Source organism: Toxotes jaculatrix, chromosome 14 (genome assembly GCF_017976425.1).
Source record: "Toxotes jaculatrix isolate fToxJac2 chromosome 14, fToxJac2.pri, whole genome shotgun sequence".
Lineage (NCBI taxonomy): Eukaryota > Metazoa > Chordata > Actinopteri > Toxotidae > Toxotes > Toxotes jaculatrix.
This window is the reverse complement of record NC_054407.1, coordinates 10,976,220-11,077,184: the sequence shown is the minus strand read 5'-3', so window position 1 is coordinate 11,077,184 and position 100,965 is coordinate 10,976,220. Positions and strand designations below refer to the sequence as shown.

General features: G+C 38.6%; 3 protein-coding genes across 6 annotated transcripts; 2 read left to right on the top strand and 1 right to left on the bottom strand.

Annotated features, from left to right (window-relative positions):
* The first annotated feature begins 19,163 nt into the window (after nt 1-19,163).
* On the top strand, nt 19,164-23,369 carry LOC121193621 (phospholipid hydroperoxide glutathione peroxidase-like). Its single transcript, XM_041056018.1, has 7 exons — nt 19,164-19,268; nt 20,157-20,251; nt 20,486-20,630; nt 21,009-21,160; nt 22,245-22,269; nt 22,402-22,461; nt 22,854-23,369. The coding sequence occupies exons 1-7, from the start codon at nt 19,203-19,205 to the stop codon at nt 22,884-22,886; spliced, it is 576 nt and encodes a 191-aa protein (XP_040911952.1). The 5' UTR covers nt 19,164-19,202; the 3' UTR covers nt 22,887-23,369.
* A 1,381-nt stretch (nt 23,370-24,750) lies between these two features.
* LOC121193084 (phosphatidylinositol 4-phosphate 5-kinase type-1 gamma-like) lies at nt 24,751-37,414 on the top strand. The gene is made up of 18 exons (XM_041055209.1): nt 24,751-24,844; nt 27,999-28,027; nt 28,173-28,262; nt 28,345-28,475; nt 28,589-28,706; nt 30,251-30,403; nt 30,964-31,263; nt 31,544-31,752; nt 31,836-31,919; nt 32,590-32,638; nt 32,837-32,921; nt 33,068-33,241; nt 34,150-34,306; nt 34,481-34,549; nt 34,644-35,184; nt 35,903-35,977; nt 37,091-37,174; nt 37,285-37,414. Exons 1-18 carry the CDS (start codon nt 24,751-24,753, stop codon nt 37,288-37,290), a joined length of 2,448 nt encoding a protein of 815 aa, XP_040911143.1. The 3' UTR covers nt 37,291-37,414.
* A 9,042-nt stretch (nt 37,415-46,456) lies between these two features.
* On the bottom strand, nt 46,457-69,743 carry LOC121192869 (ephrin type-A receptor 4-A-like). Of its 4 annotated transcripts, none has more exons than XM_041054812.1 (20): nt 69,587-69,680; nt 68,794-68,861; nt 66,061-66,258; nt 65,643-65,753; nt 64,956-65,310; nt 56,804-56,959; nt 55,929-56,058; nt 55,516-55,724; nt 53,936-54,060; nt 53,627-53,786; nt 53,412-53,523; nt 52,541-52,599; nt 52,205-52,318; nt 51,914-52,099; nt 51,770-51,831; nt 51,414-51,623; nt 51,073-51,249; nt 48,906-49,093; nt 48,495-48,680; nt 46,457-46,960 (listed from the first exon to the last, which is right to left on the bottom strand). In XM_041054812.1, the coding sequence occupies exons 1-20, from the start codon at nt 69,678-69,680 to the stop codon at nt 46,843-46,845; spliced, it is 3,018 nt and encodes a 1,005-aa protein (XP_040910746.1). In that variant the 3' UTR covers nt 46,457-46,842. The 4 variants fall into 4 exon arrangements, with proteins under 4 accessions (XP_040910746.1, XP_040910747.1, XP_040910748.1 ...); XM_041054813.1 differs by having other exon boundaries at nt 51,073-51,246; XM_041054814.1 differs by having other exon boundaries at nt 51,073-51,246; nt 55,516-55,716; nt 55,918-56,058; nt 69,587-69,648.
* Nucleotides 69,744-100,965: the final 31,222 nt, after the last annotated feature.

The window sequence follows — 100,965 nt, the reverse complement described above, 5'->3', positions numbered from 1 at the left end:
TAAACTTATGAAACTGTGCAAGAATTGTTTCACCATGTCCTAATGTTGTTCACTTATGTCTAGCTTTTTTATACTCATGCCCTGCAGCTTGTATGAACTGATGTTTGACCTATAACAGCTGTTGGCGGGCTGCCCAGCTCTGCCTCAGATGGCAGCAGTTCCTTAAATTGCAACAAGTGAACTGTGGTAAACAGGCAAACAAATTATTAATTACATTTTTTAAAAATTAATATTATCGAGCCTGTTGTACAGTTGTTAGGATGACATGCGTGTGTCATGCAGCAGTTTGAAATGTCATCTTGTGACCTTATTATCCCCATCATTTTAATTAAAGCTGCATTTGTGAGTCCGTGCAAGTGGGCATTTGTGTGTGTGTGTGTGTGTGTGTGTGTGTGTACATTTTAGCAGTGGTCCTGGCTCACATGATGCATTTTACGTAAATGTTCTCAATGTATCATTAATAAGTGAGGAGTTGTTCTGTACAGTTCATGTGAGGTAGTTACACCTACTGTATTCTTTCATACACATACACTTTCACAGTACAGACAGAGCCGCAACTAATTATGGAATCTATCCCCTGCTCCTTCACACATACACACACTGCACTGATTGTACTGATGTCTTTTACAGTAGAAACTCTTTGATTTGAGTTTTAATTGGTTATATGTGAGGTGTTTAATTAGCAGCTTTGAACTGGATGTTTCAGGTGGAAACCTGTGGTGAAGTCTGTGTTTTGTCATACACTAATTAAAAGTCTCTTCCTCAGAAGACATGACCGAGGGCAGACAACCCACTGCTACCACTAACAGCGAGTTCGCATGCAGCATCCCTTCAATTATCCCAGGCAGTTGTTTGCCCTCGTGATCCAGACGGTGCAGTGCAGTACGGCATGTCAGTTTGGTCAAAACACTTTTTACACTTTTTATAAACCTCAGTCAGTGATGATGGGGTCTTAAAAAACATGTTAGTGCAGGTCACTCAAAGTAATATTTAGTAAGAAATGTAGATAGACCTTTTACACTCAGGTGTCCCCAGTGTAATAATAGATAAATGACGTGTCAAACTGGCATGTCACCAAACTTGTAATTTGTTTAACAAAATGCCATGTTTTAGAATAGTGTCAGGAAGGTGATCTGACATAACATTGTCATTCAATGTGACAAAGACTAAACAATGGCTGTTACGTAGCATTCTCTAATACACAGTGGATGTCTCAATATGTTTTTTAGGTTTCTGTTTTTAAAAACGTTATTTGCATCTTGAGCTATGTTTTCTTTCTGATGTGACTGTATTTTGGGAGGTGGGTTTATGGGAGGTGGGGGTGTCTAGGCTATTTTCTATATTGATTGTATGTTTCTTTAACTTTGTAAACACCAGGGACAACAGTGAGAATAAGTTTTGGACTTTATAGTTCTGTTCTTGATCAAATCTGAAGTGCTGTATTTTATTTTATTTTTTTAAATGTTGTAATGTTGTCAGCAAGACATTATTTGTACTGTGTGAACAGACGTGTATTTGACTTTGACTGGTAAATTAAATAGTCCGATGAAATGAGATGTGATATTCTGTGGATACCAGTTTGTGCTTAAAGGCACACAAACAGCTTTGCCTTAACTCAGAATGCACCAGTATTGCAAAGTAAAAACCAACCAACCAACCAATAAATGAACCATCTACTTTTCTCTATAACTGATGACCTGTTGATTTGTGTGTTACGTCCCACTCCCATATCCAGTTTCAACAGGGAATACATCCAATTAAAGGAGCAAAATGCTGTTTCATGGGAACTTTAATTGTGGCACCAGTCTGACGTCAGATCACTGGAGGCTATTTCAAAGCAATGTCCCAGAACAAGGAACAAGTCCTTGGCCTCATTTAAGTACAGTTAAAAGAAAGAGATGTTAAGGTTTTGAATTAACTTGATTAGAAGAGAAAAGCATGCTCAAATCCTCAGACTGGTTTAACTTGTGTACCATCATCTCTTATAAATTCAGTTCTCAGCATTTATATATCTACGCATTAAATTAGTGTCATTAAGAGCAGTAAACAAAATATCTGACATAGTATAAATAAACTCTTTTCAGTCTTCACAAATATCAGTAGCATCTTTCTGTAATCCCAATCTCATCCTTCTCTCTGAATAGAGGTTTCATGTTGCAGCCAAAGGTTGTGAACTCTACACAGCAATCTTTCCTACAGTTAGACAGTGCCCTCTGTTGGAACAAGAATGAAACTACTGTTTTGATAACTGACCACCAGTTGACGATGAACCGGCCTCTTCCATACAGTTTGGTTTTGTTTCACATACGTCAAAGTAACTGGAAAAAGCCATTGAAACTAAAGCACAATTATAGTTTCTTGACTTCTGCATTTTAGTACTTACATACCAATTCTGTTCCATTCTTAGACTGAGTGGAGGCCAAAAATCATCCCTGATTGGCTTATATAAATAAAATATCCTCATTTTTGTATATGTTTACCTGCTGAGTAAGTCCATAGATATCCAGTGGCCCACTGTATCTTGACTTTCTACGTGTGAGATAAGACATTTTATTTCAAGGTGTTTATGTGTAATGTGTGTAAAATGAACCGAAAATCTCACTAACTCTCCTGTTATGTTCATTATTTTGCACAGCACTCCCTTTCCACTACACTTATTACCACTTCTATCTCAAGTGTGTATGGCTCCATGTCTATATCTGCAGCCTTTTAACTTGCATATTACAGTAATATTGCACATACTGTACATATTGTCTCTGTAAGTATAATGTACTTTCTTTTTCTCTTTTCTTTCACTGCTACTCTGGGTATTCTTTGTTCTATTTTATTGTTTAATTCTTGTCTAATTTGAAACATTTGACCAGTTTCTACATTTTCTGTGTGTGGAAGACACTCAAAGGAATTATATAATCCTGTGTTGAATAATAACAATAAAGCTGAGCCTTAAACCTGACCCATCAAGGTGAACTTTGTCATTGCAGCAACAAAAGTTCAAATATACTGTATACTGCTACTGCATATTCTACACTTTTAATACTCAGTTCCTAGTGAACAGAGAGAATAAACACATTCAGTAAAGTGTTACGTCCCTCCCTCCCTGCCCTCCTTTCTGGAATGTACAGTAAGAGTTGTTGGCCCTAAAGTGTTCTAAGCCCGTCCTACTAACAGCATCCAGTTTTTTTTTGTTTTTTGTTTTTTTACATCTTTTGCTGCCTCCAGCACACTTCCACACATTTCACTCATTATCCTGTGTAAATAGTTGCGTTTATTTATTTAGAAAAGAAACGTGTATTGCCACTTTTAGCTCGTGTTTGACAGTAGTGAGCGAAGATAATCTTTTTAAATTAAAACTCAAATCAGTTATCTCATCAGATATACAGAGCAGGCAGGTGTACATCATTAGCCATTTGCTAAATATGAATGTGTATACACCTGCTCTCTGTCGCTGTCCAGTGTTTCCACGGTAGCGGACGCTTTCCCATTGCAGAAACATGTTTAGACAAGAAGTCAAATGTCATATTCCCCCAGGGATCTTACCACATGGTTCCTCCCCAGTGAGTGAGTTAGCACAAGCCTCACCCCACTGGGCTGCTATAAAAAGGAAGAAAGTCTGTTATGTTACAGTCATTGCCCTTGTGTTTACAGTGTATTCTTCTCGTGCATGTTGGTAGCTACTTTACTTTTTTGATACTAGTTAAGTGTTTCAGACTTTTGGTACTGGCTGTTAGCTGTCTAGTCCAGCTCTTAGTTTTGAAGGATTTTCAACTATGGGGATAATTGTTTCAGAAAATCTTGAGCTCAAGCTGATCAGACAAAGATTTTTTTGTGTTTTTGATCCCAAAGTAGGAGAACTTTGACCTTGCCTAAGATATGCAATTTATCTTCTTTTCATTACATACAGTGCATATTTTGCTACATGTTATTAGTGGTGTGGTGTGTAGCACCGCACACTATTGTTATTCTCGTTTTTCTTACACCTAGAGTTTCGGTTCGTAACTCGTCCCACACTGTTGAGCGCACACCAACAAATTATACATCAAAACGTGCAGCTCGATCGTACCAATTTATTTTGTTATATTTTTTATAGTGTTGACATTATTTTGTTATATTGTTGTATTTATATGTTATTGTTTCTGAATAACAATAAATTTCGACTTAAAAAGTATTTTTATTTGCCTAAAATCTAAAATCAGTGTTTTATTATGATCAGAATCATGATCAACTAACTGAAAATTGAAAAATCACAAACTCATTCAATGATCATGAAAATGCAAATTTTCAATTTTCAAAGTTTGCATATTGCATTCACTTCATAAATAATGACATGTTGTTCCGCCCTACACAAAAGTAGATAAGCTGTTTTTCTGAGTAAGAAAGGATTGATATTGGTATCGGTAGCAATACTAACCCTGTATTTACTTGGTATGGGATCATACCAAATTTTGCAGTATCGCACATTCCTATTGGTTTCTATGTTTTGTTTCGTAATACATGACCTGTGATATTATGGTCTGGTCCAATTATCACTGGCCAATCATTAGCCAATCAGAGATGACGACCCACCTGGTTGTTAGAGGGGTGGGACTTAAAAGGGGCAGATGAAGGCCGCGAGGACGCTAGAAACGGGAGAACGTGGAGACGCTGGTTGTTAGCTCATTCAAATCTGTGAAATACTGTCGTTCATCAGGTGAAGACCCGGGACTTTGAGTCAGTGTGTAACCTGATAAAACCGGATGCTGAGCCGTGTGCTGGAGCCGGGTTCAGCTCGTAGTAAAGCTAAACCACGGTACCACTGTGACCACCAGACAGTGCACCCAGTCAGCCATTACCGCGCCAGTTTGGAGGAGAGGAGAGCGCGTGTGCGCGGAACACAGACTTCCACCGAGTTTCTGAGTGAGTATGGAGACAGTGTGAGCGCACTGAGGGAAACAGACCGGGTGTATCAAACAAGGTATATCAGCCTGTGAATCTCTTTGCTTCAGAAGCTGCAACGGAGGCGCCAGGGGCCTTTCCACTGCGTGAGCCACAGACGCCATTTTCTGCTCACGCCCGCGCACACGCTCGGGCACGCGGCACCTCAGTGCGCGTGTCTCCATCTCACCGCCCGCCTTGGACAGACGCCTCGGAAACGGCTTTCTGGACTTTCTACGGAAAGTGAGTACAAAAAAACATTTCAATCCACTTTTTCAGAGGAGCCCCAATGAGCCGCCAATGATATGGTTCCGAAAACAGTCACAGTTTACGGCGCTATGTTGCGCTGGTACCACCTGGGGTTATGTTTTAAGGTGGAGCTCACTTGGTTCTGTAATGAATATTTCTTACGTCTTGGTGGTTTGACATTTAAATTATGGACCGTGATGTGGTTCATGTGGTAAATATAAAGGCTAAATATGACACGCGGGACAGCGCAGCCGCACAGAGATAATTAGGCCTCAGCGGCCTCATCAGTTCACGTTAGTAAACCCTCCGTTCACCTCCCACGTGTTCAGGTTATCAGGGGTATGTGGAGACAGGCCTGTAAGTCCTCAGACTTTTTACCCACATAAACACTTATTACTTAGAGTCAGAACTGCAGGTCAGTGCGTGCGGACTGTGGCTGTTGGAGCGCACTGAGCTCTAATTGAAGCTGGGATGGTAAAATACCGTCATCAGTTTGATCAGTGTTGATTTTCCGTTTTACTCATTGAGCAGAATTTAATCAATAAGCAGTATTTAAAGATTGTGAAACGCTGCTAAGTGAAGATAACACGCTGCCGATCTCTAAACCACCTGCAGTCAGTCTGAAAATCTTCATCTTTCAGCTTCACCACAGTCATCCTCACTCACACATCACAGTCTCCAATATGATCAATAACTATGACAGGAATGTTCCATAAGCTCGATCACAGCAGGAGAAATTATTATTCCCTGATCAGTGTGAGGTGTGTGTATAAAGCTTTACACAGATGGATATATATTCAGTGAATTGATGTCCACAGAGTGTGAGTGTTGGACAGGATCAGTCCACTCTGTGTCTTCACAGGTGAACTGGCTCTGACCTGTAGACTTAGACTGAGCTGATTCTTCTTCTTCTTTCAGGTCCACAAATAGATCAGCATGAGAATAAATCAACTAATTGTAAGTGAAGTTTTTATTCTGCTGCTGGGGTGTGTATGTGTGTGTGTCTCTTGCACACACACACATACACATGCACACACACACACACACACACACACACACACGTAGCCACTGTGCCAATCTGTCTCACCCTCTTTTTCTTTCTGTCTCACGCACTGCTACCATACCATAATTATTTGTCCGCCCGACCGTTTGCCTGTCTGTCACTCCTTTGCACACACTCTTGCACTCTAACCCTAACCCTAACCCTAACCCTCTCTCAGCATTGTAGCGTCGATTTTGACCACGTTGGATGAAGAGGCTATACGAGGTATCAGTTTCATTTCTTTGATGCTGGGATGTCTGGCCGCCGTGCCATAACTTTTCCTCCTACAGAATTTGTTCCTGTCCATCCAATATGGCTGCCATTGGTTGTCCTTCTCTCAATCGGTCTGTTGGTCGGGCGGTTGTTTGATTGTATGATTTTATGATTGTTTGATTATTGTTTGCTCGTCGATTTTGACCACGTGGGATGAAGAGGCTATACGAGGTTTGCGACTTTAATTTCTTTGATGCTGGGATGTCTGGCCGCCGTGCCATAACTTTTCCTCCTAGAGAATTTGTTCCTGTCCATCCTTCCAACCTGGCTGCTGTCCGTCCGTCCGTCCAGTCTTCAAGAGGTATTTGTTATGTAGTGTTTCCTTGGCCACCGTGCCATCACCTTACCTTGTCTTGGCTGCTGTGCCTGTCTCTGTCCTTCTCTCTCTCTCTCTCTCTCACACATACACACAGACTCACACTCACACCTCTGTCTCTCTCCCTCCCTCTAATCAGCCTGCTAGGGGTTGATCTGGGGGCCCAGCATTGGGGCTTTTTAGGACCTGTCTCTCTCTGTCTAATATGGTCGATTTTGGCCTCCCCCCCATTAGCTTTATTGGCAGATCAGATCAACCTAAACACCAAATTTCCAAAGCAGACAGATGATTGGCAGAATATGCAGTGATATATATCAGCAGTTATGTTACATGACAAAATGGTCACAAGTGTGGAAGGACAAATAACACAGACAGCTGTTTAAAAAGAAAAACAATCAGGCATTTTGATAAGTCAGACCCTCATCTCAACTTTCACTTTGGATAGTGAAGGCATTATGCTTCAGTTTGTCCTCACAACTGAAGTAAGACAAGAATGTGTGTGTCATAGGTCTACTGTATATAGAAGTGATTATTGTTGAGGTAAAAGGTAGAGGTAGAGCAAGGAGGCATCTATAGCAGCCATGTTGGTGTACTGGCCGTCTCTTAGGCTCTGACGGTGTTTCCTCTAAGTATGCTGTATTTTAGTTAAATCAGAATCTGTTAAGCAATTCGTAATTTTTATTTATTTATTTATTTAACCCCCCCGTCTCTGCATGTGCTTCCCTGTAAATTCTTTTAATCTGTTGATCAACCTTGCTATTTTCTGGTGATAACTTCTCTAAGATCATCATAACTGATTAGGACTAAGACTTTGATAATGACTTGCCTGTGCTTTGACTGGTCTAAATGGAATTATTGATAGAACATTGCTATTCTGATTTGGTTGTAAATGTTTCTGATTTTGGCTTTCTCAAGCAGTTATTCAGCCCATGGATGATGATGATTTTCTGAATTCATTTAAAATCTGTATTGGCATCTGAGAAACATTTGTGATCACATTTTTTGATATTGAGTAAAATCATTGTTAGGTCACTAAGGTTTCCATCGTTAAATGGTGACGGTACACAGGCAGGTCTGGTGTTGATCGATTGGGGATCCTCCAAAGTAAGACTTTTTTTTTTTTTTTTTTTTTAAATACTATTCAGCCTGTGTTCTGAACTGCTGTCCATCATCACCGCCTGAATTTTGTTAGAAACTTTATTGAGAGTGAGGGTGAGTTGACTTTGAGGTCAAACACTGGCTCGTCTCGCTCTGCCAAGTTTCGTTCCAAGGGGAGACTGGAGTAGGACCTTTAGTTTTTTTTGGCGTCGGCACAAAGGGAGGCCTCCCGACAGGGGAATTTCCCAACCCCTGTAAAGCTCTATGCACGGTAAATCGCGGACAAGATTCACTGCAATATCTAGTGATGTGGGGTTATTTGGGTCAGGTTTAAGTGTAGGTGGGTTTGTACCCTTTTTTTTTTTTTCTTTTTTTATTGCGTGGTGGACAGGGTATGGGAAGGAAGCCTGGCAGAGAGACGACTCAGATGACTGTAAAGATGCACCCAGTTTGGGTATATTTGCTTCATTTTCCATCTAGTGATGATGATGATGAACGGAGTGACCACTGTGAAAACCTAATAGAAGTCTACCAGATTGAACAATGACAATTTTTTTCCCCTCCTACTGAGCTACGGGCTATGGACATACTTGAAATGAGACATTGTCATGGGCTGAATTGAAGAGAAAGTCTAAGGGATAACAGGCTTTGTCTTGAAGTAGAAATGCTAATCTTTATAAAACAAATCTTAACAGAATAACAGCCATTTCAGAAGGAAAACCTGAAAAGATGTTTACAGATGATAGAGAAACCATGTCAAAACCACTAGAGGGGAAGACACATTTACGGCCTCATTCCAGTGCTTGAAGAAACAGAGGGGGCAAGACATGTTGAAGATTGGACAGACCATAAGATCTGCTTAAACGATTGTGTAGCTGCTGTAGTTCAATTATGAGTGAACTGAGGCTTTATTCTGTGGCTGAACCTCCAGTGATGGTGTTACTCTCTTTATCCCTGCTGTTTACATTTACATGGTCTGTTGCACACATTTCTCCCAAATTGTCAGTTTTCTGTCGTTTAGCAGCTTTTCATATACTTGTCATTTTATTTATTTTATTTTAACTTTACATATTTATTTTTTTGTTGTTTCTTTGTATGTTTTGTTTTCAGTTATCCTTTTTAATTTTTTTGTCATTGTGAATTTATTTAACTTTTTGCAGTTTGTAATGCTTGATCATTCGTTTTGTCTTTTTTTTAATTTCTTTACATTTGAACTTTTCTGTCTCTGAGCCTAAGGCATGGAGCTGTCAACCTGTTGATGTTAATTTGCAAAAGGTGTAAAGTGAAGCAGGAGACAATAGCATCTACTCAGACTGTCTCCATGTACGTCAGGACATTGGACTTTGTAATTACTGCTGAGCCTCTGTGGAAGGGTTTGCAAAGATCACAAAACCACAGCAGAACATGCTGAACTGGAATGGGATGAAGTTTCGACTGACTGATGGATAGATGAGTTCGGAGACCCCCAGCAGATTTTCCACGCTGCAGGGATGGATGCACTGGACTGTTCCACCACAGTCTCTGAAAGCGGCGGACACCAGAATCAGGAGAAGAGAGAGAGTGGCAACCAAAGGTAAGATCTGAGGTCTTGTTGAAGGTTTGCTTTAGTCTGTTTGCTTTTTACTGATGGCTAATGATTTTTTTCTTTCTCCCTGTTTGAGTCATATGTCCAACCTTAAGGAAGGCTGGAAGGGGAATGTTGTGGCCTGACCTGATCCACCAAGCCCTGGACACCGCCTAGATCTCCAGATTTCACCTCTGAAGGACCATGGCAGAACATGCTGAGGAGGAGTTCCACAGGCAATACAATTGAGCTAATGGACTGATAGATGAGTTCGGAGACTCCCAGCAGACTTTCCACCCTGCAGGAATGGATGCACTGGATTGTTCCACCACAGTCTGTGAAAGTATGTGAAAGCAGCAGACACCAGAGTCAGGAGAAATCAGTCAGAGGAAATGAGAGAGCGGCAACCAAAGGTAAGATCTGAGGTCATGCTTAACATTTAGTTTAGTCTGTTCACATTTTACTTATTACTGATGATTGTTTTTTTTCTCTGTTTGACTCATATGTCCAACCTTAACGAAGGCTGGAAGGGGAATGTTGTGGCCTGACCTGATCCACCAAGCCCTGGACACCGCATAGATCTCCAGACTTCACCTCTGAAAGACCACGGCAGAACATGCTGAGGAGGAGTTCCACAGGCAATACAATTGAGTTAATGGACTGATAGATGAGTTTGGAGACTTCCAGCAGACTTTCCACCCTGCAGGAATGGATGCACTGGATTGTTCCACCACAGTCTGTGAAAGCAGCAGACACCAGAGTCAGGAGAAGTCAGTCAGAGGAAATGAGAGAGTGGCAACCAAAGGTAAGATCTGAGGTCATGCTTAACATTTGGTTTAGTCTGTTCGCATTTTACTTATTACTGATGATTGTTTTTTTTCTCTGTTTGACTCACATGTCCAACCTTAACGAAGGCTGGAAGGGGAATGTTGTGGCCTGACCTGATCCACCAAGCCCTGGACACCGCCTAGATCTCCAGACTTCACCTCTGAAGGACCATGGCAGAACATGCTGAGGAGGAGTTCCACAGGCAATACAATTGAGTTAATAGACTGATAGATGAGTTTGGAGACTCCCAGCAGACTTTCCACCCTGCAGGAAAAAGGAAAGCAGCAGACACCAGAGTCAGGAGAAATCAGTCAGAGGAAATTAGAGAGTGGCAACCAAAGGTAAGATCTGAGGTCATGCTTAACATTTGGTTTAGTCTGTTCACATTTTACTTATTACTGATGATTGTTTTTTTTCTCTGTTTGACTCATATGTCCAACCTTAACGAAGGCTGGAAGGGGAATGTTGTGGCCTGATCTGATCCACCAAACCCTGGACACCGCCTAGATCTCCAGACTTCACCTCTGAAGGACTGTTTCAGCCCACATCGCACAAGTCTGCAAGCTGCTCTTCAAACTATAGGACATGACTAGGAAGTGAGTCTGCTGCATCCAGGAGGTGGATGGACTGATGTTCTGCATAGTGAAGCTTAAGTGCTGATTAAGCACAGACTGTGACCATTTATTATATCTGTTGTTGGAACTGAAGTTTTACCAGCTCTTGTGATGCCTCAAGAAGACACGGTCTCAGGAAAGTGCAAACGAAACACAGCTGGATCTGTGATGTTAGCTATATTCAGTCCATGGATTATGTTTTCCGAATGCATTTAAAATCTGTATTGGCATCTGAGATACATTTGTGATCACATTTTTTGATATTGAGTAAAATTATTGTTAGGTTAGTAAGTTTTCCATCATTAAATGATGGAGATACACGTGCAGGTCTGATATAGATTGATTGCTCAGCCTGTGTCCTGAGCATAGTTGCATTGCTGTCCATCATCACCACCCAAATTTTGGTAGAAGCTTTATTGTACAGGGATTATGAGTTGGACTTTGAGGTCAAACACTGGCTCGTCTCGCTCTGCCAAGTTTTGTTCCAAGGGGACTGGAGTAGGACCTTTCTGGGTTGAAGTTGGTATGGTGAGGAAAAGTTTTGCGATTCTTACATTTTTTGGCGTCGGCACATAGGGAGGCCTCCCGGCAGGGGAATTTTTCCCGCCCCTGTAAATCGCTACATACGGTCAATCGCGGACAAGATTCACTGCAGAATCAAGCGACGTGGGGTTATTTGGGTCAGGTTTAAGTTTAGGTGGGTTCGTACCTTTTTTTTCTTTTTTTTTATTGCATCGTGGACAGGGTAAGGGAAGGAAGCGTGGCAGAGAGACGACTCGGAAAGCTCAGATAACTGTAAAGATGCACCCAGTGCATCATTTGCTTCATTTTTCATCTAGTGGTGATGATGAACGCAGTGACCACTGTGAAAACCTAATCAATATCTCAAGTTCACCAGGTTGGACAATGATGATTAAGTTGCTCCTACTGAGCTACGTGCTATTGACATACTTGAAATGAGACATTGTCATGGGCTGAATTGAAGAGAAAGTCTTAAGGATAACAGGCTTTGTCTTGAAGTAGAAATGCTAATCTTTATAAACAAATGTGAACAGAGTGACAGCCATTTCAGAAGGCAAATCTGAAAAGATGTTTACAGATGGTAAATAAACCTTTCACTATGTTTTAAAAACATGCCAAAGACACTAGAGGGGAAGACACAGTTAAGGCCTAGTTCCAGTTCTTGAAGGGAAATTCTGCTTAAATGATTCTGTAGCTGCTGTAGTTTGATTATGAGTGAACTGAGGCTTTGATCTGTGGCTGAACTTCTAGTGATAATGTTACTCTCTTTATCCATGCTATTTACTTTTACATTGTTGCACACATTGCTCCCTTATTGTCAGTTCTCTGTCCTTTAGCACCTTTTTTATAAACTTGTCATGTTATTTTAGTTTAACTTTACAAATTTATGTGTATGTTTTTTTTTTATTCTTTTGTGTTCATAGTTATCCTTTTTCTTAAATTTTTGTTATTGTGAATTTATTTAAAGTTGTCACTTGGATGAAGAAAACCTTGTACTCTGTAGTGCCTGATCATGTGTGTGTTTTGTTTTTTTTTAAATTTTGTAATGCTGTACATTTGGACTTTTCTGTCTCTGAGCCCAAGACATGGAGCTGTCAACCTGTTGCTATGATTGGTCTGCAAAAGGTGTAAAGTGCAGTGGAAGACAATGTGTCTTCTCAGACTGTCTCCATGTGCGTCAGGACATTGGCCTTGCGAATTACTGCTGCGCCTCTGTGGAAGGGTTTCCAAAGATCACAAAACCATGGCAGAACATGCTGAGGAGGTGTTCCACAGGCAGTACAGAACTGGAATGTGATAAAGTTTTGAGTTAATGGACTGATAGATGAGTTCGGAGACTCCCAGCAGACTTTCCATCCTGCAGGAATGGATGCACTGGATTGTTCCACCACAGTCTGTGAAAGTATGTGAAAGCAGCAGACACCAGAGTCAGGAGAAATCAGTCAGAGGAAATGAGAGAGCTGCAACCAAAGGTAAGATCTGAGGTCATGCTTAACATTTGGTTTAGTCTGTTCGCATTTTACTTATTACTGATGATTGTTTTTTTTTCTCTGACTCATATGTCCAACTTTAACAAAGACTGGAAGGGGAATGTTGTGGCCTAACCTGATCCACCAAGCCCTGGACACCGCCTAGATCTCCAGACTTCACCTCTGAAGGACTGTTTCAGCCCACATCGCACAAGTTTGCAAGCTGCTCTTCAAACTACAGGACATGACTAGGAAGAGAGTCTGCTGCATCCAGGAGGTGGATGGACTGATGTTCTGCATAATGAAGTTTAAGTGCTGATTAAGCACAGACTGTGACCATTTATTATATCTTTTGTTGGAACTGAAGTTTTACCAGATCTTGTGATGCCTCAAGAAGACACGGTCTCAGGAAAGTGCAAACGAAACACAGCTGGATCTGTGATGTTAGCTATATTCAGTCCATGGATGATGTTTTCTGAATGCATTTAAAATCTGTATTGGCATCTGAGATACATTTGTAATCACATTTTTTGATATTGAGTAAAATCATTGTTAGGTCAGTAAGCTTTCCATCATTAAATGATGGAGATCGATTGGTCAGCCTGTGTCCTGAGCATAGTTGCATTGCTGTCCATCATCACCACCCAAATTTTGGTAGAAGCTTTATCGTACAGGGATTATGAGTTGGACTTTAAGGTCAAACACTGGCTCGTCTCGCTCTGCCAAGTTTCGTTCCAAGGGGACTGGAGTAGGACCTTTCTGGGTTGAAGTTGGTATGGTGAGGAAAAGTTTTGCGATTCTTACATTTTTTGGCGTCGGCACATAGGGAGGCCTCCCGGCAGGGGAATTTTTCCCGCCCCTGTAAATCGCTACATACGGTCAATCGCGGACAAGATTCACTGCAGAATCAAGCGACGTGGGGTTATTTGGGTCAGGTTTAAGTGTAGGTGGGTTCGTACCTTTTTTTTTCTTTTTTTTTTTTATTGCATCGTGGACAGGGTAAGGGAAGGAAGCGTGGCAGAGAGACGACTCGGATAGCTCAGATGACTTAAAGATGCACCCAGTGCATCATTTGCTTCATTTTCCATCTAGTGGTGATGATGAACGCAGTGACCACTGTGAAAACCTAATCAATATCTCAAGTTCACCAGGTTGAACAATGATGATTAAGTTGCTCCTACTGAGCTACGTGCTATTGACATACTTGAAATGAGACATTGTCATGGGCTGAATTGAAGAGAAAGTCTTAAGGATAACAGGCTTTGTCTTGAAGTAGAACTGCTAATCTTTATAAACAAATGTGAACAGAGTGCCAGCCATTTCAGAAGGCAAATCTGAAAAGATGTTTACAGATGGTAGATAAACCTTTCACTATGTTTTAAAAACATGCCAAAGACACTAGAGGGGAAGACACAGTTAAGGCCTAGTTCCGGTTCTTGAAGGGAACAGAGTGAGAAAGATGTCGAAGTTTGGACAGACCATAAATTCTGCTTAAATGATTCTGTAGCTGCTGTAGTTTGATTATGAGTGAACTGAGGCTTTAATCTGTGGCTGAACTTCTAGTGATAATGTTACTCTCTTTATCCATGCTATTTACTTTTACATTGTTGCACACATTGCTCTCTTACTGTCAGTTCTCTGTCCTTTAGCACCTTTTTTATAAACTTGTCATGTTATTTTAGTTTAACTTTACATATTTATGTGTATGGTTTTTTTTATTCTTTTGTTTTCATAGTTATCCTTTTTCTTAAATTTTTGTTATTGTGAATTTATTTAATGTTGTCACTTGGATGAAGAAAACCTTGTACTCTGTAGTGCTTGATCATTTGTGTGTTTTGTTTTTTTTTTTTTAATTTTGTAATGCTGTACATTTGGACTTTTCTGTCTCTGAGCCCAAGACATGGAGCTGTCAACCTGTTGCTATGATTGGTCTGCAAAAGGTGTAAAGTGCAGTGGAAGACAATGTGTCTTCTCAGACTGTCTCCATGTGTGTCAGGACATTGGCCTTGCGAATTACTGCTGCGCCTCTGTGGAAGGGTTTCCAAAGATCACAAACCCATGGCAGAACATGCTGAGGAGGAGTTCCACAGGCAATACAGAACTGGAATGTGATAAAGTTTTGAGTTAATGGACTGATAGATGAGTTCAGAGACTCCCAGCAGACTTTCCATCCTGCAGGAATGGATGCACTGGATTGTTCCACCACAGGCTGTGAAAGTATGTGAAAGCAGCAGACACCAGAGTCAGGGGAAATCAGTCAGAGGAAGTGAGAGAGCGGCAACCAAAGGTAAGATCTGAGGTCATGCTTAACATTTGGTTTAGTCTGTTCGCATTTTACTTATTACTAATGATTGTTTTTTTTTTCTCTGTTTGACTCATATGTCCAACTTTAACGAAGGCTGGAAGGGGAATGTTGTGGCCTAACCTGATCCACCAAGCCCTGGACACCGCCTAGATCTCCAGACCTCACCTCTGAAGGACTGTTTCAGCCCACATCGCACAGGTCTGCAAGCTGCTCTTCAAACTACAGGACATGACCAGGAAGTGAGTCTGCTGCATCCAGGAGGTGGATGGACTGATGTTCTGCGTAGTGGAGCTTAAGTGCTGATTAAGCACAGACTATGACCATTTATTATCTTTGTTGTTGGAACTGAAGTTTTACCAGCTCTTGTGATGCCTCAAGAGGACACAGTCTCAGGAAAGTGCAAACAAAACACAGCTGGATCTGTGATGTTGGCTTTCTCAAGCAGTTATTCAGTCCATGGATGATGTTTTCTGAATGCATTTAAAATCTGTATTGGCATCTGAGATACATTTGTGATCACGTTTTTTTTTGATATAGAGTAAAATCATTGTTAGGTCAGTAAGTTGGTAAGTTTTCCATTATTAAATGGTTGAGGTACATGGGCAGGTCTGGTGTAGATCAATTGGGGATCCTCCAAAGTAAGAGTTGTTTTTTTAATAGTATTCAGCCTGTGTCCTGAACATAGTTTCTTTGCTGTCCATCATCACCACCCAAATTTTGATAGAAGCTTTATTGTACAGGGAGGGTGAGTTGGACTTTGAGGTCAAACACTGGCTCGTCTCGCTCTGCCAAGTTTCGTTCCAAGGGGAGACTGGAGTAGGACCTTTCTGGGTTGAAGTAGGCATGGTGCGGAAAAGTTTTGCGATTCTTAAATTTTCTGGCGTCAGCACATAGGGAGGCCTCCCAGCAGGGGAATTTTTCTCGCCCCTGTAAATCGCTATATACGGTCAATCGCGGACTAGATTCACTGCAGAATCAAGCGACGTGGGGTTATTTGGGTCAGGTTTAAGTGTAGGCGGGTTCGTCCCTTTTTTTTTTTTTATTGCGTGGTGGACAGGGTAAGAGAAGGAAGCCTGGCAGAGAGACGACTCAGATAGCTCAGATGACTGTAAAGATGCACCCCGTTTGGGTATATTTGCTTCATTTTCCATCTAGTGGTGATGATGAACGCAGTGACCACTGTGAAAACCTCATAGATGTGTCAAGTTTACCAGGTTGAATGATAATGATTAAGTTGCTCCTACTGAGTTAAGTGCTATTGACAAACTTGAAGTTGAACACCTGAATCCAAACCCTGTAGAAACTGTCTGAACACGTGCTGGTATCTGTGTTTTTTAAAAGAAATGGTATCAAAATTAAATATAAGAAAAAAAAATTCAGGTTGAAGTCAAAGGATTTCTTTGTCCCTTTTCGCGTATGTTTTTCATTTAATTTTGTCACTTGGAGGAAGAAAATCTTGTACTTTATTGTTTAATACTTTGTATTATCTTTTATTTAGTTCTCACACTTTGGCAGTAATTTGGTGTCATTAACAGGATTCAATTAGCCAGAACTTCTCCTATTTTTATTTTAGTTTGTTCGTTTTTTTAAATGTAATTCTAAATTTGAAGATTATGGTGATCTTGTAACATTAAAATAAGACACTGAGCATTTTATTTGAAAGTTAGCACCAGGCATCTTTTGTTCGGAGTTCAAAATGTTTTTGTTACATACAACATAAAATTTTGTTCTCTGTAACAGTTCATTGATTTCATTAATGCAACACACTATAGTTTTTTTTTACATAGCATACAGGTAAAAAACTATACATGCAGTGTTATCCTCATTTTAGATGTTAAAAGAGTTTTGTGGCTCCAGGTGTTTTCTCTTCCTGTGGGAGACGGTCCAAATGGCTCTTTGAGTATTTAAGGTTGCCGACCCCTGATTTAGACTGTTGCTGACCCTGTCTTAAAGCTGTATTTTTACCTAGTGGGTGTTTTTATGAATGAATTTCAAATCTGTATTGGCATCTGTATTATGTGTATGTTTAACAGAAGAAACCATAGCAAATTATTGTTTTAACTTTAGGTTCTTATGGGGTATTCTGCTGTTTCCAAGGTTACAATTCTCAGTTTGTACTGTGAGGTCGGTATTAGCAGTTATTGTGCTCTCTCCTGATTGTTAGCTGATGCTCTGTGTCTTTTCCAGTCTCTGGTCAGTCTGTGTTGAACTGTGATAAGTATGTTCATGATATAACTGAATGTGATGTCATTAGAGACCCAAAGTAATTTGTTCATATTTTATTTAATTTTATTTAAATGACACACACACACACATTACTATTGACATTCTTCCATCCTTTATCCTCCCTAACTCCTCTTAAGATCTCCTACTCATTTTTATCTCTTTTCCTCCCTTTCCTAACCCCTCTGTGCCCATCTATCCATCCTTTCTGTATCCTTCTGCCCTCCCTTCCTTCTTTCCTTCCTACAGTGATTTTCCATACTAGCCCATTTTTATCATTCCTCTCCCCTCTGTGAATCGGACCCTTTTCTACCTGTCCTATGTCCCCGCTCTTCTTCTCCCACCCTCTCTTTTATCATTCTTTCATTTACAAAGGTCATGAATATATTTTGGGTTCTGCTTTACAGTAACAGTACAGACAATGAATGGGACAGCACAGCACACCGCACCACTCTTGCGATATCTCAATGATGTGTTTAGTATGAAGAATATTTTTACAAAGATTTTTTAAACCTAGAAGTAAAATTAAAATGTGGAAAATTAAAAGGAAAATGGTGAATAAAATATACTAGTCAGAATAATGCAGCTATTCAGAAATATTAAAACAAAATATTAAAATGAAAAGAAATATTAAAGCGAAAGAAAAGAAAATGGAAAACAAGACTGAATATTGAATTGACATTGATACTGTGAAATGCCTTCAAAAAGTGGGAAGTAAAATTTCCACTTTGTCTAAACTGAAAATAGTAAAGTATAAAGTACCACTCCATTCAAAAATGTGTTTGGCTCAGGCCCTGGCTTTGACCTTTACTGAAGAGAATCGTGTATATGCAGAGTTTGACATTAGGTGGCTGTTTTTACATTTATCTTCTGAAGGAGGAATATTTCTCTGTGCTCACCTGAAATTTGAGTTCAAGATAAGCAATTTTTGTGATGTTGCTAGTTTGGAAGCCAATCATGTACAATTTTAAACAAGCTTGATGTGGAAACTTGAAACCATCAGTGCACACACACCAAGATGGACTTTTCAGTTAAAGGAAACATATTGTGTCTATTAGTTAAACTTTTTAAATTTTGGAATTTTTAGGGAACCAATTTAATTTTAAAGATTCTTAAAAGAAAGAAGAAAGATAAGCAATTTAACTTTTTTGGAGGAAAAACCATAGATCAGACACACACACACACAATCAATATCTTTGTAATAAGACTGTAGGAAATGTCAATTTGAAAACAATTTGACAGTGTGACGGGTCAATCAAAGTGACAAACCTAGAAAGAATCATCACCTGCTTCTGTAGCTCCCCCTGGCTTTACAGAGCGTTATAGCTGTTATATGTTTAGCTGCTGGCTCATAACTTTACTGTTTTGGATCACTCTCACTGCTTTCACTTTCAGCCGCAGGAGGCAATGAAAAAAGTTCTCAAACCCCACTGTATACTACTTGCTCTGCACCAAATTGCAGACAGACAGTTAACTGGTGAACATAGTGGAGAATTTAGCTGCTAAAGAAACATAAAATTTCCCTCTGGTAGAGACCAAAAAGAGAGATAAAATAGAGTGAACACTGAAAAACAGGTGGAAATAACCACAACTCAAATGAATGATAATGCTGTTGGATGGGTAAATAAACAACTGTTTACTTACTTTGTTGTTTCTCTGTTTCGGGCCCCCAGGTGCCAAAAAATCAGTTATTTCAAGTTTAAATTTAAGCGTCCCAAAGGAAAGGTCTACCTTCCCTCAGTGGGCGGTGCTACAGGTCATGTGACAGCTGGCGCTATCGTGGCCGCCATGCGGCTCTTGAGACAGACAGTGCTCTTAGGACTGGTGGGGAGCAGAGGAGTACTGAGAGGCATGGTAAGTAGGAAGTAGGACACCACAATTTACGTGTTCCTGCTTGTGTTTGCTGTGGTCCAAACATTAACGTACCTGCTGCTGCCTGCATGCTGAATGACATGTAACGCCAGGGCACATTAAGGACGTCTATTTTTGAAATGCGGTGTAACCGACAAATGGGTCCGATGCTGATGCGGCAACTAACGTTAGCTTCTTTTAAAAGCCCAAGATATATTATCAGCATTTGGCCGTCAGTTAGAGGTCCGTGGACGGAGGTACATCAACGGTTTACCCCTCCAGCTAGACTCCTCTGCCTAGTCTCACAAATTAAACTGAAATCTGAATTTTATATTGTGATAGCGTGACTGGTGTGATTAGCTTGTGCTGTGACGCTAACGTTGACATAAGGGTTGAAATGCCGTTAAAGTTACTGTTAATCCGATATGTGATGTAACTTAACGTCAGACCGGGAGGAGAGCCATTGTTTGTGCAATCCCTTTATTTCCTCTTTTCTTTCTGAATGCGGTAAATATGGCGGTTGACCCGTGATTTAATGTCAACGTCGTTACATCTGTCAGATTTTTGTTTATAATCCGCTGTTCCTTAAAGCTTTTGTGAGACAGGCATGGTGCATGCAGGCCACTTTACTGGGTTTTCCAGCCTAAACTCAAGTGTAAAGTCGAGGATAGAGACATGAATTATCAAACAAATGGGTCAAAGTGCACGGCGTCTTAAGAAAGGTGGTTGACTTCCTGGAAGATTCTTGCCTTGTATCTTATTCATCTTTCATATTTCTGAGGGTGGAGCTGACGTTTGCCCTTTGGTTTGCTTTCATGACAAACCTCTTCAGCAGTCTTACTTAATCACAAACACACCTATTTACATTTTTTATTCTTCATCTTTATTCAGTGTGCTCAGGTGGGAGATTGGCAGACTGCCAAGTCCATCTACGAATTTTCTGCCAAGGATATTGATGGCAATGAGGTGTCCCTTGATAAATACAGGTAATAAAGTAACATATGTATATATAACATAATATCAACATAGAGCAGATGAATGCTCTAACATAGATGAAAGAGTTAATGATTTGTATTGAGTTGAATATTTCATGGAATTGTCATAAATAGACATAGCAAATTTGACAGCAGTAGTTTGTAGAGTTGTTTTCTCAGTTTAAACTCTTGCTTGTTCTGTTTTTTGTTTGTTTGTTTTTTTTGTTTGTTTTTTTCCACTGCCAGAGGGTATGTGTGCATCATTGTAAACGTAGCCTCTAAATGAGGAAAGACCAGAGTAAACTACACTCAGCTAGCGGGAATGCACGCCTCCTATGCTGAGAAAGGTTTACGCATCCTGGGCTTCCCATGCAACCAGTTTGGAGGACAGGTAACAAGCATCACTTGATGACACACAGCTTTTGTTTATTTTATTGTCTTTATTGTGTGCTGTATCACTAGACTGTTGCTTCAGTGCTGTTAATACAACACATGACCCATGAGCTGTTAAATTACTGGCTGTTCATTTAAAACCTTTCCTCCGTCTCACTGTTGTTATTTTTGAATAAAGTTATTTGGCAGGATGGAAGTCATTTAAATGATTATTCATCTTTGCACCATTCAGTTCAAAGAAGCATGTAAGCTGAATTCTTTTGGAAACATTTCCTAGATAGTTGTATTCATACTATTCAAAACTTTATTAGCTCAGTTGCGAAACTTAAATTGGTAATTTTCTTAATTGGATTTTTTTATTGCGTGTGCCATCCAGGAACCAGGGACTGAGGCAGAGATTAAAGAATTTGCTAAAGGTTACAACGCTGAGTTTGACCTCTTCAGTAAGATTGAGGTGAATGGAGACAACGCTCACCCTCTGTGGAAGTGGATGAAGGCCCAGCCCAAAGGCAAGGGAACCCTGGGAAAGTGAGTTATTTTCCTGATTTTCTGTTTATTTAAGAAAAAGTTTGATGATATTGTGTACACAAAATGAGTAACAGTCCAGACATTGTCCATAGTTCCCTTTTTTTCACACATGCAGTACACAACCAGAGGAGTGAGATGCTTTTCAGACCTACTGGAAAGACATTTGATTTAAGTTTAGGTCATCAACACATCCACTCATTTGCTATGTGAATGTGTTTGGACAATGACGGGCTATTAATACAGTGGCTCAGTTGGGCATTACACAGACTTTGTACTAGGGAGCTGGTAGGGTAAAGTCCCTTTAGTGTGTGGTTCAACTGATTTGGACATTTGTGTTCACACATACAGCTCCTCCGGGAAATGTTGGAAAGACATGCAGTGCATGTGTGAAAGCAACTTTAGGTGACACGCTTCCTCAGCGCAACTTGTGTGAGGTTTTGAAATGTGTGGACTTAACATTTAGATTCATCCATGTCATCCTGCAAAAAAAGCAATATAGCTAAAGGGGAAAAATTGCAGCCTTGCTCTACTTCATAGGCTTTGTTTTTCACAGCATTGACCATGATGCCACGATCATTTCATAACAAGAGCCAACAGTGAGCTTGTGCTGAAAAGGGCATTCAAGTAATTTCATTTTTTTTTACATGCTACTGTATGGATAACCTCTGCACTTTATGCTGCAAAGTACCCTTAATAGCCTTCATGCCAATAATGACATCTTGATATAGTCAGAATATCAAACAGTCCACGTAGGCTTGAAAGGTGATCTTTCTTAGGCAGGGAGGGAAACTTAACACACACATTTTGAGACTGGAGTAGTGCTTTTAGCCATACTTTGGTGAAAATGAGTTTTCTATACTGAGCAAATAAACGGATGGCGAAAGGGTAAATTGCTCCCTAGGAGTGGGCCGAGAAGTTATTCTATGAATGATTGAACCATTTTTTCTAATACAAAGAGTTCATTATTTTAATCCCTTGCAACCAACTTGAATCTGTGCTCCATGATGGATAACACAGCAGTGTTGGTGTTAATGGCTGCAGGCTGTGTTGTAATAACTTTAAATTTCTCTCCCCCTCTCCACAGTAACATCAAATGGAACTTCACAAAGGTACTTTGCTAATGTAGTTGGCATTTTCCCTTTTAAAGAAGCATCCTCGGCAAAATTTTGCTTAATTTTCTTGCCACAGTAGTATGAAAATCCATATTAGAGCTAATATTTTGATGTCTCATTCCTCAACAGTTTCTTATAAACAGAGAAGGACAAGTGGTGAAGCGATACGGCCCGACGGATGACCCCAGCGTAAGTGGCACTCACTGTGGTTTTAGTAGTATTTCTGTGCATTCTGTGAAATGTGACACTTTCATATAATGTTGGTGCATATAATACCTTCCTGCCATTTTGATTCAGTTTGTTACCACAGCTTTGTTAATGTCAACCTGTGGGAGTTTGTTCAGGCAATTTGCTGCATTAGATTTGTCATAGTTTGTGTATATGTAGCTAAAGGCAAATGTAGGAAAAGGAAGATTAGAAGGATAGATCAGCTGATAATTAATAATCCTTCAATTAAATATATATCCAGATTGTACTCAGCTTTATAATGAACAATTCACTCTGCCCATGGTGCTAGAGTGGCGCTATTCACTATTCATCATCTCTGTAGTAGTAAAATTTGTACCTGTTTTCCTTTGCAGGTGGTGGAGAAGGACCTGCCCACGTACCTCTAATACAACTGTCTTCTATGTGTTAGTTTGACTACTGACTTCTCCCATGGACTTCAAGGTATTTGTGTGTGTGTGTGTCTCTGGACCAGTGACGGCCTGTCTGTAAACCCAACACTGGGGAAGGCAGGCCTGATGATCCCCAGCGTGCAATTAACTTCCAGAGCCCACCCACACCAAACCCTTTAAGACCATATGAGATGGAATTCATTAGTTATCCAAAGTAGAGATACATCACATCGTACTGCATCCTCAGCTCAGCCATTCCTTTTTTCTAATTCAAATACTGTCTAGTCCTCTATGAATCTTAAGTGACAGGTTTGTGCATGTGTCAATGTCAGTTTTATGTAAGAACATAGGATGCCATCAATTTCACAGATTTCTGTAATGCTACTGAATATTGTTTGCACTTAACTAACTGAGGGCCCATTATTGTACCATGATTTATCATGTGTTGAAACTGGGAAATAAATGCTGAGTGACTGGTTACTATAGGGATTTGCTATTTGAATATTATAGTATATTGTTCATTGTAATATCCTGTTTGTTTAGATATTTTATAACTAATAGAAGATTTTGCATTGCACAGTTTGAACCACACCAAGATAAGTTTTAAGTTAGTATTGTTTTATAGTAGTTTCTTTCCTTAGCAATGAGTAATATAAGGTTTTATTGTGTTAATGTGGTAAATTTCAATATTACCCCAATTACCAGTAATCCTGCTTTACTCCATTTTTAATTTGACTTGTAGAATTATCCAAAAGCATAATTTAATCAATGTTTTTAATAATGTATTTACAGTATGTCCTAAAGCTTTATTTTATGGGTCTGTAATATCACAGCAATTACTCTGGACATTTCCTGGAAAGAATTATGTAGTAATTTTAGGGAAAATACAAATTTCCTCTAAAGAACTGCTACCTTTAAACCCAAGTAAATATGAATAAATTGTTAATCTATAATTGGAACTTTATTCTCTAAATAAGCTTGCCTTCAGACAAACTTATTTTTGACAATGAATTTGATGTTTTTACACAAGCAAATGAACAGGTTTCAGTTCATCAAAAGTACCATTTCAACAGAAAAATACTATAAGAGTAAAAATAAATGCCCCACCTTTGTGAAGATTATATGGTAGAAATTAAAATATATTCAGAGGAAGGCTATTAATAATACATTTACCGTACCTAAAAAAAAAAAAACATGATATATTTCTCCCCCTGCCAATGGTAATATGCCAGGGTGTTGGCTACGTTTTACTTACTACTTTCACTTTCTCCTCCTGCTGCACTGTGGGAGCCATTTCCCCCAGGGAAAGAAAAAAATGGATGAAAAATGATGTAAATTTGACTGAAGTCATGATTTTCATTTTCATCAAATATAAGTTTTCACTTTTTTTGTTTTTAGGAGAGGTTTTTTTTTTTTTTTTTTTTAAATAATGTTGTGTTTCGCACTAAACTGGTGATAATCTTGTTGAATATAAAGTTAGAATGTACAAAACATAGGTTCTCCCATCTTATTCGACCTACAGTGTACGCGGACGCTCTAACGGTTGAACGGTTACTTGCGAGCTGAACGGGATGATGCTGTACTGTAGCGGCACGCGCATCAGCCGTTGCGTGAGACTGATGACGCACAGCAGCGGCGGCGGCGATGATCGGCACCGCTGGCTCTGAGCGTGTCGCCGCGTTTGGAAATACACAGCGACCAAAACACTATCGTGGAGTTATGTAGTCTTTAACCGCGGCAATACAAATCGAATGAGGCGAAATGACAGGATTTCTAGGTTGCTCGGAAACGCATACCGCCGCATCGGGCTCTTTTTGAGGAAGGACACGGCTGCGCGTCGTCGTCAGGCAGCGTCCCGGAGATGGACGGGTGGACTGCGGAAACCCAGGATGACGGGACTACGAGCGAGGCAGCGGCCGCCGGCCTCTGTATACAGCTTGACCTGGGGGACAACGGTTCGTATGTCTTTCAGTTAGGCTTATATAGCGACAAATTGTCAAAGAGCTCCATCGTTTTGGTGGGCTTATTCAAACTCAGCTGCCTGGGACAGCTGGTGCACTGGAGATAGGAATTTGGACCTAAGTGGACAGCATCCTACCATGTAGTCATATGTGAATGCAGCCAGGCACGTTGACTTAAAATACTATGCTATAGGAAAAAAAAGATATTTAGCCACTAGGGTAGTAAGAGGAGCCCAAGCTGTGAGAAATGAATAATGAATTGCTTGGTTAGATAACAGTGTCAAGATCCAAGTCACTGCTGTTCAGTTTTAAATGGCCCATTGTGTCAGTGGCTCACTGCAGGCTTGCACAAACACAAGGTGAGCAATGAGATGTACACACACAGTCCCCAAAGACCTGATAAATACAAGCTGCTGTGATATTGAATGCTACATTTGACCTGAATGAGCTGTTTGCATGTAGGTAATACACACGAACACTCACATGTAGTTATTTGTATGTAGAGCTTTGTATGACACCTACACACGACGGGCTGTTCAGCATCCACTACAGTAAACACATGCTGTGGTCTCTCAGGTGTCATTTTGTTCCTCTCCTCAACCTCTGTCTGTCTTCATAATTCTTACCATCTCTCTCTTCCTCTTCCCAGCTAAATCTGAAGAGTGCCTTACATAATCCGATATGGAATTATAACATAAACCACACACTAATCCCTTGTGGGTATCAATTCCAAGCATCTCTGTGGATGTCGTGGCTGTAAATATGGCAGGATATGCATGACAGATTTATGATATCTATGTGCAAATATTATGTGCAGAGAGAAATAAAGCAGATGTAGCCTTCATCAGTTGAGCAGGTCCAACAAGTTGTCTTTGCATAAGCATGCTCATGTATGCACATTAACATTGGATGTTTGTGTACAGATGACTACTATTAAGTCTACCAGATTAAATTTATGTGCAGAGAGCCTCAGGGCATCAAAACCTACTCCTGTGTTTAGTGTCACATTAATGTCAGAGCAGCAGGACGCCATTTTCTCAGCTGGTAAGGGAGAGATCTAATCCTCTTTGCTATGACACACAGGCCTTAAGGCATACTTCCCTTATCACTGACACAAAATATTTCATTACAAGCGTGTCGTTTCTAAGTTACTTTCCAGTAAATTTACTACATTTCTTTGTGTGTTTTAACTCTGACACATTCAAAACATGTAGTCTTACAGGTTGTGTTCCTCACATAATAATCAGAAATGTTACAGTGAGTTTGTCCTGTTTGTTGCAGGCACATTATTCTGGCATGACCCTAATCCCACAGAGACTCTTTGTGTGTGCGCCTGCCCCAGGATGCTCCTTCTCATTGTTCCTCCTTACAGGCTTTGATGCGACAATAATCTGGTTGCAGGTGTGGGCAGCCGTGTGTGTCCTGTCACTGCACGAAAGGGTATTAAAGGGACAAAGAAATTGCTAAATGAGGGTCCACTAATTTTTGTTTGTGCAGCTGAATGCTGAATTTTGTTACCACGATTTTGGCACAGTTTTCTAAGCTTGTTTCATGCACCAAAAATATTTTCCCTTTCACCTCTTTATCTCTGTTTTTTTTTTTTTTTTTTTTTGATGGATTGCCATGAACTGTTTTATGTACATTCATACCTTTCATCTAGCACCACCATCAGGTCAACATCTGAATTTGTCTGGTGCTTCGTTTTATGCCCAGATATTGCCAAAACTAATGGTATTCCCATCAGCCTCAGATGTGCTTTATGTTTGTGCTAATTAGCATTCGAACCATCAGCATGTTAACCTTGTCACTGTGGGCATATTAGCCTTAGCATTTGACTCAAAGCATTGCTGTGCCCAAGTACAACCTCACTGAGACAGGAGCATGGCTGTAATTGCCCTGTACAACAGATAAAGACAGGAGATAAAGTAGAGGTACACATGTACCATGTTGTCCATATTGACTTAGTGTTGTCAGGATTTAAAATTGTATGATTCTTGCATTTTGTTTGCATCTACTGGTGCACCAATAAGAAGTCATTATTATATGTAAAATATTAGATTATATATGGACTATTTTTTTTGTCATGCAACATACGGTACAGCGTGTGCTGTGTGCTTTAACATGGCTTAAAGATTCATTATCCCTGCTCTGCCAGCAGCACTTCACTTAATCTTCACCCTCACATGATCTGAAATGCAGCATCCTGATGTAAACAAGTAGTTTGAAGCACTGTGAACTGTTTCTTTTCCCATTCAATTCCTTCCTTCCTGCTCACTCATCCTCTTCAATACATATACAGACACAGTCCAGTTGCGTCCTTCATCTTGGTAGGAAAGATTCTTCTTAATCCTTGTGTGTGATTGGTCCGTGATGTGATCTGGAGACCTCAGCCAATGACAGCACTCAGATTAGGGAGGAAGTCAATCCAATAGAGTTTTTTGCCTTCTCTGTACAAATCTCACTGATCCAGGAATAGAAAAAAAAACGGACTGCACACTGCATTGGTCTGACTGCTGAATGTCAGATTTTGGTTTAGCCAGGATTTTGTCTGCACGTCTTTTTTCATTCTGGATTATCAAACACTTTGTAACCTGTAGGCACTGAACTCTTCTGCTGGTGAGTTAACCACCGATTTGTTTGGAACAAGGTTGATGAAGTTGAATTTGTGTCAAAGTTGTGGAATTAGCTTTTAGTTGCATCTCATAAATGTATTGTTCACGCTCCCTTTAAAATAAACAATAAAATTAGAAGGCACAAAGGGATGTGGACCTGAATGTTGGTTAAAAAAAAAAAAAAAGGTCACCACAAGGTCCTTAAGTAGTTATTCTGGAACTTTCAATATGGTCTTGCTCAGCAGATTAAGTTTTTCCGAATTATATATGTTCAAATTTCCACTTTTCTGCATAATTTAACATATTTAGGTGGACATATAATCTGTAGATCAGAAATTGTACCTGAATGTTTGAACATTTCTTTATAAAATCAATTTATCTACAGCTCCTATGTTGAGTCTAATACCAAAGTTGGCATTTCCTGGTGAATCTAACGATTCGTGATTATTGCTAAATCACACTGCTAAATCATACCATTGTGGACAATTCTCAACTTATTTGTCCTGCACTCTCTCTCTGTCTGTTTCTGTCCACAGATTCAGCCAAGAAGGCTCAGATAACAGAGGTGAGAGGCTGATTCACACTGTACACCCATCTGTCTCACTGTCTCTGTCACTAACCTCCGTTTGGATTATATATACAATATTTGCAGTACCTATATCACGTTTACATGTGCACTTTCCTTCTTCACGTTTCTTTCCTTGTGACAGATGCCGTCCCCATTCGGAACAGGCCCAGCGCATGAGAAAAAGATTGGCCACAGGAGGGTGGATGCCTCTGGAGAGACAACATACAAGAAGGTAGGCTCGGTGTCACGATTTCTTCAACTACTTTCCTCCCACACTTTACTCTGTTGTTCTTTTCACGGCTCTCCACCTCCAGACCACCTCCTCTGCCTTGAAAGGGGCAATCCAGCTGGGTATTGGATATACTGTTGGCAACCTCAGCTCCAAGCCCGAGAGAGATGTGCTGATGCAGGACTTCTATGTGGTCGAAAGCATCTTCTTCCCCAGGTGTGTTTGTATGAGTGTGTTTTGTATTTGTGTGCATAAGAGTGTAGGATGTATCTTATATAATAATTCATCTTCTTCTACTTTCCCTAATGGCTCTGGCTTGCTCCACACAGTGAAGGCAGCAACCTCACACCAGCCCACCACTTCCCAGACTTCAGGTTTAAAACCTATGCTCCCGTGGCCTTCCGCTACTTCCGAGAGCTGTTTGGGATCCGACCGGATGACTACCTGGTGGGATATTTATTTTCTCTGAGGACTCATGATGCATTGAGAGTATCTGATTGCCTTACAATGCGCTGTGCAAGTGAAGTGTTTGCTGTTACATACAGCATCAGCAATAATGCATATGCACACCATCCATAATTATTTGCTTCAGAAAACCTAATTGTTAACTAACAACAAGCACCCTTGTTCTTTTGTCGCACAGCTGACCAACAGAGAGAAAGAGAAAGAAAGAACAAAACATATGTAAATGGTATTACATTATTGATGTATAATGGATTGAAAAACATTATTTAATCATTACTCATTAATCATTAATCATAATTAATCATTACTCATTTACATTGCCTAAATTGGTAATTTGTGAAATCAGAAGTCTGAGAAATCTGTTTTGTTGCTCTTGCTTGTTACATTTCATTTGATAGCGGAGTAATAGATCACACTGTGTGATACAAGCTAACATAAACTAAACATAGACTGATGTGAGGATCCCTCTGACAGTATTTGACTGATGATCAGTGGAGTTACCAAAGAAAACATGCTCCCTGTCACATCAGACTCCTGTTGATGTGAGGATAATCATTAAATCACACCCACACACATAAAAAGAAAACTGTGCACACACAAACACAAAAAAAGACTTGCACATGGCTTCACATATTTTTTTCATGTCACGGTGCATACACACACCCACCACCCCGCCTCTCACACGCACACACATGCAGTGACATACAGTGAACCTAGCTGCATGTTTAAGCTCACTTTCTGCATGTGCCAGAGGGAGATTAGTAGACTAAAGCTGTCTTTTTTAAACTCCAAGTAATGGCAGCAGACGGTCACAGAGTAGTTTGTATTTGTGTCTGCATGTGTTTGTGTTGGCGGTCGAGAGCTGGAATACCAAGTATAATTCAATTGTGTCGACTAAGCCACAGAAAACTGAATTACTTGGTTAGGCAAGTTAACAAAAAGCAATAGGCACTTTCTTTTATTTTTAATCTTAAGTTAAAATCTTAATGGCTGTAAGGTATTCACTGTGCAGTTTAATATTGTTCACTAGAGTTAAACATAATTCCTGATAGTCCATACCCTCTTCAGCACCAACACATTACCACATTACCACAATGAATTTAGGAGCTTCACTGGGCTAACTAATACTGCGTTAGGACATAAACGTCATACTGTAATGCAGTTTATACTCCTAATAGTTTAGATGTGTAATTCTTCCCACCTACACCCAGAACGCCTTTTTGTACTCAGCAGTGTGTACGCCCTTGCACTTTTAAAACAAAGTTCCCTCTTTGCTGCTGATGAGCAATGCCATGTGAGTGGGTAGATATGTTAGTCTTTTGTTTGGCTATTTGAAAGCTCTTTTGGATTCAACATTAACAGTGCAGCATAGCAGCTCCCATGAGCTGTTAAACCTAAGATGAAATTCCAAAGTTGGGTTTGAAGCAGTCTCTTCAAAGATTTCATGTCAATCTGTTTGATTTAAGGGAAGACAACAATTTAATCATTACTCTATGTTTGTTCTTCTGTGTTGCTGCTCTGTCTAGTATTCCCTGTGTAATGAGCCACTGATCGAGTTGACAAATCCAGGAGCTAGTGGCTCCATATTCTACGTAACCCGTGATGATGAGTTTATCATCAAAACTGTCCAGCACAAGGAGGCTGAGTTCCTACAGAAACTGCTTCCTGGATATTATATGGTAAGTGAAACAGAGCTTCTCACTCATTAAGATCATTTCACTAGCATACAGCAGTCCTTTTCCATTTTTATCTACAGCAAATGTCCACTGAATTACCATTTGGCACTTGGGAGGAATTGGGAAATTAAAACCCTTGCCGTAGGTTTTGTAATAGTATGTCTATTAAGAGATTTGGGTGTGTAGGGGGTAGGGTGTTTGTGTACATGAGTACATGCTTAAGAGCAATGCAGCAGCTGAAACCTGTATTCATCTTTATCCTCTTTATCCTACCCCTTGGTGTTGGCCCAAGTCAGCAGTGACGCCAGCAAGTGGCTTTGTAGTAGATAATAGGAGAAAGGTTGTACCGGACCAAGACCTGGGCTAAGTACTCCTTAACAGGTTAAGCATGCGCACAGCAGAGACACACAGGTATGGGCGGAGGCCTGTGGATGGGTCACGCTGTGTGGCAGGTGCACAGTACTGGGGCCAAACCACATAGACTGCATGTCTTATTACCGAATAACATGTCCTTATTTCTCCATGTCTCTTTTCCTATGTCTTCCGCACCAAACCCCATCCAGAACTTGAACCAGAACCCTCGGACATTGCTGCCAAAGTTTTTTGGCCTCTACTGCGTCCAGTGTGGGGGAAAGAACATCAGAGTTGTTGTGATGAACAATATTTTACCACGCTCTGTTCGCATGCACCTCAAGTTTGACCTAAAGGGCTCCACATACAAGAGGCGAGCTTCCAAGAAGGAAAGAGAGAAGTCCAAACCCACTTTTAAAGACCTGGACTTTCTGAGTGATGTTCCCGAAGGCCTCACTCTGGACCAAGACACATACAATGCTCTGGTTAAAACGCTGCAAAGAGACTGTCTGGTGAGAGAGAGAAGATGGAGGAGTTGGATGAACAGTGTGAATTTTATTTTAACAGAGCAGCAACTATTTAACTATCTTCATCCACTATTAGATGAATTATAGAGCAATTAATAGTTAGAATAAAAGAATAGATTATGTGGCTTATGTTTTTTTAATGTACATGTTAATTTTCACCGTGCCCCTGGCTGCAAAATTCAATCTAGACATAAAAAATGTTGTAATTTTCTTGGAAGGTTGGGAAATGTTTTGAAATATCGTACCCCTGTGTGTTTCACTTTAGGTTCTGGAGAGTTTCAAGATTATGGACTACAGTTTGCTGCTTGGGGTCCACAACAAGACCCAAGCAGAGAAAGAGAATCAATCCCAGGGCTCACCTGCAGGCGGTGGGGATGAAAAGAGGCCTGCAGCCCAGAGAGCCTTGTATTCCACGGCAATGGAGTCTATACAGGGAGGCTCCACATGCAGGGATACGCTGGACCATGATGACACGTAAGTCACCATTTCACAACATTTGTCCTTATCATCACATTAAATAGTTGAAGTGATAGTAATGTTCTCCTCTCTGTCTGTAGTATGGGTGGTATTCCAGCTGTTGGTGGTAAAGGAGAGCGCCTCCTGCTGTTCATTGGGATAATTGATATTCTGCAGTCCTACAGGTAGGCAACAAAAAATTCAGAGGTTAAAGATGCTTTACAGTTGTATTATGTAATATCAGTAAAGGAATAGATAAAGTTGAAAAATATTGCCGTTTTCCACAGTCATATGTTCTCTACACTCTTCCAACACTTTATATTCTTAAGTAAACTTTAAGGAAAATTTAAGGCCTGGGTAATGACACAAATTGCGACATCCTCTGTGTGAGAAATGTGGTTTTAATTTAAAAAGACACAAGTGCCTGAGAGACTGCCAGTTCTCTGACCAAGGAGTATGAAAACATGAGTATTATAATTAATCTATTAGTGATATATAACCTGTTGTCTTCTCAGTCTGAGGAACTCTGTAAGGTTGCACTGATTTCAGTCTTTTATTGGACACCTCAGGACACATTAAATGACAAATTGATGTGTGTCTGCAAGGAATATTAAAAGATGAAGAGAGCTCATGGAGAAAAAGTAATCCCAGTCATTCTGTCTTTAAATAAATACAAATGGAGGAGAAACAGAACAGTGGACTCTTAAGTGTGGACATACAGAAGAGTGAAGGGCATAAAACAGTCCCACATCAACATTTCAAGTGGCACTGTAGCCTGTGATTCAGCTCTGAGTTGCCCAGTAACCACAGTAAGTCACTGAATGAGCTAAATAATTTAATTGTCTTGTCTGACAGACTGATTAAGAAACTGGAGCACTCTTGGAAGTCCCTTATCCATGACGGGGTGAGTAGCTTTCACACAACTGTTGTCTGTATCCAAGCAAATATATCCCATATCAAATTTTATTTTCTGCCTTATTTTCTCACTCTGTCTGTGTTTTATATAATGGGTAAAGCATTGTGATTTCCATTGTCAATGAGAAGTGCAACATTATTAAAATTGCCTTGACTTTTTTCCATTGCTGCCCCTGTCCCCCCGCAGGACACGGTGTCAGTTCACAGACCTGGTTTCTATGCTGAGAGGTTCTACAAATTCTGTAGCACCATTGTCTTCAAGAAGAGCTGCTGTGAGTCATATGCTTTACTCCTCTACTTTGCTATGTGTGATGATAGCAGTGCCAAAAATTTATTATTTTGTTTCCTCCATATTAATTATTGGGAGATTTTAGTTTCTGGAATGAGAATACAAGTATAATGTCCCCTGCTTTCACAGCATTGCGATCCTCTCCATCTAAGAGGGGCCGAGGGGCTCTCTCCATGTCCAAGTCCAGTGCCGGGACCAGTTCAGCTGGGCAGCGTCCCTCAGTGAGTGACGAAAGGCAGGAAAACTTGGACAATTTGGAAAACCTACGAGGTGCTCGCAGTTTCCCCATGCTGGAGGACAATGGTAGGACTTCTTGTAAACTATGTTTACAGTGATATAAAGCCATGGCATGGAATGAGGTGATATAAGCAGAGACCTGTTCCCCACAATGTTCAGGTTGTCATTTTTCATTCCAAGAGAAAGCGGGATGCTTGATTTCAAACAACAACTGAACTCATTAGTCTGGGGTTGTTTGGACACAGATGTTCTCACCTTCATCAATGTTTATCAATCCTAGCTATCCTCATCCAAGGTAGAGAGGAAATGCCCAAGTAACATGCAAATACTGCTTGAATAAAATAGTACAAAATAGAGTGAACAGGTCCCTTGTTACCTTATGTCTTTCTGAATTTGGAACACTGTTAGCTTCAATTGTCTGCAGCTGAGCATACCATTTTCTCTTTAGATGAAATGAAGCAAACCTTTATTGATCCCTGTGGAGAAATAAAAGTGCAGCAGCAGAATAACAGCAATAGCAGCAGAAGTAAAACTTTAACAAAATGAGACTATCTAAGCACAGAAAAACACTTTGGAAAACCATAATGCAAGATGTAAACAGCAACGCTACAGTAAATAGAGAGAGAAGCAGGTATCATCCTTACTTTGGTACGTTGAATAAAAAGGAATACAATTAAGTTCACATATGCAAGGCGCTGTCAATCATTTACATGAAGAGAAACAAATTGTACAAAAAACAAAAAGCAAAAGTAAAGATCACATATACAGCTTTAGTGTTATACAAGTAGATTGGCAGTATGAGTGAGTGGTTCGTGCACTCTGATACAAACATAACTCCTTCCTTCCTTAGACGTTTAATTTTAGGATGCAGGTTTTTGTGAATGCAGTTAAGTTCTCTTCAATATTTTCTTTCCTGTATATTTTGGTGTCATTTGCACGTGGCTCAGGATGTCTTACTTCATTATGCCACTCAGGCAGAGAACCACCCTGCACTCCTCCTTCATTTGAAGATGCCACCACAGCATCTATTGCTACCACGCTTTCCTCTAACAACTCTTTACCCACCACCCCCTTCGATACACCAGAGCACCCACGCTACAGGAGACAAATGCATTCACCAAGTGTAGTCAGGTGAGAATACATGTATGGAACATGCTATGTAATATCTGATAAGTGCAATGACATTATTCTATCAAGAAAAAGCACTGTAAAGCAGGTTATGATTTCACTCATCAGTCTCTGTTTACAACTTCTTATATGTGCTCTGTGTTTTTCCACACCCTGTGTTTTCTCTTGTACTTTCAGGTCACAAAAAGAGATAGTTGAAGTCCATGGGGAAAAGCAGGACACCATAACAGTGGAGGTGGAGCTCAGGTGAACACATATACAGGATGAAAATATCAGGATAATGTCCGTAGCTGCTGGGGTAACAGGATTTTAACAATGTTCTTTGTCTTGCTTCATACAGTAAAATCCCAAAGAGCACGGAGCTCACACAGATGACAGAAATGACCTCTCCCAGCCATCTGTCACCTGATCATCAGCCCCGTGTCTTTGCTTCATCCACACCTCCGTCTCTCAGTCCATCTTCAGCATATACCTCCTCTACCCTTCCTCTTTCCTTTGTTTCTTCCTCCTCCGCTGCTCAGTCAGCTGGCCAGCCATCCTCCACACTTTCTTCTTCCATCCGTCCATCCACCAAACCACTCACCTCTCCCACAGCTGCTCAGTCATCCACCCTTTCTTCTCCAGTCTCTCATTCAGCTGCACAATCCAGATGTCCCACCTCAGCAAATGCTTCCACTCTCCCTCCTGCCTCAGCATTTACTCCCATCTGCCCCGCGTCTCCTCGCTCCTCCACTCAGAGCTCTTCTCACCATCTCCCCTCAACGCCTCCCTCCTCTGTCCCTCCGAGCCCCCAGGTGCCGCGTACGTCGTGCAACCAGCTGTCTGTGTCCAGCAGTCACAACTCATTGGATGGGGAGGTGCCGGTGTCTGACATCTACTTTGTAAGTTCTGGTGCTTTTGTTTTTCTGCTGAGGATGTTCAAAGTGAGATTATGAACCGTTTTCAAAGAGGTGAAACAAACTAACGTGTGCTGAAAGGTGAATTGCCATTAGCTTCCCAAACAGATGTAAAATTACATATATAATAAGATAACTGGATGAATCCACTCCCAGAGAGTAAAGATGTTTTCCTCTGTCTTCCTCTGTTTTTCTTTGATCTACTGGGTCTCTTGCAGTGGCCCAGTCAGGACAGCGTGGTAGAGTTATGATGGTGAGGGGGGAGGGCGGGTGGGTGTGTGTGTGTGTGCGTGCGGTATGCACGTACTATGGGCTTGCTCTCGCTGTCTAAAATGCTTTTCTTCCAGAAGCACGGTGCTGCCACAAGTCATAGTTCACGCTTTTGAATGTACCAGCAAAACACCGGGGTTGTCTTTCCTGCACTGCATGATGTATTTATATCTGTCAATCTGCATTCATGCGCCTGTCAATGTTATGGACAGTTCTCCATAATTCTGTCTTTTGTGTGACTTTTTGCATATGGATCTACATCATTTCATTCATACTCCATTTTCACTGTCTTTTCTTGCTGCTTCACATCATCCCTTTCATTTCTCCTTTGTTGTACAATGATTAATTCAATTCCTTTTGTTTTCCTGTCAACACATTATATGCATCTGTGTGTTCATCTGTGTGTGTGTGTGTGTGTGTGTCCATCCATCAGTATGCAGATGGCAGATATTGGGTGTACTCTCCAGTTCTTGGCCGCCGTAAGCTAAACTCTAGCTCAAGTTACAATGTAAGTCACCACCAAGGTAGTTAGAGTCATTTGTAATGCTAGGAGATGTTCTCACATACAGTGGCATTGCTGGTAATTGTTCCACTGGGACTGTCACAAGCACAGCTGCTTATGGATCTTCAAAAGTATTTAAAAATAAAGCTACAGTACATTTCACATGACCTATTTAAAGTCTGCAAAAAAGTACTGCATGTAAAAACTGGAGCTTCTGAAGGGCCGTTTTGTGCATTTAAAGGTAGCATGCACCTGTAAGTAACACATTTCCGGTAAACAGTAAAATTAAATGTTTGAGGATCTTGGACCTGCAGTTAGTCTGTTGCTGTATTGGTTCTACTTTTAGTGATCCCTCAGTCTTCTGCCCTCTACCACCCAGGTCGCACAGAGAAGCTGACAAGCACATTTCAAAACATATTTAAAGTATTTTTTTGTAACAACATTTTTTATCATCAAAAACTGAGCTAATCTGCTTCATCAGATATGTGTGGCTATAGTTTGGCTACAGTGGCTACAGTTTGATTAGATGTGCTTGACATTGCTGGCAACCAACCCCACGGTTGCCTTCAGATTTAGATTCAAAGGTTGCTGAACTCTAATTGATTCACAGGCACATTACATCACCTATGTCCAACTGAGTTTAATCCACTTTAAACAGATGAGAAAAAGCAGAACAAAAATACAGATACAGAAATCTCTAATGTGAAATAACCAAAACTGTTCTGACTTTCTGAGAAAATTGTGTGTTCACTGAGGATCTGTCCGAGTAACAACCTGATAATGAAAATATGATTTGGGGGTCAAAAATTACACCCGTTTTAGCCAGAATATCATGTCATGCCTTCTAACTGATACTGGTTAGACACCTAGACACATCTTTGCATACAAGAAGAACAGAAATAAGCCATCACATATTGATCATGTGCAGTTGAAACATTGATTCTGGGTCCTCTGGAGCCCCCAACATTTAAAATTCTGTACAGTTAAGCTTTAAATGACTCAGTGTGTGGGGAATGTCTTTATGTATGCATGTATATATAAAGACTCAATTGTCATTCCTCTCCTCTCATCTTCTTTCCTCTGCTGCTGCCCTCTGCTGGTTGCATTCAACAACAGCAGACTCAGGATGACCGGGGCTGGGTGTACTCTCCTCTGCACTACGGCTCAGAGTCCAGAAGGGGCTCGGATGGGGAGAGTGAGACAGTAAGCATGAAGTTCATGCATAATTTAAAGTTAATGCACACTACAGAGATGATGTGATATATTTGTTTGCTTTGCTCTGATTATCATCTCTCATTTTAATCCTCTGTCAGCAGTAACGGGTGGAGCTGGAGGCCGTCTCCATACACAGAAGCTGCAAGGTTTTAATAAAAAAGCCACCAGGACACTTTGAACATTTAATGCTGGTTACTCAAGCTGCATGTGGAATCTTGCTTTGCCAACTGTGACAGACTAAAGGAATGAATTTAGAAGCATTGAGGTATACAAGAATGCAAACACACACACGCACACACGTTCAAACAAATGCGTAGAGAAACAATGGTCAAAATTTTATGCAAAAAAAAAAAATCTTAAATCATCAATTCACGGACAATCTGACTGACATCAAGTGGAGAAATAAACTGTGAATGATTCTGGTGGCTCTTAAGTCAGGTATTCTTGCAGTCCTTCTGCCTGCTGTGGAGGTTTTTAGTGTTCATGAGTCACGCTGCACTGTGCCAGTTCTGGCTATGCAATATGGACATACAGTACATGATATCAATTCCTCTTTTTGACTGAGTTTGAGTATTTTCATGCATTTATTTTTCACTAGGGGCATGTCAAAGCTGTATATAATTTTATTTTTAGCACTTTATCAATGTACATGTGGCGGAGGTCTTTTGAAATCGTATATGTTTTGTTATTTTGTCATCAGTTATTGTGTGAAAAGACACTCAAACACAGGTAAAGTTTTGTGTGCTGTGTATGCACAGCGTCCTGTTTTTCCAGTGGTGTTTGGTGGTCCACCCAAGAAACTTTGATCTGACAATGAATGGTTATGTTCAAAATGCCTTATTGACAAACTCATTTTCATATCTGTTTTTGATATTTCAGTCACATGTCCTCAGTTGAAAAAAACAAAAAAACAAAACAAAAACGTAAAAATGTAAACAGAGTATTTTATTGTGCGTAAATACCAAATCTTTGAAGCAGAGTTCAAACAACATAGCAGCCATGCATTTACAACTTTTCGGGATTATAACCGAGATATCAAGAGAGAGCAAAGGAAAAAAAAATCTAATTATCTTTTGTAAATTATAGATAAACTGTGTGTGCTTAAGCACATGCATGTATGTCTGTATGTGCCCTTATGTCTGTGTGTGTGCATGTGTTTGCATGCATATGATGTGTGATTGGGAGACGTGTAAGTGTAAGATTTTTCTGTCCTGCCTATTTGTCAAACTGTCAAAACACGTAACTTCCATTTGTTGTTATAAGCCATGAAACTCTGAACCAGCTATGAGCATGTTGGCTGTGAGAAATATGAAATATGAAGACCCCAGTCTTTAATAACGCTGGATTTATCTTAAAACACCAAACATTTCTATACAGTTTAGTGAGAAAAGACAATATTTTCCTTCTTCCATACATGGCAATACTTGCTGAAACAAGATTGACCATATTTAAACTTCCTGTCTGTGTCAGTGAGCACTGCTGTAACTTCTTATTGTATCATTTGAGTCTGCTGAAGTTAACCTGCCTGTTTGTAGGCAACAGTGTTTGTAGCTAATCACTGTGTAAAAGAAAATAAAGATTATATTGTGTAAAAAATAAAAAAGATTGGACGGTTTTCCTGTAATGATCAGATTTTAGTTGTGACGTGTAGTGTCATTTGCATAATTAACCCACTAGATGGCACCACGATGTCTTGGAAAATACAGTTCTCAGTCCAGCCTCATCTCGAGTAGAATCCCATACAGGATTTGCTTTGCTTGAAAATTCAAAACTCTAAGTTGCACTGTAAATTTTAATTGTGCAAAGACATATGCCAGTGTATGAGCTGCCTATAGGCTATAATTTCTTTTATTGTGTTCTTGATGGATCATAAAAGAGAGGCTCATATTTAAAGCCTCATACATCATCCCTCCACATCACACTGACATTTTAACACACACAAACATAATGATATGAAATCTCGATTGCTTTACTGGGGCCAGCTTTTTCTTTTTTTTCTTTTGTCTGCAGAGGCTTTGCTGCTATAAATAAACTGAAATAAAACAGATAGGAATCAATATGGCTTCAACCAAAACAGCCCAATGGGAGCTGTTATCCTGACTCTCTCTATATATGTATACACACACTCTCACATACAGAAAAGGGAAAACAGATATGTGTACAATTAAATACAATCAAGGGGAAGTAGAGGAAATATGGGCTGTGGACAAATATCCACCCAAGAAGATATTACGGCACATGCGGGTGCACTTGCATTGCCATGTGACTGTGTGTGCTTTATATCTAAGCCAGAGTTGTGAATGCCACTCAGGGTGACAAGTCAGCCATGTCAGGCCATGATGGAATGGGTGATGGACAAGGATCTGTGGCCACCTGCCCAATTGTCCAGAAATGAAATTGCCCCTCTCCTTGTTTTTCTCCTGTCTTTTTGTCCTCCCGTTTCTGAACACGCACACAGATGTATGCACACGATCCTTTTTCTCCTTCTCCTGCCTCCTAAAATCTTTCTCCTTCATTTTCAGCCAGTGGTGCAACTGATGTTTGAACATTTTTTTAGCCAGTTTTTAAACCAAAAACAAGTACTATCCACTTATTTTAGCAATGTTCACTTAAGGCTGCTCTGGTTGTCCTCCACGGTGCAAACTCATGCATGTCAGATGGATTGGACACTATAATGGATATGAATGTCTTTCTCTGCCTGTTTTTGGCCCCCCTGCTTTCTGCCAAGTGCAGGTTGGGATAGGCATCAGACACCTGTGACTGTGAATAGGAACAATATCACCATGATTATCATAAAACACACACACACACACACACACACACATACAAAAAGCTCAATAGAAATGAAGGGACCAGTAAATACAAGTGACCATAAAGACAGTTTTAAAGTTCTCATTTGAAAAAGGTTTCATGAATTTAAAGAAAAATTATGAAGCGTCTGTACCTGGGGCGAAATGGGCCGTCACAAAGCTGTGCTTTCATCTGCAGGGAACATAAACAAATGCCTTTGTTCTTTCAAAGGAGAGAGGGGCGAAAGCCACAACAAACAGGGCGAGTGTGCAGTGTGTTTGTGCATTTGTTTGTGTGTGTGTGCGCGTGCATATGTGTGCACGTGAAAAGAAGAGAGACGGAAGAGGAGTGAGAGAGAGAGAGAGAGAGAGAGAGGGAGAAAGCAGAGAGAGATCAAAGCAGGGGGTATGTTTTTGAATCTCTGTGTGGGAGGTGAAGCCTCACTTACCCAGAATGCCTTGCCTCACTCCTTACAGCCCACTCAGGTTTTTAGGAGCATCACTTGTCTTTGCAGCGAGCCTATTATGATACTACCTCTTCATCAGTCATCAGTCATCTGCAGCTATTCTTGAGAATCTTGAAACGTTGACTTGGTGTGAACTAGAAGTCAATCTCTGATCTGTCATACACAACCTGCACCTCCCACACACAGTTCAACATGTGCATTTCAACAATCCTGGCACTGCAGTGTACAGAGCCTGCAAAATATCAACAGAGTCTTGGTTGCATCTCACTGTAGGAGACTACTGCTACGTTGGATCAGAGCCCATTCCCCCTTCTCCCGATCTCGTGAAGGGATCGAAGTGTCTCTTTTTAACTCGGCATGAGAAGCTGCAAACAGATGTCTGTCTGTCCACACACAGGGAATGTCGTGCCCTCTCACACACAGATGAAAAGCTGTGAAAGTCTTTGTGTTGCGTTGTCAGTGTCTTAAGGCAGTGTTTATCTTTGGCAGGCTGAAGAAAACAAAGCCATCGATTTCTAATCCTAATCCCCTTCTACTGCTTCTCTCCTATTGATCATCTATCCATCCTTAATGAGATGGAGGGATAGAGGAATGGAGGGCTGATGAAGGACAAAACTTTCCCTTTTGCCTCTACCCATCTCTCCTTTCAATCTGCCTCTCTTGCTTGTGGGGCTTTTGCTAGCTTGACATTCTGGTGGAATGGAAAATAAATGCATCTCGGTGCTTTTGTGGAGATCTATCAAACCTGGAGGCTCGCAGAGATGCAGAGGTTCGCCTAAATATTGAAATTGGATGACATGGATGAATGCGCTGAACACACAGAAGCACATGCATGCATATGCAGTGAGAGTGGACTGAGTTTCACTCCAAACACCAGAAATGGTATTTCTCTCTGTGTGGTATTGTGTCTCTGAGTTGGCGATGTACTCTGATAATGACCCATTTCCTGACTCTGCTTATACAGAATCAGAGAATCGTTCCCCTCATCCACTGGATCTTAAAACAAATATTAATGAAGCTGTGGAGCAGATGATTCCCTCGTGCTGGTACTTTCACATTACGTTTGCGTCTGCCTTTCCCGGTCTGTGTCTCTGTTTAATTCTTTGGAGTTGGTCTGATCATTAAGTCATTCACTAAGTCAGTTTTAGTTATCGTCATCACCACTAACTAACTATCTTTATTATCTATTGGTGATTGTCACTGGCTTAATGTCTATATCTTGAGTCTAGGGTACAGTAAAAAGAGAGTTCTCTTTTTTTATCAAATGGGAGAAAAGTATGTTTTTTGTGAAAATGCAGACATTGTGAAATACAGAAAAAGATACTTGTAAAAGATGTATTCAAACCATTCATCAATATTTAAAGCTGCGCTAATCAATGTTTTATATATAGTGCAGGTAAAATGACTACTTATGATATGAATGGTGTGTCCTGTAGTGACAAAGCCACAGATAATTACCATTCAACACTGCAGTTACCCTCAGCTCTTCAAGGCATGCTGGCATCTTCAACCTCATTGTTTACAACTCCCAGCTTTTCGTTTTTGGTTTGTGACTAGCTAGTGTGGAGCATTTTGGAGCTAAAAGTGCTAGATATCCTTGAGGAGTTGGTGGAGACAAAACCAAAGCTAAATGATGAGTGAATATTGAACTCACATAAGTCAGATGGACAAAACATGACTACAAATCCATGCTAATGCTGTATAGACAGCTGTCTGCTAACATGTTCACTGTATAAGTAATTTATGTCTCTTCATTCCTGCAGAGCACCGTCGTTTTGCCATCACCATGGTGAATATGTTTTTTTTTTCCCCGCCTGATACCATGGCATTTAACAAAAAGTAACATTTTCAGCAATTAATTAGCAGTTTGGGATTCAATGTCTTGATCAAGGACATCTTGACAGCACACACTTTCTGGCACAGAGATCTGAGTCTCTGAAGACCAATACAGTAGACCAAATTTAACATCTTTACTTAAATCTGACAGGTAGAATCTCTGTAGAGGGAAAGTATCTAATTTACATCCTCACATTTTTATATTTCCTTATAATTCTTGTTTACATGTCAAGGCCAGTTTCTTATTCTAATCTCTCTGTGTGTGTGTGTGTGTGTGTGTGTGTGTGTGTGTGTGTGTGTGTGTGTGTGTGTGTGTGTGTGTGTGTGTGTGTGTCTGATTTGTGTCACTTATGAGAAAAATCTGTAGCAAGATATCAATTTCAGATTTTGGTTATGACATGATATATAAAATAACAGATTCCCCCACATATAAACTGAAATTGAACGAAAGCGAGTCATAAATGCTCGACCCAGTGTATAACCACAGCGTGATTTGAGAGGCAAGAGAAAAAAATGAGTGGAAAATATCAACTGACCATGACCTTTGTAAATAATACTTTTCTATGGACCTACTCCAGCCTAAATCTGGACAGACACAATGTCAAACATTGAACTAGATTGTGAGAAGCAGAGAAAGGCTTTTGAACACCTGCTGTTGATGTTGAAGATCTTGAGATGGTATTCGTGTTGTTTGTGCATAGACTTGTAGCATTAATGTTAATCACAGTGGTATTCCCTTGGGGATCACGGGTAAACAATCAATCTGATGTGGGAGGTCCATGGGCCACACCCACCCACATTCCTTTAGAGTCACCTCAGAGAGCAATCCACGGAAATCCTGGACTTAACTTGAGGTGCCATCACACACAAACGACAAAGCAGAAGAGAAACAAGAGGATGGTCAAATTGAAGCAGTGAAACCCAGAAAAAAACATCCAGTGACATGAAACCAAGTCTTGTCTTACCAAGACATTGCTGTGCGTGCAGAACTTTGGAGAAAATCACATGGTTTTGAATATATAACGCATGTCACTGCAAAAATGGTACCCTGGGGATATTTTTCCCTAAGTGTGCGATAATGGCTGCAGCAGAAGTCATTAATAGCAGGCTAATGTGTGTCAGATGCTACCTGTCCAGCAGCAGCAGCAGCAGCAGCAGCAGGGGCGAGAGAGCCAGGACACGAGTGACTGGCCAGCATAATGAGAGGGACATGGCCTGCCAACTTGGGCAGCTGCTTCTCTAGTGGGACTGAGTGGTGTGTGTGTGTGTGTGTGTGTGTGTGTGTGTGTGTGTGTGTGTGTGTGTGTGTGTGTGTGTGTGTGTGTGTGTGTGTGTGTGTGTGTGCGTGTGCGTGTGTGCACGGATTTGTCTCTTCTCATTTTCCTGTGCTCTCTCTGCTTCTTTCCCCTATGTATTTCTCATCAGCAACATCTAGAAATACAGCAACATTCAGACACACACACACATATACAGCCTCACACACACACACACACACGTGCACACATACAAGACGAGCTCATCAGGGTTACCGTGGGAATGCCTGTGGCATTATGTCAGTCACTGAGGTGATGCCTTTAATCCTGAAACAAATCTAGACTTTGTGTTGTGCGTCTTCGGCTGTGTATGTGTGAGCGAGCGTGCCCGTGTATAAAGCCCAATCTCACACCCATTAGATTACAGCTGGCCGCGCAGCAAAGACACCCCACTGCCACTCCCACATGGAAGAGCGGGCAGGATTAGCCAGCTCTATACCCGCCCTTATCTGGGAACAAAAACCCACAATCGCCTCCCACTGAGACACAGAGACAGAAAGATTCAATTTGATTTGCCCTCCTCAATATAACAAGAGTGTCCTTTAGGGTTAAAATTACTACTGCTCAGTCTACCATCAGTCAATGTGGATTCAGCCCTAAACTGTGTCCTTTTTATCCCTACGATCGATCCCTTTTGTCACAATTTGGAACACCTACAGGCCTCACTCTGTGGCAGTGAGTGCAAATGGACGAGCTTTTCTATTTGTGACATGAAGTCGAGGTTTATATCACAAATCTCTGTAAAAACGAGCCGCTGTCTGCTGGCAGAGTTGTAAAAGGGAGGGCATCAGAGAGAGCACTTTGAGATTAAACAATCAGCCATTTATTAACGTCTGGCGTGGCATATCTTCGGTAAACACTACAGGGTGTCTATTTGTGTCAGTTTGCCTTTATGTGGATTATTTCAAGAATCTGTTTGACGCCATAGGCAGTGGTGAATTGAGTTAAATGCTAATGTCGTCATGCTAACCGTCACAGTGACAATACGAACAGGTTCAATGGGTGCCGTTTAATATTCACCATCCTAGTTTTTATGCTGACATTTGCAAATTAGCACTACAAAGTATAGCTGAGCCTGAAGGGAACATCTGTAGTTTTTCAGGCCATAAACCACAACATTGGACATTTTCAGTTTTTGACCAAATTGCTTGGCATCCCATGCAGTAGTTGTCAAGACATTACGCTAAGACACAGACAATGTTGACCTCATGGTGGCTCTAGATGCAAAGTCAGAGGATCACCAAGGCCAGCAGGAGTGCTCCCCTGAGGATCAATGTCAATTCATCCAATAGCTGTTCAGATATTTCAGTGGACCGCAGTGGTGGACTGATCAACTGTGTTATCCATAGTGCTGTGCTGCTTGTGGAGCTAAAAACCACACAGCTAAGTCTGAAACAGTCAATATTTAGTTTATCAGCTCTTTGCACGGTTATTTTCTACAGCAACAGATCCTATCAGTCACCAAGTAGAATTCAGTGTGTGATGCATCATCACAAACGGCTACCTACTAAATGTGGTGTCAGTGTCTCATTATTTGACAGAAGCTGCCTGTTTCATTGCCCTGGGCCAAACCGTCTCTTTCCCTCTGCCTCTCTTCCTCTTTCTGTCTCTTACTCAGAGGCATCTGCCTCATTAACCACCATCAGCATTTTGTTTGCTGTGTGTGATTTGGATGTATTGGGAGTGAGGCAGGGGGTGGTATGTGAGTGTGTGTGTATGTGTGTGTGTGCGCGCGCTGTGCATTCACTTGTGTGTGTGCAGGCAACTCTCATTAGGCTGGAAAAACATTGACATTTTTGCCAGAATCCAGATCCTATCTTCTCTTCCTTTATGTATCAAAGGCTTCCTCCAATCAACTCCCTGGTGTGTTTGAATGTGTGTGTGTGTGTGCCTAAATATATATAAATATATCTGTGGTAGTGTAGTGGGAGACAGATGTTTGCTGATTCGACAGGTTTGCGCTGCAAACTCAGCCCAATTTAGCCGAGAGAAAACATGATGCCACACAGACGTTCACGGTGACAGCCAAATCTTAATTTTCTCTCTTTTTAATTCATACTCTCTTTCACCCTTCCATTTTCTCTCCTGCTCTTCCTTCTCTCTGTGTGAGTCCTTTCTTTCACATACACACACACACACAAACCCAACACCGTGTGTGATTACACCAGCAGCATTTCAGCTGGGTGTTCTTCTGGAGTTGTTTTCCTTGTTACAGGCACCTCTGACTAAGTCTCAACTTTCACAGAGGACACTTTCTTCTGCCAAACTCAGAAAAGATAAACAAAAAGCGCTTCAGGCTCCACTTGATACTCTGTCTAATTACAATATAGTGTCCATTAAATACATTACAACGTAAATGTTCTGTTCAAACAAGATTAAACCCAACATAAATACATGGGTTTTGGCATTTATTGCAATGTAATATGGCAATTATTACAAATCTCCTCAGTGTTTCTATTTTACAATGTACAAACTAGAAAAAAAATACCATAAATAAACAAAATGCTTAATGTAGCTAATTCTTAGCATCAAACGAGACATAAACACAGACACAGATGGACAACATACTAATCTCAATGTCTAATTCAACAGAAATAACTCATACAAGTAAAAAAAAAAATGAATAAAAAACACAAGCAAATCACATAGTTTGTTAGTATGATCTTCCAGTACGAAACTAGTAAGAGCTTGTAATTGTACATTCTGTCCGGCTCCTCCCACTCTCTCAGGTAACTTTGCATATTCAGAATATTCAAAGATAGTTGATGCCTTGACAAGGGAGTTTCCATGTTGTGTAGAATCACGCTACATAAACACACACGCACACACGCACACACAGACATACGAGCAAACACGAAACACATTTTATTCAAGTCAAGCCCAAAGCAGCGAAAGAAAAAAAGTGGGAAGCCATTCTGCTTATGCACAGCCTTAAATGTCAGCCTTCACAAAACAGATAATAAAATAATGAAAAACAGTTGGATAAGAGGATGAGGCTTCAGTCTAAGCTCTCAGTAGCTTCATGCTATCTGTGGCCACGTCCAGATCCAGTTTTTTTTGTTTGTTTTTTACAGAAAACTCCTCAAGATGGAAGTTGACAAAAGTGCTGCTTTCTCCATTTCTTGTCTTCTCACTTCGTATTTTCACTTTAACCCACTCCTTGTATTTCCACTTGTGAAAAGTCCCTCTAAAGTGCATGAATGAGGTAAATGAAATTCTTCTCAAAACAGGTTTTGTATCCGTTCTGCGGTTCAGACTGGAACCATTGTGTGTTGCATGTGCTGCATTTGCGACAACATTTCTTGCTGCACACTAGCAATTAGTATGTCCTGGTGTGACGCTGTGATTATTCCAAGTCTGTCCATCTCCCTGTGGGTGCAGAGACAAAGAGATATGTTCAGACACACCGAGCTACAACAAGCAGTGTTTACAGGATCAGGCAGGGTGGCATTTTTCTTTTTATCATCACCAACAAAACCAAATATTACATTCAAAAACCAATAAATAAAAACCAATATTACATTAATTTAGCAGACACTTATGTCCAAAGCAAGTTAAATGTTTTCCCATACAAACATACATCAGGAGCTTTCTGGGGCTCCATTTCTCTGCTCAGTGACACATCTGAACCATTGTTTAACCACCGACCTGATCATTAATCGCCCACCCTCTCTACCAATTAAGCTATAACCATAATACCAAGTTGCCCGTGTAGCCACAGACTGATATAGTTTATGCTTTTGTTTATTTAAACACATCAAAGAGTATGGCAACAAAGGAAAGCAACATTAACAAGAAACCACATCCCTGAGCATTCTCAGTAACACAAAAATGGAGTTGCAAAGTTGTTTCATATGAAGCTTTAAGGCCTGTATCCACTGCAATAAAAGAAATACCAGTGCATGAGTGACATGCACTGGTATGGTTCTTTTTTGTGTTTTAATTGTTTTTGAATCACAGTGGAGTTGTATGACATATGACAAAGCTACATCAGATAATAACAGCGAACTGGATGATTCACTGTTGGTTTTGGTCTCTACAGCAGGACTGTTGATTAAAAGAAAAGATTTAACAAGATCAGAACTATCCTTCAAATGTAAAAATATCTAAAACCTAATTTGACAAATTCGAGAGCTCTTATAGATTATACAGTGTAATTGCTGTAACATCTAGGAGTCTGTACACTTGCTGGGTCATTGAACAGTGGTTGTCTCCCTCCTCTGATGTTGGAAATTTAACTTTTAACTTTCTGAAGTTGACAATCCGACATGCATGCCCACTTACACAGCCACTGGCCAGGTGCGACGAAACATGGCCAGAATTTCTGAAGAAGTTCTCTTCGATCTCTTGTTTTAGTTTTAGTTACTTCTGTCACTGTTTGTGTGAGCAACTGAGAGCAATACAATGAATTTCTTTCAATCTGAATTTGTCCAAAATTGTGTGCCATTTTATTCCCATTTGTAACATTTTTCGCATTTCATCCATCTCTGTGACTGAAGACTTATCACTTTGCCTTCATGCATGATCATTCAGAACAGTTATAAACACTTTAAACAACACTTACAAGCTACAAACCAATGAATTTTAAGACTGCTGAAGCCTTTAGAGTGAAAACACAATATATCTCTTACCCTTTTACTCACAAGCTTATGTATTAGTGTAATGCTACAAAATGCAGGCAGTGTTGATGTCATTATGAGAACAAAATAAGTACGATTTCTTCCTTTCTGTGTCAGATTTCCATGATCACGATGGGAAATTCTATTGCCAATTTTGAGCATGATTGTTGCATAGATGTGAGGTTGTGTTTTTATTCTGCTGGTGGTTTTGCACTAAGAAACATGATGAGTAAACACCAAAATGACTCGCTCTTAAAACCATTTTCAAGTGAGGATACACTTACTGGTGTGTGAGAGCCAGTAGGCTGTCGAGGGTGGTGTATCCTGCTGCTGCCAGAGTGTCTCTGTACCTCTCCAACCCGATGGACTGCAGCCACTCACACACCGACCACTCGGGTACACACACCTCCGGTACGACTGACACACACACCTCTGAACCCACACATGGCTCCAGCATGGTGGGTGTGGGTCTGTAAACACAGAGAAGGAGAGAAAGCAGCTTGGTGGGGGCCGTGTTCATTAACACAAGTGTGAAATCATAACTGTGCGAGTGCTGGGTTTGTTAACATACCAATGGGTTTGAAAACATGTGGGTGTGGGTGTGAGGACAGAGTGTGGCTATATGTGGATATGCATTTATTTGTCCCTGTATATATATTTCTATTTATGTCCGTGCTTACGTGTACAGTACGTACCTATCCCCTCCTGTCCGGCGCAGAGTCCCAGGGTTACGGATGAGTTTATCCAGCATGTTGAGTATCTGGCTGAAGGTGGGTCTCTCCGCTCGCTCCCTCTCCCAACAATCCAACATGAGCTGATGCAACACTACAGGACAGTCCATAGGAGCAGGCAGACGGTAGCCCTCCTCTATAGCTTTGATCACCTTTAGGATGGATAGAGGTGGAGGTTTTACATTTTTATCAGGGTGCAGTTCTATGGAGCTGTACTCCACCCTGCTGACCACCCTGGTTGGTGCTTTGAGCTAAATTCTAATGTCAGCATGCTAACAAGCTGATGTTTAGCTGGTATAATGTTTACCATGCTCACTGTCTTAGTTTAGTGTGTTGGCAGTAAACTGAACTCTGCAATGCTCACAGACAACATTTGTTCTTGTCTGGCTGACACGGCAGTTTTTCCCAGTTCCATACGACCTGCTAACAGTGCACACTACATACTTATTGTCACAGTATATTGTTTTCTTCAGTTAGTATATGAATAAATCAATGTACTTTATGGTTTTGTACAAGAAATGATGAAAAGAATCTGCCAAAGGACGTCAATCAAACCGCCACTTTAAAGCACAAGAGCCAATTATGCAAAAAGAAAGCAAAACCTTTTCCGGAAGATTTATTACTTTCTTGTTGTTTTCCAAGATCTTTCCAAGGCTGTCTCACCACCATCAGCAATTTATTTTAATTTTTTGCAGCTGTGAGCAGCTCCTCTATTTCCTGTGTGCACTGCATTGTGGGCCCCCAGTATACTGTACATCCATGTAACACTCAGAAATAAATATTTGGTAAACTTATCTAATATGAAAATACTACATACTAAAAACTTGCCTTAATGTGGAGTTGGATCACACCTGAGGAGTTACATGTAAAAGTGAGGATTTAAAGATGCATGATTTGTAGTTAGTCCTGAGATAAAAGAGGAAGAGCAGCAACAAATTTGCTCAGCAGAAAAGTTTTCTTAGACTAGACAAGTGTGGCAGATGAAATCAATCATGTTTGAAAATTTCCATATGCCAGACTGGCTCTTTGACCCACTCAGACTTAACAAGCTTTGATAGCGATGTGACAGCAAATTCGCTCTGAAACAGGAATTTTGTCTCAGATCTCAGAGGCTCTTCAGAACTAAACCCCTAAATTTATAAAGTGTGCATGTTTTTGGCTGAAGGATAACACTAAGCAGCAATTTCCTGTCATTTTTTAAAATTGAGTCTAAATATTTATCTTCACTAAAATGTCCCGTGACTGGCTTACTGCCCTGTCAGTGGGCAAAAATTTAAAGGCAGAGATTTATGATTTTTTAAACGATGCAGAGGTCAGAGACACTGGGTCAGAATGCAGTACATCACACAGAGGACAGTTCATTTTTCTCCAGACGTCCGCTCTCAAAATATCCTGAAGATGTGCTGCCTGTTTCATTTATTCTTCTGTTTAAATGGGGTTCATTTTAAGTCCAATTTGTGGACTGTGCAGAAGTAAAAGTTTAATTCGACTTCTCTAGAAAGTCAGAGCACACAAATTATGTTTAAGAAAAATTAATTGACGTTAATGTTGCTGGTTGTCAGTGTGTCCAGAGACTGTGTTATTAATCGCTGTTTAGACAGGGAACTTGACAGGAAACTTGCCTGATTTTAATATTTTTTTACCATCTTCCCTTTCAGTTCTGATTACATTTTAATCATCAACTTCACGGCTAATTTTTTATGGACATATCTCCACAACAGAGCGAATGGGGGCGACCACATGAGTAATCATACAGACAGCTTTTTAAGAAAATCCCTACTTAAGACATTTTGTATAAACCACATATCTGGAAATAAAAATGAAGGTGAAAGTTATTACTCAAAGTGTAAACATTCATTAGATCTTAAACAGCTACTTCCTATTTCAACTTTGACCTGCCGCACTTAAAGTATCATACTTATGTGAACACAAGTTTTATGAAGCAATGGACCATTTTGGGTGAAGTCACTTCGGGTTTTCATTACAAAATTATAAATAATGGAGGTGATCCAGTAGTTTGATTTGCCATTACCTTTAAATGCACACATAATTTCAGCAGTTAACTCACTATTTTGATTGTTATGGACAAATTGTAATTATAAAAATGATTTTAATTATGAAAATTACTCACATCCTGGTTGTTCATGTCCCAGTAGGGTCTCTCTCCGTATGAGACAACCTCCCACATGACGATACCGTAACTCCACACATCGCTTGCTGTGGTGAACTTCCTGTAGGCTATGGCCTCTGGGGCCGTCCATCGGATGGGGATCTTCCCTCCAGGGGAGAGATAAGTCCCAGTGGCCTCCTACAACAGCAGCAAAAGCCATAAATAAATAATGGAATTTGTTGATTCCAGCATTTAACAAAAAAATGGGTGAGCTAAAGAGTTTTATCACAAAAACAGCAGATTATATGTATATGTTCACACTCAGTTAATGTGTATATATTAATTCTGTGTGCACATGTTACCCTTGTAGTGTAGGCAGCCTCCGGGTCGTCCTCCAGAACCCGACTCAGGCCAAAGTCGGACACCTTACACACCAGGTTGCTGTTGACCAGGATGTTCCGAGCTGCCAGGTCTCTGTGAACGTAGCTCATGTCTGACAAGTACTTCATACCTGAGGCGATGCCACGCAGCATGCCGACCAGCTGGATCACTGTGAACTGGCCATCGTGTTTCTGAAATGTTTAAATTACAGAGACAGAGGGGTAAATTAACATGGACACTAACACCTGTCTGTGCAGTCACGAGTGAGTGCATTTTATCTGGGATGTTTGTGCATTTTCAGCTTACAGAAAAAGACAGCATAATAAATTGCACATACGCGAAGAAAAGCATCCAGGGATCCATTTTCCATGTATTCTGTGATGATCATGAGTGGTTTGCCTGAACAGATGAAGAGTTAGAAATATTAGACTGAATTACAACCTGCACATCAACTTAGAATCCCAAAACTCCTACTACTCACATCTTGTGACGACACCCTCCAGCCTGATGATGTTCGGATGGTCAAACTGTCCCATGATGGAGGCCTCAGACAGGAAGTCCCTCCTCTGTTTGTCAGAGTATCCTGCCTTAAGACTCTTGATGGCCACGTAGATCTCCCTCTTTCCCTGCACACGCAGCCGACCACTGCACACCTCCCCGAACTCTCCTACACACATAGAGCAAACAGCAAAGTCAGCGGCAAGTAAGCGTGTGTGTGGGTTTGTGTGTGTGTGTGTTTATGTGTGTGTGCAAGCACTAATGCCAGGCTTACCCATGCCAATAACCCTCTCAATGTGAATACTGCTAACATCAATCTCCTTGGCAAACTCGTGGATGGCCTGATCGGGGTCTTCGTAGGTGAACGGGTCCACATAGATTTTAACCCCTGATATGGAAGAGAGGTGGGAGAAGAGAGGAAGCGAGGGAGGAGAAGGAGGGATGCAGAGGAGGGTGAGAAATATGAGTTGTATAACTGCTGCATATGTTATGTAAATGTCTTTGGCAGTATGTGTATAACGTGTGCAGGTGGATCAGAGAGAAGAAGGAGAAAAAGAGCGTCCATCTGTCTCACTGTCCTTTTTACAGTGTATAATTGTGTGCAGTCTACCTGGATTAAGATGTTTCTCCTCCTCTGAGTCCTGCTTTGTTTTACTGTACTTGCTCCTCCTGATGAGACATAAGAAATAATGGACGTTCAATACACAGACGTAGAAGACAGGCGTGTGTCAGACTGGTCCTGTAGCTGTTTCTTTTCTCTTCTCACATGTTTTTGTTGCCATTTTTTTCAGTTTAGCGAACAGACAAAAGGGCATATATGTGTCACACTGTTTTTAACTTGGCGAGTTTCTTTTCCAGTAGCGCTGTGCATTCAGCGGGTTTCTCAGGTTTTGCCGCAATGAGAGCGACGACAATAAGAACAGAGAGCAACGGGCTGCAGGAAAGACACAGAGCGAGCAGATGAAAGCATTTAAGGGAGAGAGGGAGGAGGGATGACACCTCAGGTAGCGCAAGATAAAAGGTGTTTTCCATTAAACAAAGAAACTGTCAAAAACACCTTTGTGGTTGAGCAGGTGTGTGTGTAAATGTGTATGCCTGTGGACACTCACGCAAGCTTGTGTGTGTGAGTGTGCACACCAGCGGAAGCTGACACACAAACTGTGCTGGTAAAGAGACAGTAATGACAAGTCAGGGACAAAGGGATTATCACTGTCTCCACTCTAATCCCCTTTAAAAGCTCCAGGTAACACACATACATTATTTAGCCACACAATAGCAGGGGAATAGTGTGTGTTGTTTGTGTGCATTGTGGCAGTTTGGTCAAAAGCAGTAGTTAAGGTAGAGGCAGCCCACAGGCTGACGTTAGTGAGGCTCTGATGGGAAACTTCAAGCCGACCTAACAAGCCTGTAGGGGAGCACAGCTGCCTGTATGGATGCTTTCATATATATGTGTGTGTGTGTGTGGGTTTGTGTGTGTATACCTGCGGCTAATGATGAAAACAGCTGCAGATATCAGCAGTAAAATTCCAACCCCGCTGACAGACAGCAGCAGGAAGGCTGAGTTAACTCCTTCTCCAATCAGAGGGAAGGGATCTAACAGGGAAGGACACGAAAGTCACCAACCAGAAAGTTCTAACTTCCTCACACAAACTTTAATGCATCCTCTAAAACTACTCAACATTATTGTCAGAAATACCTGAATTGGTGGAGAATTCAAATGGAGCGCTGAACTGTCCGTATCCGGCAGCTGTGCGAGCACGCACATGAAACACATACACAGTGAGGGGGTTGAGACCCGTGACATCGACGGCGCGAGAGAAGGTCCTCATTATGCGGTAGGACCTCTCTCTCTGATCCTGATTAGACGGGACAAAAAGAGGGTGGGGGTGGGGGGGGTCTTTTTTCAGTGCCTGACTGCAAACCCGTCTTCACCAGCAGTGAAATACAAACATATATTGACATTCCAGACAGCTGCCTGGGCTGCATTAACCTGCAGGTCGCTCACCTTTTCATAGAACTTGACCTCGTATTCCAGGATGACCCCGTTGGGTCGATCCGGCTGTTGCCACGACAAAGACAAACTGTGCCTGGTGACATCGGTGGCTTGGATGGACGACACCGGGGAGGGAGCTGAGAGGGAAGAGAAAGATGGAAAGAGAAAATTTGGTTACAGTAGTATAACTTTGTAGAATGACATGCTGCATTTTCTGTGTTGCTGCTTGTAAGATAATGTCAAAACATTTCACAGCCCACAGGTATGAATGGTGCCTGTCCTGTTTGTCAACAATCCCACTGACCCAGTGCACCTGAGAACTGACCCAAATCACATTCCTGCCTATTCCACAAAGACAAGGCCCATTCTCCACTCACTCTCCTCTTACATCCCTCCATTTTCCAACCCTTTATGGTGCTTGTCCTCCTTTGTGGCTGTTCATGTGATATCCAGCCATATGGTGGTGCAGGTTGGACGTGACACATCCCAGACACGCTCTCATGCTGTGCACACACAGCGAAGTTATTTCCCTGGGGAAACCTGGAACTAAGCAGGTGCGCTCGTTTCTAAATGCCACCGTAAAGTTTTAAAGCAATGACAGTTGAGATGTAACAGCACGCAAAAAAAAGCGCACACTAAAAACTAATGGAGAGCATGTGCAAGGAAACGCCACACACCAGCTGACGCCTTCACAACTAAAATGAAACACACCATAAAATCTGGGTGATTTTTCAAACACTTCCGTGGTCAAGAGCTGACACACGGAAAATCCCACACTTGCATACACTAAGGCTGTCATGTGTCAACAATTTTGCAGTGTAGTGTTGTAACTGACTTTTTCATTATATCTGCTTTCCCTTCAGCCAGCTCTGTCTATTTGTATTTAAGTCAGTGATTTACATTTCCAAGAATGCTTTCTGACATCCTCTTGAGAACACCCCTATAATTAATTCAGCTGTTGGTAGGTGTAGGAGGACAGAGTAATAACTATGGCAACTATGACAGTGATAGTAAGAGCAAGAGTTTCCATTTGAGAGAGACCAAGAGAAGTGTCTTGTAGATGCGTTACATGCTGTTGTTAAGGGAAAAACTTGTATCTCTGCCCATTCTATGATGGATGTGTCCTTGCGTGTTGCATTCCACATTAGTCTTCTTCTGTTACAATACACTGCAGTATTATAATTCAATTCAAATCTATAGCAAATTTATTTAAATGCAGAACTGCTTTTCAGAGCTAATTCAGTTCATTTTTCTTCGTCGAATGCATCTGAGTATTTTTAATGCAAATACACACCAGCAGTCGCTGTTTTGCAGAACTGAAGTGTTTTAGATTGGATACTACCTTTATTGTGCAGATACATATATATATATATAACTACATAAAAGCCTTAAAGGCCTGTTCATATCATGCTTCCACAGTTTTGAACATTACTCATGGGGCCTTCCTTCCCTAAGGACCCACATGCACTGAGCAGCAGTTTGTATTGTGCTGACCCACTTACAGACAACATCTATAAGCAGATTTTGTGTTACTGCAACAGTCAACAATCTGACAAACACATTTGTCACACACAAACACTTCTCCTTCTCACCAGCTTGGTTGGTGGTGACGGTCACAGACACGCTCTGGGTCGCCCCTGCACCGCTGGTTCGGGAGACCCCATTGTGTGCGTGGACAATGAAGGTGTAGTGTGTGTGAGCCCTCAGCTCGCTCACCACCACCCTGGTAGTCTTCAGGCCGGTCTGGCCGGGAGAGAAGATCACATCTGAGCCGCAGGGCAGGCAGAGCTGAGAGCTGGATATTGAGCCAGAGCCGAGTTTCGGGTAATCCTCAGGTACTGTTCTGCTCTGGAAGACACCCCCTGACTGTACCTCAGTTCCCACAATCCCCTGGTCTGACTGCATCCCCAAGCCACTGTGCTGAGGTTCAGGCTGGGAGACGCTGCGGTTCCTGGGGAGGGCTTTACCACCAGTCTGACTGTGGCTGCTTGTCTGACTCCCTGTTTGACAGATGAGACACTCCAGGCTGTAGCTGGTGTCACTTCGTCCTCCTAGCCGGCGAGGTGGGGCCCACTCCAAGACCACCGAGGTCTCATTCACAACTGAGATGAGCTGTTGTGGTGCTGAGGGTGGCTCTGAGGAAGAGACAGGGATAAACGTGAGTGAGAACAAAGCCAGCCACATACACTGAACATTCTATACTACACATAAGGGAAGTAGGAGTAGATGGGGAGGGTGTGGGGGGGTGAGGGGGGTGAAGGGGGTGAGGGGTGGCATAAAGAGTTGTTGGCACGGGTTGAAATGTAGACATCTGGCATCAGACTGAAAACCATACTGTTCAGAGATGTTTTTGATGGGTTGGATGTTTTCCTCTGTGGCATTTCTGTTTTTTGTGTGTCTGAGAGACTGTGTGTGTGCGTGTGTGTGTGTGCGCCTTCATTTTTCCCAGGCTGAGGAAACCATGTGCTGTATATAGGCATAATTAAGTTTACGACACACAGACCGAGGTCTCCAACTCTGTCACACAGAACCTACTCACAGACTTAGAGAGAGAGAGAGAGAGAGAGGGAGAGAGAGAAAGCAAGAGAGAGAGAGAGGACATTTATTCACTTCTCAATTTCTTTAGTTATCACTCCCAGACAGGATGGAGATGGTGGCTTAGTCATAAGTAATGGGATCATGAAACAGGGGTGGCATTCGGACAAGTTTGTGCCTTCCTCTGTTTGGTAGAGATAGAGAGGCTGGGAAACAATGAGCCTGTTTTTTGCTTTTATTTGCAAGCAATGCACACACACACACTGTCTGTGTTTTCGCTTATGCATTGTCTTACAAGTATATGTGAATGTGTGTGTGTTCATGTTTGTGTGTGTGCCTTCTTACGGGTACAAGCCATAGAGGGAGGGTCGCTGTCAGCACGGAAGTATCCAGAGTGACAGTCACAGACAGTTGCCCCGTCTCTGAGTGAGTGGCTATGTGGGGGACACTTCGAACATCCTGCATCTGAAGACCTGGCCTTGTAGAAACCAACAGAACAGGCTGCAGAGAGACAGAGACAAAGAGAGAGACAGATTTAAAACTTAATTTTTATGTTTAACCAAGTACACCTGCATAAATAAAAGTCAATAAAAAAACAGGTCACATTGCCACAAACTATGAAAGACTCTAAGAAGACAGAATGAAGTGACAACATGTCGGTTGGAACAGAAATTGTTGCACTGTGGAGCTTTCAACCACTAGAGGTACTGTGGGGTAATGATTAGATGAGCAGGCCCCCATTGTGTTTGGATTTTGAGCTCTACTGATAGGTTTACTAATACTGAAACTAGGGAATTATTCTGCAACATTTTTTGACAATAGATTAAAGTAATTTATTAGGCAAAAGTGCCAGAGAATCTGTTGGTTACAGCTTTTAATATTTAAACATCTGTTGGGTTTCTTAGTTTTCAGTGACACCCACATTATTAGTTTATCGAGTTTATCGAAATCAGAGTTCACCCTGATGTGGGTCGAAAGCAGGGTAGTCAACATTGACTTAAGGTCAGCTGACCCCTGACCCTTGATAAAGTCTCTGCTGTCTCCTGTATTGACTTCCTAGAAAGACCAGACAACAAGTTAATCAACACATGGAGTTTTTTTTTTTTTTCGTTGGACAGCATTTGGATCCAAAGACAAATCTAGAGAGAGAAATAGATATAGCGTGAGGAGGAGGAGCACTTTAACTTCTTTTATCTTTGATTTTGATGAGCGAAGAAAGAAACACCTAAAAGAACACTTACTGATCAGCTCCCACTCACACACACAGAAACCAGAAACACTAGAACTGAATACATCAAAACTCCACAGTGCTGCGCAGCCCACACAAATATAATTGACATTTAAATATATGAAAGAGGAGAAACAGAGAAAGAGAGAGGGTGAGGGAGAGACAGGGGGAGTGGAGGGAGAGAAATCTTCTCTCTGTATACCAAGGAGTTCATGCATTGACAGAGCAACAATACAATAAATGAGTGCATAATTATACCGCTTGACATCCACTGGTGAAGCAAAAGAGATGGCAAAGCGTGGCTGGTTAGAGCCATTTTTTTCTCTCTTTTTAATTTCAGAAGGAAATCCTTCATTTGTTTCAACTGCAATCATTTTTTCAGCACCTTCTTTTTCATCATCACAACCCATTCATTCCCCTTCCTCAATCCCACCATCTTTCCCGGCTCTCTCGTGTTTTTTTCCAACCCTTTCACATTTCCAAGGGAGATGAAGACATCCCAGTGGGAGTGGTTAGGAATGTGGGAATGATGTGTGTGCGTAGATGTTTGTGTGTGTGTGTGTGTGTGCACTTTCAAGTGTGTCAGTATGCTTTATGACACTCTCATCAGTAGATGAGAGGGAGGAAGTCTCCTCTGTAATCTACTCACACCGACCATCCTGCCCCATCTGCATGAGCCTCCATAGATTTGCTCTTTCACACACTCACTTGCCCTCCCTTTCACATTTTTCACAACCTCCCTCATTCGCTCCCTGTGCACTTCCTCCTCGACCTCCACTTATATGGCTTTGTGTCTCTGCTCACTTGTGCTGCACCCCCATATATCCCTCTCCTCTCAAAGTGCCAAAATCTCGAGAAAGCTTTGAATCCGGCCAGCGACGTTTATAGCTCGATGTTGACACCAATTCAAATGAGAGCGCACAAGACCAGACACAGCTGAAACCTGTTGTCGAAACCTGTAAATTCATAAACGCGTTTACAGCTGATAAGAGTGACTTTCATCTGGTGGGTGACACATCATATTGTGTCAGCTGATATCATCACCTGCCAGATAAAACACAATATTATCATTCTCCCGCTGTTCTGTACATTCCTTTTATTTTAGTCATCAAAGTAGTTAAGTCAGCCATGGAGGGGAAAGAGAGGGAATTAAGAACACAGAGAGAGGAGTATTTGACCTGCTAAGGACTTAGAGGTTGATTACAGGGCTCAACAAGCCTCTGTTGGGGGGTTGCGCACTGCCTTTGTCTCTGTCCCACCCAATCCTCTATTCTCGTCCGAAACACAGAGAACAGAAAGAAGAAAGAAAGGAGCAAGTATTTCAAGCCATAAACTTCCTTCAGTGCCCTCTCATGTCTCTGTTCTCTCTCTTGTTTGTAGCCTTTTGTGTCTTTTTTAGAGCTGGTTCCAACCAAGGATGTGTGTGGGGGGGGTTCGACATGGAGTAAGGGCTCAGGAGGGTGTCATTAACCCAACATTAACCCTACGCTACTAAGGGTGATGCAAGAACCTGAGTTCGACCAGTAAACTGGGCACATACACATAATGATAAGATAAGGAGAAACCTTGGATAGGTATGTGTGGCTGTCCACGGGCACGTTTACACTCCTGCCTGTTAGGACGACAGTAAATACACTGTAATGAGCTGCTGGGCTGCCGGAGACAAGCGAGAGAAAGTGACAGAGAGTCTAAAAAGAACGGGGAAGGTTGACTGGGAGACACAGCGAGAGAAAAAGACTGACGAGGAGCGCGAGATAAAAGAGGTGAAGAGAAAAAGACAGAATGAGGAGGAGGTAGAGACACGGAGGGGAAGGTGCCCTTTGATTACTATCAGCATTGTCGCCATTTGCATATGCATTCTTCTGCTACCTAAAATGCAAATGCAGCTCATTGCAAATCCAACTAAGAGCCTTGTCGGCACACTGTATGCGTTTGTGTGTGTGTGTCTCCTTGACCCTGTGTTATCTGTCATCATCCCTTGTTCCTTCCCAGCAGAGGGGTGTAGATGGAAGGAAGTACCCCTGACCGCTCCAGTCTGACACCTGTCTCTGTGATGGATGGAAGGAGGGAGGGACAGATTGATGGATGGATGGACGGATTGATAGACTGTCACACGAGAAGGCGGGACACTATTAATCACAGGGGTCGTGGCCTGTTAATTAAAACCCACAGAAATGCTGGAGAGAAGATTCTTATCTTTTCCTACTGTATGTCTTCATTGAAAGGATTGCCTGCCTCCCACTACAAAAAAAAAAAAATCTGACATTCCTGTGTAGTTTGGTGCCAAATTCATCTCATATCTTACATCTCTTCAGAGTCTTTGCATTTAAAACCGTAGGAATGTGCTCACAGAGAGCCGCAGCTTTAAGTTAGTCTAAATTTAAATACTCACAAAAACTGGTGGTTAGAAGAGAGTGTGTGTGTGTGTGTGTGTGTGTGCCTGCCCAAAGCCAACAGTGCAAACATTAGCATGTGAAAGGAGCTCTACAACAATACCCCCCTCCCCCCATACCCCCACTGCCCTCCCTTCCCCATCACACTCAGATCACCCCCGCCACCAGCAGCAGCACCCCCACCCCTGACCGGGGATCAGGGAGAAGAGTTAGAGACGAGAAAGGAGGGATAATGAGAGCAAGACAGAGAGGGAGAGCAGAGCTTGTTCCGATGCCAGGGAGCTACAGACGGCCTGGTGAAGCTGGCAAACCTCCCCGACATTAAGAACAACCTGGGAGAGGGAGACAATAGCTCACACACAAACTTTGATTGTGATGGTGGAATGCGAACCCCCCCCCCCCCCCTCCTGGGTTTGGCCCGCTTCAGACAATCACTTGTGCCATTCCACTGTCTTTGCCTGCTTTGTCACCTGCCATACGTGCACATTTACATACACACACACACACACACAAACACACACTCCTCCTCCCTCTCTGTTTGCCCCACCACACTCCTCTCCAGGCATTCCCGGGCAGTCCTCCAAACTGTGAGGATATGGGAGGGAGGGCTTTGTTGGGCAGAACATTGGAGATACAGTACACACACATGTACACTCAAGCACACACATACACACACTAAATCAGCAGTCCAACATGTCCAGAGTCCAGAAATGCGATGCAATAATTAGTGGGACTGAATACGGCGATTACGCACTCTCTCTATCATCCGCTCACTCTTTCTTTCTGTCATCTCTCTTTCAGCGTGGCTGCCTTTCCTTCTGCCTCTCTTCTCTCCCTCTCTTTCATCCTTCTCATCCAAACGCTTTCTGCTGCTGACGAGACACTGCAGGTGCGTTGGAAAGAAGCATAACCATGAAATCTCTCTGGATGGAGGGAACACAGAAACACACACACACACAGGAACATTCCAACCCTCCCAGGCAGTGAGCAGAATCGAGCAGAATCAGACGACAGAAAAGGAGGCCAGTGCAGAGACAGTGAAACAAAAAGTAGAAGGTTCCTCTGTCATTCCGCCTCTACAGCCGTTCACATTTCAAATTCCCTCTGTTCTTTCTCCTCCGCTCGCCTCTTGTCTCTCCTCCCTCGTTTCCGATCCTCCCAGACGGATCGCAGCTGTCAAACTTTTGACGTCTTCATCTACCTCGGTCATGACCCTGCACTCTGCAGCTAAATTCTCTCTCTTACATGTGTGTGTGTGGCTGTCAGTCAGAGTTTTTGACGTCTTCATCAGGCTCAGTCATGACCTCGGTCTTAACCAGGGGTTTAGAAAAGAGGGGGAGTTCCCTCTCTCTTGTGTTTCTCTACCCGTCCCCTTTGCACCCGATGACGAACCCCCAGCAGGGGAGGGGCGGCTCTGCATTGATGCCTTCTGCTGTCAGTGGCCTTCTTTCAATCCCTTTCTCGCCCCATTCAACAACTAATCCCTTCTTCCTCTCCAGAGCTTCTCCTCTCATCCTCTCCATCCTCATTACTCTGTGTCAACACTGAAAATGAACTTTTCACATTTCACCGCTTTAGCTAAATCTGCTCTTGTTTCAGTTCAATTCAACAGGAGTTTCTGGGACGTTAAAACGCATTAACAATGCAAAGGTATTTCTGCAGAAGCAAACCATGGTTATTGCACTTGAGCTCTCAGAAAAATGAAAAAACTGTTAAATAAATAAAAGTCAAAATTAGCTGCAAATAGCAATAAATCTAACTGAGGAGACATGCTACATATAACAGGCGAACATTTATTACGGACACGGATGTGAAAAGATTTTACACAAAACACAAGGATGAATGAACAATTTTGATGATTTAGCATCTATACAAGTGTGGATTTGTTCATGAGTGGTTGCTATAATTTGAGGTATTTGAAGGATTACCTTCAAATATCTTGGTATTGACTTGGTATTAACATGTGTCTCATTGATACCATCATAAGTAGACAGCTCTAAATACGTCACTTCACACCTGGCATTGGAATGCGTTTTCTAATGCGTCTGGAGCAATCACTTGTGATCAGATCGCACTTCGCTCTCTTCTCTCTATATACAAATAAATATACACATCCTTTTTTGCTTGCAAAGACCAGGAAATCAGAAGAAGAACACAAAGAAGAAGAATTCAAAACATTCCTTGTCGCGTTCCAGGCAAATCACCCAAGATGTTTGACGCACTTGTAAAATTTCTTTTTGAGCTTTTCAAAGTTTTCAGATGCCATAGACAAAGGCAGTTTATGTGATTTAAGAACACAAATGAGTACTCTTTACTCTGCTTGGCCCATAAAGTGAAGGTACATGATTCCCTGTTTGTCTGCATTTATTGCTCAGACTCAGCGTAGCCTGTAATGACAGGTGTCTCTGTCCAAGCCATGTTCACTCTGTCTTCACGTGTGTAATACTGACTGAGTGAAGACGCGAGTCTAGAGGATCCAGAAACCTTTTGACCTCGGCGATGGGAGGAGAGACAGATCATCTAAATCTCCTCAGAAATCTATCTGCCCCCCTCCCATACCATTCTGCCTTCCCCTCTTTCTCTCTGCGAATTTCAAACTTAAAATGGGAGAAGCGTTAAGGCGTCTATCCAATACTGCAGGGTCAGAGTTTCCGCTGAGCTGCATTCGGTATTCATCCAGACTTTGATGGATTTCCACTGAGGCAGCTGAGCCCAGCCAACAACCTGACAGGCAATGAGAGCAGGGAGACGGAGAAGAGAGCAGCAGATAGATAGATGGCACTTCACATCTGCTGGAGGTTCAACAGAGTCAAGGGTCTCTCCTAAATCTAGTTGAGGAGGAACATCTTTCAGGACCCCGCACATCTCCTCCCCTTTTGAGAAGGAACAAATGGGGCAAGTGGGGTGAAGGTTTTAGAGAACGTTTGTCACGTCCAGCGTTTTGGCTACTTCTCTTCCTATCGCAAAGAAAAAAAGTCGAGTTTTTTTTTCTCTCTCTTTATCGCCAACTGGCACCAACTGCATCCCTCTCTTTGTCCATCTTTCTGTCTTTCTCTCTCTCAGCATCTCCTCTTTTCTCTTTGAATTATGGGTCTGTTTGTTATACAATTAGCCTGCTGGGATGGGCTTCATAAATAAAACTGAGAGAGCAGATCAGTGAGTCGCTTTCCCCCGTCTCCCCATTGGTCTCTGTCCATCTGCGTGTGTGTGTGTGAGCGAACATGTTGTGTGTCTGTTGTGCATGTGACTGAATAGGGGGAGTGAAGCCATGCTGTAAAAGTGTCTCCACCAAGTCTGTTGTCCCCCCTTCACCCCACTTTCTCACACAAACACGCACATTTAGTAGTCTTCACAATCACAACAGTCACTTCCAAACATTACACGTCATCCACGCCACATGTATGTTGGTGAGAGGTGTGAACAGCTTGCATATTTGTTACCGTAACGTTCAGACCAATTTTCTAAGTGATAGAAAGACATTTTTGACCAGATGGCTGTTGTTATGTCAGCACACCTCACACTGAGACCTGAGACTTGGTACTAAAACGTCTACATTAGCGCGGGATTTAAAGCTCTTTGTACAGCTTGGATTGATGAGAAGATCACAAATAAACAGGATAGATGAAGGATATTGAATATTTAAAGGATATATGACATGATGGTATACTCAAACAGCAGCATAGAGTTCTTTTCAAAGAAGCCGAAAGCACAGACGCTACAGCAAAATGTATTTCAGTTCGCTGGCTAAAAAATTCACATTTGTTACCACTAAATAAATGTGTTTATTTAGATTAAAAAAACACCCATACTATGCTCATGACTGTACGTTAAAAATTAGGCTGAAGTCAACAGACAGTTTAGCTTAGCACAAAGACTGGAAACAGTGGGAAACAGCTAGCCTGGCTCTGTCAGATGGTAACAAAATCAACTTACCAGTGCTCTAAAGTTCACTAATTAACACATCCGCTAAAAATCAAAGTGTAAAATTGACACGTGGTTTTATGGGGGTGTGTTTGACTGTTTCTTGACTGGACGCAGTAACTTTCTAGAGGCTTGTCGTCACCATGAGGTTGCAAGGCAACCAGTGGAGTGTCCATAAGATATAATGTGTTAATTAGTGCTTTAGGATACTGGTAGGTGGATTTTGTCACCTTTGGACAGAGCCAGGCAAGACCATTTGCCTGTCTTTCTAGTCCTTGTGCTAATCTAAACTAAGCTAAGCTATCCATCTCTTGGCTCACATTAAACTAATGTAACCCTTGGCAAGAAAAGGAATAAGCGCATTTCACAAAATGTTTGGCTATTCCTATAAGGTGTCTGAGTTTGTGCTATTGTCAGAAAATTATATCTGCCACCAAAAATTCAAATGCCAACTCCCTGCAAATGTGTTTAGCAATTCATTTCTGCTGTAATGGATTACAGTTTGCAGTCTTCAAACAAAAGCAATCTCCAAACAACATTTGCACTAAACAAAGCTCTGATTCAATTCACCATCATTCTGTAATAGGTGGGAAAAACATGTAGTGTTATTAATATTGGTGTGGTGTTGTGGAACATACTGCAAAGTTAAACTCTGCCATTACCAACTGGCAAATATCTTTAAGACAGAATTTCTAAATATATTACTTGAAAATAATTAAAACAATACAGAGACTAAACAAGCAGGTGTTAATTAGCACAAAGACCAAATATCTGTCTCAAACCAAATCTCTGTTTTCCATCATTAGCAAGTAGCTTGTTAAGTCCAGCACTAATGATTGTTACTCATAGAGACATGGGACTTAGAAGTGAGAGTGGAGAGCTTATAGCAGGAGTCCAAAACAGATGAATCAGACCATCGCAAAAACAAACAAAGCATTTCTGTAGCATCACTCACCTTTACACGCTCCCCCCTTCTCTTCATATCCTGGGTTGCAGAGACATCCACCAATAGGAACTAACCACTCTCCATCAGCACCGCAGTACATTTTAGGCTCCTCTCTCTCCTCTGATTGGTTGACACAAGACCCCCTGACCTCCACCAAGGAGGATGTATCAGCCCCGGTAACGGTGTCAGGAAAAGTTGCCAGGTTGCGGATGGTGAGCGGGCAGGTTTTGTAGAAAACCCTCACGGAAACTAAAGCAATGCAGGCGCCAACATCCTGAAAGGCCAAGTAGAAGCCCTTCCGGGTTGTGACCTTCACATCTCGCACCTCTGTGTTCAGTTTCATGATGCGGTCTCCAACGTCCACCTGGATTGGAAGAGACAGGAGTTACATGAATGAAATGTGCAGTTAACTGTGTCAGCTTTTGGTTTGACCTCTATTGATTACAAAGGTAAAATAAGCTTTAGTGCATACAATGCTAAAATCACAAGTAATTTTAGTAAGGACTAAACAAAAATTCCTTGACAAAATTCCTGGGATGGCAAAATGGACATCTAAGATAAAAATACTTGTAAAACAAATAAAGAAATTACAGCTTAAGTGCCAGGGGGTTTTATTTTCGAGATAAGAGCAAAATTAAAGTGAGCGGAGGAGGGAGGATAAAGAGCTCAAAGCCTTACACGGTTGTTTAGTGTTACCTGGGTAAAGCTCTCGTCTGCTGCCACAGTGTCCACCTTAATGAAGCTGTTCTCTTTGATGTAGCTCTCTCTGTCTTCGTTTGACTCGTGGTAGTACAGATTGAATGTCTCCTGCAAGACAAAAGAGACAGAAAAAAAAAGAGAGACTGAAGTGTCTATTTATCATCATCAGTGCTCATCTTTTCTCTTAATATGATAATGAGTCAAAGGGGGGGTTTCTGCCTGAATAACCAGCAGCTGTAATATATAATAAAGCTCCATTAGCAGCAGTCTGTCCATTGACTAATAAGCATAAAAGTTAGCGTGTTAGAAAAAGTCAAGCCTTCAAAAGAAATGGTCATCAGATTTTGTTAATACAATCTATTGCTTCCAAATTGTACAATGACCACTACACACACTCAGAAGTTTTTTCCTGTACCTTGCAGGTGCCGGTGACCCCTGGTAGGCTGTTGCAGTCCCTCAGTGTGAACTTGACTTCAACATAGACCCGCTGAGCACCGGACCGAGGGATCCAGTCCGTTCTCAGCCAGTTGTTTTGATTGGGTTCTAGGACGTTACACACCTGGTACGTTCTGATGGGGATGTTCTTCTCATCCATGATGCTCACTTCTTCCCACTGCAAATGAACGCATGTGAGGTTGTATTACTACACTTACTAACCACATTTGCATGCATGTGTTTGGCTCGTTTGTGTACACTTAAGATAACAGGCCAACAATTTACAGTACATTCCGGTACACTCGGTTCATGCTAAAAGTAGGAAAATCAGCTTGTAGATAACTGAAAATTCACTGAAACAGCTACTCCATCAAACTGATCATTAATCAATGAGCATTAAAAAAAGTTGTGAGATTGTCATGTGGCAGAGCTGTTGAGAGCTGATTTTCAAAACATTTCCTTTTAATCAGCTGCCGAGTAGCAATGCTTTCAAGTGAAGCTGTCAGAAAACAAAGCATACACAAATATGTTGTGAAAAGGTAAATGTAAGTATGGAAGTGTCATATTTTCAAAAGTTGCTCACACACAAATTACAGATATCAGACTTTCTAACAAGTACTTGAATGCATCAACAAAGAAGGGTCCTTGGTGGCCGCAGCAGATGTTAAAAAAAAAGGTGTCCTGTGATGATTACAGCAAGGTTGTAGTCTCTAAAAGTTGATTTTCAAACTGTTCCCGGCATGAACTGAAACTGATGACATAACACAAAGTTTGACCCAACCTAAACCTCATTACCAAACTTTTTTCATCTGTTTTTTTTTTTTTTATCCATTTTTAAGGTCATTTGTGTCCTAATAAATAAAGAAAAACAGGTTCAAGTACATTTCAGATGCTGGGCAGCATCCTCTATTTCTTTGCTGTCATTTGAAACCTCACAGGCCAACATTTGTTCTTGCCTCAGTATCCTGCAGTGGACAGTGGTTCAGATTTGTTGTGACTCCAAGGATTTTACAGGCACATTTTCATACAAGTGAAACAGGCTCAACCTTCACTGCACCATCCATCTCAATAGAGCTGACTATTTGCCTTGTACTGTGACCCTTCAAATGACCGCTGAGCCTCCCAACTCCAAATTGGCTTTTTATTGCCACTGAATAATAATCTGCTCTCTCCCTACTAGTGAGAGTTGTATACACACTAAATGCGCCGTGTCGAGAGAGAGAAAAAGAGAGGGAGAGCCACAGACTGACAGAATGTGTGTGTGTGTGTGTGTGTGTGTGTGTGTGTGTGTGTGTGTGTGTGTGTGTGTGTGTGTGTGTGTGTGTGTGTGTGTGTGTGTGTGTGTGTGTGTGTGAGTGTGTGTCTAATTGGGCCTGATCAATATGTCATCAGGGCCAATCTTATTGTCTATGATAGTTTATATTAGTTTATATTAGTTTATCACAGATCTATTGATACAACGATAATGGTGTGTGTGGGCAGATATGCATTATTTATGTGTTTTGTATTAATCTTATTATTTTTCTATTACGTTTTAATCTCCAATGAGCTTCACTCTAGAAAGTTTACTGTCTTGATGCCATATTTGACAATGAAGTTTAATATTTAAATTTTGGCTAATATATCATTATCACATTTAATTTCAAATCTCAACATGGACATCGACCTCAAAAATCCAGGATTGGTCTGGCTGTTTAGTGTAACCGTGTCCTCCATGTACGATGTGTGGGTATAAGAGCATGTACGCATGAGCAAGGGCATGAGCACATGCTTATGTCTTTGTGTACTGTGTTGTTGTGTGTTTATCATATGTATGTGTCTTTGTGGGGTGGTGCGTGTATTGGGGAAGAGAGCTGTAAAAAAGCTGTCATGGGGTATGATGCCTCCTTTTTTGGTCTTCTTTGGAGTCTTTGTCAGAAGACAGAAATCACAGCTGTCAGAGGAAGGGAAAAAATGCTTTGCACTTGCCCCAACCATACAGAAATGGTGTTTTGTGTGTATGTGTGTGTGTAGCAAATAGATGCGGAAGGTGGGGGGTGGCTGTAATCAAAAGCTCAGTGCGTGCAGACCAGGACCCCGTCAATCAAGCAGCTTGTGAGAGAAGAGCATGGTGACTGAAGAAATAAGAGTCAAGTTCACCAATAACTCTTAAACCAACAAAGAGGTGAGAGAGACAATGAGCAAAAGGGAGAGAGAGAGAGAGAGAGAGAGAGAGAGAGAGAGAGAGAGAGAGAGAGAGAAAGAGAGAGGACATATAGATCACAATGTACCAACAATAAAAAGTACAGAACGATGAGAGGAGATGACATTAAATAGATATTTCCAGGATTCATTCTGGCAACTTCATGGTAGTAAAAATTCCTAAAAAATGACACCCACCACCAAGCTGGTTTATGCTTTTTCCTGTGCCAAACACAACGCCAGCACTCTCATATTAGCACTTAGGCTTGGTGAACAACAGCACATTTCAAAATCTGTGGGACGATTATTTACAGTTTCCAGACCAAGTGTGTGCAAGTATTTGTGTGTGTGTGTGTGTGTGTGTGTGTGTGAGTGTGAGTGAAAGAGATAGATAGATAGATAGATAGATAGATAGATAGATAGATAGATAGATAGATAGATAGATAGATAGAGAAGGGGATGGTGTGTTTTCCAAAGAGAGAACAGGTTGTAAACAGTGTATCTGCACAATAAAAAAAAGGCTCCCACTCACCCCTCCCTCTGAAGGACTAGCTGCCCATTTCAGCTCTCCTGGCACTGTCCTGGTATCCAGCAGGGTCACTAAACACACACACACACACACACACACACACACACACACACACACACACACACACACACACACACTGCAGTGTTTCAATAAAATAAAAATCAAATTGTTTAGCCTGAGAAGTTAAGTTTGACTTGACTGCAAGATCACCACTAGAAGAATGACCACAAAGACTGGGACAACTGGAAACAGCAGGAGGTCTACCTTTGTTTATTTGCTATAGTCTATAATTATTTGTAATAATTATTACCATTTCTATTAGATAATATCAGGCAGTCCATATAATTTCAAAATTTCTCACTGCTTCAAAGGCGCCAGATCTGATACATGTATAAAGAAACAGCCACAAAGTCTTGAGTTTTGAGGTGTAACTTCGTGAATAAAATATAAGTCTTTCACGCTAAATTGTAGACTACGGTGTGCGCTACAGTGGCCATATCGAGTGAAAAAAAAATCCAAGAAACGCAAGATATTCCTGACAGCACTAGAAAGAGAAAACATGCAGCTGAACTCCCTGCGGGCACAACTCTGCTGGAAACCAGAACAAATAACAGCGACTCTGAAAATTTTCCCGAAATCCAACTTTTGGGCTGCACAAGTTTCATGCATATTCACCCTGCTCTTTCCCGTCTTGGGACGCGCACGGAGCTGTGCGCGCAGAGGTGTCTCTCCCAGCTTCCACGAGCGGAAAACCCGAGTGTGTCGCACAGCTCAACACCGTTCCCTAAGTACCTACCTTCGTTTGGTGGATAAATCCTCGTCCTCGTACCCGAAACTAGTGTTATTATCCACGCGAACGTGTAAAATATTCGCCATAAATTTGCAGCCATGTGTGCGGTGTGGAAGCGTGTGTGTTCCGCGTTGGCTCTGCGCGCTGGCTTAAGCGGCTCCATCCCGGTGGGAAAAGTGTGTGTGAATGAACCCAAGTGTGAAAGCGAGTTGGATGCAGCAGCGGATACCGGGGCGGTCTCTTCCACTCAGATGCTTCCCTTAATGGTAATGCAGATGGCATGAGCCAAATGACATACAGGAGTGTGGTCCATATCAGCGTCAGTGTGTCATCTCTAGAGTCATCTTAGTGTGATGACTATAAAAAAAACGTAAGTGAAGGACCTTTCCTGTACATCACTGACTGTATTAACTTTAAATTGATTAAATAATGATGAGTTTGTTCCTTGGTTTTCTAGGGAGGCACTCCGTGATCTCCTGAACAACCCCAGACAGGACCAGCAGGGTAAAAGGTAAATAATAGAGGATCCAGTTAATAAATGTAGTGGTCCATTAGATAGTTGGTGTCGCACGTCAGAAGTGACATTTAGCAGTGATAACCAGCAGGTATGGGGTCATAAACGTCACACCATTACGTTTTTTTTTTTTAAATCACACAGACTGTGGTGTCACTTTCAAAACCTGAATGTATCACAATTTCGTAATGAAGGTCTCAACTGCATTAATTTGGGTGCCTTCATAGCAACTGAGGTTGTCGGAAGCTCTTTGTCCTGAGCAGCGTTAACACTGAAGAATGGGACTACAGCGCCACCTGTTGATGGTAGTTGAGGGAAGAGGGAGAAACCCAGTGTATGGTCAGGGACATTTCATTACAGGCAGTTACATATATAGGATAAGGACAAGGAGCTTCAATATTCCAACTAGAGTTTCTAATATATTTTATCTCAAAACCCCCGGAAGGATGCAGGCCCAAGGCACAGGACTGTGGCCTTGTGTAGAAGCATGGTGGAGCAAACAAAGAGCGGGCTCATGACCCGTCCTCCTACACTCTCCGTCTCTCAAAGACTCTGGTGAACAATCACTCTCGATGGAGGCACAGCTTGAAGAAGCAAACATTTTCATTTTCATTGATCCAGTGGGGGTTTTTCGCTAACTGATGTATGTTTAAACCACAAAAGGTGAAACTGAGACACGCTCCACTTTGTTTAGTTCTTGTTTAACGTATACAAAGGTTCTGATAACTTCTGCTGAAAAAGACCAAGACAGAGAACTAAATAGAAAGTCTTTGGTTGGTTTCAAGTAGACTGTTTTAAATGGGGGACTGTATGTGTGAGAGCATGTATAAATGTGTGTGTGTGCTTGAATTTGCATGTATGTGTTTGTGTGATTCTCCAATTCGGGCCAGTCTCCATCTCGCTTTGTGTCTTCGCAGTTGCTATGCCGAAACCATCTCGATCCCCTGTAAGGCATCATAATGGACCCAGGAAGAGCATCTGGCGCTTTGAGACGCCAAAACCGATCTCCCTGCTTCGACCTGCCACTCTTCCCCCATCAACCATAATACCGTTTTCACGTTTCATTCTCCCTCAGCGCCACGACAGACTGCGCAATCACAAAGACCCAATTAGCCAAGAGGGGGATCACGATTTCGCTCGGGAGACCGATGGGCCAATCGCATCACACAGCGTACAGCGAGGGCCTATGGGGCAGCGGCGCAGGTGGGTGGGACATGGCCATGGGGCGGAGGTGACACAGTGACATGGATGGAGAACAGTCCGTTGTTTCTGGTCATTTGTGTCACCGAAGTTTTGATTGATGACCGTCGGGATGTTTTTCCCACTCTCCCCTGAGATTCCCAGCTCTCTAGAGGGGGTTTCCACGACGGGCCCCCAGCCTCAAACCCCTACTTTAACTTCGGCCCTTAGCCCTATGCCACTCAAACACATACACACACAGTATTTGTTCTGTTTGGGGCCCCAGATGGCTGCTGCCCACACATCTGTATTGTAAAGCACTAAATATAGGCTCTATGTGTGTTTTTGTTAGTGTATGTGCAAATGTGAACCTGGATTCATACACGTACAGTATCTCCAAGAGTTTGATAGTGAGGAGGAAAATGGAAAAGACAGGAAGAAATAAAACAAAGTACATACAAAGTAGGCAAATGTGAATGCGTGAATGTGCGCGAGAGTGTAAAGAGAAAAGCCCGAGGGACGGTAGGTGTGTGGGCGGCTGAGAGAGATGAACAAAAGAAGCAGAGAAGAGAGATGAGGAGCAGCGCATTGCCAGTGAGAATTTGATTGGGTGGGTGGTGGTTGTGTGTGTGGTGGGGGGAGCGTTGGGTGTTGAAAAAGGATCTTCCCTCAAAGCCTCGCTAAGATATTCCTGGAGCGAGTTAGGGTTTCATTTGGCTTGCAGTCCTACACAGAGCGCTTACATCGCACTGGGAGCTCAAACCACTTAATATTCATACGACTAGACTGATATTCTCCAGGTTATGTGACAGATAATAGTCATATTTTCTAAATCTGTACCGCATGAATGTGTGTGGTTGAACTCCTCGGGTCGACAAAGCGTCATTAGCATGTCAGAGGCGTTTCGTTTGTACCCAGTTCTCTCCATAACAGCTGCTAGTCTGGCGAATTACTCAATTCATGTGTGTATGCGCGTGGATGAGCGTCCGTGTTCATGCACGCGTGTGTTCAGTATAAACAAAGGAAGAAGCGAACAGAAGGTTTCATCAAAAAACACCAAAACACCAAAAGTGTATGCGAGTATGTGTGTGTTTGTGTTTGTGTGTGTGTGCGTGTGTGTGCACGTGTGTACCATGCATCGTGTGTCACTTTGATGATTGAAGAAATCTCCACGTGGAGTGTGTTTGTGTGTGTGTGACTGCATAAACATGGTGTCAGAGTGATGAGATGTTCCCTCCATCCATCTGTTCTGCTGGCATTTACATCTTCAGAGGGCTACAATGGAGGAGCGAGGGACAGAAAGAGAACGAGAAAGACAGAGATAAACAGCGGAGTGAGGAGATTCAGTGCTATCCTTGCTTTTGTCTGTCAGTCAGTGGAGCAATAACCTTCTCTCAGGTCACCTGTGGAGCTGTGAGGCTCTATTCTCATGCGATCTTCTAAACATGCGTGAGGGTTTCTAAGTATTTGTGAGAGAGAAGCTGCAGTGTGTCTTCCTGTGGATGTGGTTATGGGTTTCTGAGTGTGTATCTGTGCTGTTGTGGACATATGAGTGTGTGTTTGAGAGGCAGAGAGAGAGCTCTCATTGTTTTGTTCCTCCTTATCTACCGTTTCGGCAGAGAGCCCATGCTATTTCCCCCCTCAGCGATGTGACCCGGCTGTGATACCACAAGCCCTCGTCTCTGCAGATAACAGACCACCCTAAAAATACTCCTTTTTCTTTCTCACTCTTCTGTCTTCCCCTCTGTTCTCCTCACCTCTTCTGGCTGACTGTATCCTCCAGAGTCTCCCCGGCCGGGAGTCAGTTCTGCCAGACTAAAATACCTCTGGGCATTTCTTAATGTCACAGAGGTCTTTTAATTCTATATTTTCCCCTCTTTTTGTCTTTTACTACTCATTCTGTTGGCCGCCATGGATGTTACAGCGTCGGCTTGAATAGCAGAAGTGCAACTCGGACTGTTACATCACAAGTTTTCTTATAATTTTCCACAATAATTCCTCATCCCTCCCGCAGCTACTTCAGTCACCCACACTCTGGACACACAGGGCAGATGGGATGTAGGAGGAGACGGTGAGGACAGAATCTGCTGGGCTCACATAATTATATATCAAGTAATTTACCATAACTCCTTAATAAAATATTGAAAAGTGCATTGTTTTCTGTGCCTCATGGGTTTGGCAGTCTGGAACGATGCTAATTATGATAAACTAGGCATTATTTTGAAAATCATGCTACAGCCAAGTGCTCTGAGAGCTTTTTCATCTCTCCACTGCCTCCCTCATTGCCGAAACTCTCCTCTGCTGTGAAGTGCTTTTACGGATACTGACAATACCCCTTTCTGTAGTTTCTTCCTCATTTAAAACACTTTTATTCCAAGCTCCTCAGCCACATTTGACATTTGGGGTTAGAAAGCTGTTGTTTTTGTTCTTTTTTTTTTTTTTAGTGTGTGTGCATCCTCGCCTTTCTTTTGGCCCAAACCCACGCAGGTGACCAGAGGGGGGTCTTGTGTGGGTGGACAACTCAATAGTGACCCCCTCTCTTTACCCTCAATCTCCTTCCTCTCCCCTCCCCTTCCCTCTTTTCTTGCTCTCCGTCCACCAGTATGAGTCCAAAAGGAAGAGGAGGGTGGGGGGGGGGCCAGTAGGAGCAAAACACCCACCCTCAGGCAAACAAACTGGCCAAAATTTTGCAACCAGCTAAATAAGAAAATGGACATGATCATGAAGCTTCTGTAAATAGAGAAAAACATGAGAGGTGACTGCAAAGAGTTTCTTGCGTGTTTAAATAATTTCTCAGATTAATCAGTAAAGACAACATGAAGCAATTCCTATTTTGATTAGGGATTAACTCTTAAAGCTGCATCAATCAAATGTTTTATATCAAGAATAGGTCAAATGACTGTGCTAACTTTGAAAGCTGTGACATACCCACAGAGAATTATCAAGCAACTCAGCAATTCCTCAGTCCTATGTCAGTCCTATGGAGCATTTTAGAGTCTTTCAGCTCATTGTTTTGATTTTACAACCTTCAACTTTACTGTTTTGGTTCAGCCTCATTGCTCTCATCAGCTTTGAAGTAGCAGCCATTTTGAGCAAAAAAACTCAGATAAACATATTGTACACTACCAAACAGCAGGTCATTAATATAGTGGAGCATTTACCAGCAACAGTGAATATTGGACTTAAATTTAATGAGGCTCCACGTTTGCCGGACATGTAATAGGCAAGTGACTGCAAATCATGATAAAATGATCATTTGTCAGTGTTATGTTTACAGTTTGCTACACTGCTCCAAGTGGCCAAACCAAACTACCAAACAAACCCAAACCCAGTTGCTTTATGTCACTGATGTGGTTGAAATAATTAACATTTCCAGAACATGTCTTCACATGTGCCGTCAATTTCAAATCATTATACACTGACATTTTTTTGGACTGAACAATTTAGAGTTGGAACTGATAATTATTTTCTTCAATGATTCATTAGACTTTAGAAAATTGCTTTTTTAGATTCTGCAAGCCAAAAGTCTAAGAAATATTCCATTTTCAGTGAAATAAGAACATCTGTGAATCTTCACATTTGAAAAGGTGAAACTAACTTGTGGGCATTGTTCTTAAATAATGACTTAAACAATTAATAGATTATCAAAATGATTTCCTGTTAGTGTTCTGTTGATGGACTAACTGATTCATCGACCAATTGTTTCAACTCTAAAAACAATAATCAATTTAAAAAGCCTGATTTATATTTTCTCATATGACTACCGATCCCTATTGTTGATGTGACAAATACTCAGGTTTCTGAGGGACATTTGCTTAACGTCCATGTATTGTGTCTTGCTTGACATCCACAAGTGGCCCATACCAACACTGCCCCCCTATGGGTGAAGGGAGCAAAAGCAGCTGCTGGACATCATCAAATGAGGCATGAGTTTGTGTGATGTGCTAAATTGAGACGTGTGGATCTGACTGCCAAGTGGGAGAGGACAGAGGAGGTTTCAAGGAGGGCACAAGTTGGCCAAGTCATAACGAGGACATGATGAGTCATGATCTCAAACGCTCACGAAACGACAAAGCTCGGAACAGTCGAGACCAATTTAGGCTGGATCAGACAAGGTTACGCAAGCATTGTATAATTTGTATTTTAACCATACACATTTCATGATTAAATGTAGAGAGGTGGGACTTTAGTTGAGTGGGACTAATTGTTTGGTTCAGTGGTGTCTTATGATTGATGAATGATGTCTGTGGCCACATCCCCTTAAAGTTTTGTATAATTTGTATAGTGTGTTGGTTTTTGGTTAGATGGTTTATTTTGGCAGTACAAATGTTGATCTGCATTGTAAGATGAATTATCTGTGCAGATAAAACATGTTATTTGGTTTGATGGACAGTGTGTTATTTGTAAATCACCTTAGTGTTGGTTAGAGTTTGTGGATGGAAGTTGAGAATGTTTTAGAGATTAAAAGTAATTTTACAATGGTTGTGGCTTGTTGATGTACATAGGTGTTATTAAAACACATTTAAACAGTGCTAGCTTTGGTGTAGTTGAGATATGATGGAGAACAGAGATATGTTGCGGTCTTTTTTACCTGTTTTTCTGAACTTATATTTTTATATGTACTGTGTTTTTATTGCTGGACCACAACAGAGCTCTGGTGCATTTTCTACATTTCTACTGTGTGTGCTCTTTACATGTACAAATCCTTTGCTTTCTCTACTTTCTCAACAATTAAGAACTATTTCAAATCATATACAATCATCTACATCACCACTTACCCACAGACGTAATGCAAAAATACATTACACATTATAGATTATATGTCATAAATCCACGCTTTGATTCTATAGCAGCAATACCTACATATATGTCATATACATTATCAAAGTAAGGTTTTCTTTCCTACATTACAACAGCATTTCCATGAATGCCATATCTCATTCTAACTAGATATGTTGACAACACAATATTTAAGAAATGCTGTTGAAATATGGGTTTTGCTTTACCTTTACAGCACTTCAAAAAGCAAAAGGCACTGGTTATGGTACACCTAGTACACTAGGGTGGGGTTCAATTCCCTGCAGTGCCCTGCTAATAGATTGATGATATGAGATCCACACAAAATCCTAAATCTACACGGCCTGTCATGACAACTCCATGTTAGCACATCAATGTAGAATGTATGTATTTCCAATATATAGTTCACATGGCACACTGACTTAAACAGACCAACAGCCCTAATCTCATCTGCTCTCCAGATATACAGAGCCAGACCATGTAACCCAGACCAAAGCTGTTCACAACTTTTAGTCATGAAGGCCTTAAGAGCAAAAAGAGCAATTTTCAGCATGATTGGACCATTCTCCTAGGACGAGTTCATCAAAGTACAAGCTGTGCGAAACGCAGAATGGTGGCATTTTTCCAAAATGGTGGACTTCCTGTACATTGTAGAACTTTCACAGAAATTTTCACACTCTAGTGGGTGCTACAGAGCCGTTTGGCTCATCTCAGTTGCACGGAAAGTGTCAAACAAGAACTTTTGTCGGGGGAAAATTTTGGGAAAAGATTGGTGAATTTTTGAGCACATTCATAGGGTCAAATTAGCCGACAAAGTGGCAGGAGAAAAATAAAAGGAGGAGAGTAATTATAATCCCTTCAGTTACAATCGGGCTTCACACGTATTTCATGCTTGGGCCCTAATAAAAAAGGTGATAGTATAGGAAGGCTTCAAAATTGGCCAGAAAAAGTCATACTTTAGTATAGTCTAAAAAAATGCAAAAAAAAAAGCTTCATACTATAGTAAGGCGTCAAAAATGGCAAAAAAAAAAGTCATACTTTAGAACGGCCTCAAAATGTCATAAAAATGCTCATAGTATAGTGAGGCTTCAAAATCGGCTAAAAAAAGTTTTACTTTAGAACAGCCTCAAAATATGCCAAGAAAAGTCACAGTATAGAAAGCCTTCAAAATCAGCAAAAAAGTCATGTTTTTTGCTAATTTTTTAGTAATTTTAGTAAGACCTCAAAATGTCATAAAACACATAATGGGGTAGGGGTAAGGCTTCAAAATATGCCAAAAAAGTCATATTTTAGTAAGACCTCAAAATGTCATAAAAAAGGTTGTAGTATAGTAAGGCTTCAAAATATGCCCCAAAAAGTCATATTTTAGTAAGGCACCAAAATGTAATAAAACACGTCATTAGGGGGGTAAGGATCCAAAATATGCCCAAAAAAGTAATTTTTTTGAACAGCCTCAAATTGTCATAAAAATGGTAATAGTAAGGCGTCAAAATCAGCCAAAAAAAGTCAAAAATTTTTTGGGCCTCAAAATGTCATAAAAATGGTCATAGTATAGTAAGGCGTCAAATTCAGCCAAAAAAAGTCAAAATTTTTTTTGGACCTCAAAATGTCATAAAAAACGTCATAGTATATAGTATGGCGTTTTTTTCGGCCAAAAAAAGTCAACATTTTTTTGGACCTCAAAATGTCATAAAAAACGTCATAGTATAGTATAGTAAGGCTTCAAAATCGGACAAAAAAAGTCAAAATTTTTTTTGACCTCAAAATGTCATAAAAAACGTCATAGTATAGTATGGCGTTTTTTTCGGCCAAAAAAAGTCATAATTTTTTTGACCACAAAATGTCATAAAAAACGTCATAGTATAGTATGGCGTTTTTTTCGGGCAAAAAAAGTCTAAATTTTTTTGGACCTCAAAATGTCATACAAAACGTCATAGTATAGTATGGCGTTTTTTTCGGCCAAAAAAAGTCAAAATTTTTTTTGACCTCAAAATGTCATAAAAATCGTCATAGTATAGTAAGGCGTCAAAATCGGACAAAAAAAGTCAAAATTTTTTTTGACCTCAATATGTCATAAAAAACGTCATAGTATAGTAAGGCGTTTTTTTTCGGCCAAAAAAAGTCAAAAAATTTTTTGGACCTCAAAATGTCATAAAAAACGTCATAGTATAGTATGGCGTTTTTTTTCGGCCAAAAAAAGTCAAAAAATTTTTTGACCTCAAAATGTCATAAAAAACGTCATAGTATAGTATGGCGTTTTTTTCGGGCAAAAAAAGTCTAAATTTTTTTTGACCTCAAAATGTCATAAAAAACGTCATAGTATAGTATGGCGTTTTTTTCGGCCAAAAAAAGTCAAAATTTTTTTGGACCTCAAAATGTCATACAAAGCGTCATAGTATAGTATGGCGTTTTTTTCGGCCAAAAAAAGTCTAAATTTTTTTTGACCTCAAAATGTCATAAAAATCGTCATAGTATAGTAAGGCGTCAAAATCGGACAAAAAAAGTCAAAATTTTTTTTGACCTCAAAATGTCATAAAAAACGTCATAGTATAGTAAGGCGTTTTTTTCGGCCAAAAAAAGTCAAAATTTTTTTGGACCTCAAAATGTCATAAAAAACGTCATAGTATAGTATGGCGTTTTTTTCGGGCAAAAAAAGTCAAAATTTTTTTTGGACCTCAAAATGTCATAAAAAACGTCATAGTATAGTATGGCGTTTTTTTCGGCCAAAAAAAGTCAAAAATTTTTTTGACCACAAAATGTCATAAAAAACGTCATAGTATAGTATGGCGTTTTTTTTCGGGCAAAAAAAGTCAAAAATTTTTTTGACCTCAAAATGTCATAAAAAACGTCATAGTATAGTATGGCGTTTTTTTCGGCCAAAAAAAGTCAAAAAATTTTTTGACCTCAAAATGTCATAAAAAACGTCATAGTATAGTATGGCGTTTTTTTCGGCCAAAAAAAGTCAAAATTTTTTTTGACCTCAAAATGTCATAAAAAAGTCATAGTATAGTAAGGCGTCAAAATCGGACAAAAAAAGTCAAAAATTTTTTTGACCTCAAAATGTCATAAAAAACGTCATAGTATAGTATGGCGTTTTTTTCGGCCAAAAAAAGTCAAAATTATTTTGGACCTCAAAATGTCATAAAAAACGTCATAGTATAGTATGCCGTCAAAATCGGACAAAAAAAGTCAAAAATTTTTTTGACCTCAAAATGTCATAAAAAACGTCATAGTATAGTATGGCGTTTTTTTCGGCCAAAAAAAGTCAAAATTTTTTTGGACCTCAAAATGTCATAAAAAACGTCATAGTATAGTATGGCGTTTTTTTCGGACAAAAAAAGTCAAAATTTTTTTTGACCTCAAAATGTCATAAAAAACGTCATAGTATAGTATGGCGTTTTTTTCGGCCAAAAAAAGTCAAAATTTTTTTGGACCTCAAAATGTCATAAAAAACGTCATAGTATAGTATGGCGTTTTTTTGGGCCAAAAAAAGTCAAAAAAATTTTTGACCTCAAAATGTCATAAAAAACGTCATAGTATAGTAAGGCATCAAAATCGGCCAAAAAAAGTCAAAATTTTTTTTGACCTCAAAATGTCATAAAAAAACGTCATAGTATAGTAAGGCTTCAAAATCGGACAAAAAAAGTCAAAATTTTTTTTGGACCTCAAAATGTCATAAAAAACGTCATAGTATAGTATGGCGTCAAAATCGGACAAAAAAAGTCAAAAATTTTTTTGACCTCAAAATGTCATAAAAAACGTCATAGTATAGTAAGGCGTCAAAATCGGACAAAAAAAGTCAAAATTTTTTGGACCTCAAAATGTCATAAAAAACGTCATAGTATAGTATGTTGTTTTTTTCGGCCAAAAAAAGTCAAAATTTTTTTGGACCTCAAAATGTCATAAAAAACGTCATAGTATAGTATGGCGTTTTTTTCGGACAAAAAAAGTCAAAAATTTTTTTGACCTCAAAATGTCATAAAAAACGTCATAGTATAGTAAGGCGTCAAAATCGGACAAAAAAAGTCAAAAATTTTTTTGACCTCAAAATGTCATAAAAAACGTCATAGTATAGTATGGCGTTTTTTTCGGCCAAAATTAGTCAAAATTTTTTTTGACCTCAAAATGTCATAAAAAACGTCATAGTATAGTAAGGCGTCAAAATCGGGAAAAAAAAGTCAAAATTTTTTTTGACCTCAAAATGTCATAAAAAACGTCATAGTATAGTATGGCGTTTTTTTCGGCCAAAAAAAGTCAAACTTTTTTTTGACCTCAAAATGTCATAAAAAACGTCATAGTATAATATGGCGTTTTTTTCGGCCAAAATTAGTCAAAATTTTTTTTGACCTCAAAATGTCATAAAAAACGTCATAGTATAGTAAGGCGTCAAAATCGGACAAAAAAAGTCAAAAATTTTTTTGACCTCAAAATGTCATAAAAAACGTCATAGTATAGTATGGCGTCAAAATCGGACAAAAAAAGTCAAAAATTTTTTTGACCTCAAAATGTCATAAAAAACGTCATAGTATAGTATGGCGTTTTTTTCGGCCAAAAAAAGTCAAATTTTTTTTGGACCTCAAAATGTCATAAAAAACGTCATAGTATAGTAAGGCGTCAAAATCGGACAAAAAAAGTCAAAAAAGTTTTTGACCTCAATATGTCATAAAAAACGTCATAGTATAGTATGGCGTTTTTTTCGGCCAAAATTAGTCAAAATTTTTTTTGACCTCAAAATGTAATAAAAAACGTCATAGTATAGTAAGGCGTCAAAATCGGACAAAAAAAGTCAAAAATTTTTTTGACCTCAAAATGTCATAAAAAACGTCATAGTATAGTAAGGCGTCAAAATCGGACAAAAAAAGTCAAAAATTTTTTTGACCTCAAAATGTCATAAAAAACGTCATAGTATAGTATGGCGTTTTTTTCGGACAAAAAAACTCAAAAAATTTTTTGACCTCAAAATGTCATAAAAAACGTCATAGTATAGTAAGGCGTCAAAATCGGCCAAAAAAAGTCAAAATTTTTTTTGACCTCAAAATGTCATAAAAAAACGTCATAGTATAGTATGGCGTTTTTTTGGGCCAAAAAAAGTCAAAAAATTTTTTGACCACAAAATGTCATAAAAAACGTCTTAGTATAGTATGGCGTTTTTTTCGGCCAAAAAAAGTCAAACTTTTTTTTGACCTCAAAATGTCATAAAAAACGTCATAGTATAATATGGCGTTTTTTTCGGCCAAAATTAGTCAAAATTTTTTTTGACCTCAAAATGTCATAAAAAATGTCATAGTATAGTAAGGCGTCAAAATCGGACAAAAAAAGTCAAAAATTTTTTTGACCTCAAAATGTCATAAAAAACGTCATAGTATAGTAAGGCGTCAAAATCGGACAAAAAAAGTCAAAAATTTTTTTGACCTCAAAATGTCATAAAAAACGTCATAGTATAGTATGGCGTTTTTTTCGGCCAAAAAAAGTCAAAATTTTTTTTGACCTCAAAATGTCATAAAAAATGTCATAGTATAGTAAGGCGTCAAAATCGGACAAAAAAAGTCAAAAATTTTTTTGACCTCAAAATGTCATAAAAAACGTCATAGTATAGTATGCCGTTTTTTTCGGCCAAAAAAAGTCAAAATTATTTTGGACCTCAAAATGTCATAAAAAACGTCATAGTATAGTATGGCGTCAAAATCGGACAAAAAAAGTCAAAAATTTTTTTGACCTCAAAATGTCATAAAAAACGTCATAGTATAGTATGGCGTTTTTTTCGGCCAAAAAAAGTCAAAATTTTTTTGGACCTCAAAATGTCATAAAAAACGTCATAGTATAGTATGGCGTTTTTTTGGGCCAAAAAAAGTCAAAAATTTTTTTGACCTCAAAATGTCATAAAAAACGTCATAGTATAGTAAGGCTTCAAAATCGGACAAAAAAAGTCAAAATTTTTTTTGACCTCAAAATGTCATAAAAAACGTCATAGTATAGTATGGCGTTATTTTCGGCCAAAAAAAGTCAAAAATTTTTTTGACCTCAAAATGTTATAAAAAACGTCATAGTATAGTATGGCGTTTTTTTCGGCCAAAAAAACGTCAAAATTTTTTTGGACCTCAAAATGTCATAAAAAACGTCATAGTATAGTATGGCGTTTTTTTCGGCCAAAAAAAGTCAAAATTTTTTTGGACCTCAAAATGTCATAAAAAACGTCATAGTATAGTAAGGCGTCAAAATCGGACAAAAAAAGTCAAAATTTTTTTGACCTCAAAATGTCATAAAAAACGTCATAGTATAGTATGGCGTTTTTTTCGGCCAAAAAAACGTCAAAATTTTTTTGGACCTCAAAATGTCATAAAAAACGTCATAGTATAGTATGGCATTTTTTTCGGCCAAAAAACGTCAAAATTTTTTTGGACCTCAAAATGTCATAAAAAACGTCATAGTATAATAAGGCGTCAAAATCGGACAAAAAAAGTCAAAAATTTTTTTGACCTCAAAATGTCATAAAAAACGTCATAGTATAGTATGGCGTTTTTTTCGGCCAAAAAAAGTCAAACTTTTTTTTGACCTCAAAATGTCATAAAAAACGTCATAGTATAATATGGCGTTTTTTTCGGCCAAAAAAAGTCAAAATTTTTTTTGACCTCAAAATGTCATAAAAAATGTCATAGTATAGTAAGGCGTCAAAATCGGACAAAAAAAGTCAAAAAATTTTTTGACCTCAAAATGTCATAAAAAACGTCATAGTATAGTATGCCGTTTTTTTCGGCCAAAAAAAGTCAAAATTATTTTGGACCTCAAAATGTCATAAAAAACGTCATAGTATAGTAAGGCGTCAAAATCGGACAAAAAAAGTCAAAATTTTTTTGGACCTCAAAATGTCATAAAAAACGTCATAGAATAGTATGGCGTTTTTTTCGGCCAAAAAAAGTCAACATTTTTTTTTACCTCAAAATGTCATAAAAAACGTCATAGTATAGTAAGGCGTCAAAATCGGACAAAAAAAGTCAAAATTTTTTGGACCTCAAAATGTCATAAAAAACATCATATTATAGTATGGCGTTTTTTTCGGCCAAAAAAAGTCAAAATTTTTTTGGACCTCAAAATGTCATAAAAAACGTCATAGTATAGTATGGCGTTTTTTTAGGACAAAAAAAGTCAAAAAATTTTTTGACCTCAAAATGTCATAAAAAACGTCATAGTATAGTAAGGCGTCAAAATCGGACAAAAAAAGTCAAAAATTTTTTTGACCTCAAAATGTCATAAAAAACGTCATAGTATAGTATGGCGTTTTTTTCGGCCAAAATTAGTCAAAATTTTTTTTGACCTCAAAATGTCATAAAAAACGTCATAGTATAGTAAGGCGTCAAAATCGGACAAAAAAAGTCAAAAATTTTTTTGACCTCAAAATGTCATAAAAAACGTCATAGTATAGTAAGGCGTCAAAATCGGACAAAAAAAGTCAAAAATTTTTTTGACCTCAAAATGTCATAAAAAACGTCATAGTATAGTATGGCGTTTTTTTTCGGCCAAAATTAGTCAAAATTTTTTTTGACCTCAAAATGTCATAAAAAACGTCATAGTATAGTAAGGCGTCAAAATCGGGAAAAAAAAGTCAAAAATTTTTTTGACCTCAAAATGTCATAAAAAACGTCATAGTATAGTATGGCGTTTTTTTCGGCCAAAAAAAGTCAAACTTTTTTTTGACCTCAAAATGTCATAAAAAACGTCATAGTATAATATGGCGTTTTTTTCGGCCAAAATTAGTCAAAATTTTTTTTGACCTCAAAATGTCATAAAAAATGTCATAGTATAGTAAGGCGTCAAAATCGGACAAAAAAAGTCAAAAATTTTTTTGACCTCAAAATGTCATAAAAAACGTCATAGTATAGTATGGCGTTTTTTTCGGCCAAAATTAGTCAAAATTTTTTTTGACCTCAAAATGTCATAAAAAACGTCATAGTATAGTAAGGCGTCAAAATCGGGAAAAAAAAGTCAAAAATTTTTTTGACCTCAAAATGTCATAAAAAACGTCATAGTATAGTATGGCGTTTTTTTCGGCCAAAAAAAGTCAAACTTTTTTTTGACCTCAAAATGTCATAAAAAACGTCATAGTATAATATGGCGTTTTTTTCGGCCAAAATTAGTCAAAATTTTTTTTGACCTCAAAATGTCATAAAAAATGTCATAGTATAGTAAGGCGTCAAAATCGGACAAAAAAAGTCAAAAATTTTTTTGACCTCAAAATGTCATAAAAAACGTCATAGTATAGTATGGCGTTTTTTTCGGCCAAAAAAAGTCAAAATTATTTTGGACCTCAAAATGTCATAAAAAACGTCATAGTATAGTATGGCGTCAAAATCGGACAAAAAAAGTCAAAAATTTTTTTGACCTCAAAATGTCATAAAAAACGTCATAGTATAGTATGGCGTTTTTTTCGGCCAAAAAAAGTCAAAATTTTTTTGGACCTCAAAATGTCATAAAAAATGTCATAGTATAGTAAGGCGTCAAAATCGGACAAAAAAAGTCAAAAATTTTTTTGACCTCAAAATGTCATAAAAAACGTCATAGTATAGTAAGGCGTCAAAATCGGACAAAAAAAGTCAAAAAATTTTTGACCACAAAATGTCATAAAAAACGTCATAGTATAGTATGGCGTTTTTTTTCGGCCAAAAAAACGTCAAAATTTTTTTTGACCTCAAAATGTCATAAAAAACGTCATAGTATAGTATGGCGTTTTTTTCGGCCAAAATTAGTCAAAATTTTTTTTGACCTCAAAATGTCATAAAAAATGTCATAGTATAGTAAGGCGTCAAAATCGGACAAAAAAAGTCAAAAAATTTTTTGACCTCAAAATGTCATAAAAAACGTCATAGTATAGTATGGCGTTTTTTTCGGCCAAAAAAAGTCAAAATTATTTTGGACCTCAAAATGTCATAAAAAACGTCATAGTATAGTATGGCGCTTTTTTGGGCCAAAAAAAGTCAAAAAATTTTTTGACCTCAAAATGTCATAAAAAACGTCATAGTATAGTAAGGCGTCAAAATCGGCCAAAAAAAGTCTAAATTTTTTTTGACCTCAAAATGTCATAAAAAAACGTCATAGTATAATAAGGCTTCAAAATCGGACAAAAAAAGTCAAAATTTTTTTTGACCTCAAAATGTCATAAAAAACGTCATAGTATAGTAAGGCGTCAAAATCGGACAAAAAAAGTCAAAAATTTTTTTGACCTCAAAATGTCATAAAAAACGTCATAGTATAGTAAGGCGTCAAAATCGGACAAAAAAAGTCAAAAATTTTTTTGACCTCAAAATGTCATAAAAAACGTCATAGTATAGTATGGCGTTTTTTTCGGCCAAAATTAGTCAAAATTTTTTTTGACCTCAAAATGTCATAAAAAACGTCATAGTATAGTAAGGCGTCAAAATCGGGAAAAAAAAGTCAAAAATTTTTTTGGACCTCAAAATGTCATAAAAAACGTCATAGTATAGTATGGCGTTTTTTTCGGCCAAAAAAAGTCAAACTTTTTTTTGACCTCAAAATGTCATAAAAAACGTCATAGTATAATATGGCGTTTTTTTCGGCCAAAATTAGTCAAAATTTTTTTTGACCTCAAAATGTCATAAAAAATGTCATAGTATAGTAAGGCGTCAAAATCGGACAAAAAAAGTCAAAAATTTTTTTGACCTCAAAATGTCATAAAAAACGTCATAGTATAGTATGGCGTTTTTTTCGGCCAAAATTAGTCAAAATTTTTTTTGACCTCAAAATGTCATAAAAAACGTCATAGTATAGTAAGGCGTCAAAATCGGGAAAAAAAAGTCAAAAATTTTTTTGACCTCAAAATGTCATAAAAAACGTCATAGTATAGTATGGCGTTTTTTTCGGCCAAAAAAAGTCAAACTTTTTTTTGACCTCAAAATGTCATAAAAAACGTCATAGTATAATATGGCGTTTTTTTTCGGCCAAAATTAGTCAAAATTTTTTTTGACCTCAAAATGTCATAAAAAATGTCATAGTATAGTAAGGCGTCAAAATCGGACAAAAAAAGTCAAAAATTTTTTTGACCTCAAAATGTCATAAAAAACGTCATAGTATAGTATGGCGTTTTTTTTCGGCCAAAATTAGTCAAAATTTTTTTTGACCTCAAAATGTCATAAAAAACGTCATAGTATAGTAAGGCGTCAAAATCGGGAAAAAAAAGTCAAAAATTTTTTTGACCTCAAAATGTCATAAAAAACGTCATAGTATAGTATGGCGTTTTTTTCGGCCAAAAAAAGTCAAACTTTTTTTTGACCTCAAAATGTCATAAAAAACGTCATAGTATAATATGGCGTTTTTTTCGGCCAAAATTAGTCAAAATTTTTTTTGACCTCAAAATGTCATAAAAAATGTCATAGTATAGTAAGGCGTCAAAATCGGACAAAAAAAGTCAAAAATTTTTTTGACCTCAAAATGTCATAAAAAACGTCATAGTATAGTATGGCGTTTTTTTCGGCCAAAAAAAGTCAAAATTATTTTGGACCTCAAAATGTCATAAAAAACGTCATAGTATAGTATGGCGTCAAAATCGGACAAAAAAAGTCAAAAATTTTTTTGACCTCAAAATGTCATAAAAAACGTCATAGTATAGTATGGCGTTTTTTTCGGCCAAAAAAAGTCAAAATTTTTTTGGACCTCAAAATGTCATAAAAAATGTCATAGTATAGTAAGGCGTCAAAATCGGACAAAAAAAGTCAAAAATTTTTTTGACCTCAAAATGTCATAAAAAACGTCATAGTATAGTAAGGCGTCAAAATCGGACAAAAAAAGTCAAAAAATTTTTGACCACAAAATGTCATAAAAAACGTCATAGTATAGTATGGCGTTTTTTTCGGCCAAAAAAACGTCAAAATTTTTTTTGACCTCAAAATGTCATAAAAAACGTCATAGTATAGTATGGCGTTTTTTTCGGCCAAAATTAGTCAAAATTTTTTTTGACCTCAAAATGTCATAAAAAATGTCATAGTATAGTAAGGCGTCAAAATCGGACAAAAAAAGTCAAAAATTTTTTTGACCTCAAAATGTCATAAAAAACGTCATAGTATAGTATGGCGTTTTTTTCGGCCAAAAAAAGTCAAAATTATTTTGGACCTCAAAATGTCATAAAAAACGTCATAGTATAGTATGGCGCTTTTTTGGGCCAAAAAAAGTCAAAAAATTTTTTGACCTCAAAATGTCATAAAAAACGTCATAGTATAGTAAGGCGTCAAAATCGGCCAAAAAAAAGTCTAAATTTTTTTTGACCTCAAAATGTCATAAAAAAACGTCATAGTATAATAAGGCTTCAAAATCGGACAAAAAAAGTCAAAATTTTTTTTGACCTCAAAATGTCATAAAAAACGTCATAGTATAGTATGGCGTTATTTTCGGCCAAAAAAAGTCAAAAATTTTTTTGACCTCAAAATGTCATAAAAAACGTCATAGTATAGTATGGCGTTTTTTTCGGCCAAAAAAACGTCAAAATTTTTTTGGACCTCAAAATGTCATAAAAAACGTCATAGTATAGTATGGCGTTTTTTTCGGCCAAAAAAAGTCAAAATTTTTTTGGACCTCAAAATGTCATAAAAAACGTCTTAGTATAGTAAGGCGTCAAAATCGGACAAAAAATGTCAAAATTTTTTTGGACCTCAAAATGTCATAAAAAACGTCATAGTATAGTATGGCGTTTTTTTCAGGCAAAAAAAGTCAAAATTTTTTTGGACCTCAAAATGTCATAAAAAACGTCATAGTATAGTAAGGCGTCAAAATCGGACAAAAAAAGTCAAAAATTTTTTTGACCTCAAAATGTCATAAAAAACGTCATAGTATAGTATGGCGTTTTTTTCGGCCAAAAAAAGTCAAAATTTTTTTGGACCTCAAAATGTCATAAAAAACGTCATAGTATAGTATGGCGTTTTTTTCGGCCAAAAAAACGTCAAAATTTTTTTGGACCTCAAAATGTCATAAAAAACGTCATAGTATAGTATGGCGTTTTTTTGGGCCAAAAAAAGTCAAAATTTTTTTGGACCTCAAAATGTCATAAAAAACGTCATAGTATAGTATGGCGTTTTTTTCGGCCAAAATTAGTCAAAATTTTTTTTGACCTCAAAATGTCATAAAAAATGTCATAGTATAGTAAGGCGTCAAAATCGGACAAAAAAAGTCAATAATTTTTTTGACCTCAAAATGTCATAAAAAACGTCATAGTATAGTATGGCGTCAAAATCGGACAAAAAAAGTCAAAATTATTTTGGACCTCAAAATGTCATAAAAAACGTCATAGTATAGTATGGCATCAAAATCGGACAAAAAAAGTCAAAAAAATTTTTGACCTCAAAATGTCATAAAAAACGTCATAGTATAGTAAGGCGTCAAAATCGGACAAAAAAAGTCAAAAATTTTTTTGACCTCAAAATGTCATAAAAAAACGTCATAGTATAGTATGGCGTTTTTTTTGGGCCAAAAAAAGTCAAAAAATTTTTTGACCACAAAATGTCATAAAAAACGTCATACTATACTATGACGTTTTTTATGACATTTTGAGGTCCAAAATAATTTTGACTTTTTTTGTCCGATTTTGACGCCATACTATACTATGACGTTTTTTATGACATTTTGAGGTCAAAAAAATTTTTGACTTTTTTTGTCCGATTTTGACGCCTTACTATACTATGACATTTTTTATGACATTTTGAGGTCAAAAAAAATTTTGACTAATTTTGGCCGAAAAAAACGGCATACTATACTATGACGTTTTTTATGACATTTTGAGGTCAAAAAAAATTTTGACTTTTTTTGGCCGAAAAAAAACGCCATACTATACTATGACGTTTTTTATGACATTTTGAGGTCCAAAAAAATTGTGACTTTTTTTGGCCGAAAAAAACGCCATACTATACTATGACGTTTTTTATGACATTTTGAGGTCCAAAAAAATTTTGACTTTTTTTGGCCGAAAAAAACGGCATACTATACTATGACGTTTTTTTATGACATTTTGAGGTCCAAAAAAATTTTGACTTTTTTTGGCCGAAAAAAACGCCATACTATACTATGACGTTTTGTATGACATTTTGAGGTCAAAAAAAATTTTGACTTTTTTTGCCTGAAAAAAACGCCATACTATACTATGACGTTTTTTATGACATTTTGAGGTCAAAAAAATTTTGACTTTTTTTGGCCGAAAAAAACGGCATACTATACTATGACGTTTTTTTATGACATTTTGAGGTCCAAAAAAATTTTGACTTTTTTTGGCCGAAAAAAACGCCATACTATACTATGACGTTTTGTATGACATTTTGAGGTCAAAAAAAATTTTGACTTTTTTTGGCCGAAAAAAACGCCATACTATACTATGACGTTTTTTATGACATTTTGAGGTCCAAAAAAATTTTGACTTTTTTTGCCTGAAAAAAACGCCATACTATACTATGACGTTTTTTATGACATTTTGAGGTCAAAAAAAATTTTGACATTTTTTGTCCGATTTTGACGCCTTACTATACTATGACGTTTTTTATGACATTTTGAGGTCCAAAAAAATTTTGACATTTTTTGTCCGATTTTGACGCCTTACTATACTATGATGTTTTTTATGACATTTTGAGGTCCAAAAAAATTTTGACTTTTTTTGCCCGAAAAAAACGCCATACTATACTATGACGTTTTTTATGACATTTTGAGGTCCAAAAAAATTTTGACTTTTTTTGTCCGATTTTGACGCCTTACTATACTATGACGTTTTTTATGACATTTTGAGGTCCAAAAAAATTTTGACTTTTTTTGGCCGAAAAAAACGCCATACTATACTATGACGTTTTTTATGACATTTTGAGGTCCAAAAAAATTTTGACGTTTTTTTGGCCGAAAAAAACGCCATACTATACTATGACGTTTTTTATGACATTTTGAGGTCAAAAAAATTTTTGACTTTTTTTGGCCGAAAATAACGCCATACTATACTATGACGTTTTTTATGACATTTTGAGGTCAAAAAAAATTTTGACTTTTTTTGTCCGATTTTGAAGCCTTACTATACTATGACGTTTTTTATGACATTTTGAGGTCAAAAAAAATTTAGACTTTTTTTGGCCGAAAAAAACGCCATACTATACTATGACGTTTTTTATGACATTTTGTGGTCAAAAAATTTTTTGACTTTTTTTGGCCCAAAAAAACGCCATACTATACTATGACGTTTTTTATGACATTTTGAGGTCCAAAAAAATTTTGACTTTTTTTGGCCGAAAAAAACGCCATACTATACTATGACGTTTTTTATGACATTTTGAGGTCAAAAAAATGTTTGACTTTTTTTGTCCGATTTTGACGCCTTACTATACTATGACGTTTTTTATGACATTTTGAGGTCAAAAAATTTTGACTTTTTTTGGCCGAAAAAAACGGCATACTATACTATGACGTTTTTTTATGACATTTTGAGGTCCAAAAAAATTTTGACTTTTTTTGGCCGAAAAAAAACGCCATACTATACTATGACGTTTTTTATGACATTTTGAGGTCAAAAAAAATTTTGACATTTTTTGTCCGATTTTGACGCCTTACTATACTATGACGTTTTTTATGACATTTTGAGGTCCAAAAAAATTTTGACTTTTTTTGGCCGAAAAAAACGCCATACTATACTATGACGTTTTTTATGACATTTTGAGGTCCAAAAAAATTTTGACGTTTTTTTGGCCGAAAAAAACGCCATACTATACTATGACGTTTTTTATGACATTTTGAGGTCAAAAAAATTTTTGACTTTTTTTGGCCGAAAATAACGCCATACTATACTATGACGTTTTTTATGACATTTTTAGGTCCAAAAAAATTTTGACTTTTTTTGTCCGATTTTGAAGCCTTACTATACTATGATGTTTTTTATGACATTTTGAGGTCCAAAAAAATTTTGACTTTTTTTGCCCGAAAAAAACGCCATACTATACTATGACGTTTTTTATGACATTTTGAGGTCAAAAAAAATTTTGACTTTTTTTGCCCGAAAAAAACGCCATACTATACTATGACGTTTTTTATGACATTTTGAGGTCAAAAAAAATTTTGACTTTTTTTGGCAGAAAAAAACGCCATACTATACTATGACGTTTTTTATGACATTTTGAGGTCCAAAAAAATTGTGACTTTTTTTGGCCGAAAAAAACGCCATACTATATTATGACGTTTTTTATGACATTTTGAGGTCAAAAAAAATTTTGACTTTTTTTGTCCGATTTTGAAGCCTTACTATACTATGACGTTTTTTATGACATTTTGAGGTCCAAAAAAATTTTGACATTTTTTGTCCGATTTTGACGCCTTACTATACTATGATGTTTTTTATGACATTTTGAGGTCCAAAAAAATTTTGACTTTTTTTGCCCGAAAAAAACGCCATACTATACTATGACGTTTTTTATGACATTTTGAGGTCCAAAAAAATTTTGACTTTTTTTGTCCGATTTTGACGCCTTACTATACTATGACGTTTTTTATGACATTTTGAGGTCCAAAAAAATTTTGACTTTTTTTGGCCGAAAAAAACGCCATACTATACTATGACGTTTTTTATGACATTTTGAGGTCCAAAAAAATTTTGACGTTTTTTTGGCCGAAAAAAACGCCATACTATACTATGACGTTTTTTATGACATTTTGAGGTCAAAAAAATTTTTGACTTTTTTTGGCCGAAAATAACGCCATACTATACTATGACGTTTTTTATGACATTTTGAGGTCAAAAAAAATTTTGACTTTTTTTGTCCGATTTTGATGCCATACTATACTATGACGTTTTTTATGACATTTTGAGGTCCAAAATAATTTTGACTTTTTTTGTCCGATTTTGACGCCATACTATACTATGACGTTTTTTATGACATTTTGAGGTCAAAAAAATTTTTGACTTTTTTTGTCCGATTTTGACGCCTTACTATACTATGACGTTTTTTATGACATTTTGAGGTCAAAAAAAATTTTGACTAATTTTGGCCGAAAAAAACGCCATACTATACTATGACGTTTTTTATGACATTTTGAGGTCAAAAAAAATTTTGACTTTTTTTGGCAGAAAAAAACGCCATACTATACTATGACGTTTTTTATGACATTTTGAGGTCCAAAAAAATTGTGACTTTTTTTGGCCGAAAAAAAACGCCATACTATACTATGACGTTTTTTTATGACATTTTGAGGTCCAAAAAAATTTTGACTTTTTTTGGCCGAAAAAAACGCCATACTATACTATGACGTTTTTTATGACATTTTGAGGTCAAAAAAATGTTTGACTTTTTTTGTCCGATTTTGACGCCTTACTATACTATGACGTTTTTTATGACATTTTGAGGTCAAAAAATTTTGACTTTTTTTGGCCGAAAAAAAACGGCATACTATACTATGACGTTTTTTTATGACATTTTGAGGTCCAAAAAAATTTTGACTTTTTTTGGCCGAAAAAAACGCCATACTATACTATGACGTTTTTTATGACATTTTGAGGTCAAAAAAAATTTTGACATTTTTTTTCCGATTTTGACGCCTTACTATACTATGACGTTTTTTATGACATTTTGAGGTCCAAAAAAATTTTGACTTTTTTTGGCCGAAAAAAACGCCATACTATACTATGACGTTTTTTATGACATTTTGAGGTCCAAAAAAATTTTGACGTTTTTTTGGCCGAAAAAAACGCCATACTATACTATGACGTTTTTTATGACATTTTGAGGTCAAAAAAATTTTTGACTTTTTTTGGCCGAAAATAACGCCATACTATACTATGACGTTTTTTATGACATTTTTAGGTCCAAAAAAATTTTGACTTTTTTTGTCCGATTTTGAAGCCTTACTATACTATGACGTTTTTTATGACATTTTGAGGTCCAAAAAAATTTTGACTTTTTTTGGCCGAAAAAAACGCCATACTATACTATGACGTTTTTTATGACATTTTGAGGTCAAAAAAAATTTTGACATTTTTTGTCCGATTTTGACGCCTTACTATACTATGACGTTTTTTATGACATTTTGAGGTCCAAAAAAATTTTGACTTTTTTTGGCCGAAAAAAACGCCATACTATACTATGACGTTTTTTATGACATTTTGAGGTCCAAAAAAATTTTGACGTTTTTTTGGCCGAAAAAAACGCCATACTATACTATGACGTTTTTTATGACATTTTGAGGTCAAAAAAATTTTTGACTTTTTTTGTCCGATTTTGATGCCATACTATACTATGACGTTTTTTATGACATTTTGAGGTCCAAAATAATTTTGACTTTTTTTGTCCGATTTTGACGCCATACTATACTATGACGTTTTTTATGACATTTTGAGGTCAAAAAAATTTTTGACTTTTTTTGTCCGATTTTGACGCCTTACTATACTATGACATTTTTTATGACATTTTGAGGTCAAAAAAAATTTTGACTAATTTTGGCCGAAAAAAACGCCATACTATACTATGACGTTTTTTATGACATTTTGAGGTCAAAAAAAATTTTGACTTTTTTTGGCAGAAAAAAACGCCATACTATACTATGACGTTTTTTATGACATTTTGAGGTCCAAAAAAATTGTGACTTTTTTTGGCCGAAAAAAACGCCATACTATACTATGACGTTTTTTTATGACATTTTGAGGTCCAAAAAAATTTTGACTTTTTTTGGCCGAAAAAAACGGCATACTATACTATGACGTTTTTTTATGACATTTTGAGGTCCAAAAAAATTTTGACTTTTTTTGGCCGAAAAAAACGCCATACTATACTATGACGTTTTTTATGACATTTTGAGGTCAAAAAAATTTTGACTTTTTTTGGCCGAAAAAAACGGCATACTATACTATGACGTTTTTTTATGACATTTTGAGGTCCAAAAAAATTTTGACTTTTTTTGGCCGAAAAAAACGCCATACTATACTATGACGTTTTGTATGACATTTTGAGGTCCAAAAAAATTTTGACTTTTTTTGCCTGAAAAAAACGCCATACTATACTATGACGTTTTTTATGACATTTTGAGGTCAAAAAAAATTTTGACATTTTTTGTCCGATTTTGACGCCTTACTATACTATGACGTTTTTTATGACATTTTGAGGTCCAAAAAAATTTTGACTTTTTTTGGCCGAAAAAAACGCCATACTATACTATGACGTTTTTTATGACATTTTGAGGTCCAAAAAAATTTTGACGTTTTTTTGGCCGAAAAAAAACGCCATACTATACTATGACGTTTTTTATGACATTTTGAGGTCAAAACATTTTTTGACTTTTTTTGGCCGAAAATAACGCCATACTATACTATGACGTTTTTTATGACATTTTGAGGTCCAAAAAAATTTTGACTTTTTTTGTCCGATTTTGAAGCCTTACTATACTATGACGTTTTTTATGACATTTTGAGGTCCAAAAAAATTGTGACTTTTTTTGGCCGAAAAAAACGCCATACTATACTATGACGTTTTTTATGACATTTTGAGGTCAAAAAAAATTTTGACTTTTTTTGTCCGATTTTGAAGCCTTACTATACTATGACGTTTTTTATGACATTTTGAGGTCCAAAAAAATTTTGACATTTTTTGTCCGATTTTGACGCCTTACTATACTATGATGTTTTTTATGACATTTTGAGGTCCAAAAAAATTTTGACTTTTTTTGGCCGAAAAAAACGCCATACTATACTATGACGTTTTTTATGACATTTTGAGGTCAAAAAAAATTTTGACTTTTTTTGTCCGATTTTGACGCCATACTATACTATGACGTTTTTTATGACATTTTGAGGTCAAAAAAATTTTTGACTTTTTTTGTCCGATTTTGACGCCTTACTATACTATGACGTTTTTTATGACATTTTGAGGTCAAAAAAATTTTGACTTTTTTTGGCCGAAAAAAACGGCATACTATACTATGACGTTTTTTTATGACATTTTGAGGTCCAAAAAAATTTTGACTTTTTTTGGCCGAAAAAAACGCCATACTATACTATGACGTTTTGTATGACATTTTGAGGTCAAAAAAATTTTTGACTTTTTTTGGCCGAAAAAAAACGCCATACTATACTATGACGTTTTTTATGACATTTTGAGGTCCAAAAAAATTTTGACATTTTTTGTCCGATTTTGACGCCTTACTATACTATGACGTTTTTTATGACATTTTGAGGTCCAAAAAAATTTTGACTTTTTTTGGCCGAAAAAAAACGCCATACTATACTATGACGTTTTTTATGACATTTTGAGGTCAAAAAAATGTTTGACTTTTTTTGTCCGATTTTGACGCCTTACTATACTATGACGTTTTTTATGACATTTTGAGGTCAAAAAATTTTGACTTTTTTTGGCCGAAAAAAACGGCATACTATACTATGACGTTTTTTTATGACATTTTGAGGTCCAAAAAAATTTTGACTTTTTTTGGCCGAAAAAAAACGCCATACTATACTATGACGTTTTGTATGACATTTTGAGGTCAAAAAAAATTTTGACTTTTTTTGGCCGAAAAAAAACGCCATACTATACTATGACGTTTTTTATGACATTTTGAGGTCCAAAAAAATTTTGACTTTTTTTGCCTGAAAAAAACGCCATACTATACTATGACGTTTTTTATGACATTTTGAGGTCAAAAAAAATTTTGACATTTTTTTTTCCGATTTTGACGCCTTACTATACTATGACGTTTTTTATGACATTTTGAGGTCCAAAAAAATTTTGACTTTTTTTGGCCGAAAAAAACGCCATACTATACTATGACGTTTTTTATGACATTTTGAGGTCCAAAAAAATTTTGACGTTTTTTTGGCCGAAAAAAACGCCATACTATACTATGACGTTTTTTATGACATTTTGAGGTCAAAAAAATTTTTGACTTTTTTTGGCCGAAAATAACGCCATACTATACTATGACGTTTTTTATGACATTTTTAGGTCCAAAAAAATTTTGACTTTTTTTGTCCGATTTTGAAGCCTTACTATACTATGACGTTTTTTATGACATTTTGAGGTCCAAAAAAATTTAGACTTTTTTTGGCCGAAAAAAACGCCATACTATACTATGACGTTTTTTATGACATTTTGTGGTCAAAAAATTTTTTGACTTTTTTTGGCCCAAAAAAAACGCCATACTATACTATGACGTTTTTTTATGACATTTTGAGGTCAAAAAAATTTTTGACTTTTTTTGGCCGATTTTGACGCCTTACTATACTATGACGTTTTTTATGACATTTTGAGGTCAAAAAATTTTTTGACTTTTTTTGGCCCAAAAAAAACGCCATACTATACTATGACGTTTTTTATGACATTTTGAGGTCCAAAAAAATTTTGACTTTTTTTGGCCGAAAAAAACGCCATACTATACTATGACGTTTTTTATGACATTTTGAGGTCAAAAAAATTTTTGACTTTTTTTGTCCGATTTTGACGCCTTACTATACTATGACGTTTTTTATGACATTTTGAGGTCAAAAAAATTTTTGACTTTTTTTGTCCGATTTTGATGCCATACTATACTATGACGTTTTTTATGACATTTTGAGGTCCAAAATAATTTTGACTTTTTTTGTCCGATTTTGACGCCATACTATACTATGACGTTTTTTATGACATTTTGAGGTCAAAAAAATTTTTGACTTTTTTTGTCCGATTTTGACGCCTTACTATACTATGACATTTTTTATGACATTTTGAGGTCAAAAAAAATTTTGACTAATTTTGGCCGAAAAAAACGCCATACTATACTATGACGTTTTTTATGACATTTTGAGGTCAAAAAAAATTTTGACTTTTTTTGGCAGAAAAAAACGCCATACTATACTATGACGTTTTTTATGACATTTTGAGGTCCAAAAAAATTGTGACTTTTTTTGGCCGAAAAAAACGCCATACTATACTATGACGTTTTTTTATGACATTTTGAGGTCCAAAAAAATTTTGACTTTTTTTGGCCGAAAAAAACGGCATACTATACTATGACGTTTTTTTATGACATTTTGAGGTCCAAAAAAATTTTGACTTTTTTTGGCCGAAAAAAACGCCATACTATACTATGACGTTTTTTATGACATTTTGAGGTCAAAAAAATTTTGACTTTTTTTGGCCGAAAAAAACGGCATACTATACTATGACGTTTTTTTATGACATTTTGAGGTCCAAAAAAATTTTGACTTTTTTTGGCCGAAAAAAACGCCATACTATACTATGACGTTTTGTATGACATTTTGAGGTCAAAAAAAATTTTGACTTTTTTTGCCCGAAAAAAACGCCATACTATACTATGACGTTTTTTATGACATTTTGAGGTCCAAAAAAATTTTGACTTTTTTTGCCTGAAAAAAACGCCATACTATACTATGACGTTTTTTATGACATTTTGAGGTCAAAAAAAATTTTGACATTTTTTGTCCGATTTTGACGCCTTACTATACTATGACGTTTTTTATGACATTTTGAGGTCCAAAAAAATTTTGACTTTTTTTGGCCGAAAAAAACGCCATACTATACTATGACGTTTTTTATGACATTTTGAGGTCCAAAAAAATTTTGACGTTTTTTTGGCCGAAAAAAACGCCATACTATACTATGACGTTTTTTATGACATTTTGAGGTCAAAACATTTTTTGACTTTTTTTGGCCGAAAATAACGCCATACTATACTATGACGTTTTTTATGACATTTTGAGGTCCAAAAAAATTTTGACTTTTTTTGTCCGATTTTGAAGCCTTACTATACTATGACGTTTTTTATTACATTTTGAGGTCAAAAAAAATTTAGACTTTTTTTGGCCGAAAAAAAACGCCATACTATACTATGACGTTTTTTATGACATTTTGAGGTCCAAAAAAATTTTGACATTTTTTGTCCGATTTTGACGCCTTACTATACTATGATGTTTTTTATGACATTTTGAGGTCCAAAAAAATTTTGACTTTTTTTGCCCGAAAAAAACGCCATACTATACTATGACGTTTTTTATGACATTTTGAGGTCAAAAAAAATTTTGACTTTTTTTGCCCGAAAAAAAACGCCATACTATACTATGACGTTTTTTATGACATTTTGAGGTCAAAAAAAATTTTGACTTTTTTTGGCAGAAAAAAACGCCATACTATACTATGACGTTTTTTATGACATTTTGAGGTCCAAAAAAATTGTGACTTTTTTTGGCCGAAAAAAACGCCATACTATACTATGACGTTTTTTATGACATTTTGAGGTCAAAAAAAATTTTGACTTTTTTTGTCCGATTTTGAAGCCTTACTATACTATGACGTTTTTTATGACATTTTGAGGTCCAAAAAAATTTTGACATTTTTTGTCCGATTTTGACGCCTTACTATACTATGATGTTTTTTATGACATTTTGAGGTCCAAAAAAATTTTGACTTTTTTTGGCCGAAAAAAACGCCATACTATACTATGACGTTTTTTATGACATTTTGAGGTCAAAAAAAATTTTGACTTTTTTTGTCCGATTTTGACGCCATACTATACTATGACGTTTTTTATGACATTTTGAGGTCAAAAAAATTTTTGACTTTTTTTGTCCGATTTTGACGCCTTACTATACTATGACGTTTTTTATGACATTTTGAGGTCAAAAAAATTTTGACTTTTTTTGGCCGAAAAAAACGGCATACTATACTATGACGTTTTTTTATGACATTTTGAGGTCCAAAAAAATTTTGACTTTTTTTGGCCGAAAAAAACGCCATACTATACTATGACGTTTTGTATGACATTTTGAGGTCAAAAAAATTTTTGACTTTTTTTGGCCGAAAAAAACGCCATACTATACTATGACGTTTTTTATGACATTTTGAGGTCCAAAAAAATTTTGACTTTTTTTGCCTGAAAAAAACGCCATACTATACTATGACGTTTTTTATGACATTTTGAGGTCAAAAAAAATTTTGACATTTTTTGTCCGATTTTGACGCCTTACTATACTATGACGTTTTTTATGACATTTTGAGGTCCAAAAAAATTTTGACTTTTTTTGGCCGAAAAAAACGCCATACTATACTATGACGTTTTTTATGACATTTTGAGGTCCAAAAAAATTTTGACGTTTTTTTGGCCGAAAAAAACGCCATACTATACTATGACGTTTTTTATGACATTTTGAGGTCAAAAAATTTTTTGACTTTTTTTGGCCGAAAATAACGCCATACTATACTATGACGTTTTTTATGACATTTTGAGGTCCAAAAAAATTTTGACTTTTTTTGTCCGATTTTGAAGCCTTACTATACTATGACGTTTTTTATGACATTTTGAGGTCAAAAAAAATTTAGACTTTTTTTGGCCGAAAAAAACGCCATACTATACTATGACGTTTTTTATGACATTTTGAGGTCCAAAAAAATTTTGACATTTTTTGTCCGATTTTGACGCCTTACTATACTATGATGTTTTTTATGACATTTTGAGGTCCAAAAAAATTTTGACTTTTTTTGCCCGAAAAAAACGCCATACTATACTATGACGTTTTTTATGACATTTTGAGGTCAAAAAAAATTTTGACTTTTTTTGCCCGAAAAAAACGCCATACTATACTATGACGTTTTTTATGACATTTTGAGGTCAAAAAAAATTTTGACTTTTTTTGGCAGAAAAAAACGCCATACTATACTATGACGTTTTTTATGACATTTTGAGGTCCAAAAAAATTGTGACTTTTTTTGGCCGAAAAAAACGCCATACTATACTATGACGTTTTTTATGACATTTTGAGGTCAAAAAAAATTTTGACTTTTTTTGTCCGATTTTGAAGCCTTACTATACTATGACGTTTTTTATGACATTTTGAGGTCCAAAAAAATTTTGACATTTTTTGTCCGATTTTGACGCCTTACTATACTATGATGTTTTTTATGACATTTTGAGGTCCAAAAAAATTTTGACTTTTTTTGGCCGAAAAAAACGCCATACTATACTATGACGTTTTTTATGACATTTTGAGGTCAAAAAAAATTTTGACTTTTTTTGTCCGATTTTGACGCCATACTATACTATGACGTTTTTTATGACATTTTGAGGTCAAAAAAATTTTTGACTTTTTTTGTCCGATTTTGACGCCTTACTATACTATGACGTTTTTTATGACATTTTGAGGTCAAAAAAATTTTGACTTTTTTTGGCCGAAAAAAACGGCATACTATACTATGACGTTTTTTTATGACATTTTGAGGTCCAAAAAAATTTTGACTTTTTTTGGCCGAAAAAAACGCCATACTATACTATGACGTTTTGTATGACATTTTGAGGTCAAAAAAATTTTTGACTTTTTTTGGCCGAAAAAAACGCCATACTATACTATGACGTTTTTTATGACATTTTGAGGTCCAAAAAAATTTTGACATTTTTTGTCCGATTTTGACGCCTTACTATACTATGACGTTTTTTATGACATTTTGAGGTCCAAAAAAATTTTGACTTTTTTTGGCCGAAAAAAACGCCATACTATACTATGACGTTTTTTATGACATTTTGAGGTCAAAAAAATGTTTGACTTTTTTTGTCCGATTTTGACGCCTTACTATACTATGACGTTTTTTATGACATTTTGAGGTCAAAAAATTTTGACTTTTTTTGGCCGAAAAAAACGGCATACTATACTATGACGTTTTTTTATGACATTTTGAGGTCAAAAAAAATTTTGACTTTTTTTGGCCGAAAAAAACGCCATACTATACTATGACGTTTTGTATGACATTTTGAGGTCAAAAAAAATTTTGACTTTTTTTGGCCGAAAAAAACGCCATACTATACTATGACGTTTTTTATGACATTTTGAGGTCCAAAAAAATTTTGACTTTTTTTGCCTGAAAAAAACGCCATACTATACTATGACGTTTTTTATGACATTTTGAGGTCAAAA

Bases quoted from the DNA above. Each gene is read 5' to 3' on its own strand.
- LOC121192869 (XM_041054811.1), bottom strand. From the start codon at position 69,743: ATGGAGCCGCTTAAGCCAGCGCGCAGAGCCAACGCGGAACACACACGC. The intron at 66,259-68,793 runs GTGAGTGGGAGC...GTTCATTTGCAG, and splicing joins CTAGTCCTTCAGAGGGAGGG to TGGGAAGAAGTGAGCATCAT. The intron at 65,311-65,642 runs GTAACACTAAAC...CTTCCAATCCAG, and splicing joins CAGACGAGAGCTTTACCCAG to GTGGACGTTGGAGACCGCAT.
- LOC121193084 (XM_041055209.1), top strand. From the start codon at position 24,751: ATGGACGGGTGGACTGCGGAAACCCAGGATGACGGGACTACGAGCGAG. The intron at 28,028-28,172 runs GTGAGAGGCTGA...TCCTTGTGACAG, and splicing joins AGAAGGCTCAGATAACAGAG to ATGCCGTCCCCATTCGGAAC. The intron at 34,307-34,480 runs GTGAGAATACAT...TTGTACTTTCAG, and splicing joins CATTCACCAAGTGTAGTCAG to GTCACAAAAAGAGATAGTTG.